The sequence below is a fragment of the Lygodium microphyllum genome, chromosome 13 (assembly GCF_053477565.2).
Source record: "Lygodium microphyllum isolate KBCC chromosome 13, Lygodium_microphyllum_v1.1.10, whole genome shotgun sequence".
NCBI classification, from domain to species: domain Eukaryota; kingdom Viridiplantae; phylum Streptophyta; class Polypodiopsida; order Schizaeales; family Lygodiaceae; genus Lygodium; species Lygodium microphyllum.
In genome coordinates, this window is record NC_141147.1 from 64,280,881 (window position 1) to 64,425,059 (window position 144,179).

Below are 144,179 nucleotides of genomic sequence, written 5' to 3' on the forward strand. Positions count from 1 at the left end.
TTATATTATAGTCAATAAATCCTGGGCAACCTTGTCGCTACCTTAGGTTTCCTTATATTATATTCAATCCTAGATCAATTGCGACTTGGCAAGATCCCAAGGGTTTCGTAAGTTGAGTTGCTTGTTTATCCTTTTTTCTTGGGTTAGGGTTTATACCTTGTTGACCCAAATTGTCACTATCTTAGGTTTCCTTATATTATAGTCAATAAATCTTGGGCCACCTTGTCGCCCTAACTTGGTTGGTCAGTTGCTTTCTTGGCAATTCGTAACTCCCCTAGCTTGGCAAATCAGTCCCAAGGAAGAGTGGTGTGGCAGGATGACTATTCATCCTCTAGAAAATTAGACTTGTAATTAGAACTCATCAAACCTTGGTCTAAGGAGTAGCAATACCAATTTGTGATTTAGACACAAGATTGTGCGACATTGCAGCTCGTAGCACGAGATAGGTATTAGTATCTGACTTGTGGGGTTATATCTTTCTTCGTACGGTCTTTCTTGATCAAGAATACCTTTGATCAAGATACAAGCTTGGGAGTCTTCTTAACCCAATCCAAATCCTAACCCTACTAGGCTGATAAACGTTTTGGCCCTAGGATTCCTAATTTCCTTGCGGAAGTCTAGCATTTGGTCATCTGATCCCTAGGGTGAGAACCCTAGATCATTCTTGCACGGGCGATTTGATAATCCTAACATTTCAAGAATGTGGATAGGACCCTTAAGATTGGAAATATTAAATCGGCATCCTAAGTGCGATACTAGGCAGAATTTTAACATAGCTTAACCCTACCTAGCACATTGAGGTGATCGTCATATGCTAACTAATCGTACCCTTATGACTTTCATGTAGGCTACTCATTTACACGCGAATTACTTAGTTGATCTAACCCACCCACGACTAAAGATGATCTTTCCCTTAGAGATACAAATACTTTTCTTCTAAACTTGCAAATACTTTCCCTAAAAGATGTAAGTAACTACAAGATGAGTGAGATGTATCATTCCATGCAATTTCAAGACTATAGACCTTTTACCTTTATGCAACTATAGGATCTATAGTGATCTTTCCTTTCCTTGCCCTATACTTTAATGATTGACATTCAGAGCTAACTCTTATAAACCCTACGTTGATGCATTGAAATCAAAGCTTTAATATTTTTAATGAAGATGCCATAAATCCATCATTGATTTAATCCTTCCTTTAGCACTTAACCCAACCTAGAATGTAACTACCATCGCATACGAATAGCATAATATTAAAGTTCATAAATCTTTTCCTTTCATTGCAACAATTTAGACATTATTTAATATCTGTCTACCATTACCTTAATCACGAGACACAACCAGGAATTTATTACATAAATATGTTATGTGTTATATGCCCTATCCTTTGCGAGATGCAACAAGGACGCGTTCGCACAAATTCATCTTTTAACTTATGCATCATACGTTCGAAAATGCAGCTACTCATGACCACGGAAGTGCAAGCAAATGCAAGTACTCGACATGCCACTAAACATTGTAAATCGAATGAGTAAATGCATTTAAAGCTTCCCTACGAGAATTAAACATGCTTTATGCATCCTTTCCATGCAAAATATTTCTCGGAACTTGGGCATTCGAAATCAGGGCGTTGTCCATTCTCCTACTTTGGATGGAAGCTCCCGCGTGCGCTCCTCTCAACTTTTTCTTAGGAGCCATTGACGAAAATAGATTTCGACTCATCAAATTCTCCTTGGTTCACTTACGCATTTCGAAGTCACTCTGTCTGAGATCTCCTCTTCCGCATAGGACACAGGCCTTGCAAGACACAGTTTTTTAAAAAATCGGGAGGCACGGGTGAACTATGCCTAGGGAAGCTTCAATAGAAGCTTCCAAGCTTCTGGAAACAGGGGATGATGTGTGATGGAGGAGATGATGAGGATGACGATGGTGAAAATGATGATGATGATGGTGATGATGGCAAAGACGACGAGGCGCAACAGCTTGCAGTGACGGCAGGCAGTCTCCTTCACGCCGACGGTAGCATGATGTCCTTCCCCTCCTCTCCCCTCAAGCTTGGGAGGGGGGGATGTTCTTATAGGCTGAAGGGGGGTAGCCACATAAGTGGCAGGGTGCATGCCTCCTCCCCATGCCCCTCCACCACTCAAGCTCCACACACACTCCCTCTCCCCGCCATGCAACGGCTGAAGGGGAGGGAGTTTAATGTAAAAGAAATTTGCAATTAATTCATTATCTTTTTTGTCCCTTGAAGGGGTGTTCCCGTGTGGCCTACGGTTTTTAGCCGTGGTCTCTTATGCACAACGTGGGCTGGAGTTTATTAGTGCACAAAGAAGGATCACTTAGGCCAAGGTTTTTCTGTTGTTGCGGGAGATTACTTTGAACCGCTTTTGTGCGAGGTCTAGAGTCGTTAATATTTCGTTGTGGAAATATTACACCCACAGACTATCTTGCGGTGGTCTACTAGAGATAGACGTCAACCTGATCGATTTGCACCCTCTATGGATTATGTTATGGTAACAGATGCTGGTGAGCCTCTTACCTATGATGAGGTTATGCGTAAGGGTGATAGTCGGTTTCAGAAGGAGAGGGCCATATAGTTAGAGTATTCCTCATTGCAAAAAAATCATATATAGGATTTGGTTCCTTTGCCTAGTGAAAAACATGCTTTGCCATGCAAGTGGACGTACAAGTTGAAGAGTACCCCTAGAACACAATATTAGTGAGTTTGGGAATCTCCTAATTCCCATTTTTTGAATACTAAAAAGGTGGCACCCCGATAACATCCCCATAAGTTTCTCAAAACCCTATGATGTGACCTATCATTGGAAAGCACTTGAAAAATGGAATCTATTGAGCTATAGAGCACTCGATTTGGAGTTGTAGTGTTCAAGTTATGATAAAATCAAATATTTGACCATGTGCCCCAAACTTATGGAAAATTCCCATATTCCCCAATATGGTGTTCTAGATCCCCCAAGCCAGCTTATGAGGCCAAATTTGTTACTAAGGGTTTTAATTAGAACCATGGTGTTGACTTCAATAAATTCTTCTCTCTTGTTGTCTCAAGATGACAACCCTATGCTTGGTATTGGCTTTGGTTGTGTAGCTAGATCTAGACCTCTATCAAATGGATGTTAAGACAACTTTCTTGTATAGAGAGTTGCATGATGAGATTTATATGCAACAACCTAAGGGCTTTGAGGAAAAAGGCAAGGAACACCTGGTGTGCAAGTTGAGAAAGAGTCCTTATGGCCTTAAGTAGGCACCTATGGAATTGTATCACAAGTTTTATGCTTTAATGCATTCTTAAGGATCTACCCATGGTGATATGGATCTATGTTTATACATGAAGAAGACTCATGATGGTAGCCTTATGATTATGATACTCTATCTTGATGATATGTTGATTGTTGGGAGTGCTCATGATGAGCTAGATGCCTTGAAAAATCATCTTAAGAAGAGCTTCGAGATGAAGGACATGGGTCAAGCCTCACATATTCTATATTGATGATATGTTGATTGCTGGGAGAGCTCATGATGAGTTGGATGCCTTTAAAATTTAGCTTAAGAAGAGGTTCGAGATGAAGGACATGGGACAAGCCTCACTTATTCTTGGGATGCACATCACATGCAATCGCTCTAAGGGTCTCCTTTACATATCACGGAAGAAGTACATCCAGAAGGTTCTTGCATGGTTTCATATGCAGGATATTAAACCTATTGGCTATCCTTTACCTTCTCATTTGAAGGTTAGTCAGCATCTATGGTGGGCAGTTCAATGTATGCCATGTTAGCCACTCATCCTAACATAGCATTTGTAGTGGGAATTGTGGCACAATATATGGCTACGCCTAGCACATAGCATTGGGATGTCGTGAATGGTATCATGAGATGCCTTAAGGGTGCTACTGATATGTGTATATGTTATGGTTGCCACGATACTAGAGTTGTGGGGTATACTGACTTTGATTATGTAGGGCATGCATACAATAGAAAGTCCATCTTGGTTATTGTCTTCAACTTTGCCGAAAGATGCATTGTTTCTTGGATGTCCAAGGTGCAAAAATGCATGGCCCTATGTACTACAAAGGTAGAGTATGTTACAGCCACCACTGAGGCTAGCAAGGAGACTCTCTAGTTAAGCCGCCTAGTCGGAGACCTTGATATTACTAATGTGGTCCCTAAACTGCATTCAAATTCTATGAGTGCCATTTAGTTGGCTAAGAATTTGGTCTTCTGTGCGAAGACAAAGCACATTAAGGTGTGCTATCACTTCATTAGGGAGGCTGTAGAGGATAAATTTGTTGAGCTTGTTAAGATCTCGAGTGACAAGAATCTTGCAGATTTGCTCACTAAAAGTCTCTCAACACTGTGATTTGTCTTCCTTAGGAAGCTAATGGGCATTAGATGAGATGACGTATTTCCTCATCTTGTTGTACTTTGTGTACATTTATAATTTGTTACTTTCTTAATATTCTCTCCTCACCAGGGGAACATTTGCCTTTGAGTGGGAGGTTGCTAGGGGTAAAGGCACTTATGTCTAATTGCATGTGTATTCATTATATTGATAGTACCCGTACACTTGTACATTACAAGTGGTGATTACAAGTGGTGAGTACCCATCATTGTCACTCTATTCTTTATTCTTTTAGTGACATGCCCAAGCTTTCCACAATGGAAGCATATAACATCTGTAACTAAAGAACATGTAGAAGACGACAAGGAATCCAAGTCATCATGAATAGGCCTATCCATAGCATCCACATAGCTCAATGAGTCAAGGGTTGTCCCAACAGAGGGAACCTACTCATAAAGACAATCATCTACAAGTACATCAGTGGTAGAAGCATGCTGCAAAGGCTCATGAAACCTCAACGGATGAGAGGACATTAAGGCATCAACCAAGGATGCAAAAACTCCCACATGAAGAAGAGTCGTAGCCAACTGCATGGCATAACCAACCACAGTACGGTAAAGCATAAGGCATCTGTCACAAGAGCATATGGTATTCAGCCATGAAATCAACTCATAACCATACACATACGCATAGCTCGAAAGTACATCATGCCACCTAGGAACATCTAAGTCAAGTAAAGACTGACAAGTGGCAAAGCATCATGCAAGAGTCAAGCTTTAGGAGAAGCCCAAACACATGTACAACATCAACCATACAAGTGGCTCTATAAGGTATACAATAGTAGACCATGTGCATAGACGTGTAAGCATACATAGCATCTGCTCTCTAACATGGACGGGCAACAAGAGCCCAACTAGCATAGAGGCTAGACAACAAGGGAGCAAGAAAGCCATAACTACAACCCAAACACTGTAAAGTCCACTAATCAACTAGGTATCCCATAATAAATCCAAGTATCAATGAGCAATCATTGCTCAATAATCAACTGCCAAGACAAGGAAGCAACACTGCTCAATGCATGTCTGCATAAACCAAACATATTGGGATCCAATCCATTGAAGTGGCATAATGCCAAGTAGCATCCAAGGTCGTAACGGAAAAAGCCAAATCAATGTCCAACTGCTCTACAAAAGTCCTAAAATGCAAGTCTTGTCAAGCCCAAACATCTGCCATATTGTCGCCTGAACCCAAAAGCATCCACCAAGACATACATCCACATAGGTAGCCTAGGTATAAGCAGTAATAAGTGGAATGCCAGCTGCAAATAAAAAATAATAGTGAACCATATAATTGAGCTCTATTTCTTTCTCAAAAGCATTCTGGGAGCAAAAAGAACCATGTGGCATCATCCATATACATCAGCATATCATCCCGAGCAGTCGGAAGCACCATAGACCATAGATATAACCAAATTGGAGGTAAAATAACTTGTCAACCAAGATAGCATAAATCCCAGCCAACAACGAAGTGTCCGCATCCAAATCAAGGCTCAATAGCTCTCAAATAGCATATCCGGGCATAAACCATGATGACCAAGCATCAATACATCCAACAGGACACTCGAATGTCAACAAAGAGTATTATGCATAAGCCGTTCTTGATAAAACCTTGCTGCACCCAAACAATGTATAGTAGTAAATCCCTGGATACATCAAGCTATGGAAGCTCAAACCAAGTCCCAAAGCATCTCAAAACATTGGGCAAACATTCCCAAAGCATCTGGGCATCAAATATCAAACCTCAGGAGTATCACATTAGCTAAGAGTATGACATTTTCTTGTTGTAAATCAACTCAGATCTGTTGCAAAAAATTCCGTGATCAGAATTTGACAGATCTGACATCGCCATTGTGTTCGAAGCATGCCAAAACCCCAAGTTAGACTCTTACCTTGCCTAAATCGGGTTTCGGATGCCCGAGATATGAGAAAAAATGGGAATTTTGAGCCAGATTTTGAAACAGGCGCAAAAAAAACGTGAGCTGCTATTGTGGGAAGCTTGGAGCTTGGAGCTTCAATGATAGCTATGGCTTCATTGAAACAGGCGGGAGATGAAATCTTACCTTGAGGGGAAGAAGCCATGGCTGGCATTGAAGCTCCAAGCTCTAGGTCTTCAATCCGGGCTGAAGTAATGCTGAGCCAAGCTCCATGATCAAGCTCTAATCCAAAGCTCTAATACCAATTGAAGGGAATGCAATGACAATGGAGAAGAAGAAGATGAAGATGTGAGAGAGAAGAGCACACACAATGTAGGTGTTGTCCAAAAGTGTGTAGACAACCTTGTTGCATTATCATATATATATGAATAAATAATATGGGCGGTCATTGTACATGGGTAGGCTCAAGGGCCTTTTACCCCAACACTTTTGAGTACCGATATTCCCAATTCATGTTGATCATTTTACGATTTGATTTGATTTCTATGCCCAAAATGCAGGTGAGTTGGCAAGGTAAATGCTAAAAGTAAGAGTTTGATTTTTTATTGTGCTTTGATCAAGTGTGGAGCATGCACTTTTCCAAGATATGCTTCAAGGATTTTCTTCCCATTATTAGGTGTGATAAAGACATATTAGATCCATATCATGGCATAAATTTTTCCATGATGCTTAGAACATGCTCAAGCACGTAATGTCTCTTAATGGGTGGGTCAACCTACCAGAGTTGCAAAAGAGTTGTATTGCTGCAGTAAAAGGGGAATGCATTTGTTATACCCTAATGGCCATAAACTATTATTCATGTATAAATATGTAATGGTTAGATTTTGATACCTAGTTGATTTCATGAGTGATCAAAGAGTCCATGTTCTTGAAATGTTGATCCATGTTTTGACATCTCAATATGCAATGATTCACAAGGAGTCCACATCGTACTACCCTCAAGAAAATGCACGTGGAGTGTGCCAAAGAAGTCAACCAAAGTGGTAAATGAGAATCAAACAAGTTGGATGACTATCTCTGCCTTGTGCACCTATTAGAAAATTGTTAAGAATGTTATTGCTAGACGTCTTTAACATTGGACTATGGATTGTAGGTCATCTTTGCAATCCCCACCAATTGGGCAAGTACAAATTTTGGAGGGGCAAATTAATTGCTCTAAAAAACCACGGTATTTATGATGTACTCAACTTCTATTTGCATGGCCTTCTTTGTACTTTACATTTTTAGCCTAGAGCATTTTCTCCCTAGTATAATTTTTATTTTCTCTTTTTTTTAAAAAAAGGCTATTATGGATCTTGAGACATCTCAACTCTGCATGATTCTGGATGAACTTCTTAAAGAATTGACTAATGAGTCTTGGTTCTAGACTTTGGTGGTTTGTAGCCATTTTGCTTCATGGTCTACGTTCACCAAATTTTTTTGCAAATGCAGACCAACTAGTTATGATAGTGGTTAAAGATATTACATGTCTATTGGCTCCATTATTGCATTGTCAACCATAAAGGTAGACCAACTAGGTATGATAGCGATTAAATACATTAGGTGTCTCCTGGCTCCATTACTATACCATCAACCATTCGAATTGAATTACTTTCTAAGAAATTGCATACTAAGCCATTGTAATCACTCATTTTGGTCAATCCATGTGACTTAGTACTATATGCTACCAACAAACTATGTCCAAATCCACATTGGGCCAAAAGTATAAATGCTACATATCATTTGATTCTTATGGTAAATCACAAGGGGAAACATTCCCACATATTAACACCATGACACAATTCATTGAAAGGAAGTATGCATGATTGAACCCTACTTCTCACTTTTTGAGGCATGTTAGTTTCCCAACTTTGATTGAGGGTATATATTCTAGGCTTGTACAATTATCATTTGGTAAGGGTCTTGAGATTAGATAGTCAATACCGTTAAGATGACCTTAAATTACAAGATAAGAAAAATTGCATGCATTAGCTTTCTTAAGATTCCCTAAAACAACAAGTAGTTGTGGTAGTGATGTTTCTTGCTTGATGTTATGGCATTGTTATCAAGAAAAGTGCATGACCAGATGGAAAAATCAGTGGAAAAAAGGAATTGCTTTTCATGAATGTGTAGTGTGTACAATAATGCCATGCACAATATATAGTTGAGAGTTGGCGCCATTCTCTTTGAAATTTAGAAAGACCACATTATATCCTCCTCCATTTACCAAAGTATATGTCATCCTAATACACATGTTCCAAGCCTATGTACTTACTCAAAGAGCTTATTTCATATTGGTGCTTATTTGTCTACAATTGTGCACAAATACTTTCCCCTCTTCTCTTGTTGGAAATCAATGTTCTTATTATGCCAATGTCTCTAAATCAATGGCATTGCTATGGGAAAACATGAACTCTTAGAATAATGAAAAGAAGTGTAGTTTTTACGAGCATTTAGTGCATAAGTTGCATGACATCATAGAACATGTGTGGAGGAAAGTTGGCATAGTTTCTTTTGAAACATATAAAGACAAGGGTTGTCCCCTCCCTCATTTACTAGAGTGCACACCATCCTAATGTACAAGTTTCATTAAATGGATCCAAGGTGACATAGAAATCTTTGAAAATATTTAAGGTTCTAGCACCATTTAAAATTGTATCTCTATCATATTTTGAGTCCTATGATTGTCCCACTTTTCATTTTCACCCTCTAGTTTAGGGTTGAGATGAAGACCTCCATCTCTAAAATCCCCTCAATACCACATGACCTTGTTGCTTGTAAACCAAGCAACTATCATTCTCTTAATTGCATATTAGTCGTTATTTGCATTTCATGATTGAGGGTTAGATAAGGAGGTATTATCTCTCACAATCTTTTTCAAAACCCAATATTCATCTAAATACATGTTAATCCATCTTTGTAGTGTATTATCCATGCACTATGGTTCAATTCTATATATATGTTTCAAGCATGTGTACTTACTCTCAAAGCTAATTTCATACCAATACTTAGTCTGCAATTGTGTAGAAATCCTTCCCCCTCTTCTCTTGTTGGAAATCAACGAGTTCTTGTTATGCCAATGTTGTACTAAAAAGCACATTTGCCAATGTAGTTATTTATTTAGGGTTGATGAAAATTTGCAAATATAGTACTTTGGTAATGGTGCTAAAAAGCACATCAATCTTCAATGAGAGATGTTCTCACCACATAAAATAGCCCCTATTAGTGGTGCTAGAAATCACATCTGTTCAAAGTGAGACTTGTTCTAATCACTTAAGCTAGCTCCTACAAAGGATACAATGGCATGCACCATTGAATTTTGTCCTATTAAGGGAGCTGGAAATATTATTTTTGTCGGTGCTAGTGATAGCACTTTACATGTTCAAATGTACTATATATGCAAGAAGGGATCAAGAAGAACTCACAATCAATTTTTTGCACTTACTAAGTTTGCCTTAATGGTCAAGTTTAAAGATGAAAAATATATTATTCATGTTCTCAATATGAGGGATTTGATTATTGCATCTATTTCATCATGTCATGGTTTGTATAAAATCAATGCATATGATAAAAATACGGATGATGCATCACATTCAATTTTTGGACACACATGCTCTATTTGATATCCTATAATAGAGGCATTGGGCATGATATATTATATTTGCAATTTCATGCATTAACACTTTTCCATAATGTGCTTCAAGGATTTGGTTCCCAAATTTTAGGTGTGATAAAGGCATATTAGATCCATACCATGGCATAACATTTTATATGATGCTTAGAAGATGCTCAAGAATGTAATGTCTCTTAATGGGTGGGTCAACCTACCAGCTGTGGAAAGGAGCATTGCATTAATATAACTTACCAAGGACCTTGTCAAAAGTTGAAATTAGATTTTGTTGGGCCATTCATAATGGTGCAATAAAAGAGGAATGCATTCCTTATATCTTAATGACCATCAACTATTGTATTAGATGCGAGAAGCTAAGGCCTTGTAGAAAAACAATGAAACTTGGCATGAATAAATTTCCATATTTATGAAAATGTAATGGTTAGAACTTGATATCTAGTGGATCTAATTAGTGATCAAGAAGTCCATGTTCTTAAAATGTTGATCCATGTTTTAACACCTCAATATGCAATGATTCACAAGGAATCCACATAATACTACCCTCTCAAGAAAATGGACAAGTGGAGTGTGCCAAAGAAGTCAACCAAGGTAGTAAATGAGAATCAAACAAGTTGGATGAGTATCTCTACCTTGACCTAAGTAGACAACTTTTACTCAACCTTATGGGCCTATCAAAAAACCTTTAAGAATTCTATTGCTAGATGTCTATAACATTGTACTATGGATTGGGGGTCATATTTCCAATGGAGTTTAGAGTGTTGAGCCACACCACCCTGGAGAAATCATGGCCTTATCATATTGAAGGAAACATGATGAGATAAATTCAACTATTGCACAAGTGAAGCTCCAAATCAATTTTTTTGAAGAAGGGTGATTTGTGATGGTGTTTGTGGTGTTAAGTGACATTCAATCAACACCAGTCTTTAGAGGAATCACAAACTTAGTGGCTCAAGCTCATTAGAAGCATATGTGGCTCAAACCCTCATTTCATATTCTCAAGAAGGGTAATTTGCAAGTAATATGGTGCTAATGTGCAATTTATAGTTGCATCCCCACCACTTGGGGAACTACAAATGTTGGAGGGGCAGAGTGATTGTTCAAAAACCATGGTATTTATAATGTACACTCAACTGCTCTTTGGATGGCCTTCCTTGTACTGTACATCTTTACCCTAGAGGCATTTTCCCCGAGGTGTCTTAGTATACCTTTTCTTTCCTCTTTTTAAAAAAAACTATACTAGATCTTGGTATATCTAAGCTCAGCACTATTATCGATGAACTTCTTAAAAAATTGATTAATGAGTCTTGGTTCTAGACTTTTGCAAAGGCAAACCAACTATGTACGATAGCAATTTAAGATATTAGGTGTCTCTTGACTCCATTACTTCATGATCAACCATAAAGACAGAAAAAATACGTATGATAACGATTAAATATATTAGGTGTCTACTGGCTCCATTATTGTACCATCAACCCTTAGACTTGAATTTCTTTCTAATGAAATTGCATACTAAGTAATTGTGGTCACTTATTTTGGTCAATACATTTCATTTAGTACTATATGCTATCAGCAATCAATGTCCAAATCCATATTGGACTAAAAACATGAATGCTACATGTGATTTAATTTATATGACAAGATAGACACTCATGAAGCACAAGGAGCAACATTCCCATAGCTTAACACCATGACACAATTCATTGAAGGGATCTATGCATGATTGAACCCTACTTCTCATTTTTTGAGGCATATTAGTTTCCCAAGTTTGATTGAGGGTACATATGCTAGGCTCATATAATTATCCTTTGGTAAGGTACTTGAGATTAGGTAGTCAATACCATTAAGATGATGGAAAATTAAAAATGAGAAAAATGGCATGCAAGAACTTTGATAAGCTTCCCTAAACCAACAGTAGTTGTGATAGCAATGTTTCTTGCATAATGCTATGGCATCGTTATTAAGAAAAGTGCATGACCATGTGGCAAAATCAATGGAAAAAAGGAATACCTTTTCATGAATGTGTAGTACATACAATAAATCCATACACAATATATAGTTGATGGTTAGCAACATTCTCTTTGAAATTTATAAAGACCACATTATATCCTCCTCCATTTACCAAAGCACGTGTATTCCTAATATATATGTTTCAAGCCTATGCAGTTAGAACACTATATTAGGAAATTTTGAAATTTCCATGCACTTTGGGAACCCCCAATACCTTTATTATTTGATCACATGGTAAAATCTTGTTGTCTTACTTAAAGGTGGAACCTACCCTAAAGGCTACATAAGCTACCTTTCCAAATTCCACTTTCAAATATGGATCAAGATTTAGCCACGTGGTCAAATATTTATCACTTATTTGAAATTGGGACTTGGGAAATTCCCAGATTCTCTTATATAGTGTTTTACTCACAAAGCTAATGTCATATTGATGCTTATTCATCTACAATTGTGCACAAATCCTTCCCCCTCTTCTATTGTTGGAAACTTCTTAATTAATGGCATTGCTGTGGGAAAAGTATGAACTCTTAGAACAATGAAAAAACTCTAGCTTTTATGTGTTTAGTGAATAAAGCCACATGACACCATAGAACATGTGTGGAGGAAAGTTGGCACAATTTTTTTGAAACATGTAAAGAAAGGGTTGTCCCCCCCCCCCCCGCTCCCATTTACTAGAGTGCACACCAATCTTATATACAAGTTTTAAATCTATGGATCCTAATATACCATTTTTTTAAATATACAAAGAAAGGGTTGTCCCCTCCCCTCCCTCATTTACTAGAGTGCACACCATCCTAATATACAAGTTTTAAATCTACAAGTCCAAGGTGACATAACAATCTTTGAAAATATTTAAGGCTCTAACGCCATTTAAATTTGTATCTTTATTCATATTTTTAGTCATATGATTGTTGCAGTTTCATTTTCACCCTCGAATTTAGGGTTGAAATGAAGGCCTTCTCCATCTCTAAAATCCACTCAAAACCAAACGAATTATTGCTCATAAACCAAGCAACAATCCTTCTCTTAATTTCATATCCTTTCCACTTCATGATTGAGGGTTGAGACAAAGATTTGTTCTCTCCCACCATCATTATCAAAACCCAATATTCATTGTTAATCCATCTTCATAGTCCTTATTCACATGCTATGGTTCAGTTCTTCCACTTCTAGCAAATGATCTCTCTCTCTCTCTCTCTCTCTCTCTCTCTCTCTCTCTCTCTCTCTCTCTCTCTCTCTCTCTCTCTCTCTCTCTCTCTCTCTCTCTCTCTCTCTCTCTCTCTCTCTTGAGACATGGCATGTATATGCTACCTTATTCTATAAGGTACATGGCCAACCCCCATTGTCCCAACCACCACTAGACAGAGCAACGTCATTTGCTTTCTTTAGCATAGTCAAGGTTCATGATGCCATCAGTAGACTCCAAAATAGTCGGCGGGCCTAGGACCATGATGAACTAGAAATAGAGCACCTATCACATGCCAGAGATATCCTAGCACCCCTTCTAGCGCAGCTATTCAAGAGTGCCTTGTGTGAGGCTTCCCTACAAGTTGGTCGTCTAATACTATAGTACCAATCATGAAAGCTGGAGACCTCATGGTTCCTACGAACTATAGGACGATAGCCGTGGTTGCCACGTGCTAGCCAAGTTTTATGGATCGATATTGGAGCATCAATTGAGAAAATGGGCGAAGAAGCACCAAGATCGAGCGTGTGGACAGGTAGGGTTTTGGAGGGGCTACTCCACTCTTGATCATATCCTTGTACTCTGAGCCATCATCGAGGACTAGGGCATAGGGGAGGTGGGTATACTACTACTTTGTGGATTTTCATAAGGCCTTTGACATAGTACCATGTGCTAGGCTCATGTAGAAATTATAGGAGCTCAAGGTCCCCATGGAGATGAGATGGGGATAATAGCACTGTACGTGTCTGTTACGGGATGAGTATAAGAACCATGAGGGTTGTTGAAGGAGGTCACTAGCGCCATTAGGGTGAAACAAGGATGTCGACTCTCACCTACTCTATTCAGCCTTTATATTGATGAGATATCAAACTACATTAATGGACTTCGATGGGAGGGAGTTAGCCTGGGGGGGCATTGATACCCATATTGCTCTATGCCAATGGCATTGTCCTCATCTCCAATACATTAGAGGGATTGCAGCACCACCTAGATGCATTACAAGCCTTTTGTTAGGATAGGGATCTCACAATCAACCTTGGGAAAACCAAGGTTATGGCGTTTAAAACACTTCCTCTCACTCGATTCATTGATCACTACCCCATTTCACACATGGAGAGGAGATAGTGGAGGTGGTCTTGAGATATTTTTACTTCGGGATTATATTTTTAGGGCCAAAATTCACATTGAGGAGAGCTATAGAGAATAGATTGACATGAGGCTATGCAATTATGGGGTCGATGGAGAGCGATGCGCATGCATACAATTTCAGGAACCTCGAACGAAGCTCTAGCTCTTCAATGCTTTGGTCACACTAGCACTTCTATATGGGGTCCCTATATGGGGATCAAGCCTCTACCACATGAGAAGAGCAACACAAGATCAGCCACTACCCATAGGAGAGAAGATATATTGAGGGGTAGAAGCAAATGGAGAGACCCCTAGTACTGATGATTTCATAGATGATTTGGAATAAGGCCTTTGTAACGCATGAGATTATCATAGCAGAGATGGCAGCACCACCCATAGGGGCAAAGGCCGCTTTTAGACAGTGACCTTGCATAGGCTCTCAACCTTGCCAAGACAAAGATACTCTTGGCTCGCACTAGAGTCATCTAGAAAACTAGCATTATATGGGAATACTGAGTGTTGGTATGCTCGAAAAAAGGCAGAGCTACAGTCACATGGATTACAGATGGATCACCTCCCACCACTACAATATAACTTGGATTGCCTTTTCTTAGAGCTCAACCGGGAGGAGCTAATCCGCATCACTAGGATGGACATTATTCAAATACACACACCCAAGACATGGGTGACATCTACTAAAGATCTAGGGATGAACATGGCTTTCTAGCATAAGCATCTTCTACACATATCCCCAGATGGCTTTGTTGTTCACTTAAGATACATGGATGCACACCTATCTCATGGTGTCTAATGTACTATTGGACAGCTCCATACATCTTCACACCAGCTCTGAATAGAAACAAGTAGATACGACACTGACTCCCTCCCCCCAAAGGACATGATTTGCTAGATTTGTCAGCTTGAGCCAGAGATAAAGGTGTACTACTTATGCAAATGCCCATTGTACTACAAGATCTGATGGTGCTTCCATTGCTTGTTCAGATAGAGATTTGGGTCACTATTTAGGGTTATTTCTGAGATCAGAGATGTCTCGGCTCTTCTTGCTCTACGTCGCTATAGAAAGCACCTCTTATGTATCGAGCAACAAACATAGAGCCGCACACCAACTTGCACACATGGAGTTGTATAGAGCATTGACTACTCCCTCCATCACAGAGCCCTCGTCGATCCAACCCATAGCCACCATAGGGAACCAACTTAAACATAGCCATGAAGAGATGCAAAGCCTGTCAACCACATCCAATTGGTCCACACCCTTGCAAGAGGCATCATCTACTAATAGAATGGACACTACACTATCACTAGGGGACCCTACCTCACTGCTTCAACCTCTCTATGCTAGATAGACCCATGAGAGATGTCTTGATATGAGTGTTTTCTGAGCAACTCCACATTGTATCTAGCTAGATATTATTTTGTATTCACCAACTATGTGTTGTTCATCAATATTTAATTTCCATTTAGATAGTCATAGCATAAGGTGACAACTATTTCAGGACATCGAACATTCCTTGACTTTTTAGATGTAACATTTTGGTCTCATAGGTTGATTTGGCCTTTTGTAGACATTTGTGTGTGTGTGTGTGTGTGTGTCTCTATGACAGCAATTCCTCATTCTTGCTTGCTTTGCAGCAAAATCTTGAGTCTGAGCTCAAACAAGAAAATTGCAACTATTGAAAAAGAGTGGGGACAAGATCGATCACCAAGGTGTCATGGTGTGGTGAGAAATGTGCACATGGCTTCTTGGATGGAATCAACTTGCCTTATTTGATGAGCAAGACACATATAAGCTTACAACAAACCCATACTAAGCAAATTGCAACCCATCATGGAAAACCATTTGATCTTATCTCTAACATCTCTATCTCCAACTTGTACATGGCAAGCATTTCCGTCATGAGACTTAGTCTAAGAACCTTTGGATGATTAGACTATGAGAATCTTTACATATTATTTTCTAGGAACAACCTTTTCGTAGAGCAAAGAAAAATACTATCAATAGATCACCTTAGGACAATGTACCCGAAGGCATGGTACACAATACAAAATAGGCCACTAAGGGAGTTTGATACCAAAAAATATAAGAGGGAAGTCTATTACAAGGCCTTAATGAATTAACATGTGCCTAGAGTGCCAAATTATGTGGGGCTGACAATGGAAGATATTGCCAACCACCTTAAACGATCCATCTTTCGAGAATATGGCCATTATTCTAGAATGCCACACCTTGAGGCTTCATTCAAAATACCCCAGTAAGTCCTAAAGAATTCAACAATAAGACCATCTTAGTTATGTGTCTTTCTTTTACCAAAGTAGTCCAATGCATCTTCCAACTTGTTCATATAAGAAAAGGATTTTCCAATGCATCTTCCAACTTATTCATATAAGAAATGGATTTTCCTAAACCAATAAATGTAATCTTGAATCATTATCTGCACCCATTGGCCAAAACAAAACCAAGCAATATTCACATCTTCACAAAGCTGCATCAAGTAGTGGAAGTATTTGATGGAATACATCATGCTTCATGTAGCTATTTATCAATCAAAAGGAGGCATCACCAATCCATAGGAGCCTCCTCAACTGGCATACCAAGAAAAGAGCTCGAGCCATAGTGGAGGATAATCAAATCTCATTCAAGAATGATCCATCCACAGTTTGTGAGTACAAATGTACATCGAATAACCATCCATTTGCCCGAGGCATCATCACAACGACTGAAGAGCATGCTGCACTGGCATTGCAACTCCAGAATAGTGATCCGATTCAACATAGACTTGATCACAACGGCAAAAAGTGACCAGACTGGCCAGGTAAAGTTTGTTGATTCTGTTCTTCAAAGGAAACAGTTTGTGGTTGCATGATACGTGTAGTGCCCAAAAAGCCTCCATTTACTTGGATTCCTCTTATATTATAGTTAACACATAATTCAGAAATTAAACATAACACATACACATGACTGGAATCATAAATGATGTGACAAGTTTCAAGTATCTTACATGACACCCATATCAGCATGCAAAGCCACATCGTAGTTCTTCATTGCAACTACTGGATCTTGTGCTCTCCTTCCATGAAAATCCATATGGTATGTGTATTTTTACAATTTCCATCTACAATCTATTAACGATCATAGAAGTGTACAGCAGAAAGGTCTGCCCTACAGCATTGGACTATACAATTTTCAGACTTCAAATTATGCTTACAAGCAGCAATAGGTTATAGGTGCTTGCCAAGCCTCATAAGCAACCTTGTCTTGCCTTTCAATTGCATCTAGAAGTTGCACTAAATTGTGTCTATGACGGTGGCATTTTTGTTTTAGCCTTCTTTCTCTCATATAACAGAAACCCACACGGAACCACACACATGCACCTGTACACATAGCAAATATAGAAATTCCGATAAGAACAAAGACAAAAGATGAGAGGATATGGAGCAAGAGGAGACAAACACTAGCTTTGGGACTACCCAAGAGCTGAGGAGGTTTGGAGAAAAGCTCTTCCATTGTTATGATAGTGACTAGGTGGACGTGGCTTGGGGATATAGAGCAAGAGGAGACAAACACTAGCTTTGGGAGTACCCAAGAGCACATGAGGTTTGGAGAAAAGCTCTTACATTGTTATGATAGTGACTAGGTAGATGTAGATTGGGCCACAATCAGAGATAAGTCAAGGCATCATTCCCATACAAGACTTGACTTGAGCATCGTGCATACAGGAGTTGATTCCTAGCATTATAGTTCCGTACCTTTGGACTGTCAGAGACCGTCATTAAGTGCTTAGATCTTTTTGCAGCACCGACTATTTCAAGCTCTGGACAATAATCCCTGATCCCCCTACTGTGAGATGACAGCAGAGAATACACTGAGACTCAAGTATACATGGCTTTCTTGCTATGCAAATTTTGAAGTATAACCTTCCACTTTGATTCACAAATCATCACACATTGTTGACCATCAGATTGACTTTTTACACAGCCCACCTTGCATGCTCTTGTGAACAGATAGCTCAACAATGTTTTTACATTTACAGCGCTTGTATTTTGCCTCCATATTGACTTAGGTGGTTATCAAAATAATCTCCTTTTGTTTAAGGACAAAGATTAGGTTTGAGTAGACACCCCACTCCATTTTTACAAAGGAGTGCCTCCAAAATAAAGAATTAAAAAATGAAAGCTACTGTATGCATGGTATCTCTACATGCGGAAAATGTCTTAACTTTAGGGCCACAAGCATGAATGATCAGTATCTCTGCTAGAGTGCTTCCTTACCTAAAATCAGATATGATCTTTGTGCTCCAGTAAGAAAGGCTACAGCCAACACACCTCACTGTGACAAATATAAAACAACCGCACACAATCAATGAGGTGATTTGAAACATACTAAACTATTCCAAAATCTACTATTTCACAGGCCAAGGCAGATGAGCCAACCTGCAAATCTATCTCATTTAGAATTAAGTTGTATTTCATTGAATGGTTACTTGCTACTTCACAACGAAACTCAAGCTGATCAAAGTTAAAAATGTCATACAAGCAAAGCATCCTTCACAAGTCCGAGTAATGTTCAAAATTCCTAAGACTACAAGGTGATACAATACAATAGGTCAATCTGATTGCAAAGCAGCTTTATGCAGTACAACCATTCATTACAATTACTAGATAATGTACATCTCTCTTCCAGTCCACTTAGTGGCTTCTACAAAATTACAAAACCAAAGAATTGCAATGCACTGGTAGCATGCTATGGACTGCAACGACTTGGTAGTCCGCCTGTACATTTTGAAGCGGTTCCCACGCCTCAACGAGTGATATCCAGGACTTGTCAAAATTTCTGGCACCACTAAACTCAGATCCACAGTTGCCAACTTTTGTGCATGCCTTTGTACAAATCGCTGAATGACTCCATTTGTACAATCCCTTCACCTCAAGGGACAAAGATTACATGGGACGTCACAAATGAAGGTATCAACATGCATTTCTTTATACAAGGATACCATTCCATGCTTTGACTCATCTCTATACAGCCAGATCAAAATCTTAAGACTGGTTTTCAGAAGTACAAATTTTTACAACTCTTAACAGAATCCTAATTTCCTGTCTTCTCCAGAGAATTCGCTGAGATCTGTTCAAGTCCTGATCCAGTAGCTCCTGTCAGGAGACTTGTGTTACTCGCCTCCATAAATTCTCCGAGTTCTCTAGGTACCCTTTCCCTGTTGTTAGCTGACGTACCAGACTGCTCCTACCAGATAACAAGATATACATTCACATCCTTTAATCACAAGAAAAATAGCGAGAAACCAAAACAATACCGTCTTCCGATTATCATAAAATAGAAAGAGAAATCATTCCAAATACCTGAACACCTGCTTCAGGTCCTTCAGAATGGAAAAGGATAGGCCGACACCGCTTATCCTCATTCATCAAGCTTGAATTTTGAAAATGAGCAACAAGAGCAGCTTTCCCTTGAATGCGTGCATATGCTAAAGAGGCAACCTTCTCACTGTTAAACTTCTCCCACTTCTTTCCATTAAATGCCTGCCAGAAAACACATGTTTGAGAGTTTGATTGTATTGTGTTGAGTAAGACAGCCAGACTTAATGGACTACTTCAGTTACTTAGAGAAACTGAAGCAGTCACCAATGGTCCTTCCCAAGAGAGAAAAACAGATAGAACAGTCCAATTTCAGTTGCATGGACTGCAACCCTACCTTGACCCACACAATTTTTTCTTCTGAGAGCAATATTCTGATTAAATGGTAAATACTCTACAAAGGGTAGTACAACCAGGATGGTGAGAACCAGAAAAATAATACTGAGGAGAACACATATCTACATCACCAGGGGATATGCAATCATATAGCAAATGTTGCAAAGACCTAGTAAGAAGAGAAGAACAAAATGATGATGGCAAAAAAAGTGCCTTGATGGAGAAAGAATAATGGATCCAAGTGCTGGTCAAAAAGTAAAATAAGTATTTCCTAAATAGTGTGCCTGAGACTCGTCATGAAGCCATTAAGTCAAGTCCAATGCTTGCTGCAAACAAGCCCAAAGCTGGCTTATGCCTTCAGCAGGAAACCCCACCAATGCAATTTCTATTGCTGGGAAGGCTCCCAGAACACAGCTCCATATGCTCATGGTTCAACCTACTTTTTACAACTCGTATCTCCAAATGTTAGTACAATACCAATTGGACTCAAAAGTCTTAAACTTTAAACGTCAATGCTACATCTGATTTAAAAAATTATGCACATAATTTAAGGCAAAGTCCTATAGGCTAGACTTAATGTTGAAAGTTGAAGCTTGAGACACATTAAAACAATACACTTTAAGCATTTATAGTCTCTATTAATTGCTTCAAAGACTCAATTTTAGATACCAAAAGAGAGTCCGAATGTATTATAGGAGTCCAAAGTAGGCCATCTCATACAAAAAGTAGTGTGCACAAAGGAGAGAGAAGACTTGAGAGCAAGTGCCAAGGATCTAGATTCTACATGCTCTTCTTACTCCCATAACCACCATTAGAAGAAGCATCAATACTACTAGAGGATGCACACCTCAGTAAAATCACCCACACTCCAGGCATTGCCCTCGTCATCATACTCAAGCTCTCTAACCTCTACTTTAGAGGTAGAGATTGGTGTATCCTGATGGATTGCAGTGAGAGATGTTATGCTAACAAAGGTTCATTACACATTAATCCTTCGTTAGATCATTAAACAGCCCTAAAACTCAAATTCACTCAATGTGTTTCATTGTCACATGAGCAAACTCCCTATTTTTGGTTGGTTCTTCATCTATAAATAGAGTGTGCTACATCACTTGCAAGTTGCATCCCTTGTTTTGCAAGTTATCCTAGTTCATCCCAACCTCCATCCATCAGGTGCCTCATCTAGCTGTTGTCGTGGTGATCCTCAATTGGCGCCCATCAGTCTAGCGACTCATCCAACCAATGTTCCATCCCAAAATGTTGCCACATTCATTTCTAATCTCTACCGTGGCCATCCTCAGTTGTCACCTTCATCATCTTAACTTCTTCACAATGTGTTTTGCCCTAATTGCTCTCATCTCCATTCAGCCTGCTGTCATGCTCATCTCCAGTTATCACCTTTCAGCCTATTGACTCCAACTTGTTGATGTCATAATCATCTGTAGCATGTCGTTTTTGCATTTTCAGCACTTTTCTTCATTGGTATCTGCTTCAATTGGTGGTTCAGTGTACTCCAGATCAATCCCCAATGGACAACACACACCGACATCTCTCTCAACCAACTCCTACAAGAGTCATTGGCACATTTTCATTGATTACGGTACAGAAAGGAAAGGGTACCGCTTGTACCAACCTTTTATGAACAAGATTTTTGTTAGTAGAGATGTGGTATTCGTTGAACATGCTAGTAAGCCCTTCATGGACTGCAAAAATCAGCCCAACTGGGATCTATGGACATGTTTGACAGTTTGTTGCCATTATTTCAACAAAGTGCACCCGATTTTGGTCAATTTTAGCAACCTATTGAGGGTTTACAACAGCAAAATCTGTTGCAAACACATGCTGAACAGCAGTCTGATTTTCAGTCCATTGATCAAGGCATTGCTGATGATGAAGTGACCGATGAGAGGGCTGCTATTTGGGCAGCTAAAATAGTCCCTAGATGGCTATTCGATACATTATGGGACAACAAACAATCCATTCCACTTCCCAATAGAACTAGATGCTCTGGAGCACCGTCAAAAGCTGTTCCCATAAATGCCTATATCCACGAGGGATCCTGAAAAGCCTCCTAGCTGTAGGAAACGATATTAGCACATTGCGACTGGCAAGGGTGGCATCCGCGACTGAAGATAAGCCCAAACGTGCCATCCGGTTGAATTGTGGTCTAAGCTCGTGTTTACCTTCCCATGAATAAACGCGAGACTGCCAGCAACTCCAATTGAAAAGAGTTAGTAGCTAAGCGATCCTCCGCTGGATGCCACTGAGCCTTCTGGAGGACCAGTTTCCAGGAACATACCAAATGAGTAAGCAGCAATGAAGAAGAACTGGAGAACCGCGAATCAACATTAAGAACATGCCACCAAGAACTCCGGATTTGGGTATTGCCATGCAGAAGCCCATGGTCCTCAAGGAAATAACGGGCTATAACGACCCACGGATGATGATCCGAGCACATGGGGCGGAAAAGAGACCAACGGAGTGCCAGCATGTGAGTTTGGGCATCTAAAATAGCTCCTCCACCCATGCGTTTGGGGGTGCACACATCCGACCAAGAAATCCAGGAAATACCTGCATGCAATGAGTCCTTCTTCCATAGCATGAAACGAATAGACTGAGTAAGAGCATTCAGAGTCGTAGTAGTCCAGGGCAGCAATGGCAAGAAATATGTGAGCATTGTCAACATAATTGTCTGGGCTACTTTGAGGTGAACATGGAAGGGCCAGGCCTGAGACTTTCAATACAGAAACTTAGCCACCATTTTCTGAGAAATCCACTCAGAAGCTGCTTTGGGGGAACATCAACACCCAAAGAGTACCCAAGATGCTTGACAATGGAGCCACGAGGAACAACCATACCCTGCCAGTCCAAGGACTGCAAATCCGACTCCGTGTAGCTGAGAATGGCTGATTTGAACGCATTGATGCGAAGGCTGGACGCCTGACCAAAGAGAGCCCAAACATCCAATGCTTTTCGAAGGTTATCCTTGTCCGCACACAAAATCATAAAGCTATCATCAGCCAGGGATTGACTAATGAATTGCTGTCCAGTAGGAAGCGACAATCCGGTGAGTAGAAGCTGCCATATGAGATAACATCGAAAGAACTGGATGCGTCGCAAGGGAAAAGAAGAGAGGGCTCAAAGGGCACCCCTGTTTGACAGAGCGGGCAAGGACAAATGGCTCAGTAACACCTCCGTTCAGCATGACTCGCGAAGACGCCGCAGCACTGATGGTGTAGATTAGACGAGACATCCGAGCACCAAAGCCCATAGCAAACATAAGTTCAGCAACGAAAGACCAGTCCAGATAGTCAAAAGTCTTTTCCAGGTCCAGTTAAATCAGTACGACCTCCTGATTAGAATGCCTTGCATAATCAATTGTCAGTTGTGCATTTAATACATTGTGCAGAATGTTTCGGCCCTTAATGAAACCATACTGGAGACGGTGCACAATGGCAGGGAGATGCTTATGGAGCCGATTCGCCATTACTTTGGAAAAGATTTTGTACATAGAATCCATCAAGAAATTGGGCGCCACTGTTTCAACGTAGACGGCGAAGGAACCTTTGGAAGCAGAAAGTCCTTCTTTCCATGAGGAAGGCATGATCCCCGTTTCCCACACCTGCTGAAACAAAGCCTTCAATGGTTTCGCCAGTTGGGTAGCAAAAGCCTCAAAGAACTCATTGGTGAGACCATCCCAACCCGGACTTTTATCCTTGGGCAAGTGTAACAAAACGTCCATAACCTCTGCCTCACAAATATCTGACTCCATAGTAGCTTGCATGTCCTGCAGAACCTGATTGCGGACCAGGTCATAAAAAATCGAACGGGCTTGAGTAATTTGGGCTAAAGGTGGAGAAGTGGAACCAAGAAGGTCGCGGAAATAATTCCTGCACATATGCACAATAGTCTGCGGATCCAGGATAAGGTGGCCTTCTGCATCCTCGAGTCTGGTCATATTCTCTCGAGCAGGAGAGGCATGGAAAGCTCGAAAGAACTTATGAGTCTGACACGCACTATCTTGCAAAGTCTCCGTCAGATGTTGCAATTTGGCCTGTGATACGATTTCAGCTGAAACTCTTTAATAAGATCAGCCACCCGCATTGCCAGTGCTAGCAGAAATGCATCATCCGGAGTGTCCACCAGCAGAGAACGAACCAAAGCCAACAGGTCCTCTGCTGCTTGTCGACGCCGCCGACAAAGAGAGGCATGATAGATCCCATACTGCCGAGCAACCGCTGCACATTAGAGAGCAATCTTTCAAATGAAGCAGTGCCCTGAGAGGAGAAGTCCAAGAAGAATCTATCAATCAATTGCTGCATATAGCCCTGAAAGATTGCATGCTTCAAGTAAGACGAGTTGAAACGCAAAGGGAGTCTCTCCAGAAATTGCTTGAAAGGTGCAATGGGTTGTGCAAGCAGCTCAAGCTGCAGAGGGAAATGGTCCGACAAGGCATATTGCTACAACACTTTTATTTCGAGCATCTCGGGAAGAAAATCATCATTCTGCATGATGTATATGCGGTCCAACCGCGACCATGTTGTTGCATACTGGGCAGAATGAAAAGTAAACCCTATAGAAGACGGGTGTAGCCACGACCAAAGATCTTGCTTAAGAACAACAAGAGCCAACTCATGCCACATACGACTTTCCGGCGCATCCATTACCGAATGCTCCGATGTGGACTGGGAAGCAACACACATATTGAAATCCCCCATCAAGAAGCCCCGTCTGCCAAGTGACAAGGAGGTCTACAAAGTCTGCCAAAGCTCCCGACGAGATAACGGATCATTCGGAGCATAGAGGCCAAGTAACCATAAGATCTTCCCTTCGAATAAAATTTCAATCACCAGAAAGCGGCCATGTACATCATTTTTAATAAGAACAGGCTGATATTTGTCATGTACAATCATGAGCACACCTGAATAATGCATGGCCTGTGTCCCTGCATAGAACAAACGAAAGCCATGGCAATCCACAACTTTTCCGGCTTCTCCGTGACTCTTGTGCTCAACAGCGCACAGGACATCCCACTGATTCTCATACAATATAGTCCACATGGCATGTTGCTTGTGTCGAGAACAAATTCCTCGCACATTCCACGTGGCTATTTTCATGTGTATTCAAAACAAAATCAGGTAGGAGGCACAGCTTGCCTCGATTTGACTTTTTCTGCGAGAATGTCCAGGACTCCCTCGTCCAAGAAATCCGCCAACACAGCAAAAGAATTCTGAGGATCAGATTTGGAGGTAGACGGCATATCTGCTGACTTGGGAATGGAACGAGGATAACGACGATCCCACGGGGTAATGACGTTGCCTCTAGTATCAAAAGCCAGCTTAGCAAGTGGACCCTTTGGACGATCCGAATACATTTTCCTGGCGGGCTGAGGACGGGGGGCAGAGGAAACCATAGCAGGAGCAGTGCGCTCTGAAAACAACATTTCCTTCCTGCGCATATAGATACGCATGAAATCTTGTGAGGTAGTAGGCACAGTATTCTCCATGCCAGCAACAATCCTGTTGCCTTTTTTTGCATGTACTTCAACCCAATCAGTGGCACGGGAATCCAGACCCGAAACCTATTGTTTACCTTTGTCCAGAACTTTAGACGGGTGGATAGTATCCAACGACGGAGCATCACACACCATATCTTCCATGGGCGGCGCAACATGGCCAACATCTGAAGTGTGTTGCTGCTCCGGGCATTCGGCCATAAAATGCCCCAATTGTCCACAGGAAAAGCAATGTCCTGCAAAATTGCCCCATTTCAAACGAAAGTGTAACAGATGCATGCCAGAGCAATTGAGACGTAACCAAGCAGGCCTTTTCCTTGCAGTGTCCCATAACATACACAACCGGTTGCGATTCACAGCCCTTAGACTTGGAGGGACCAGAACAGTGCCCACAGCGGCCATAGCATCCTTCAACAGTGGCCAATAAACAGCCGGACAATTTTCCACTTCTACCCACACAGGGCATTCACGTTGCAGCAGACGCTGAAAATCTGCCATTGGGCGCCATGGAACAACATGAACCAACCGGCGATCAAAAAACAAAGGCAGTTTAGACAGGAGAGCAGCAGGGTGCGTCTTAGATTTCAACAGGACCTCAAAAAAACCTCGGGCCCCGACAAAAATCTCTTCAACACATTCCCCTTGTAGCAGACTATGCAGCCACTGGCGAATACGGGAAAGCAGTGGGATTCGACCAGTGAAGAATAGTATCACAGCGTGATCATAAAACACCGAAAAGGAGCGTAGGACAGTTTTTGGGTCCACAGTGGCTTCCAAAACATCATTAGGTGCAGAGTCAAGAAAGACTTCCTGATTATGTTGAACATAATCGCCAAGCAGAGTGTTGGCAAATTCCAGCAAATGCTCCCAGTCAACATCCTGAGAGTCCACAGAATCCGAAGCAACCTGAGCATAGGAACGATCCTGATGAACCACTGTCTCTTCCGAAGTATACTTGGTACGTTTATCCGCAGGCTAGATGTCAGGACCAGGGGGCATCTCTTCGGTGCACGGAACCATATCCTCAGGTTCCTCAGTATCAGAATCCGGGCCAAGTGCTGCCACCGTTTGGTCTATGAAATCCAGATCCAGACCAGCCATCTTGTATCATGATTGGATCTCGAAGGAGGACTGACGCGCGGTGGAGAGCGGGAAACGCAACCTTGTCCTCCACAGTCGCGACCTGTCCCAAGAGGGCGCGCGGCAGGGCACAACCCTAACAATGCAGGGGCAGGAGGGTGGAGCACGGGGCGGGCAGTCGATGGCAGAGGGGGACAGTCGGGGGCACAGGGCAGGAGCCAGGCGTCAGCAGAAACCCTAACGCACAGGGCGAAAGGGCGAAGCGCAGGCAAAACGCAAGCGCAGAGCCCACGGGGCTTCAGAGGCAAGCGACAGTGCAGGCGGCGGGGCAGGCGATGGGGCAGGCTCTAGGATAGGCGACGGGGCAGGCGAGGGGTGTCAAGATCAGGCGACAGGGCAGGCGACGGCCAGACAGGCGTCCGAGGTAGCACAGGGCGATGGGACTGCAGACTACAGGGCAGACGAAAGCAGACGGGCGGCTGCAGGCGTGGCAAAGGGAGTGGTCAGGGAAACGGCACAAGGACCACGACGGCGCTGAGGAGCAAGTCGCGTGAGCCGAACGCTAGCGATATAGGCGGGCGATAGCAGGGACTCCAGCCTTCAAGACGAACGATGGGCAGGCGACGGCCTATGGCGTCTGTACGCGGGGGGAACCAGGCCACGGATGGCAATGAGGTGGCAGGTCGCGAGCATGCGCCATCGCTTCTCCCCTTGACTTTCTCTCTCTCTCTCTCTCTCTCTCTCTCTCTCTCTCTCTCTCTGTGGTTGAAGATTCAAAGTGTCAAGACAACCCACAAGCCAATCAGGAGTCCATGCAAAGTTCAAATTTGATGCATTCTCAACTCTTACAAATCACAATCAAATTTCAGCCTATCCTCAATTCCAAGGTAATTATCCATTTATATTGTCTAATTTCAAGGAAAATTGGGATAATTGGGGCAATTGGCAATTTGGAGCTACGGGGATAATCAAGTCAATTTTGGGACATTTGGGACAATTTGGAGCATTGAAGGGTATTGGGGAAATTAGAGGGACATTCTTTGGGGCAATTTGGGTCATGCAGGGCATATTTGGGGGACTTAAGACATGTGCCCTTTCCCCTTGTTCTCATTCCTTGACCTTGGACATTTCCCCCGTTCCAAGGGATCCAGTTCCCCGTTCCAGGTAACTATGGTATATGGTCATATGAGGCCGATTTGCCAAACCAAAACTCCTCACGGATGCCATTATTTAAGGACTTGTTTGGAGAGCGGTTGCAAATGTGAACCACCGTTTTAAGTGCCTCTCCCCAAAATTCATGAGGGAGATTAGCAATGGACAGCATGCACCGCACTCTTTCACATAAAGTCCTATTGTACCTTTCAACCACCCCATTTGAAGAAGGGCTGTAAGAAGCTATAAGCTCCCTCTTGATTCCATGCAAGTCACAAAAAGACTTAAACTCAATAGATGTGACTCACGCCCATTATCAATTCTCAAGCATTTCAACTTTCTACTTGTCTGAGTGGTCACAAATGCATGAAAAGTTTTAAAAACAGCAAACACTTCACTTTTCTTTTTCAACAGATAAACCCAAATCTTCCTGGAACAACCATCAATAAAAGAGACAAAATATGCAATACCACCCGACAATTTCATGGGCATACTACATACATCAGAATGCACTAAGTCCAAGACATTGGACTTACGGGAGACACCACAGTAAAAGGAATTTTTCATTGGCTTTCCAAACTGACAGTCACTATAAAATTCAAGTTTAGAGCCTTTTCCATCAACCCTCTTCAAAGAGGTAAGGCCATCAAGTCCTTTCTGGCTCATATGACCTAATCTCTTGTGCCACAACTCCAAATGACAACCAATTTCAACAACTGCAAGAAACCTGCCACTCAAAGCTTTACAGTGCAAACAATACAAAGTGCCCTTCTTGGTTTCTTTTGCAATCAGCATGGAACCCTTTTTCAATTCCACAAACCACTACCAAATAGTATAGTGTAACCATGCAAGTCGAGCTGACCAACAGATAGTAAACTCTTCTTGATGCCAAGCACATATTTGACATCTTTGAACACAGGCTCTTACCCAGTATCCAAAGACAAGTGTACAGTGCCAATCCCATCAATGTTGCAAGCATGGTTATTTCCAAGATATACTTTTCCATAACTTCCTACATTGAACATAGCGAAACACTTCAAGAAAGGAGTTACATGGAAAGAGACACCAAAGTCTACAATCCAAGTCTGAGTGACACCATCATCAGCTCACAAAAGTGCATCAATCACATCAGCCTTGGTAATCTACATATCCTCCATGTGACATACAAGGGCATCATAATCTACTGCACATAGTACATCAGCCTCTGTATCCGAGTGCTCCTCTATGACTACACTGGAGGCCACATTGGCCTTTTCCTTGCCTTTGGCTGCCTCAAATACATCTGTCTTATCCTCTTTCTTCTTTTTGTCTCTTGCATTCTTCTTTCTCTCTTGTTCCTTCTTGTAGTACTTGCAATCAGGCTTCTTGTGACCCTTCCGACCACACTGATAGCAAGTAGCATCACTCTTTTCCTTTCCTTTGCTCTTGCTTTTGCGTCTTTGTCCAACATTTGCATTTTTCTTTTCAACCCTGCCTCTAACATTGTAAGCTGAGTTGCTACCTTTCTCCACTAGACTTACATCTAGTTTCTTCATTCAAGATTGAACCCCTCACACCATCATATGAGAGATTGGGGTGTTATTACTTAGAGAAACCACCAAGGTCTCCCAGGAATCAAGCAATGTCATGATCAGCAAGATCGCCCTCAACTTATCATCAAAATCCAGATTAGCATCCTTGAGCTGATTTAAAATACCAGTAAATGCACTCAAGTGCTCAGCCGCAAGCTTGGACTCATCCAGTCGTATATTCACCAACTTCCGCATTAAATGCACCTGATAAACAAGTGTGGTGATCTCATAGGTAGTTTTTAACTTCTCCCATATTGCATAACCAGTATCTAAGCCCTTAATGTCTGTCAAAATGCCATCAATGACACCCATCTTTATATAAGACAGCCTTTTTGTTGACTCTGGCCCAGTCTGCATCAGACTTTGTGCAGGTTTATCTTCCTGCAAAGCATCCTCACAATCCTTTAAGAATAGTATGCCCTGCATACAATCTTTCCAAAGGTCAAAACCCTGACCATCAAACCGTTTGATTTCCTTCAAACTCTTAATGTCAAAACTAGAAAAAGTTGCAGCCATTTTTATCACAAACACAAGTGTAAATGCACTGAACTACAAGAGCACAAGCTGAACCAGCAAATACACTAATGTTCTTGCCCAACCAGCAATAAACCTCTGCTGTTTTATATAAACCAGCCCCCACACGGGCAATTACTGCAGAAATTTACCAAAATCTACACAAAATCCCAAATTTTCAGGTCCAACAATGCGTAAATGTCAGCCAACTAACCAAGCTGAGCAAAAATTTCATCAATACATGAAAAGCCCCAATTTTTCTAGGTCCAATGTCAATAAATTTTACTCGGATGAGCAAAATTCCAACAAATTTGGCAAAATCCCCAATTTGACTGAGGTCAACATGCACAATGTATACAATTTCTGACACAAATGTCACTGTGAAGCATAAACATCAGATCTGGGAAAACCCCCAAATTTCCAAGCTCAAATTTGCACAAGTCTGAAAACTGTGCTTCCATGCATGAACCCCCGTCAGAGCAAGAGGATAAGAAAAATTGAAAAGAAATTTCTGATTAAAAGAAAGAGGGAGGGGGGGGGGGGGGGGGGGGGGGGGGCGCCATGGACCTGCCAACCCGTCACATCACCTGCCCACTAGCGTCGCAATTGACCCTACCCCGTCCTGATGCGCCTGTCGCCTGGTCCCCACGTCGACTTGCATGCTGGTTGTCATGACCTGTCCACCCATCCTGCCTGTTGGTTGGAACCTATCGTCTGTTGGTCGTGCGGCTGCCTGCTGGCGCCTATTGACTGACACTTCCAGTCCGTCTCATCCTCCTCGTCACGTGTCAATGGCCTGCTCTACTGCGACTGTAGCCTGCGGCTATTGCCTGCACCTCAACAGCCTGTTTGACCTGTCGATCTCAATGACGACTGCACTGTGTGCAGTGATGACTGCAGGCTTGTACTGTCAGCTCGGATACCAGTTGTTGTGAGTGGTTATTGGGAAGTGTGAAGATCTTCAGCAGCAGAAGAGTGCAAATGAGTGAGAGTGACGAAGAAAGAGCGATATGATTTGGGTGTACCAACAATGTGTTGGTACACAAAGAATAAAATGTATTTAAACTTAGGGCATGTAAGGGTGCATTCACATGTACAATATAATAATACACATGTACAATACACGGAGGTGATAAAGGACCTTTACATCCCAACACCAAACTGCCTCAATTCACCTTTGCTAAAGGAAATGCTCATTATTCTAGTAGATGACCTTCTAAAATCTGATAGACTCTTACATGTATTCAAGTGTGATCTGTGAACCGCTAGCAGTTCTGAGCTTGAGAAAACTTACAATTTTTCTGTCAGTCAGTCATTACATGTCTTGATGATGTATTAATAGACGATGCATCATGATGCTTCAATTTCCACACGCTAAGCAAAGGCATGTGCTTGACATGCCTCGCAAACCATGAACAAAGATCAGGACTTTTGAATAGCCCAAACAATGTCTCTGTCAACTGAATGAAATGGATGCACCTAATTCTTGTGCACGTTTTGGCCCATCCATGAGTGGATCAGCATGCTAATGCTCTTTGGCACATGAGCAAGTCATTAAAATGATTACTTATCAAAAAAACGTTTTACCAGGATTTTGAGACAGCAAACTGGCTTTAAAACAAAAGGTGTTTCTTTGGTGATGTTTGATTTGAGTAATTCTGTGATTTGAGTAATTCTGGTCAGGAAATTTGGTTGAGCATCAAATTGTCTCCACTTCATTACCTGATGTGCTCACAGCCTCCAAAGGTGGTGCTCACCAACTTTGGCATTGCCAAGCTAGTAGAGTTCATTTGGATAGGCTTTCCAAATAGTAAAATGCTAGATTTCCTTCCTGGGATTTGGGAAAAGATCTGTTTGGCAGATCTTCTCCTAGATTATCACAGTACTCAAGTCCTTACTTCAGATAGAGGTGCTCAGAAATACGGATATAAAAAAACATTATTTTGTTGCCTACAGTTTCTTTATATGCTCATTGAAAAAACCACATGTGATAGCAGCTATGCTGGTTATGTCCATATTCCTCACATGGATGTGTTTAAAGCAGTATTTTCTACATGATTTCTATGACTACACCTTTGAGAAATAGTCCCTTCATACATTGCTTAACAAACTAAAGAAGTGGGGGTCCCACCCCCTTTTCTCCTTTTTTCCTTTTTTTTCTGAAAAGTACACAGATCCCACATGTTTGGATTAATGCATATGCACAAGCACGTAGGTACATAGGTATAAATTCAAACAAGGCTGCAGACTTGCATAAACTGTGTTCTCCATTCAACTTTTAGTATTTACATACCTGGTAGAGGGCAATGATGTGGGAAGGAGAGGTCATATTGATGAATGCATAGCCCACATTACATTTGTTCTGGAGTAGAGCACGTAAAGAAAGCACACAAAATCAGACCATTACTACCAATCAAAAAGCTCTTCCTAAAAGTAGTTCTCTGGGTCTTTGTTTCAAGTTTCAACTGTACCAGCTTGAACTTTTTTTATAATGAAGGAAAGTACCTTGAAGTCTATTGGCAAATACAAGAAGTCATATGTTCCGCAATGATTCTCATCAATTGCTGCTAAGAGCATCTTGGAGGTGTACCTGCAAGTGTCATTCCATACACACATGATTTAGACAGCAAAATTGCACGGACTCCTCTGAACTACCTAATGCGATAATATGAGAACACACAGCATGCTTGTGGCCAGAAAGGTGTAAGTATCAATAACACGCTTCAAAACCTTACTTGTTTGGGATGTTCTTGATCATAAGAGTGGTTCTAGTATCTTCGCCACATAAAATGCGATCAATATCAAGTTGGTACTGCTTCTTATTATCTGTTTGAGAGGCATTACTCTCTGTCCTGCGGATTCTGGCACGCTCAGCAAAACCATCAGAAGTGCCTGGCATGCCTGTCTGAAACATATAGCCCCTTCGATAAGGTAACATCATTCCAAAATTTGGTGGACTGCTCTCAAAACCACCATTGCTTCCTAGACTTGCAGAGATTGGAAAAGCACCATTCCTGTCCACTGTTGGAAGTCCATTACCACCAAGCACTCCACTAACAGACCCTAAGGAGCTAGGGCCAAAAAAGGATGCATCAGGTGACTCCATATGATAACTGAGCTGTCTTTCCAAGTTCGAAGGATTCCCTGAAGGGGCAGACCCAACATGATATCTATGGGAAGAAAAACCTGTGCTAACAAAGTGAGCAGAAGATCCAGTATATCTGATTGGTTGAACTGAGCCATGTCTTGTAGAATTAAGATTTTGGCTGATAGGAGGTGTTCCCCATCCATGTGGATTAGTGATTTGGTGATATGAGCTGGAAGTCCCCCACAAGAATTGAGGCCCAGATAAAGATGTGTTTCCACCAGGACCTGAGTTTACATGACCTAGTCCACCGTTTGGAACACCAATAGCTGCATCAACGAACAAGACCAGCATATCATAAGTTGCAATGTATATGACAACCTTTTAAAGAACACTGAAGTGGAAACTCTTGTCAATACCTCCTGGAGCATTTTCAAAGAAGGAAACATCAGTTCCAGCACCACTAGTAGTTCTTGTAAGTCGCAACCCTTCCGTGCCATCAAAATTAGTATGAGATGATAAAGAACCTCTTCTAGAAACAGGTCCACAAGGTTTATAAAAGGGCATCGAGCCATTATGGTGATCAGGTAATGAGTGAGCACGATGAGCAGGTATGACAATGCTAGTAGGCATAGAAGGCGAACTTGCGTCCACTGAACTGGTCTGCCCTAAATAACTCCCTATTGTTCCAACACGGACTGAGACTGGTGGGGGTAATGTCACAGAAAATCCAGGGAAGGGTTTATTTATCCCAGGAACATAACTTCCACTTGAAGGATGCAGGGTCCGAGCAGGGGTATTTTCCACAGGACTACCAAATTGTCCCCACGAAGAAATATGTCCTGAAACAGGCAGGTTGTCAGTAAGCTAAGTTTCAAAAGGTAACTCTGGACATCAGCACTTCTATAGAACAAATTATAGAGCAGATATGCCCGTACAACTCCAACCCAGAGAGGGAAAAAAGGAAAAAAAAAAGCAGAGAAAGAGAGGGAAAAAAGTGTTTTGAGACTCCAAAGCTAACCTGGTGGAGAGCTTGCCACAGGAGAACCTGATTGTTGCCAATATGAACGGTTTTCCTCTTGTTCTATGTCCACACTTAGCTGCTGCATTAAGCTGAATAAAGTTGAAGAAGCAATGCACATGTGAGATATGTCCCAACAGCTTCACTAAACTGAAATAAGTACATTAATGATGGTCTTTCACAACCTTCGTCGAGCACCACCAGGACGACTGGGCTCTAGCTTGATTCGCTTCCCTGCAATATCACTTCTGTTCAATGCTCGCAAAGCTGCTTCAGCTGCTCGAACATCATAGAACTCAATAAACTTATGGTGGCGCTTATGTGGAGTCTCTCTAATCTGCAAAATGCATAGATGCCAATGTAAGTCAAAGTAGATTTAATGTCAATTAGAATACCACTGTAAGTGATCAAAACAAAAATGCTACCTCCTTGACTTCTCCATATTGTCCAAAGATTTGACGAAGGTCATCGTTGGAAACAGATGCATCTAGATTGAAAACAACAAGTGTCCCCTGATTGACATCTTTGTCGGAAGGATTATCCTGTAAAATCATAAGAAACAGGAACAAAAGAAAAGATACTATAACGAATCAAAAAAAATTTCTAACAGCATGAACCTGCTGGCTCTCTTGCCTACCAAAGTCAAAGCACCATTTTGAAATATACATTAAAAAGAAGATCTTCACAAATTTCTAGTCACCACAGACATTGTTCACAATTTCTAGGTAATATATCAAACAAGCATGCATGGGTGCTTGTGAGCATTGCCCTTGTGGGTTTTCTTTTTGACCTGCTGCTCCTCCACCTTAATGCCACTTAGCAAACGAACCTTGTATCATGGTTAGAGAAAAGAAAATGGGCAGTATAGCATGTGAAACTACATCTGAAAATAGTTATATTTACTCTTTCTTTTAGACAAGAGGCTTCATCAGGCATGCACACATGTCAAGTGTTTGAGACTGTTAAGTGGTTAAGGTGTGATATGATTGCTTGTTGTGCAATATTCTATTTTCATGTAGATTTTCGCTATTGAAGGATCTTTATTAAGACTGATCGCAAAATGAGTATATACTAAAAAATTCTAACCAGTACAGACTCAAGATCCATAAATGTCTAGAGGCTGAAGTACATATTGTTGGGTGTAAAGGCCCTTTTCACACTCTCCCGTGTATATATTACTTCACACACGTGAACCCACCCTAAAAGGTGTAAGTGTACCGTACCCTAAGTATAAATATATTCTTTTATTCATTGTGTGTACCACACTGGTACACACCTATCCGACGACTCACTCTCACACTATCATTGTCAAACATTGTTCAACTCTGAGTAATTGAACTCCTTGATTACTGCGCCTGCTCTCAGCTCTCTCTCTATATGCTTCCGCTTCAACTCTACAAATTGGTATCAGAGCCAATGGCTCACGCAAGCAGGCAATCGGTCTATCAGGCCATTGAGGAGTAGACAAGCAGGTATCAGGCGACTGACTGGTCGGGTGACTAGTTGGGTACAGCTAATGTGCCGGGCGTCAATAGTTGGGTGCAGGCATAACAGGCCGGGCGACTAGTCGGGTGCAAGCATAACGGGTGTCAGACGCAAGGACGACTGACGGGACTGGAGGTGTGCAACACGACGGAAGGCTTGCGCATGACGGGGACAGGGTGTCGGGCTGCACAAACGACACACAGCAAGTCAACAACCCATTTTCTTGTTTTTTTACTTCATCTTATTTTTCCTTCTGTACTGGGTGTTCACACATACAAGCACAGAGTACAAATCTATGCAAATCTGTTTCTTAAAATTTAGGGCCTTTCCCAAATTTGGTACCTGACACATATTGCAGTGACCTCTGGACCATAAATTGCAGACATTGAGTACACAGGCGTCAAAAATTTTGGGGATTCTCAAATGCGAGTGAAATTTTTGCTTGGTTGAGCCAATTTCTTGGAAATTGTGCACTCTTGGACCCAAAAATTTGGGGCTTTTGCAGAAATCGTGAAATTTCTGCAACATTACCCGCACTTGATGCTCGGGAAGATGTATTTATGCAATTGGAGCAGATTCTCTGCAGAAATTTTGGGGCTTTTCACATTGGTGATGTTTTTTTTTTTAGTCGTTTCGAGACTAGACAATGAAATTTGCAGCAAATTCACTACTGAGTGGGAGTCTTTAGAGTTTCAAATGCTTCAAATGTTGAAAAGGGCAGCTTCTCTTGGTACATGTATTGCTGAATACTCATTATGCAGTGAAACAATGATGAATACAGCATTTGGGTCATTGCATTTGGGAATTCTGGTGATGTATTACTAAAGTGGGAGTTATCCTTAATGCAAATGTATCAGATTTAATTCATGCATATGCTGTAATCAGTATTTGAGACTGAAATTTGCAGCTAAACACCTGCTTCTTGGACACCTTGGAAGTACAAGAGTGTGTACTTGTTGTTACAATTCAGAAACCTTGCTATTGGCTGAAAGCATTCAGCCCTTTATTGCAGTTGTGTATTGCTGAAGATGGCTAGTAGTGCATCTACATCTAACACAAAGAATCTCTTTGAGATTCGTAAATTTGACGGAAATGGTTTTGATCTTTGGAAAGATCGTATGCAAGGTATACTCTTTCTGAAGGATTGTGATGATGCTTTAGAAGAACATAAGCCTGTTGCTTTTCAAATGAGAATTGGGCTAAAATGAATAAAAAGGCCATTCTAACATTAAAATGGCCCTCACATATGATATCTTGGTTGATATAAAGGGGCTTGATATTGCCTATGTAGTTTGGGAGAAACTCAAGGCTACTTATGAGAATACAACTCTTGTCAATCAAGTACATCTCATACGGAAGTTGGTCGACTTGAACCTTGATGAGTCCAAGCCTACCTCAGAGTATTTGAATGCTTTCACTGGTATTTTGAATCAGTTACAAGATGCAGGTTTGCCAGCTTTTGATTCTAAATTAAAGGCTATCTTCTTGCTCATGAACTTTCCCGATTCATGGGAAGCATTGGTTATGTCATTAAGCAATACCCCCAACTTGACATTTGATGGTGTGCATGGTTCTATTCTAAATGAAGAGATTAGACGCAAGGCAAGTGGGGAAAACAGTGGATCAGCCTACAATGTAAGAGGAAGAACTGAAAAAAGGTATAATGCTGCAAATAAAAACAAAAATCGCAGCAAAAGCAAGGAAAACCAGCAAGATGTAACTTGTTATCAATGTGGTCGCAAAGGGCATAAAAATCCCGATTGCACGTACTTTAAAAAGGAACAAGAAAGTAAGAAGCAGGCTAATGCAAAAGGTAAAAAGAATGACAAGGATGGCAGCTCTACCCCTAAAGAGATAGAAAAAGTAAATGTGGTATCTAGTGTTGTTATTGAGGAAATAGAAGATGATAAATATGCTGATTTGCTGGTTGCATTTTCAGATCCGCTTGCTATGACAGTGGAGGACATGTATATCACTAAAACAGATGTGATAGATGCTTTGTTGTCAGCTCATGATGGTTTGTCACAATCGTGGATTGTTGACAACGGCGCTTCTTTTCATGTAACTCCATCTCTGGAGTGTTTTTCTACTTACACAAAAGGTAAACTTGGAAAAGTCTATCCTGGCAATAATTATGCATGTGATATTGAAGGAATGGGCACCATACACCTGGTGGCTCTAGAAAATGGTCAAAAATTGATTCTTCATAATGTTAGGTATGTTCTTGGCATCAAGAAGAGCTTGCTTTCTATTGGGCAGCTAGACAGCAAAGGTTCCTTCACTACTTTTAGTGGTGATATGTGGAAAATCCAGAAAGGATCTATGCTAGTCACTAGAGGTGGTAAAAAGAGGACTCTGTATTATCCCTACTACAAGGCACTTCCTAGAAAGTTTGTTCCAGTTGCTAAAGTACAGTCACACATGGAGTTATGGCACAAGCGTCTTGAACATATGAGCCAAAAGAATTTGCAGGCACTCTCTTCACTTGGAAGAGTTGATGTGAAAAGCTCAAAGCTTGACTTTTGTGATGAATGTGGTCTTGGTAAACATGTAAAGAGTCCATACTCTCATGGATCCTCTAGGAAGGCATGTATCTTGGATTTAGTCCATTCTGATGTTTGTACCATGTCAATAAAAACTCATAGTGGTTTCCGTTATTTTGTGTCTTTTATTAATGACCATTCTAGGAAGTTATGGATCTACTTCCTTAAGCAGAAAAGTGAGGCATTGGATGCTTTTAAAAGGTTTTATGCATTGGTTAATACTCAAAAAGGCTTAAAGTTAAAATGCATAAGAACAGATAATGGGGGAGAGTATGTATCTAAAGAATTCAATAAGTTTTGTGATGACAATGGGATTAAACGAGAGCTTACAGCTCCTTACAATCCATCATCTAATGGTGTGGCTAAGCGAATGAATCGCACATTATGTGAGAAGATTCGATACATGCTGTCCACCGCTAATCTCTCGCAATTGTTTTGGGAAGAGGCACTTAAAACCGCGGTGCATATTTGCAACCGATCTCCACATCGTGCACTTGAAAGTGGCATCCCTAAAGAGGTTTGGTCTGACAAACCTGCTTCATATGACCACTTAAGAGTCTTTCGCTGCGAATGCTGTGTACATGTACCTGTTGATAGTAGAACCAAACTTAACATGAAATCTCATAGAGGCATCTTCATGGGTTATGGAGATGAAGGTGAAATGGGCTATCGAGTTTAGGTTCCAAGCATAAAAAAGGTGCTACACAGCCAAGATGTGGTATTCAATGAGTCAAAGCTACTAAAAAATGTCACATCTAATGACTCAAACAAAAAGAAAGTTAAATTTCAGCATGTTCAGTTACTTAAGCAACAATCAGCCACACTGAAAATTCAGCTCCTATTGATACTGATTATGACAATCAGTGTATCATTATTGAGCCAGATGAAAATGGATAGCAAGGGGATGCTGAACATCAGCTTGAGCACCAAAATCAGCATGCTGAAAATGAATTACAGTAGCCTGAAATTGCATTACAACAACCTGAACATGCAGTCTGCAACCAAACAATGAGGTCATTGACATTCCCTTGGATGTGGATCCATTACCTAATAACATAGATCATTGGGTAAGAAGGTCTACACGTGTCAAAAGACCTATAGAAAGATTTGATCCTTCTTTGGACTGCATTTTGCTCACAAATGAAGGTGAGCCTCTTACATATAAAGAGGCCTTATCATGTGAGGTAAAGAAAAAGTGGGAGCTACCCATGCAGGAAGAAATGAAGTCATTGTATCAGAATGATAATTGGGATTTGGTTACATTGCCCAAGGATAGAAAAGCCATCCCTAACAAATGGGTCTATAAAATCAAATGTGTGGATGGCAAACCCAAATACAAAGCCAACTTGTGGCTAAGGGCTATACACAAAAGGAGGGCATTGATTTTCAGGAAGTGTTTTCTCCTGTTGTCAAAATGACCACTCTTCGAGTGTTATTTGCCATTGTAGCATCTATGGATCTTGAACTTGATCAAATTGATGTTAGAACTGCATTTTTGCATGGTGATCTGGAAAAAGAGCTGTACATGAAATAACCCTAAGGCTTTGTTATACATGGAAAGGAGCATTTGGTATGTAAGCTTAAGAGAAGTTTGTATGCTTTGAAACAGGCTCCTAGACAATGGTATAAAAAGTTTGATGCCTTCATGCTCTCATATGGTTTTAAAAGGAGTAGTACAGATCACTACTTATATATTAAGAAGGCTGATGATGGAAGCCTTATTATACTTGTGCTTTATGTGGATGATATGCTTATTGCTGGTAAGTATAAAAGCTAGATTAATGCATTGAAAAGGTAGCTGAATTCAGCCTTTCCTATGAAGGATTTGGGTGCAGCTGAACATATTTTGGGCATCCATGTAACACGAGATAGAGAGCAACAACTCTTATTTCTCTCACAAGAAAAGTACATCAGCAAAGTACTTGATCGTTTTTCTATGGCTGATGCTAAGCCTCTTGGTGTACCTTTTCCACCCTATCTTAAGCTTAGCAAAGCAGATTGCCCAAAAGATGATAAGACAGCTAGTACTATGAAGGATGTTCCTTATGCTTCAGCTTGTGGTTCACTCATGTATGCTATGGTTGCCACTAGACCTAACATTGCTTATGCAGTGGGAGTTGTCAGCAAGTTCATGTTAAATCCTAGCAAAGCACATTGGGAAGTAGTGAAATGTATCTTACGGTACCTTAAGGGCACACAAAGAAAATGTATTTGCTATGGCAAGGGTAGGTTGGATCTACAGGGATATTGTGATGTAAACATGGCAGGTGACTTGGATACTCGCAAGTCTACTAGCGGATATATCTTTATCTTGACGGGTGGCGTGGTTTCTTGGTGCTCTAGATTGCAAAAAATAATGGCACTCTCTACCACCTTGGCTTTCTACATTCGCCGATGCAATATAGTCACGCAAATCCTCGAGTTGGTTCGCCTTTCAAGTTCATGATGGGGGATTAGAGAAAGAGCATTGTTTGCTCCTAATCTATTCCCACATGAGGGGACTCCTTCAATAGTGTATCCATGGTCATGATGTGCTTTTTGCGGAGCTATTTCATGACAAGCATCAAAATTCGGCTATTTCTACTCCCTATTTTTAGGGCTTGGTATGATTGACATTCACATCAGTGTCTTTTCAAGGCACCTTGGTGGCAGCTTGATCACCCACTACTTGGGAATCCATGGTTCTCTTTGCTTGTTATTGTTGTATGTACTATGGTGGTACAAGTTTCTAGCATATCATTGTTGTGCTACGGCACATGATGATGATTCCTAGGGGCTTGTTGTTCCCCATCATTGTATATTTCATTGTGTTTGTTACCCATAATCTAAGGAGCACATTAGCATTAGTACATTTCATGGGCCTTATTCGTAGTATTTGAGCATAGGTGTTTCCTCTCCGCTTTCCTCATTCGTTTGCAAATATGCATCCGCTGAAGGGAGGGAGACTAGAAGCACTCCAATGGTCACCATCGCCCATGTGGCTTGTACTCATCTTCTTGTGCTCTGGCACATCAATTCCATGGCATGTTTCTTCATTCACTGAGGTTTTGTGTTCTTGCTTTCTTGTTCATCTCTTTCAGTATTCAGCAATTGTTTCTTTGCTTGCACGTTGTATCTCTTTCTCACAAATCCTCTACTTATGTTCAAATAGACAAGGGCTTCACAGTGTGACTATTGAAATGAGGGTTGGCAATTAGCCATTACGATTCTCGACTCCAAGATCCTCTACTTACGTTCAAGTCTTTGTAGACATAGACTTCTTAGTGTGATTACTCAAATGAGTGGTTCTTGGAGCATTATAAAAAGTCACAAACTTCTATAGAGACAACCTACAAGGCTTCTATGGGGGTGGAACACATTGCCTACGCAATCTCTTTTAGAGATGGTGCTCCTAGCTGCTACTCCTTATTTAGGCCTTTGTCCATATCTAAGATTTGAGGATATGCTAGCAAGATATTTTGCATGGTCATCGTATGTCTCTAAAGCTTGTCAATGAGTTGGTGGAGAATATTAAGAGCTCAATCCACTTCAAGTTTGTGTAACACTTTCCTTGGGCAGCCACACCTTGTTTCTCATGTCATGCACAATGTATGTCTGAATCATAGAAACATGAAACTGCCGGTATGGCCCTCCAGCACAACAAAACGCCATCCCCGGCACGAATCTTCCCCAAACCACATCCCCAAACTGCGAAACGTTCCCAGTTCGAAACAGAACAGGGAACACCACCTGGCATGCCAGTTACCTAGTCACCTCCTACCCTTGCGCCTCCCGCCTACACATTTCGCCCCCACCTGCACGTTTCCTCCGACCTCCAGCTTGCGGCATTCACTTCCTTCTTCTCTAACTTCTCACTTCCTTCTTCTCCAACTTCTCCAAGTTCAGTAGACTTGCACCGTCACCTCCAAGCTCCTCATCTCTCTTCCTTCTTCTCCAACTTCTCACTTCCTTCTTCCTCTACTTCCCTCTTCTCTCTCTTCTCCATTCTTCTCTTCTTCCTTCTCCCTTCTCTCCTTTTCCCTTCTTTCTTCTAAGTTCTCAATTTCTCCCTCACTCGAGTCTTGAGCCTTCTCTCTTCTCTCAAGTCTCTTCGCAATAGCTAGTCCTTTAGGCTTTTTTCAATCATTTTTATTTCAGTTTTCAACCTGAAATGGCTTCATCTTCCTGCCCCGTTTGTCATGCCAATGATCAAGGAAGAAGATCTGATGATTGGTCATGGTGGAAAGAAGTAAATGCTAACTGCCCATTGAGTAGTGGAGAATCTCGACCATGGGCTTGCAAGCTTTGCCCATACAAGCGAACTGGTGGAGCAAACAAGATAGTCCATTGAACCAAGCATTTCTATTTTGAATTTTTATTGATTTTAAATTTTCAAAGTTTCTTAAATATTAGAGTATAGAATACCAATTGCCACTTCTTTCGTCTTATGCATAATTAGGTCCAAGCTCATCTCCTACCAAATTTAGAGATACAATTTTGTTACGTCTAGACCACGACGTGTTGCAGTTAACCCTGCAACTTTTGTGACACCATCCCCATCAGATGTGTCTAGAGCAAGATAAATATCAAAAAGTGCTATTTCCACGCCTACTACAAGCATTGCATTAACCATGGCATCAACAATGCCACATGTTGCATGTAAATAGAGCACACTTGATGCTAGTTGGGATCCCAAGAAGAAGGAAGAGATGGATACCTCAGTGGCACATTTTTCCTATCATGACCACATTCAATTTCGTACAGCCGAATCAGAGTATTTTAAATTGATGTGCAAGAAGATTGGTAAGTATGGCTCTTCATATGTACCTCCATCATCAAAGACCATACGTATCACTTTGCTCGACAAGGAAAAGCGCCTTGTTGAGTAAGCAGCAGTGACTAGAAAGAGCCTATGGACTAAAAATGGAGTTTTGTTGATTGCTGATGGTTGGAGTGATACACACAAGCGATCCATTCATGGCATGGTTGCTTATTCTCATGGAAAAATGTATCTCATATCTTCACATGATGCCTCGGGGACAGGAAAGTCAGTAGATGTACTTGCAACAAAGTGGATTACAAGTATTGAGCTTATTAGCCTAGAGCATATTGTGGGATTTATTGCAGATGGAGAGCCCGCAAATAGGGCAGCATGTGCTATTATCCAGGGATATTATCCGCATATCACAGTTTCATATTGTATGGCTCATTGCTTGAATAACGTACTTAAGGATATTGGTAACCTGTCATGGATTGCACCTATCATAGAGCAAGGAGCTCAACTGGTTAGCTTTGTTTTGAATCACCAGTTTCTTCGCCATCAATTCTCTTTGCTGTCCAAAAAGACACTTTTAAAATACTCTGATACTAGATTTTCCTTTAACTTCTTCATGCTAGATAGATTAAGAGAATGCAATGGTACCGTGAGACAGTTATTTCTTAGTAATGAGTTCACCTCATCAGCATTGACAGATACTCCTACAGGTATCTTATGCTTGGAGAAAGCAAATAACTCCGCTTTTTGGGATGATATAGAGAGGATAGATATTATGGTATCACCTGTTGTGCATTTATTGAGGATTATGGATGCTATGCAACCTTGCATTTGCAAGGTATATGAGGCTATGGATAGGCTGAATGAAAAGCTGCAAGAGTTGTCTACATGTCTTGGTTTGAAGATTTACCATCACAGATGCTTTTGCACATACATATTTTGGCACAAACAGCTATAAATGCTGAAACTTGATTCTGAAATCTAGCTGGAGAGATTGAGCATGAGAGATGAAATTAGGGTTTTGCTTGAGCAGATAGGCTCATTGGAACTCACACAAAACTAGTCCCCCACAACAAAGTCATGCTACTTAAAATGTTTGAATTGCTCTCATGATTAACACAAGCCCACCACAAGGAAGGAGTAAATGACCCAGCCTCAGCATAGGCTGCATGCCATAACGATAAAATCACTCACTCTGGGCTGTCATGAGGACACCATATGCAAACGACCAACAATTTCAACTTCAAGAAGATTTAGGACTCACAACATGGGGATATTATATCAAGTCTTGAGGGATTTATAACTTTGTGTTGTTAGACTTGAGAAAGGAAATGGTCGAGCAATATTATGCAACTGCTTGTGCAGGACATAAGGAACTTCTTGCAACCACTCGAGACTTGGGAGATGTTCTATTAAAGAAAATTTAAAACTTTTGCAAGAGACTACATGATCTGTCCAAAGATCAAGCTTCAGACATAAAGCTGTAAGGTTAACTAAACCTCTCAACACAAAAGGAACCTTGGCAAAAGCATAACCACAGATTTTGCTATGGATATACCAAAGACAAATAAACTTTAAACACCTCGTATAGCAAAAATCGTTCATCCAAAAGGCGAAGACCATTGAAGCAGTTCATTTAGCAAAAATTTCAATGGCATTCTTCTTCAAGCTAGATAGACTTCCAGTCTAAAGTTGGAAACAAAAATCCTAGCCCAGCCAGTTCACTTTTGGAAGTAAAATTTGGAAAGAAACTTGAGTTTCTCATACTCATATCACCCTCAATTTGTTGAAATGAAGAAGGCAGAAATAAATCTGCACATGATCAAGTTTGTACATATGTTGTGCATACTTCTCAAGAAAGAACATTTTGAAGCCCAAATTGCTGCCTAACAAACAACGGTAAGACCTGTCATGCTGATGAATTTGTCAAGTTTGAGACGCAGGCTTTACTGAAGTAATGAATACTGCTTAAAAGCATCAGCTTGAAGAAAAATTTAAGCACAAATTATGTGCAATACAAGAAGGTGATTGAGAGCTACTCAAGTATAAGAATGCTTGAAAAATAGGGCCGAAAGGTAGCAAGTACAAGAGACTATCGAGCAACACTAAGTATATGGTTAGATTTCTTAATGCAGGTTGCAGATATTTGAATATATCATCTGGTAACATAGAATTCTTGTCCTCATATTGGATTGAGCAACCCCTAAGTATGTAGTCAAGTCTCTGCAGCAGAAATTGTGAGATATTCCTCCACTTGGAGACTGAATATTCGTGTTTATTGATAACTTCTAATCCAAGATCCTCCAGACTGTCCAAACTGGCAGTTGTAACTGGACTGACTAGTAGTAAAAAGTATATGCATGCATGTTTGTGTCATGAAACCACGAGACTTTACACATCAAAGGCAGTGACATCTAATTAGTCACAAAATTTAAAAAGGATCAATAAAACATAGAACCCAGGTTCAGGTGCAGCACTTGTCAGCAAAGCACACAATAAATGCAGTATATTGAGCCTCAGTTTTGCATTTTTGCCAAGACCCTACTTCATTATTTCATGCACCTCTTGACATGACCAAAGGCAGAAACATTGGAAAAAGAGAGAGTACTGGTTCTGGTCAATATCTTAGAGTCTATAGCAATCATATAGACCCTGCTGCAAAGATCTCCTGGAAAGAAGTATCAGAAGTAATGTCATCAAAGACCATATGATTACAAGAACTCCAAATGGTAAAGTGACCAAAATCTCATCCAGACAAAAACTGATCTATGATGCCCTTAGAGGAGCCAAAAATGTTTCCCAAAAGGAAACATCATACATGCCCTTAAATAACCCCAAATCCTTTCTATCAGATTATAGGAATTACATTTTTATCAGATTATAGGAATAAGGGTAAAACCTCAAAAAGCACGCACATAAAACCCAGGCACTCACAAAGCATTCACTGTTTGGGTAATTAGTCTCAATATAAAAGAGCTGCAGGGTTATCAATGAAAATTTAACAATGATAATAGCAGAACGGGTATGAATACCAGGATGAGAAGCAACTGTGAATAGATGAGTTGAAATTTCAACACACTTGTGTTCAAGTACTGACAGATTCAAAAAATGAGATTTATTTTCTTGCAATAGAAGGACATTAGAATCACAAACACAATAAGAGAAAAGGCTAACTATGGTGCTGAGATTTAATAACACTGCCATTATCAAGAAATCATTATTCTTGGCTTGGTACCTTTGGGATGGAAAAGTGAATGTCAAGCTTTCTGCGGCGTAGGGGCTTATTTTGCAAAGCACGCATAGCACTCCGAGCTGCCCGGATGTCATAGTATGATATCATGACAAAGCCTCTATGCTTACAGGCAGTGTAAAGTGTGCGAATGGCACCAAAATGCTGTTGTTGTGCCAACACATATAAGAAAAGATAGATAAACGAAATTTTCAAAATAGACATGTACTCCTTCAACGACGAAGTCTACAGTTCAGAAATGGCACCTCAAATAAAGCCCGAAGCTCAGAGTCCTCCACATTGCTATTGATATTTCTAACAAACAGAGTCCTTGAAGGATGTTCTCCAAATGGATGCTCACCAATTACTGAGCCAGGGCCATTCGATGCTCCATGAAATGCACCACCATTACCCGAAAATCCATTCATGCTCCTCGAATTGTTCATATACAATCCAAAACCATCTTGAATATCATTATCCATCTCTAAGCCACCTCCACTGCTAAATAGATCAAAATCTTCACTTTCTTCTGCAGTGTTATTTAAGTTCATGAAGTCAAAACCTTCAGCTATTCCTGCTAAAAGCTCCTCTTCGTCATCAGGTAATAAAAAATCACCAACAGCATTTGGCATCTTATCCTCTTCATGGAGCGAACCAAAACCTACTCCTTTAGTCTCTCTCTCTGAGTGCGCCCCTTGGGCACCCAGAGACTCACCAATATTGGAGGCAAGTTCTACTGCACAATCATTAAAATATTGTCAGCATAAATGGTTGTCACACATATTTGCCTAGTAATTAAAAGGGTACTGTGATGTGCCTCAATCTCACTCACACTTCTCATGTAGAAAAAGGGGCAGGGAACTTGAAAAACCAGTTGCATCATTGACTCTAGGTAGCTCCACTGGCCCAAGATCCTCTGAACTTGCATGCACTTTTACTGCTGCATTTCCAGACAAAGCATCTCTATTCATGAGAGGAGTTTGACTTGACTTGACCCGATCCACAGAAGACAAGCTGGATTTCTTCTCTGATCCAGCAGCACTACTGGTTGGTGAATGAGAGTCCATTGGAGTGCTATCATCCTTGGACATTATGATAGCAAAGTCTAACTTGGCTGCTTTCACCTAGTACTGTGATCACTGCAAGAACAAAACATAGGATGTAGTACTGCTAGATATGCACATAGCTTACCATCAACTGGATGTAAAAACTAAGGCACTCAAGCCATCATCAACAAGGCATAGTTGTGAAACAAGTGTCTTACGTGCTCTTTTTGGTTAGACCATTTGGGAAACATTTACTACAATCACCAGTGGAATGAATGCCCTGACTTTTTCCAATATGGGTTACTTCAATAATGGCATCTTTAATATTCAAACTTCACGATATTCCTATAGGAAATATACTTCTAGAAATTGGTTAAAGTCTACATTCCATTATATCCTGTTTGCAACCTTTACACATCTAAAAAACATATCTAGCTCTATCAACCCTTTCACATCTGACACTCATGGTCATATTTGCTCTCTATCATAACAGCTAGGAATCTAAGGATCCTGTCTAGGGCAAGTGAATGTAATTCCTCGATTGCCACTTAGATGAATAACAGTGTATGATAATTCTTGTTTTTATGTATGTTTGTGAGGCCATAGTTGGCATTACTTGGATGTTAGGTACAGCAAGCCCTCAGCAATTACACAAGAGAACATTTACTGTACAACAAAATAATATACACTAGCTAGCCTCTTCCTGCACTTCTGAATCACAGGTGAATCACTATTGATTGATTTTTACAAGCATGTGTATGTAACAAAAATCTACATGCAAGGAAAGAAACCAAACAGCAAGCAGGACGGCAAACAAGTATACCATGAAATCATCTACAGTTGAATGTAGAACAGCTGAAAAATAAGGGGCTGTGAGTTAGCCTTGTCATTAGATACTAGGAACCACCATGCTTATAAAATCAGGGTATGACTCAGAGCCCAAACCATTTTCTACAGAGCATAGTTGGCATGAAACGAGTTTGTTACCTGCTTTTCTTGTATAAAACATTTGTAAAATTATTTGATCAACAGTTGCATGCCTCTTTTTCAAAACATGGACCAGTTGAATTACAATAGTTCTAATAAGTTTGTATCTATAAGTTTTGGTTTAAAGGGTATACTTTTACTACACCTTGCAACCTTCACTAGCACATTTTTTAACTTTCACAGAATATTTCTACCTGCATGAAAACTTTCATATCCAACACTTGTGAATTATTGATTCTCTCTTTCTAGCAAAACAGCTAGAGATCTGAGGATCCCAGCTAGGGCAAGGTGCAATTTCCCAATCACTACTAGATGGAAAATAACATAGTACTAATTCTTATTTATATGCGTGGTCGTGCTGGCAGATGATATGTGACAATTCCGTCTCATGGGCATTATTAGATGTAAGATATTGTAAACCCCTAGGAACTACAAGAGAACAACAAAATAATATCCATGGGCAGCATGCTGCTCTGATCTCCTCAACTCTCTCGACTATCACCCCCTTCTATGTGGATGCTGTTCAGGTGGTCTTGTCTAGAAGAAATCACCAAGCTGTGACTGACGCCCCCCTTTGTGTAGAGCCAGCTTGTAGTAGTAATGTGTGGAGCCTCTGAAACTCAACTAGGAACTAGTCTAAGTGGCATTGGTATGGGGACTCCATAACTAGTCTGAGCAAGGTATCTCCCCCAAATAGCTTGGGGTTTCTAGCTTGAACTATGCTATACGCTTTGCATCTACAGACATAGTGCTCCTCCCTCTCTACCTCCTCCTGGCATAATCTGCAAATCCGCTCAATTCTACAGATGTGGGCTGCTCCTGGTCTCAATCTCAAGCTAGTGAGAGGATACCCTAAGTTGGCCAATGGCTACCCACATCTCATGTGGTATGTATACATCTAGGTATCTAGGTCTCTCAATGAAGCCATCCGTGCTAGTCTTCATGAAGTGATCTCTATAGTAAGACATCTTTGGGGGCAGGGGTTGCCTGGGTGGTAGCCTTGTATGCTATATGTACAACTGGTAGAGATCTTGTCGCATGACCAAGTTGCTCTCTATGTGGGAGAGGTATATGAAGGGGGAGTTAGGATCATCCTGAAAGAGGGGGAGAAGGTCCATGTCGATCCCATATCCTATAAGCCAATGCTCGACCTGTGCATACTATGAAGTCTCCTATCTTGCCTGAGCTAGGTGCCTAGAGGCCTCGAGGGCCCTCCTGGGTAATCTGTCCTGTTGCATGTCACATACTCTTTATATGAAGCTGATGATCTGAGAAAGAGCCTCCATCATCATGGGGAGTGCAGCGAGCTCAGCTCTAATCGTCTCATTTGGTACTGATGGTTTGCTATGGATCATCTGTGAGAGCATAATGATCTGTGGTCTCTCGATTTGTGTCCGTAGGTATGTAGCCAAGCCAGGGGTCCAAATAGATGCACCTTACATCATGGCTGGTGTGACCATTGTGTCAAATAGCCATCTCCGTGTACGAGGATCTTGGAAATGTACCTAGTGGCACTCTCTCTCCATCATGGCCAATGCTATGTATCCTCATGTGAGTTAGTCTCTGGCTGCTTGTGACATGGTGAATCTCCCAATAGATATAGTGAAAGTGATCCGTAAGTAAATATATGAGTCCACAACCTCCACTTGTCTAGCTCCCAAGGTAAAGATTGATCTCCTCCTTGTTGGGGCTGATGTGTGGAAGATCAAGATCTTGGTTTTTCCAAGATTAACCCTAAATCCACGTTGTGTACAAAAGTCATGAAGGGCATGGAGATGTTGCCATAGACCTTCCTGCAATTCAGAGGCCAGAACAATATCATCAGCATAAAGCATAATGGAGATAAGCATACCTACTATCCCAACCCCATCACTGCCTCCTTGTGTGATATGATCTTCTTTCTCGTCGATGTAGAGACCAAAGACTATGGGGGAGAAAGGACACCCCTACTTCAATCCAATGGTGCTAGAGACCGTGTCTGAAAGTCCTCCTGGGCATCTCACTCAGCCTACCACCCTCTCACACAATGCATAAATGCCCCAAATCATATCTAATGGGACCCCCAATGTCTATAGCCTCTGTAATAGTCTATCTCATGGAACTGTATCAAAGCCTTTCCAGAAATCCACATAGCAAAAGTAAAGCCTCTTCTTTCTCGTTTTCACTTGCTCAATCATACTCCTCAAGGTGAAGATGTGGTTGAGTGTAAAAAACCCCTGTCGGAAACCAACCTATCCTACTACTAGCAATCTTCTTCTCTTTATGTATGCACTAAGTTCTACCTCTAGCACTACTCCATATATCTTTGCCGATGTGTGGCCCACCATGATGGTTTTGTAGTTACCTACATATAGGGGGTCTCTAGACTTGTGGATGGGCACAATGGTATGCATGGTCCACTCCTCTGAGAAGCCCTCTACTAGAGCCCTATCGAACATAAAGGCAAGGAGAGGAGCCAAAATGTCCACTGCATAAATGAAATGCTCACCCTGTATGCCTGTGTGATCCATCAATCGTCCATGTTGTAGATGCTCGATCGCTCTCCTCACCATATAATGTGTGAAAAAGGTGGATGTGGTAGGGTGGGGCTTTGGTGGATGGGGAATCAGTGGCTAGTGTGGTACAACATATAGTCCCTCTGCATAGGAGTGTCATGTCTCTAGGTCACTTATGGATGCAGAGCGACGTGGCCCTCGCAATCTGCGCCATGGTGTGGCTACATCTTTGCTCATGAATAAATGGTACAGATCCCAATATCGTGTCTCCTCATATGCTCATCATTTACGACAGGTCAAGCTCTTCATTTACCTACAAGCTTCTCTCTCTATAAAGGTCTCTAATCCTTTTTGAATCCGGAGATGCCAATACAACTCTTGGCACTCATCATCGTACCATCTACTTTGAGGCAATGGTGCCTAATCAAGTGGATCTGCTAGTGTGTGTGGAGTGCAGAACGCTTTAGATAGCAGCCGAGTGAAGGCACAAATGGAACCACCAACTGGGCAAATGCTGCACCAATTTACAATGAATGGGCTAACATCTGAATTCCTTCACAATTACACAAATTTCGGGTGTTGCATTCAATGTACGATGCCTTCACCAATTGGCACGAGTCCCAAGTTGGCTGTCAAACCCTAATTTCTGTAAAAATTTAGGATTCACATCATAGATCTCTCTATTGTCTACCAAATTTGACTGAAATCTGATCCAAAAGGCTGAGAAATGCCGAGAATGACTAAGCACAAGCTGGAGAAGGTGAGAGAATGCCAAAAGAGAGAAAATCAGGAATTCTTCAGGAAGAAACCTTTCAGATTGGCTACAGCCTGTCAAAAACTGCCCACAAGTTGTTACCTACTGAAGAGATCCCAAAAATTGCTATCACCAACCATCAGCTATATTGTCACCAATCTTGTAGACCCCACAATTGCCATCGTCTTCCACTGCCTTGGTGACACACAATCGTCCATGCATCATCAAAAATCCATCTCTTAGCACAAAGTGCTCATGCCTCTAGCCATTGCAAAGCGGATCATAAACATTAGCAAAGTCTGAATTAGCAACATATTGCTCTTTCATGGCATCCAACTCAATGTGATAAACCATGCTGATGGCTAAAATTTGTGGCTTACATGACAGTGCATCAGCCAAAACTTTCTTTTTACCATCATTATGTACAATTTGAAAATTAAACATAGAAAGAAAATTTACCCATCTCGTATGCTTCTCTAACAACTTTGTCTGCATCAAAAAGTACCTCAAAGTCTGATGGTCTATCTGCATAAGATCAGCCCCCAATAAATAGTGTTTCCACGTAGACAGTGCATGAATTACAGCCAAGAGCTCTTTCTCATAGACCTGCGAATTCTTTTCTGCACCGTGGAAAATTTGGCTCTCATAAGCCACAACTTGGTCATCCTACATAAGAACAGCCCCAATGTTGTTACCACATGCATCACACTGAACTACAAATGACTTCCTTAGATCAGGCAACACAAGCACAGGATTTGAAGTCATCTTCCTTCAACTTTTCAAGCCTTGAAATTTCCACTATTGTCCATCTAAATGGCACGTCCTTCTTCTGCAACGCATGCAATGGAGATGCAATTTCAGCAAACCCGTATACATACTTCCCATAGTAAGAGCATAAACCCGAGAAGTTACGGATCTCATGTATATTTCTCAAAGGTGGCCATGATTGTATTGCCTCAACCTTTGTTGGGCCTATGCGAATGCCATCAGTTGATACAATATGACCCAAAAAGTGGTTTTCATGCAAAAAGAATTCGATTTTCTTGTCACTAATAACCAGCCTATGCTCACGTAGTTCGCTAAACACGATGTCCAAGAGTCTTCTATGTTCTGCCTCATTCTTTGAATGGACAATGATGTCATCAAAGAAAGTGTCCACAAATCCTCTATGTGGCCTAAAAATGCGATCCACCATTCAATTGAAAGTGACAAGAGCATTCATAAGCCCAAAAGACATAACAAGAAACTCATATAACCCAAAAGATGTCCTAAAAGTTATCTTAGGCACATCCTCAAGTCTAATGCATATCTAATGGTACCCAACTTTCAAATCTATACGACTAAATATAAATGTCCCTTGCAATCTATCCATAATATGAAGGCTTGGCGGTGGTATCGTATTTCTTATGGCTGGTGGCACATGGAGGGTATCGTATTTCTTATGGCTCGTGTCACATGGAGGCTTGGCAGTGGAAAGTTGGCTAGGCCAGATGCAGAAGGAGGGAGGTTGTAAGCGCTACACACAACAGCCTGAGGAAACCCCAAAGCACTGCCTTTGGTCGTGTGAGGCAACGCAGATCATGTGGAGAGGAGCATGCCGTATTGTTCGCCGTATACCACCTAGCCTTGGATGTATCTCATGGGAAGCTTTCTGCTAACAGGCAATCAGCCAAGGCCCTCACCTTTTGTATGAGGCCGTGATGCGAAACACGATATTCATTATTGAGGCAGGGTCATGCACAGTGGTCGATTGGAGGCTCTACCCATCCGCTAGGTATTGGAGCCCACAGCAAACCGCTCTGAGGTATGGGAGATCATAGGGAATCTTCCTAGATGGCATATGGAAGGCACGATGTCAAGAGGCTTTTGGCGAAGAGAGACTTTCAGTACAGGCGACCTTAGCAAAGATTTGGATCTCCATCATCCACTCCCTCCGCGGCTGATGATGGGACCAGGTGCAGGGTGAGTCCAAGGCTCATCAGGAGCTCTGTTGTCATTTCATGCGCGCTTGGGGCAAGGCAGCCAAGACCTATTTTTTGTGATGCAGGCAGGCAGCCCCAGATGGCAATACACCCCCCCTCCATGGCTTCTTGCCCCCATCCCCCCTAGACCGCCCTGAGAGGCTTGTACATCTGATATATCTGTGACTCTGCATCAACTTTAGCTAGTCTGTTGAGCGTGAGCACTTCTTTGTATTCATGTTTTTTCTAAAGTAATATAATTAGCCACAATTTATTTGCAAAAAAAATTAGATATGCTACTTCCAAGAATAAGATCTATGCCATGATCTTTAGGCCTTTTAGCCGGTAGCTGCCCTAGAAGTGACTAAGAGAAGTAATCAGCATACATTCTCAAAAATGACATGTGATCCTTCTCTAACTTACACATATTCCCAACATTCTCACTATCATCTTTATCCTCAATAAAACCGAGTATGCTGAGAGATGATCTTTCATTACTTTAGAAATAGCAATTGCTAATACAACAGGGATAGATTATGCTTTTAACTTTACATCAAGTGTGACTGTCTTTCCCGTATGCTAAATAGTAATCTCTTTTGCACGAGAATTAATCGTTGCATGCATACAATGACACCATGGCATACTAAGCAATACATCACAACCTCAAATAGAGCAATGAAGAACTCTTCGATGTCTACATGTCCCTATATATACAACCAAAGCATTCTGATTAGCGGTGTGACAGGCTCTGCATAGCCTTTTCATGCCATTCCAACTTCCCCCATGGGTCTCACCTTATCTTCTTTGATGCCTAGACGGGTTGCTATGTCAACAAAGATGAAGTTGGCTCGTACACCATTATCAAAGAAAATCAATGCATTCTAATCCCTAATTTTGCCTCAAGCTCTACACGACTCGATAGCATCATCATTGGGCTGATCACTAGCAACATCTGGTACTAATCCCACTGATGTTTTGGGCTGTTGAGAAACCCTTCAACCGTACTTTTGCGTTTTGCATTTAGGGTTTCACAGTGGACAGCCCCAAAAAGAGGCTAGGCGCCCATAGTGGGGCACCACCCTACACAACTAACGCCCTCCCTCCAAGCGCCACCCTAGATAGTCTCTTGCCTATTTATAAGCTGCCTCTGTCACTCATTAGACACAACTAATTCATTCACTCCGTCACCTCTCCTCTCCAGCCTCTCCACTACCCTCACACCCCTTTAGGAGAACATTGCAATTCGTGGCTGTCTTCATCATCTTCCTTGTGCTACGGCACCCTTGTTTCCTTGTATCACATTCACTTCATGATTCAAATCATCATTCCATTCATCAAAGTTTATTTTCTCTTCTCTTCTCTTCTCATTGTTAACCAAGTTCACTCTATGTTCCTCACTGCAAACCCTATTGTCTCATTGGTACGTCGTCTTTTGACATGGTATCAGGGCTGGATTTGCTTAAACAGTGGCAAAGATCCTCCACTCCAGTGAAGGCAAAGACCGGTGGTGGGTTCGGCATCCACTTATCTTCTTCTTCCGCTGCATCAACACCCTAATTGGTGACTGCTCCCTCCTGCATTTGCTGTTTTCAGCCTGCATTGAGGGTTGTTGCTGCCACCTCCACCTACCCTTTGTTGCATTTACTGCTAGCAGCTCTTCTACTGCACCTCGTGGTATTCCAAGTTCCAACACCTACTCCCTATTGTTAGCGGCTCAGCCACTTGTAGTGACAGAGCACATGAAGATCGAGGCAATCAATGTTTGTTACTCGCAGCGAGACAGAGAGTGAGAGAGAGAATAGTAGAGAGTATGCACAATTAGTGCGTACAATGACGAGTGTACCACTTTAGGTTTTTAGATAGATATATATATAAAAGTACAAGTACTAAGGGTGTTGTGAAGGAAATTGCTAGGGTTTGCACTAAGGACACACAGAGTGTACGACCATGACAGAAACACAAAGAGATAGACACAGACATAGAGGGCAAAACTCAAATCCTAAACGAAAAACTCAAAAACTCAAACCCTAAACGCAAAACTCAAACACAAACAGAAGAAGGGAGAGAGAGAACACAACTCTGAAGGGAATGAATGCTGTAAATGAATGTAAGAGTGTACAGTGTGCTCAAGGGCAGAGCAATGTCGGAGTGTGATATCCACCGAAGACGGATCCCAAGTCTGTGACCACCAGTCGGAGTGTAGGAGTGCTGAATAGTGAATGGCAGCAGGCTGGTCACCAAAACGCAGCAGTTTGGAGGCTGGAAACTAGTAAACGCAGCAATGTACCACCGATCGGAGGCTGGAAACTATGCACAGTCTGCGGTAAACAGCAGGCTGAAACGGTGTCTGAGAGTGTCAAGGCCTGCAATGCTGAAAACGCAGGCTGGCTGACCCTGGAAATGATGGACAGCATGTTGAACAGCAGTCTAGGACAGTCTAGAGCAGTTGCCAACAGTTGAGAGCCATCACCTACAACAATGAACAGGCTGAAGATAATGTGGCTCCAGTCGATGATGGCTGGACAGCACATGGAGGCGGGCTGCAGGCTGGAAACTGGGCGTCAACAGCAGCAGAGGGTGTGTGGGCTGGTGTAACCTGCAAACAAGGATAATGGCTGAATCAGGGCAGCCTGTCTATTTATAGATGTGGAAGGACGCCCCAAAAATTAGGGTTTCCACTAAACTCTCTCAAACCGCTCCCCGTTTTAGGATTTTCACTGAGCTCTCTTGAACTACTCCTCATTTTAGGGTTTTACTCTAAAAGAGCATTTTTAGTGTGTTTTGGGGCTGTTTAAGAGGCTAATCAGCAAGTAATGCATATTTTAGCTCAACACCCCCTCTCAGGCCCAAAACTGAGCTAAAAGGTTAGACCAACCACTGTGATGTTGATGTACCCCAAGGCATCCCATCCCAAAGCAGCCAAGGCATCAAACAAAGGGTGCACGTCGATTGCCCAATGGCCTACCAAGACTACAAAGGCGATGGTTATCTTACCAAAGGAATCCAAGTAGTCACCCCAAAGAGGACAAGGCATCGGACAAAGGATGCACATCGGCTGCCCAATGGCCTACCAAGCCCTACGAAGGCGGATGAAACTACATGGTTTTTTTTTTTGTTTTTTTTTTTAATAAGTGAAGTAAATTTAACGAGATGCGGTCGATTGAGTAAAAGTGACCCTGAAGACGGGAGTAGAGAAGGTACACCCAACACATCACAAAACAGTACAAGCTAACCCATCCACTCATGATGTCGATGACGAGGAAAAATAGTGGATGAGGTATCCATGTGATGAAGAAGGATGGTGGTGTGGTAACAACAGCCACCGGTGGAAACAGCTTAGGATCCACACAAGTGGTGCTCTGCACAATGAGATGCAAAGTATGCTACATGCTGAAGAATGCTCATGCAACAAGTGCCACTTGGACAGTGTCCCTCATGGGGAAATTGTTCACTTGCCTAAGCGTCCTAGTACAAGGATGATATAATCATGCAATGCAAAGGGTAAGGTACAACAAGGGGAAGAAGCCGATGTCGAAGACAAAGTACTGAAGCCTGTAAAATACCAAGAAGGGTAGAAACCCCCTCTCAACCTGGATGGAGATGCCGAAGAAGAAAGAGAAGCCTGATGTCGGTCTTCATATGGTGCCGAGAACCATAAGGAACGAAAGAAGATGAAGTGGATGAAGCATCTCGCTAGAAGAGCAAGGTAGAAGTCACCGCCATGATAGCATCGAGAGAGATACTGCACGATCCGCCTCGGGAGGGGAAACCGCAATGCTGGAAGAATAGCAAGCACTCCTAAGATGATGAAACCATGAAAGGAACGGTACGCATCCCCACGTCTCTAGCCCAGGTAGGACCAAAGCAATCTGCAAGTTAGCCCTACACTGAAAGACAAAACCCTGCAAAAGAGATGAGAATCTGCAAACACAAAGGTTAGTGGTAAGATGCTCCAAAGCAAAACAGAATAGAAAGAAAATCTAGCTCAAAATAAATGCAATGAATGTGTATGTGTGTGAGTAAATGCAGCTGAAGACAAAAAATGAAAAAACTAAGGATAATAAATCCTATGGGCCCGACTCTAAGAGTGCGAAAAAGTGTAGTGTGGGTAGGATAGGGGAGTGGAGTACACTTGGGAATGAACCCCAAAGTGCCCACCAAGCATGCGTATAGTGTGCAAGGTGGATCCGTAGGTAGGGATGGGTTGACTAGGCATGGGCATAGTAGCCACATGAGAAACCCAAAGAGGTGGGATAGGAACACGGTGAGCAGCAGATGGGAATCCCTGCATAGGTGTAACCCAAGGAGAGTGAAGACGCACCATAAGCTGAGGATAGAAACCCCTGCGTATGAGTGGTCATGGGAGATGTGAAGCTGGGGATAGTGAGGAGGATACCCATCACAGTCATCCCAGGAGTTATGGGTGTGCTCATTTGCTAAAAGGTGAGAGGCACTTTGTTAGAGGGTGGCATTCCCCCTAACGAAGTACCATGGTGCAAAGAGGTAGAGAATGGGGTGGAGAAGGAAAAGGTAATAGGAGCGGAGATGGAAGATCCAACCCCTAGGGTGTGTGATGCAGATGTGGAGTGTAATCCAAGGTTTTGGAAAGATGATGAGAGGTGTGATATAGAAGAGGGTGGGATGGGAGGGAAGTGAGAAGTGTGTGTGATATGCTCAAATGAAACAGAAGCTGTAGATGTACCTGAATTTTGTATGCTTCGTGAGCCCCCTCTATTAAAGTTCACATACACAAAGCCATTTGGATCCTCTTCCTCAAAAGAAGAAACAGGTGAGGGTTTTGATTCATGCAACACAAAAGAATTGTACAAACCTGACATTGAACCTAGCTGAGATGATGAAGATGGATCGCCAAACGTTCCGAATGCCGTATGTCCTTCATGATCGAAGAGGTGACCAGCCTCACCAACTGGCCCAGATGTGGTAGTAAAACTGGTAGGAGGGGTATAAACATCACCATACTTATTGCGATAGTACTCCTCAAAGTCCTCCTCTGTCATGTTAGTAAAATCTGGTGAAGGTGGAGTGTCATCCTCCTCACCGAGTCCATAATGCCTTCTCAGGGCCTCCAATGATGGGGAAGCCTGATAAGACATCATAGGAACTGGAGAAGAAGGTGTTTGGGACATTGTGATTCGGTTACGAGTCGTATTGTGTGCCTCGCACAAAGACTAGCTCTCCACAATATCCGCAGGATACTCTTTACAAGAGCAACGGCTCTGATACCAGGTGAAGGAAATTGCTAGGTTTTGCACTAAGAACACACAAAGTGTATGACCACGACAGAAACACAAAGAGACAGACACAGACACAGTCATTTTTCCTTATTTACTTTACCACCAAAAGCATCCTCTATCTCTTTAAAATGAATGTTGTACTCTCTATCCCTTGCTCAAGTCCAATGCCATGTAAATTTTACATAGTATCTAAGCCTAGGGGCTCTAAGGATTGAAGATACAAGTGCAGGGGCTCAAACATATGAAAAGAGAAATATCGGCATTGGAAAGACTTAGTTTTGGTGCATAAGGAAGTGATTTTGGAGCATTATATAGTAGTATTATTGTGTTGACAATTCAAGCAATAAGGATTCATCCACCAACCTTTAGTGAACGTAAGTTACATGCTACAAAGTACATTCTATGAAAGTTTAAAATTATAACTATCCTTCATTGTTATAAGATCCTAGAGATGATGCTAGGAGCTGACCTAGAACCATAACCTATCCCCAATCCATTAACTTTGAGTGTAATGAGTTCTCTAAATCCTAATCTTCTATATGTTGGGAAAGAAAGGAACATAAACACATTGTGTGCCTTAGTTACAAGCACATTTGAAATCATTTCGACCTTCATTAAACATATAACCAAGTCATTAGAGGCTTGGAACATACTCAGAGTTAGTACAAAATTTGAAACCAAATAAGGTCTAGAATCTAGAGAGTCAACTAGTAGTAGAGAAGAGCTGAAGAAGAGACAACTAAAGCATTCATCACGCCAAAGTTTGATGAAATGGTGACGCATCTAAACACTGATACGAGATCTCAAGCTTTGATATTTGAGGAATTTCATGCATTACTGATAGAGGAGGAGTTGTGGTTTAAAGGACATGCTACAACTTCCTCAATACAAAAGACAAAGGTGGTTTCAAAAGTCATGGTGATAAAAGGAATAAGTGTGTAACGAAAAAGTCTCAAGGAGAGTGCTTCTATTATAAGAGGAAAGGACATGTGATTGCATCTTTTTGTGTTGAAGAGAATGAAGATGAAAAGAATGGTATCCTAAGAAGGGAATAAAAGGATAGACAATACAAAGCTGAAGCATTGCTAGATCTATTCATGGTAACATTAAGGAAGTGTCTTTCTTAGCACATCTACCACCGACTCATGGTTGGATAGTATTGTCTCCCACCACATAACCAACAAGAAATATTTATATAGTTTAATGAAACCTCTACAAGAGCTCATCATTGTGACACTTGAAAATAATGTAAAATACCCCATTGAGGGCAGAGATACGATTTCCTTTGTTGCTACAAGTGGAAGTCAAAAAGGCTTTCAAATGTGTTTTATGTTCCAAACATTAAGAGAAACATATTATCAATTTCTTCCATAACTAATCTTGGCCATGAAAGTTCTTCCATAACTAATCTTGGCAAGATAAAGGACTATCATGCAAAAAATGATTATCTATATTACCAATATCGACTTTGTGCTCCAAAAGGATATCAAATAAAGGCTAAAATATTATGGAGGATGCATGATAGTCAATTTTCCAAACATCCAGTATATGCCAAAACTCTCAATGCAATTCACAAAAGCTATCATTGGCTAGGATTAAAAAGAGATGTGTTAAGATATATCATCCAATGCTAGACTTTTCAAAGGGTCAAGGCAAATAGAATTAAAATAATTTGAAAATTAGAACCCTTAGATATTCCATAAGTATGGACTTTATCATTGTATTACCTACTACTATTGATGGGCATGATTCCATTGTGATAGTGGTGGAAACATTGGCAAAGGTCACATATTTGATTCCAGTCAGGAAAACTTATAACACTACAAGATATAGGCCATATACCAACGTCTAAAGCAACGAAAATATTCATTAAAAAATTTGCCCCCGAAAATTCTACCAAATAAAAGAAATATCATTATCTCATAGCTAAGATCATCGATATATACATCTCTACAAATTGTCACTATTTGCATCACTATCTGCATCATTATGTAGATACCAATATTTTTTTATACATTTAATGATGCAAATAGCAACACATGCAGGATTATTTGTGACACTAATAGCTATGGTTGTTTGCAGAGAAAAAAAAACATATACATTGTGAGATGTTGAAAAGAAAAATTCGTTGATGCAATATTTGAATAAGTACAATATGGATGATAATATCTCATAAAAATACATGGAATGATAGGGAGGAGAGTCCAAAACAAATGGTAAATATATCCATAAATATCCTAAAATGCGAGTCCATACAAAGGGTGAGAAATATATCCAAGGACAGCTACATAGAAAGAGACTGCAAAGACTATAGGACCAAAAAGGGAAAGGATGTGTACTCCACAAATCCAAGCAATTGCTACATCTCCTTACTATTTAAGAGCTCATCATCCTGACACAATGGAGGGTCGAACGAACTCTGCAATATAAATAACTCATCTCAAAATATCTAATAATTGAAAACAAGAAAGAGACATAACTTATTGCTCTTATTGGAACCCCTCGCACATATAATCTATCGATGAGTGCAATGAGACCATGTCTCTTTCCATATCGTCCTAAATCCATAGAGTCACAATTTGTGATCGAGTGATGAAAGGAAAACAAAGTAGCATTGTCAGAAATAAGGTTATTAGTATAAGCACTATACCAATTAAGAAACTAAACACGACCAAAAGAAAACTTACAAAATCCGCCAAATAAGTTCTATGTCCGCCACTCCCCAAATGATGCATGACCCCTGTCTCTATTCATGCCCTCATTGCCTCTCGCTATTACCACCATCCTCTTGGAGAGTCTGTAGCCTCCTCCCTGAGTCACTCTCAATCCTCTGTGTCCAATCACTCAGGCTTTGAAGCACCACTCTTGATTACCTTACGTGCATCTAGTTGTCTATGTGACATGTATGCATGCATACAATCTATCATCCATCTTCATGAAAACCATTCCACCACTATAGATACTATGAACTCCTGATGCAAGGATGCTACCACATAGTCCTTGCTCCCCCAAGTATATTTTTCAAGTGGTTTAGAATGTTGTGCTTAAATACTTATTGGCACAACTCTCTTATGCCTGCTATCACCCTCCTTCCCTCATCATTCATGAGAATGGCACCAGTTTTCTTATCCATTAGGTATATGTACCCTAGTGAGGTACGTCTAACGTACACCCTCTCCCACCTACAGCTGCACTTCTAGGCATAACCAGGAGACCCCTGTCCATCCAGCATGCTTGTAAGGATGGTATCTCTCGGAGCAACGCCCATAGAAGTGCCACTTGGGGATAGCTCAACAAAACCTAGAGTCAAGGGAGTAGACATCTCTACAAGTGTGGCAAATCTTGTAGGTAATAAGTGTCCACCCGATCGACAAGATGGAGACACTATATCAATGTCTCCACAACACCCACCTAAGACACCCTCTCTAGAACTGGTACAGAAGCAAGGACTAGCAAATGATTGTGGGGTCACAACATCTGTATCTTTGCAACACCTCTCAAAACCACCCCTAAAATGATGGGGAAAAGAAGTGTGCAGATCTCCAAGGATTCGCCACAACCACCCTCTCTGTCAATCAAGCAAGGCACCCTTAAGCCTCCCTCCACATCGAATCTAGAGCATCAACTCTGCCTACTAAAGATCGATGTGTCAGAGTATACTCAGGTAGAATGCACAGAATGCCCAAACCACAACCGAGATAACTCCTAGTTTGCCATATCTCTAAAGCATGCCATCTCATCTGGAGACATACGCACGAAGATCTCTTATAGCTCCTCATCTGTCATCCCTCGGCTCATCTTTCTCTCTACATCATCAATAGTAACATGCATAGCTAGAGAACGATATTAGCGTAATCAATATAATGGTGAAGGTAAAGTACGATAATATAACTTTGCAAAAAAGAATGCTAGTTAAAAATCATATACTAAAGTACCAATAAAAGAAAATTATCAACGAATTTGACAAGCATATGTAAATACAACCAGTCCTATGGCTCCATCTCAAGCTCTTGTGTAATGTCCTCGCCCATTGAATTAAGTACCTCCCCTCTCTCTTCTACATAAAATAATCGAATGTTTTTTAAATCCCCTCCCCTTATCATTGTTGATAGGTGCCGGGGGGAGGGGGAGGGGGGGGGAGGGAAGGACGGGAGGTTGACAACGATGCCGAGGCGTGTGATTGCATGGGCGAATTTTAGCCAATGCCAAGAATTTTTTAAACTTGTCAAGCACTTCATCCTTGCTACGAATAGAATAAACACATACCTTTCATGTAGCATCATCGACAAAGGTGACAAAATACTTCTTTCCCCCTAAGATAATCTTGGCATCTGACATACATCTGAATGTACTAACTCTAGAGGAGAAGATTTCAGTGAAAGAGACTTTTTATGAGACGTCTATGCATGTTTACCATAAATACAATGATTACAATGCTCAAAATCAACATAACGAAGACAAGGCAAGTAGCCTAAACGAGAAAGCACTTTCATTTCTGTTTGACTCATGTGTCCCAACTAGTCATGCCACAAAGAAACACTTGGCTGCTCAGTCATGGCAACAATATGATCACTCACTAGATACATGGAGAGGGTACAAAGTATCACTTTTACAACCTCCGGCAATCATTCTAGATCCCTTACATATTTTCATTTTCCATCACCAAAGGTGGTATGAAATCCATCATCATCTAGCTGCCCTATGCTAATCAAGCTCTTCTTGAGCTAAGGTACATGCCGTACATGCTAAGGTGTGAAGATAGAATCATGCTGAAACTGCAACTGTACACTACCAATACCTGCAATGTCACATGCATAGTTGTCCCCAAGATGGACAACACCATGTCAACCCCCTGTATAGGCAGAGAACCACTCACAATGAGGGGTGACATGAAAGGAAGCACCTGAATCGAGAATCCAGGTATGCATGTTATCATCTGTATCTGCAAGTAAAGCATGTGCACCAAAGTGTGAAGAGACCAAAAGTACGTCATTCCCACTATCACTGTCAAAAGTGACTACATTCACATCTTCAATTTTGACACTGCTCTTCTTAGGTTGACCTCTTTTTTCTCTTCCTTGCTATCATCTATCTTCTTTCCCTTTCCTTTCTCTTTCTTCCATTTGTAGCACTCACGTTTAAAGTGGTCCTTCTTACCACAATGGTGGCATTCAACATCTTTGCCACGTGATTTACTACGTCCCTTACTATCAGATTTGCCTTTCTGCTGTGATTTGTCCCGAGTATGCAAAGCACTAGAAGACTTATTGGATGCGTTGTTCTACTAATTCATTTCTTCCATAAGTAGAGCACTATCTACATCAGCATACAAAAGAATCGCATTGGAATTGCTCATAGCAGTCCTGAATGTATCCCAACTCTCTGGAAGAGTGCAAAGCAAGAACATAGCTTTAAATTCTTCATCAATCAAGAACTTCAAGGCAACCAGCTGGCTGAAAATGGAGTTAAACTCACTCAAGTGAGTAGACATTGCTGTACCTCTTTCATACGCAAATCCATAAGCTTCTTCAGCCAATACACTTTGCTTGCAATACTCTTCTATACATACAGTTCTTCCAGTCAAGTCCAAATAGCATATGCAGAATCCAAACCTTCAATGTTAAACAGCAAGGCATCACAAAATCGATAGCTTGATGGTTGAGCGTACAAGCTCATTTAACTCATCCCAATCGTCCTGTTCCATGTCTGCGGGCTTTGCCCCTTTGGTTTTGATCGGCTTTGCCTGCTTCTTTTGCAACAAGATATTGTAGCACTATTTTTGCCAAACTGCAAAGTTATGTGCTCCTTCAAGCTTCTTTATGTGCATGAGATTACTACTGTCACTGCTGCCAACCAAGATTTTCAGCCCAAATGTGACCAAAAAATTAGGTGAAATGCAGCCCTGAATTGTCACACAAGTGACCAAGGTACAAGCAAGTACCAACCAGCAATAAATGACCACGTAGAAGCAAAGATTTCTGATCTGTAATTAAATTTTCAGAAGCACCAAACCATGTGCTACAGCATTCCACAACTGATTACAGCTATTCCAAGAGCATATACATCACATTACATGAGAAATCCCAAATTTTAGCTGCAATTTCTGTTATACATGTACCCACGGGCATAAAATTTGACATGTACGGTCAAAAGCCCCAAAATTTTTGTGCTCAAAGCATTAACCACACATCTGCATTTTCTTTGTCATGCATAGAACAGGCCAATTTTGCCAAAATAGAACAATTTCAGCAAAACCCCGAAATTTTTCCAAGTGTCAAATGTCCAAATTGCATGGAATTACACCCGCATATACATATAATGACCAAATGGCGCACAAATTTTGCCCAAACTACAAAAGCCCAAATTGCACGAGATCCAATGTGCATCAATGTCGAGAAATTGGGTAAATTTCAACCCAATTTTTGCATGTACATGAAAAGCCCCAAATGTCGGAGGCAAGATGTCACAAAATTCCTGCAATTTCTGAGACAAATTGTCTTGTCCTGCATCACAATCCCCAAATCCGGGAAAAGCGCCAAATTTTCCGGCCAAGATTGCACAAATTTCAGTGAAATTGACTCATCCAAGAAAAAATCTCGCTTGCATTTGAGAATCCCCAAAAAAATTATGATGCCTGCGCATTCAATGTCTGCAATTTTTGGTCCAGAGAACACTGTAATGTGTGTCAGGTACCAAATTTGGGAAAACCCCCAAATTTCAAGACACAGATTTGCACTCTGTGCTTGTAGGTGTGAACACCCAATAACGGGAAGGGGGGCAAAAGGAGTTTCAAGAAAAAATTGATTTTAAAAGAAAATTGTGACGAGGTCCGTTGACTAGCTCGACCATGCCGCCATGCGTTCGTCGTCAGTGCCATGCAACTTGCCTCCAATCCCACCAATGTCCATGAAGCCTGATGTCCATTACGCCTAATGTCCCATCGGGTAGTCGCCCGTCAGCGTAGCCTACTCACCCGCTAGTCGTTCATCAGCTAGTCTCGTTACGCCTGCTGCTGCCCATCGCGCTTCTGCCCCAGTCAACTGCTGCTGCCCATCACGCTTCCGCACTAGTCGACTGTCTCCTCTGCTCACGAGCCTTCCTGCAACTCCCTTCCACCTGTCAACTGTCGATTGCTACTCATCGAGTCCACCTAGGACTCCTGCAACACCTGAGCTGTCTCTTGCCCGCTCTATTACCAGTTTGTAGTGACGAAGCGCACGAAGATCGAGACAATCATTATTCATTACTCGTAGCAAGACAGAGTGAGAGAGAGAAGAGTAGAGTGTGCACGATTAGTGGGTACAATGACGAGTGTACCACTTTAGGTTTTTTGATAGATATATATATATATATATATATATATATATATATATATGAAAGTACAAGTGCTAAGGGTTTGTTCATACCCGAGCACATTAAAAAGCACGAGGGCCTTTATTCCCAACACCAGTCTGCTAGCAATTGTTCTCTGCTCAACCAGTTTGCTAGCAGCTCCTCCCTACTACCTAGCGGCTCAGGCAGACTGCTGACGGTCGTTCCCCGCTGCTGGCGGCTCAGCCAGACTGCTAGCGGTTGTTCTCTGTTGTTGGCGGCTCAGCCAGACTGCTGGCAGCTCCTCCCTGCTGCTGGCAGTTGTTCTCTACTACGTGCGGCTCAGCCAGACTGCTAGCAGCTCCTCCCTGTTGTTGGCGACTGTTCTCTCAAACCTGGCTGACCTCTTCCACCTCTTCCTTCTTCAGCAAGGCATACCGGTACCCATGGTTTCTTCCCCAACAGATGTCCAGTCTATTGGGAGTTCCTACTGTGGAAAGAATGGTCATTCCCACGATGCTTGCCGACTTCGCCCTTTGCTCCCCACCCCCCCGAAGTATATGCGTCTCCCACTTGGCACTTCCTATGCCACCTCTCCTTTCTAGGCCATAGAGATCGTTCTGCATCGACTATCAAAGTATTATGCTCAAGGCAATAAGTCGCAACCGACGCGCACTAAGTCCTTTTAATCACATGGAGGCTCTAAGACCTTACGAGGCGATAAGCCCTCCTGGAGACCACCCCACTGCGCGGAGATTTTCCCCATCCACTTTCGGGTACAATGGCTTCCACAGCCCACATCTCCTCCACAGTCCACTCTCTTGAGAGCCCACGACTGTTCCTCACCCTTGGCTCATCCTGAGCCTCCTTCTTCCCCACCCTCTTCCACTCAGGTTCGAGAGGCCACTTCTGGATGCTTTCCAACTTCTTCTTCCAAGCCCCAAATAATTTCTTCGGCATGACCGACAGCACTTCCTTCATTATCTGATGCTTCGCAATCTGTGAGCCATGAGTGGTTGGATTCCCTTTCTCTCTCAGACTGGGGTTCAAAGGGGGATTTTCTTACTTCGCCCTCAAAGAGGGGCTTCCAGTTCTTCTTCGCTTCACAGGGGACTCCTACTTCTACTCCTTCTGATTCAGAGAAGGACCCTATGTGCCATGAAGTTCTTCACACACCACCACCTTTTACGTTCACAGAGGGGCTCTCCTTTGAGCAGTCATTTCCTCTACTCATACCCAGGATCTAGAGGATCTACCTACCCTTGGGTCTTCAGCAGCGACTTGGTGGCTAGGCCTTTGTATTCCTTCCAGCATGGCGTCACGGAGCTAGTGGCTTCTCTCCGACGTTGAGTTTCAGGTTCTACAGCTCGTCCAGTCTCCTGACTAACTTTAAAGATCTCCTTTCAAGTGGTATTCTCAGATTATAGGGTGGATCTTCTTCATCACTTGGTCAGCATGGAGTCAACTCCCAAGATGGAGTATGGGCATATCCTTATGGTTCTCAACACCACACAAAGTCCAACATTCCTCCTATGAATTGCATGTTTTCATCATCTTTGTACTAGGACGCTTGGGCAAGTAAACAATTTTCCCACGAGGGACACTGTCCAAGTGGCACCTACTGCGTGAGCATTCTTCAACATCTAGCATTCCATCTCCACCTCAGTCTTCTCTTGTTTCTCTTTTTGGGCCTGAGCAAGGGTGTTAAGAAACCCTTCACTCGTAGTTTTGCATTTAGGGTTTCGCGTTTTACATTTAGGATCCCCCTAATGGATAGCCCCAAAAAGGGACTAGGCACCCATAGTGGGGCACCATCCTAGACAGCTGACGCCCTCTCTCCGAGTGCCGCCCTAAACAGTCTCTTGCCTATTTATAGGCTGTCTCTGTCAATCATTATAGGCACAGTTGATTCATTCAGTCCGTCACCTCTTCTCTCCAGCCTCTCCACTACCCTCACATCCCTTCAGGAGAACATCGCAGTTCCTGGTTCATGGCTGTCTTCGTCATCTTCCTTGTGCTACGGCTATGAGATGGGAGGATCGAGGTACAGCTGGGATTCAGTAGACAATGTGAGAGTAAGAGACAGAGTTGAAGCACAACACCCAAAAGAATCAACTGAATAAGTGTAACCAGAAAGTACAAAGTACAACCCTTAAACCTTAGGGTTGTAGGGGGTGTTCACACCTGACACACACTAAGTGCCCAAATGTGTATAACATAAGCACATAAGTACATACGACAATAAGACCATAAGTCTGGGGAAAAAAACCTCTCCTACTGAGAGTAAAAAGTGCCCCAGTGTCCTACTGATCACCGACACTCCCATATGAGCGTAGGCGTAAGTGAGGCGTGAGTCAAATACCCAACAAACCCCCCTGGAGTGAAGAGTGATCAAGAGTACAAGGATCATCCGCCACCAAAGGATATCAAATTTAAAGCATCGCGAAATGCTTCAAATTTGTCACGAGGAAGAGCTTTGGTGAAGATGTCTGCCACATTACTAATGGTAGGACAATAGACAAGGCTGATATCACCTGCATGTAGCCTCTCTCTGACAAAGTAATAGTGAATCTCAATGTGTTTCGTGCAAGCATGAAACACTGGGTTCCGTGCCACTGCAATGGCACTCTGATTGTCAGTGAACAAAGGAGTAGGCTCAGTAACAGATACATCCAAATCAGCTAGCGAGCGTCTAAGCCATACGCATTCAACTGTGGTAGTGAAAGCTCCCTTGTATTTAGCTTCACATGACGATGTGGCAACAGTGGATTGTTTCTTGCTAAGCCAAGAAATGCAAGAAGAGCCAAGAAAGAAACAATTGCCACTAGTGGAGTGACGTGTATCATAATCACCAGCCCAATCAGAATCACTGTAAGCATGTAACTGCAGTGGTCCCCCCTTGGCATAAAGCAACCCAAGAGAACGAGTACCCTGCAAGTAGCGAAAAACACGCTTGACAGCTTGCCAATGTGACATACATGGCTGATGCATATACCTGCTCAAAGCTGAAACTGCAAACTGTATGTCCGGCCTAGTATTGCATAAATAGATAAGACATCCAACTGCAGGAGCATATGTATGTATATCAAACAAATCACTGTCATCATGTAATGACAGTTTCAGTCCAGGTTCCATGGGAGTACAAACTGGCTTGCAATCCTATAAGCCAAACTTCTCAAGAAGCTGCCCAATATACCTTGACTGTGATAGCCCAATACCTCGAGCATTATGTATGAACTGGATGCCCAAGTAGTAATGCAAAACTCCCAAGTCAGACATGTCAAAAGTTTGCTGCAAATTTTGTTTGAATGCTGAAATCTGATCAGCATGTGTTCCAGTGAGCAAAAGGTCATCAACATAAAGACATAAAATCAGCATAGATCCCCCTTCTTTACATACGTAAAGGGTAGACTCAGATGAGCTGTTTAGAAACCCCTGACCAAGCAAGAAAGCATCTATTTTTTCATACCAAGCTCTAGGAGCTTGTTTCAAACCATATAGTGCCTTTTTGAGCTTGCATACCAAATGTTCTGAGCCTTCAACTGCAAAACCAATGGGCTGCTGTACACAAACTTCCTCCTGAAGTTCCCCATGTAAAAATGCAGTCTTGATATCTAGCTGATGTACTGTCCAACCATAATGTGCAGCCAAAGCAATCATAGACCTGATGGTCGTCATACAAGAAGTAGGAGCAAATATCTCCTCATAATCAATGCCCTTTTTCTGTGCGTAGCCTTTAGCTACCAGCCGTGCCTTGTATTTATCAATGGATCCATCTGCTTTTCTTTTAAATTTGTAGACCCATTTCGTTCCAATGGCTTTCTTCCCAAATGGCAAGGACACCAAATCCCAAGTTTGATTCTTAGTAATAGAATCTAATTCAGCTTGCATAGCTGCCATCCAATGCACACTGTGTTGTGCATCCTCATAACATTTAGGCTCGTCATTATCAAAAGTACTTGCTGCCATAATAAACTCCATGGTATGTGTGCTGAATCATGCAAACGAGTTTGCCTTCTAGTACGACCAGCCATGGGTGCATCCAAAGGACTATCTTGCATAGTCTGCAAATACCATCTAGGTAACTGTCTAGCATCTTGACTGTGTGCAAGCTCTTGCTGAATTTCAGTTTCAGCATGATGCTGAATATTCCGATCAGCCAATGGCTGAATTTCTGCACTTTCCATAGGAGCAGCTGGCTGAACATTAGGTTCATTTTCTGAACCTCTAGCTAAATCACCAAAAGTAATGGGCAGCAGCCCTTCAAAAACATCATGGGCAGCCTGATATGTGTCCAAACTAGCCAAGGATAATTCTGATTTTTCATCAAAAACAACATCCCTGCTGACAAAAACCTTCTTTGTAACAGGATCATAGAGTCTGTAGCCTTTGCTCTCATTGCTATATCCCATAAAAATGCACTTAACAGCCTTGTTGTCCAATTTTTTTCTAAGTACCTGTGGAATTTGGGCATAGGCAAGACACCTAAAGGTACGAAAGTGACCAACAGAAGGTTTACGACTGTTCCAAGCCTCAAAAGGTGTGATGGTCTTCAAGGCTTTGGTAGGGCATCTGTTCAAAATATGGCAAGCACACATGACTGCTTCCATCCAAAAACTATGAGGCAAGCTCTTTGCCTTCAGCATACATCTGGCCATCTCCATGAGTGACCGATTCTTCCTCTCTGCTACCCCATTCTACTGTGGAGTATAAGCTGTAGTATACTGATGGAGTATGCCCTTCTGCTGCAAAAAAGAATTCAGCATAGAGGACATGTATTCCCCCCCTCGGTCCGAACGGAAAGTCTTAATCTTGCATCCAGATTGGTTTTCAACAAGTGCACTGAAAGCCAAAAATGCATCATACACTTCGGACTTCTTTTCAAACAGTAGACCCAGCAAAAACGTGTAAAGTCGTCAATGAATATCACAAAATAATAACCGCCGCCCAATGACATGGTTTGCATAGGCCCACAAACATCCGAATGCACCAACAGCAATCTGGTTGTTGCTCTGAAAGCAACATCACGAGGAAATGAGAACCGATGCATTTTCCCCAAAATGCATCCCTCGTATAAGTGCTCAGGAGGTCTCTCCAAGGGAGATAAGCCATCCAGCATCTAAGTACGCTGCAAAAGCATCAAGCTGCCAAAGTTTACATGCCCCAAACGAGCATGCCATAACTCCGCCTGTATCATAGCAGGAGTAAGAGTGGATGTCAAGTATGCTGACTGATCTACTGAAAGAGCATCCAACTCATATAAACCATGACACAAAGATCCTGTCAAGACCAAAGTCATGCATTCTTTTTCTCTAACCATGCAACGGTCATCATCAAAGATGACCTGCATACCACAACGTGCCAAAGAAGAAATAGAAAGCAAATTTTTCTTGATTCCAAGCACAAACAAAGCATCCTGCAGGCGGAGAATAGAGCCATCAATGGCTGTGAGCTGAATCTCTCCAATACCACGAACAGGGTATGATGCATTATTGGCACACTGTACCGATTTCCCAACGCGAGGTACACTAACTGAAGCAAACAAATCTCTGTGAGATGTAATATGTCTAGAAGCACCACTGTCAAAGAACCAAGTGCCAACATCCTCTGTAGAGCTAAGTGCTCTATCGGCCCAAGAGATGTCATAACTGCAAGTGTAAAAACAATAGTCCATGTCCACAACAAAGGACACGGACTCACTAGCAGTAGAAGGAGTAGTAGAAACAGACATTCCTGATTCCTTCTTCTTCTCTTTGGCAATGCGCTTCCTGCACTAAGTGATATAGTGGCCGGGCTTCTTACAATAATGACATTTTCCTTTTTTTGCTTGTGTCCCCCCTTATGTCTGATTCTGCGATGTGCCCGAAGTGCCAGAACTCTGTGGAGCATTTTTCACCTTGCTGTTTTTGCCTTTCTGTCTTGCCACAAAAGCCTGCTCAGAGACTATAGCATCCACACCACTATTTTTCCGTGTTTGCTCCTCCTCTAGAAGCAAACTAACCAGCTGAATAAAAGTAAGTGGGTGCTCAGCAATCCTCATGGTGAGTTCAATGCAGTATGAAAAGACAAGTAAGAAGGAGGTAAGGAATTCAAGGTGGTGGATATCAACTGTGCGTCCGAAAAATACTCATCTACATTCATGAGCTGCTCCCTCAAGTCCTGAATCTTATTTAAGTGATCCTGCATAGAATCACCTTCATGCATCTTCAGAGTTTCCAACTCTTTCTTCAAGAAAGAGATCCGAGTCTCATTCTTTCCTGCAAACATATGCTCCAAAGTCAGCCATGCATCTCGTGAAGAAGATGCCGAACGGATATGAGGTATGATGGACCGCTGAACTGCCAGAGCAATCAGCGACAAGGCCTGTGCATCACGTGTATCCCAAGCTTTTTGAGCTGCAATTCTTGGAGGAAGTGGCTGAGGTGGAGCGGGCTGAGGTCCCCGTTGTCCACGTGCGCCATGGGGAGGAGGAGTAACGGGAGCTACAACTCCCGGTCGAGTTTCCTCTCCACTGACATAATCCCATAAATTCTTGGCCACTAATACATTCTTCATCATGAATGACCAAAGGGAATAGTTGTTTCCGTCCAGTCTGTCTTCCTTGGATACATACGTAAAGACATCACCTCCCTGATTTGCCATGATGACAATTTTCCAAAGACAAAATGAGCAATGTCAAAGCAGTATGAACTGGAAACCTGCAAATTTCCAGAAATTGCAGCAAACACGTTTCTGCAATTAATGTGCAAGGGCGTACTCTGTCTGAAAACTGTCTTTTAATGCACGCTTCCCAAGGTGCAAACAGTGCATTGCAACACTGTTATCTCAAAATCCCCAAAATTTTTGTCAAAATTTCTGTCAAAACAGTCTTTCTGTGACTGTACCAACAGTTCAAATGCAACTGTCCACAAAATACACAAAAGCCCCAAAATTTCTAATGATCCAGTCCAGAAATTTGCATGAAATTTATCCCCCACCTGTTCTGTGCTTGCCGCGTATGAACCTCCTCTTCCAGAGCTGTGTTTTGGGCTGAAATTTAAAAAAAAAATTGTTTAAAAATGTACCTGATGTGGAGCAGGCCACGAACAGAGTGGTGGGTGCTGGTCAGACAGGCGGGCGGATAGTCGCGTGCTGCAGGCGTGACTCGTCGGACTGTCGCGAGCTGACATGGAGGTGTCTGACGGCGGGCAAGACAATCACGTGGCAGGTCGTCTAGCGGGCGGACTGGTTGACGTGGAGCAGGCCAACGTCTAACGGATAGGAAGACGAGGGCAGCGCTGACGAACAGCGCACTGGTGGAGCTGCGCTGGCGGGCTGTAACGCGGCTGCTGACTGACGACGAGACTGACGTTGCGGACTGACGCTGGTGGGGCTGGAGCTGGCGTCACCCTTCAGACTAGTGGCGACTGGCGTGCGTGCTGGAGGCACACTTGCTGGAGGCACACGTGCTGGAGCGCCCAGGCAAGCTGGCGACTGCCCAGTCAGTTTAGGGAGAACCTGACGGGAACTGGCGAGCAGTGTCAGGCGGTGCTGGAGCAGAACTGGCGTGGACTGCAGACTGCACACTGCAGGCAGAAGCTGAGTTCAGAACTGTGCTCTGATACCAAATGTGAGATGGGAGGATCGAGGTACAGCTGGGATTCAGTAGACAGTGTGAGAGTGAGAGACAGAGTTGAAGCACGAAACCCAAAAGAATCAACTGAATAAGTGTAACCAGAAAGTACAAAGTACAACCCTTAAACCATAGGGTTGTAGGAGATGTTCACACCCGACATACACTAAGTGCCCAAATGTGTGTAACATAAGCACATAAGTACATACGGCAATAAGACCATAAGTCTGGGGGAAAAAACCTCTCCTACCGAGAGTAAAAAGTGCCCCAGTGTCCTACTGATCACCGACACTCCCATATGAGCGTAGGCGTAAGTGAGGCGTGAGTCAAATACCCAACAACGGCACTCTTGTTCCCTTGTATCACATTCACTCCATGATTCAGATCTTCATCATTCCATTCATTAGAGTTTTTTCTCTCTTCTCTTCTCTTCTCAGTGTTTACCAAGCTCACTCTGTGTTCCTCTCCGCAAACCCTACTATCTTGCTGGTACGTCATCTTTTGACAGGGCTTCTTTCCTTTAGAATCTCCCTAATTTTCTGATTTTCCAACTTACTGCCTATTGAAATAGTCCCTTGCAACGTGGCCCTTCTATTCACAAATAAAACATTTATTTGCACCATCAATTCCCTACGTTGTACCAATGTTTTTAAGCCTTTTCTTTGTTGTTTTCGTCTCTTTTCAGGCTGATTTTCAAATCTACCCCTTTTCTCAGTCTTAAACAACATTTTATTCGGCTTTTCCCCACTCTCTAGAAAGCTTGAATCCTTCCCATGCAGCAAAGCATCAGCTGTAGCAACAATTTCTATGAGCGGAGACATGCTAGACACAGTGGATTTAATGCAAAAATCCATGATTCCTGTAGACAACCCATAAACATATTTTTTCACTTGCTCATGAAGGGATATGGGGTGATAAGAAGTAATAGGCAGCAATGCATCCCAAAACTTATTATTATATTGCTCCAAATTCTTATATTTCTTAGCGTCCAACTTATTCCAAGCTATTATGATGTCCATCTCAAAGGTACTTGTCAACCAATTTGATGCAAACATTTGCTTGAATTATACCCACGTTGATGGTGCTCTGCCTTGCATCAGGAGAGTGAACCACCATTGCAATACATTCCCTTTCAAGAAAGTGGCTACCTTTCGAATCTTCGAGGACTTGATGAAGTTTCCCCATGAAGAGGCTACATCAAACTGCTAAATGAAAATCAAAACTTTCATCCTATCTTCTCCACTATTGAAGAACTCGAATTGCACTACTCTTCCACCCCCATCATAGTCTTTTGCTACCCCTTTGGCTATCAAGTTGTCATACGCTGGGTGCTGCAAAAAGGGTGCATTTGCTGAATTTACATCATAACCAACACCAAATGGAGCATTTGCAAGACCAACACTCAATTCTTGAGCCCCATAACCATTTGGGGCATAGTGCGGGGAGTTTCAGAAACAGGGAAAACGGAAACGAGAAAAACTGACGTTTCAGAGTTTCGATCAAATTTTCAAAACGGGAAAACAGGTTTCAGATTGTACACTAAAATAAATACGGTATTACTTGGATATGTATATATATCAATGCCTACAACAACATGTACCCAAATTTCATACAAGACTTTGAGTCTTCATGTCATAGATTGAAATCATGATTCATTACACGTGTCACAACTCAAGAGTGAAGATTCTAGACTCAATGGTTAAAATTTAAGACAGCTTAACACAATTAAGACTCTATTTTCAAAACTTAAGACAAGAAAATGATTTATAATTTATGACTCCTGAATCATCTATGATCTAAAGAGCAGTGAAGCCTGACATCAGGACAGTGGAATAAGATGCATAATAAGTAAAATCAAGATACAATGATATATAAAACTATGTCATGCTTCATCTCAAATGGTATGTTATTTTCAGCATTTATTGGCTGTTGTAAGCCATTTTCAGCGTGCTGTTCATGATTTACAGCACCTTCATTTTCATTTCTAGCACCTACATTTTCATAACCAGCAAGTCTATCTTGCTGTCCATGACCTCCTTGTGCTTCTATTTGCTGTCCATCATCATCTGGCTCAAAAATAACCGGCTGATTATCAATTTCAGCCTGTGGTACAGCATCATGAGGCTCATCATTTGAAGTAATAGGTGGCTGCAAATTCTGAAATTTGACCTTTTTCATGTCTTCATCAAAGGCTAAAGTACTTTTCAGCAACTTTGCCTCATTAAACACAACATTACGGCTGCGAGCAATTTTCTTGGACTGTGGTAACCACACTCTATAGCCAAATTCACCCTCATCACCATAGCCCATGAAAATGCCTTTGGTGGATTTTGGGTCAAGTTTGCTCCTCAGCTCATCTCTAACATCACAAAAGCATCACAGTCGAATATCCGTAAATGGTTATATAAGGCTGATTTGCCAGACCAAACCTCCTCAGGGATGCCATTACTTAAGGACCTGTTTGGAGAGTGGTTGCAAATGTGATCCGCGATTTTAAGTGCCTCTTCCCAAAATTCATGAGGGAGATTAGTAATGGGCAGTATACACCGCACTCTTTCACATAAAGTCCTATTGTATCTTTCAGCCACCCCATTTGAAGAAGGATTGTAAGGAGCTGTAAGCTCCCTCTAGATTCCATGCAAGTCACAAAAAGACTTAAACTCAGTAGATGTGAACTCACCCCCATTATCAGTTCTCAAGCATTTCAACTTTCTACCTGTCTGAGTGGTCACAAATGCATGAAAAGTTTTAAAAACAACAAACACTTTACTTTTCTTTTTCAACAGATAAACCCAAATCTTCCTGGAACAATCATCAATAAAAGAGAAAAAATATGTAGCACCACCCAACAATCTCACGGCATACTACATACATGAGAATGCACTAAGTCCAAGACATTGGACTTACGGGAGACACCACAGTAAAAGGAATTTTTCATTTGCTTTTCAAACTGACAGTCATTACAAAATTCAAGTTTAGAGCTTGTTCCATCAACCCTTTTCAAAGAGGTAAGGACATCAAGTCCTTTCTGGCTCATATGGCCTAATCTCTTGTGCCACAACTCCAAATGACAGCCAATTTCAGCAATTGCAAGAAATATGCCACTCAAAACTTTACAGTGCAGACAATACAAAGTGCCCTTCTTGGTCCACAAACCACCACCAAACAATGTAGTGTAACAGATAGTAAACTCTTCTTGATGCCAGGCACAAATCTAACATCTTTCAACACAAGCTCTTGCCCATTATCCAAAGACAAGTGTACAGTGCCAATCCCATCAATGCTGCAAGCATGGTTATTTCCAAGATATACTTTTTCATAACTGTCTGCATTGAACACAGCGAAATACTCCAAGCAAGGAGTCACATGGAAAGAGGCACCAGAGTCTACAATCCAAGTCTGAGTGACACCATCATCAACTCACAAAAGTGCATCAATCACATCAGCCTTGGTAATCTGCATATCTTGCATGTGACATACAGGGGCATCATAATCTATTGCACATAGTACATCAGCCTTTGCATCCAAGAGCTTTTCTATGACTACACTAGAGACCACATTGGCCTTTTACTTTCCTTTGATTGCCTCAAAATACATCTGTCCTATCCTCTTTCTTCTTTTTGTCTCATGCATTTTTCTTTCTCTCTTATTCCTTCTTGTACTACTTGCAATCAAGCTTCTTGTGGCCCTTCCAACCACACTGATAGCAAGTAATATCACTCTTTTACTTTCCTTTGCTCTTACTTTTGCTTCTCTGTTCAGCATTTGCATTTTTCTTTTTAGCCCTGCCTCTAACATTGTAAGCTAAGTTGCTGCTTTCTCCACTAGACTTACATCTAATTTCTTCATTCAAGATTGAACCCCTCATACCATCATATGAGAGATTGGGGTTATTACTGAGAGAAACCACCAAGGTCTCTCAAGAATCAGGTAGTATCATGATCAGAACAATCGCCCTCAACTTGTCGTCAAAATCCAAATTAGCAACCTTGAGCTGATTTAAAATACCAGTAAATGCACTCAAGTGCTCAGCTACAAGCTTGGACTCATCCAGTCACATATTCACCAACTTGCGCATTAAATGCACCTAATTAACAAGTGTGGTGATCTCATAGGTAGTTTTCAACTTCTCCCATATTGCATAACCAGTATCTAAGCCCTTAATGTCTGTCAAAATGTCATCAGTGACACCCATCTTTATATAAACCACAGTCTTTTTTGTGACTCTAGCCCAATCTGCATTAGACATTTGTGCAAGTTTATCTTCCTACAAAGCATCCTCACAATCCTTTAAGAACAGTATGCCTTGCATATGGTCTTTTCAAATGTCAAAGCCTTGTCCATCAAACTCTTAATGTCAAAACTGGAAGAAGTTGCAACCATTTTTATCACAAACACAAGTGTAAATGCACTGAATTGCAAGAGCACAAGCGAAACCAATAAATACAGTATTGTTCTTGCCCAACCAGAAATAAACCTCTGCTATTTTTACATAAACCAGCCACCACACGAGCAAATACTGCAGAAATTTACCAAAATCTGCACAAAATCCCAAATTTCTAGGTCCAACAGTGCGTAAATGTCAGTCAATCTGACCCAACTGAGCAAAATTTCATCAATACATGAAAAGCCCCAATTTTTTGGAGTCCAATGTCAGAAAATTTTACTCGGATAAGCAAAATTTCAACGAAGCACCTGGCCTCATCCCACGAGGATCCACCTGTAGGTTTCTAATACATAGCTAGAGTCAATAACAATAGTCTAACATGAAACTCAAGATGAGCACATTTTGTGAATCACCCAAGTTCGAGGTAAGCAAGCACTGCACTTGGTTCAATGAGAGTGAGAAATGAGAGGGAGCTAAGTATTAACGCCTTTGCCCATAAGGCATAATCTCACATCGGTCCCTAAAAAGGTGCTTATTGGATTTAGGACTAACTCATAGGGAGGTCTCGATTTAATGGTCCTTATTCTGAGTTTGGGGAAAGCCACTCAGCTAATTGGGTCCACGCAATGAGACAATGATTCGTAGATAAGCAGGTTCTACTATCTCCTCATTCGTATCCTCAATTTCTCTGATGGTGGCTACTCTCAAGTTAACAAGCATCTGCAACATAGGCGGCTCATGCAATGGTGGATGGGTTGGGGGGTAGTACTTCTTGAGGCAACTATCGTTAAGGAAGCCTATGCCCTCTCCCTCTAAGGTTTCAAGCTCCACATTTCCTATTTGACTAATATTTCCCTAATCCTCTAAATTTCATTTTCTACTTATGGCTTTCACTGAGTATAGCAATACTAGGTTTCCTTGCTCGACATGCTTGTCAAACCAATATTTGGCAAAATCCCCAATTTAATTGAGGTCAACACACATAATGTCTGCAATTTCTGACACATATATTACTGTCAAGCATAAACAAGCAAATCTAGGAAAAACCCCAAATTTCCAGGCTCAAATTTGCACAAGTCTGAGAGCTGTGCTTCCACGTGCAAACCCCTGTCAGAGCAAGGGGATAATTGTGATTAAAAGGATTTCTTTTTTTTTTTAAATGACAGATTGGGCGGGGAGGGAAGATCCGTTGACTCGTCACGTCGCTTGCCCGTTGGCGTCGTCCCGCTAGACTCCGTCCCGCTGGTCGCCGCAACTCCATCCCGCACACAGTTCCTGCCGCCTAGTTCTCATTGCCTAGTAATTGCCTACACGCTGCCGCCTAGTCCCCGTCAACTGCTGGACCTCTATCGTGTGTGCCTACTGGCACGTGCTCAGCTACCTGCCACTCGTCTCCTGTCGCCCGCTTGATCTGCCACCGCTGGTCATCAGCTAGTCACAACTTTCACCTGGGCCTACTGGCTTGACGTTAGCCCTATCGCCTGTCAGTCAGCTCGGCTACATCTTGCTCTCGGGAAGAGTGCAGAACCTTAGCTTTAATACTAGTTATTGTTGGGAGTGGCTATCAAGAAGCGTAAAGATCTTCAACAACAGAAGAGTGCAAGTAAGTAAGAGTAACAGAGAGAGAGAGAGAGTACGATATGACTGAGTGTACCAACAATGTGTTGGTACACAAAGAGTAAAATGTATTTATACTTAGGGCACGTAAGGGTGCATTCACATGTACAACTAAATAATACACGTGTACAATATACGGAGGTAAATAAAAAGGACCTTTATCCCAAAAATAGATAGCTGTGCCATGGCTAGCTTGATAATGCAAGGTGCCCTCTTACAGTTAGATGCCTCTGGTGGCCTCGGTCGGCCAGCTCCGTCCCTAACCCCCTAGCCCCTTTTTGATTCCCCACTTCACGCTTAGGACACATCAAGGGCAGGACATACCTGGGGAGGTCACACTCACCTATGGTTAGACCTGTCTCCCTAAGCTTCACCCATCGCACCTCCCTTATGCCCGAACTAGATCCTCAAGTGTGGGACAACACACAGGCTTGCATGTGGTTCGACCCAACTCACCTATGGTTAGACCTGTCTCCCTAAGCTTAGGACACATCAAGGGCAGGACATACCTGGGGAGGTCACACTCACCTATGGTTAGACCTGTCTCCCTAAGCTTCACCCATCGCACCTCCCTTATGCCCGAACTAGATCCTCAAGTGTGGGACAACACACAGCTTGCATGTGGTTTGACCCAACTCCCAGTTCCACGAGCACGAGCACATTACACCGCACAGTAAGGTAAACACACCCCCTAGGCAACGCACTCCACTCGACATACCCTCGACCTTCACCACCTCAATCATTCGACAAGCTTCTCTTCCATGACCAATCCCCACAAGGCCCCATCATCGACCCACACAACCACCCTTCAACTCACTGAGCCCTCATCAACAAAGACCCGCAAGTGCCATGGGACTGATACTCGACTAGGAGGGGGAAAATGTTAACCCCAGTGCAAGACAAGGAAAAAGAAAAGCAAAAATAAATCCAAGAAAATTCCAAAATGCAAACCCAATGAAGTCAACAAGAAGGAGAAAAGGCAAAGGCACAAAAGCAACCTCAGAAAAATGCAAAAGACAAAAGGCACATTTTTAATGAAAGACGCCCCTAAAATTTCATAAAAGAGTACTAGGCTCCCTCCTGTGCAAATTGTAAAATCTAGACGGGTATAGATTAAGGGATAAGGTAAATAGAAGAGAATAGGAAAAGAAAACCTTGGCAAGACGCCCGATCATGTAAAAAAGGGGATGGGTGCCCAAAGGATTTAGGGCTTGTATATAAACTCAAAAAGTGAATGAGAAGCTCATTCTTGGTGTGTGGCAAAAGTAGCTCTCTTCTTCTTTTCTTCTGGTCCTCTTGCTTGTGCTTGTGCTTGAGAGAGGGAGTGTGAGAGTGTGAAGGAGTAAGTGTGTGAGGGTGAGGGACCATGGTGGAGAAGCTCTCCATCTTCTTCTCTCTTCTTCTCTTCTCTTCTCCTCTTGTCTCGCGCGCAGCTATGGTGGATGGAGCTTGAAGGTAGAGGGTTAAGCTTGATTGAGCTTGCATCACGGATCGTGGAGCTACCAGAGTGCTTGAGGGAGGAAGCTACTCATTCGTGCATCAAGGTAAGCTCGCTGCACTCGTAGGATCTGAAACGCATCGGCTAGGTGAGAGATAGCCATTAGAGCTCGCTTGAAACAATAAGCGGTCTGTGGGTCTTGGCTGTCGAGCGTGAGCTCCCACTTCAGTATGCACAGCCTGATCATAGATGCTGGACACGAAGAGCAAAGAGAGAGAGAAACAGATAGAAGAACACTAACAGTGCTGAACACTGAAAGCTGAATAAATAGGGCAAAAAGAACAAAAAGTGCTGTGCACTTATGACCGCCGAAAAACCTCACAATCTGTATACAAAACTGAATGAATGATAGTGATCAATGCAGGACCTACAATAAGCAAGAGTGGGGGGCTGGAAGAGGTGCTGTCGGCCAGCACCAGGCTGGTCCAACGGGCAGCCCTGCTCGGCCCTGCCACACACGGCAGGCAGGCCAACTGGTCTGCCCCCTACTGCCCATAAGCCTGCCCTGCCCGACATCCTGGCTGCCAGCAAACATGCCGCCCTGCCAGGCCTGCCCACAATGGTATCCACCCTGCCATGCTGCCCACCTAGCCTGCCCGCCCGTCCAAGAGGTGTCACGTGCTACCAACAGAAGGGCTGATTTTCTCTCAATCTTACTTTCAAATTTATAAAGAAATTAGTTGTCTCATTCCATAGTAAGCATATTCATGTGATGCATGAGTGCATATACATCTTTCACATGATCTTGTGAGAGTGAGAACTACTAGTCCTCACTCTCAGGTTGATTGTAACTGTGCTCACGGCATCTACACAATTTTAGTGTGTACAGAAAGTTTTAATACAGGCCACCCATTATAATTTCAGTGTGTACAGAAAGTGAGAACTACTACATTGCTCAGGGCATTTACACTATTTTAGTGTGTACAGAAAGTTTTAAAATGGACCACCACTCCAAATTTTAGTGAATGTTCACAAGTGAGGCCAAAAAAGTGTTGCTGGCCATTAATTACAGAAAACTTTCTAGGAAAAAATATGACACTCTAGAATGTTCCACCTATTATCATGTGCTTGTCTAGTGTTCCATCATGTTCCAACATTTTGGTCAACTAAATCTCTCATTCCAAGCTTTAGGGAACAGTATTCCTATGACTACGAGCAGAGCACAGGGGTCAATGGCATTCAAAAAGGCAGTCTGAGCTTTGTAGGAGCTGAACACAATATTTAGACACTGCAAAGGATGTGAGCAAGCAGCTAGCACTCAATAACGGACAGGTCACAGCATCGGATGTCAATATGCACGCTAGAGTCTAGACAGTAACATAATAGTAGGAAGCTGAAAATGAAACAGTCTAGGGACCATGACTAATGACATGGCAGGCTGAAAACCCATGTTTCCAGCAGTAGACAGCAGTATGCACCTCCTGGACAGTAGGCATCATATCTGGAGCAGACGTGGAGGCAGCACTGGCTGTGTTTGCAGCTGGAAAGGTTCTGAAATATAGGACAGCAACATAACAGCAGCAGGGATGGAACTGGGCACAAGAGCAAGCTGAAAGCTGATGGACTAGCAATGGAAGGCTGATGTTGGATGGGAATGATGATGCTGAGGCTGATGATAGCTGCATGAGGGATGAAAATGGCTTTGCCCCTTAACCCTTTTATCCAGTCTGTTTTAACACTTGTCTTACCAAACTCTTTATAACACAAAATAAGTTCACTTTTCTCTTTTGGAGCTGAACAAGAGACAAATGAAGTGGCCAATATTGAGGATTTACTTTTTTCTTAGTTTTCGTAAGTGCTTAACAAGGTTTTACCACTAAACATTAGTGCGATAACATAGAATGGTATCACTCCGAAAAAAAAGTGTATATAATTGTTGGCCATGGGTTACACTAAGAAAGTGTATGTTGGCCATACTAGTATATAACAACAGAGCAGTCTCGTTGAGAAACCAACATTAAACCCATTATTTGTTTGCAAATGGATTCACTTTCCCTCATGAAACACTTTGTGTTTACCAGAATTAAATCAATGTTAATGCGTTTTCACTATGATGCCAACAAGTGGTGGATAAGCCTTTAAATATCATGCCTTCGTTTTAAGGCATTCTCCTTGCTATCACTAGAGGTTCTCATAAAACCCCAAAGAGCACATAAAGCACTCACTTTGCAAGCTTGTCTGGTAAAACTCTAAACATTCCACCCAAAAGTACATGAAATCAAATAAAATATAGTGGGTTGACGGCTGAAGCACATTATGCCAATGCAGATCAGTGCAATCATTGATCCTGAGATGCTGAGAGGTCAAGCTTGTGCCAAGTTCCAATTCAATTTGTAAAAGTTGGTAATCTAGTATACCCATCTTCTACTGTGTGGTAAAAATCGGCTAGCATTCACATTCTTGCTTGATGTCACATCCATGTTGGATGTCAGGGGCAAAGATGAGATTCTCAGCTTAATTATTCCGCAATTCATAAAGGTGATGGTTTTGGCTTATACCCAATTTTTGTTCACACACACACCTATGACAAGGTGAGCTCCACATTCTTGTAGACAAGAGAACAAAATTTTTTAATCATAGAACAGTGAATGGACCTTAAACTGTATTAACACAGGAGACTCAACCACATGTGCCCATTAGTGATTCACATAGGTATCTATGAACTGTAATGTTAATACATGGCATATTAATAGATAATGGTGTTTACAAGTTATTGTGACAGTAGTGGTCCTTTCACAGTATCTACAGTTCCGCACATTTATTGGGGAATCCCCAAAACTCAATGCTAAATGTGTGTGTGAATCACAGTCGGGTACACCTCTCGTCATAAAGGGAAAAAGAAAGAAACACATATCGAGAATACAAATCCAGAAAAGAAATAAGAGATCGTCTACATACCTAAGCTGATAGTAACCAATATCAGAGAACAGACAAGAAGATCTTCCAATTAACCAGCTCTTAGGCCTTCGGCCACTTAGCATTATCTGCCTCCATGTAGATGCCGGTCTGACAGCTTTCAACACCATTCGAGCAGACTCAAGGATGCGCCATAACTTTTCCAATGTGCCAGCCACACGAAGCCGAATTTCCCCTAGACCGAAGCCTTGGACCTGCTGAGAATAAGACTGGTGAAGAGCCTCAATTTCCGTCTTTTAGCCTGAATGCGCGTCTGTTTGATTTCTCTGCAACCCTAGATTCTGTGTGCCGCTGGCCAGGTGAGGCAAAGGGAGCTTCTCTGTGCACGGGCGAATGAAGCGATGGAGGAGACGCTTCAAGTCGAGAGGAGCAGAGAGGATATGATGATGATTTGTGATCATATGGTTGCAACAGGCAATAGTCAGACAGAAAGACAAAAGGAAAGAGAGAGAGAGAGAGAGAGAGAGAGAGAGAGAGGAGGGGAGGGGAAAGTGACGAAGAATAGGAATTTGGGATGGAGATTATATCTTGACAAATTAGATGAGGTCAACGGCTTTTCTCTTCGGTGTGGTAAAGAAAAGTCGTCACTGGCGAAACGACCCATCAACGAACTATAAAAATCAGTGTCATTTTTGTCGCCCATGTTTTTGGGATTCCAGTGGGGAGGGAGAGACGACGGAGAAGAGAGAGAGAGCAGCGGAAGTTAGAAAAGAGAGACAGAGACAGAGATACAGAGCTTCCATTGGAACTCCAGTCAGAACAGGGGAATGTGAGACGCACCCGAGAAGAGAGAACAGGAGAAGTGGGAACTTGGGAATCGGGCCTTGCGAGAGGAGGGCCGCGAGGGAGAGAATCTAGAGAGCTGATTGGAAAATTGGAGGTCTGGTCTACACGTGACTTTACCAAGGTAATAAATAGAGACGGTAAGGTGTACCTTTTTTTCCTCCGCCAATCCAAGATTTATAGACTTATTATTATTTTCACTTCTCGCAAAATGCGTCCTTTTGGTGTCTAAGGTTGGTTACACTTGTCCTTTTGGTGTCTAAGGTCACATAACACACTTGATGGCATACACTCACTTTATAAGTGTTAACCAATCAAAGTATTTATTTAGGGATTGCGTATCTCGAAATTTTTCTACACCAAGGCCAGGTCATGCCTAGGTCATTCAGGCTCTCTAAGTTCATGCAGTCAAGTTTATGAGAGTGTAACTTGGGTGCTTCACTTGTGGTCCTAAAGTTATGGGAATCTAGTAAGTGGAACAAGTATCACAAAAAATGACGATATACTAGGAAAACTCCTACAAGTACGCATACATGGCAACATCTCTCTCTCTCTCTCTCTCTCTCTCTCTCTCTCTCTCTCTCTCTCTCTCTCTCTCTCTCTCTCTCTAAAATGTTTTTTTTTAGTATCAACTCCTTCCTTTGGCCATCACCTCTACTGTCATCTTTTCATGTGTTGCACTGTAGCATCCACACAAGTCAAGACTTGTGTGTGGTCGCACTGCTTTGATAGCAAAGCCCCTCTATGCTAAGCAAAAGAACTTGAGTGTGGCATGGCTCTTGCTTGCTAAACATGTGAACTCCCTACCTAGACTTGCATGGAGAGTCTCCCCTGCCCAATTTGTAAAGTGACAAAAAATGGTGCACTTTTTGTCAATTAAAAAATGAGAAATATTATTTCTTGCAAAATGTATACTTTGGTGTGTAAAGGCTTCAAGCCCATATGTGCACCCATTTTCAAAAAGCATACACCCACAGACTAGGTAGGGGTTGGGCATCCAATCACTCAATGTGTAATTGGCCTAAGAGAAAACATGCAAATATTATGCTAGTCTCTAGGCTTAGTAGTATTTTCTAACCCCTCTCTAAGGCACCTTTATGTGGCACCGATGGTTTGAAAGGGTCTATAAGAGGAGATATGCTCATTGTTGGATAGGTGACAAGAGGCTTAAGTGTTACGTTATATGTAAATCTAAGCACCAAGTTAGCCAACAATAGGGTGGTCAACAACAAGGTGGGATGACATGTCGTTCACATGGTATGATCTTTTTACATTTGAAGGAGCGAGGTATCAATATTAGATGATGGTATGGATGGTTCATATCATCCATGGAATGCAATGATGACCACTTCTATCAAAATATGCATGCTTGTATGAGAAGGGAAACATCTTTTGTCAAAACATTGTCAACATCCTCTTCTATTGTATGTGCCTCTTGTCATAGACATGGCCACGTGGCTTTATAGCACCCCTGTCAATAGCTAGGGGAAGGAGAAATTTGAAGCAACCAACCATGTAAAGCTACAAGAGAGAGGAGAACAATTGAGACAACACCTAAGGGCAAAGTTTACACAACCCACATGTGGTTCCCCTCCCCTTTTTTAAGCTTGGACCTAGATTTACTAAAAATTGTGCTTGAGAAGCATAGGGGTGGTAACAATGGAGTTAGGGAAGATTACAACCCATGTGTTTGAAAAATGCAAGGCACAGGTGGTGTAAACACAACAAGCAAGTGCACTTGCATTTGGACTCTGTTCTTAATGGATATCTTGCTTGCATAAGGAAAGTGCGAGGTGCCAATAGTGGAGGCAAGGAAGGTTGAAGCACAAAGGTTAGAAAACACAAGGCTAAGGTAGTGCAACCAAAGCAAAGCTTGAGCAAGAAGCCTAAGGTATGCATGATTACATATTTTCAAGGTTTAGGGTGTTCATTTAAAGACTTGGTTTACTTGTTCTTGTGCCAAGGGGGACTAACATTGGAGGTGTGGACGGTTGCAATGCAAACGTAAAAAAATCACAAGGCTGAAACGTTGAAGCATGTGAGGGGCTCCTATTCATCGCCAATGAAGGTGGGGACCAAGGACTCGAAGGTAAGGACCAATGGAGTGAGAGAAAGGCAAGAGAAGAAGAATTGGCCTTCATTTTAGAGAAGGTGGTGAATGAAGCCATTAGTGACCATTGAAGGGAGCCTCCCTACCATTGCAAAAGAAGCCCAAACGCTAGGTAAGCATGCATTATTAACTCTATGTATTTGGGCCTATAGTTCTATCTGCATCCACTACTTTTTCTTGGTTAGCGTAGGTTTATGTAGGTCTTGGAGCTACAATAGTAAGTGACTCGAGGAAAAGAGACATGTGACAAGCCCATGGATGGAGAGCAAAGCTTACTAGTGCAAAAAAAAGATGAGGCATTAGGTAACCATGCTAATAGATTTGTGGTTGATGGGCCAAGGCCCTCTATTTGTGCTTGGGTTTGTAATTCTTGGACCCAACATAATACCATGAATGAGGGGGGTAATAAGATGGTGGAGGGAGCCATGACACGAAGGTAGAAGAAGTTGATGCTCAAGCAAGCATGCATTATTGACTTTGTGCATTAAGGTTTAGGGCTTCCTCTCCATGCTCATGGTTACTATGTTGGTTTGAGTTTATGCAAGTCCTAGAGCCAACATCACATGTTGTCTTGGCAAAAGAAGCAAGCAAGGATTAAAAACATTAGGTCCTAAAAAAAAACTAAACCACATGTTGTCTTGGCAAACGAAGCAAGCAAGCAAGGATTAAAAACGTTAGGTCCTAAAAAAAACTAAATCACAAGTGGCTTAGTAAAGGAGGTGGGTGATGCACCCCCCATAGAAGCATGTAAGCAAGATCTCCAAAGCCAAGAATTATGATGAGTATGTTCCATGCCTAAAGGCAACAACGGTTATTTATTTTAAAAATTCCATATATATTGGCAACAATTATGAGAATATACTATAGCAATGGCAAGCTAATGTGGTTTTTTTTTTCATGCATGTGCATGTGTGCGTATGTGTGTGCGCACACATGTGCATGAATGTGTGTGTGTGTGTGTGTGTGTGTGTGTGTGTGCGCTACAATATCTACTACCTCTTTTTATAGAAATAATCAATTTTTATTTGGATTAGCTTTATTTATTGAATAATATGCACTTTGTCTTTGACTCTTGATAAGGTAGCTTTGTAATTTTTATCTTACTTTGGAGAATCTCAAGGGAATTGATTTTAGCCTCAACATCTGTGTTGATTACTATTATGTGTGCATAATATATATTGTAACAAGTGTGCAAGTACTTCTAAAACTATGTCTAATATAACTTCTTTCCTTCTATGAGGATTTATTGTATTAATGGTCTTCCAGTTTCAACTCCAACTTTTGCTCTGATATCTCATTGCCAAACATAAAATTTAATCTTAGAGCCAACTAGGCTACTTCTACATAGCTTGGGTCATGTTTGTACATGTTTCAAAGTTGAAATGCAATCTAACATTTTCTTTAGCTAATTTTCTTTACCTTATCTTCCAAGTAATGCAAATTTAGCAATGCCTTAGAAAGATGATCTAGATTCAAGATCCCCATTTATGCCATCTTCCTCAAGTATCATTGTACTAGCATTCCATGTGCGCTTCAGTTCACACACACAGAACACTAGGCCGCGAAGCAACTTATAATTCTCTCTCTTCTTCTCCTCTCTCTCTCTCTCTCTCTCTCTCTCTCTCCCCTTTCTCTCTCTCTTTCTCTCTCTCTCTCTCTCCGCCCCCTTTTCTTCTCCTCCCCTTTCTCCTAATTTTATTTTTTTAATTATCTCCCTCTCTCTCTTTTAAATTTTATCTTTTATCTCTCTCTCTCTCTCTTCCCCCCTCTCTCCTTCTCTCTCCCTTCCTCTCTCTCTCTCAAAAAAAATATTTAAATTTAAAAAAGACATTTCTCATTTCTTTTTTTTCCCATCTCTCTTCTTCTTCTTCTCTCTCTCTCTCTCTCCTCTCTCCTCTATTTTTCTTCTTTTTTATTCTTCTCTCTTTAATTTTTTAATTTTCTCTTTCTTTTAAATTTTATCTTTCCTTTCTCTATAAATTTCTCACTGTGTTCAAGTTCTCTCTCTCTCTTCTTCTTTTCTCTCTCCTTTTCTTCTCTCTGTCTCTCTCCCCCTTTTCTTCTTTCCCCTCTCTCATCTCTTTTCCTTTTTCTCTCTCTCTCTCTCTCTCTCTCTCTCTCTCTCTCTCTCTCTCTCTCTCTCTCTTAAATTTTATCTTTCCTCTCTTTATAATTCTCTTTCTCTGTGTTCCCCCCTTTCTCCATCTTTCTCTCTTTCTTCTTTTTCTTTTTTTATCCTTATCCTTCTCTTTCTTCTTCTTCTATCTCCCTCTCAAAGTGTGTGAAAAACTGTCCAAAAAACTTTAAATTAAAAAATAAAATATTTAATTAAAAATTAAATTAAAATTTTTAATCTAAGAGAGAGAGTGTGTGTGTGTGTCTGTGTGTGTGTGAAAAAGCCTAGGCCCTACACATGAGAGAGAGGGGGGAGGGGGAGAAGAAAAATGTTTAATTAAAAAAAGACTATTCTCTTTCCGCTTTCCCCCCCGTCTCTCCATCTTCTTCTTTTTGTCCTTCTTCTTCTTCTCTCTCTCTTTTCTTTTATCTCTCTCTCAAAGTGTGTGAAAAATTATGTTCGAAAAACTTTAAATTCAAAAAAAAATAAAAATATTTAATGAAAAAAGTTTAAATTAAAATTTTTAATGAGAGAGAGAGAGAGAGAGAGAGAGAGAAGGGGGGGAGGGGGAGCTTTAATGAAAAAAGGGAGGGGGGAGAGAAAAGAAGAGATTACATGTGAGAAAGAGGGGAAGGGAAGGGGCTTTGATTGAAAAAGGGAGGTTTGGAAAAGGGGGTAGGTTTAGGGCTTTTTGAACCTACAGTGAAAATAATATAGTAGTAAGATTCACTTTCATCTTTATGATTCTTTCTTGAAAAATGATTGAAAACTTTATGGGGACACATTCTCTCTACATACCAATGTGAGCATCTCATAGTAAAAGAGACATCACCTTACACTATGGCCAAATGATTTCTTACTAAAGTAATCAAAATTGTTTCTATCCCTGTCAACATTAAATTTTCTATTTGTACCTGATTATGACTTCTAACTTCTCAATATCCCTTATATTGCTTAAATTTTCTATTTGTACCTGATTATGACTTCTAACTTCTCAATATCCCTTATATTGCTTAAAGGAGATTAAAGTGAGGCTATCATGAGCATTGCTACTTGGCTTCCACGTTATAGGCTCATAAGTATTGCTAGCTCTCTCAATGTAAAACTAGTGAATCTAGAATTTTATTACCATCTTGCATATTTGTTTATCCATTCTCTTACCCTTTTTATCATGGTGGAGGAACATTGGTTAAAATAAAAAAGGTTGAGAAACATACTTGTTTAGCATTACAATATGTTATCACACTTCTCTATGATGCCATTTATGTGTAAAATTTCATACATTGCTCTCTTCATTTTGGAGAGTTGTGGAAGAGGGCGTGAACCTAGGGGATATGTTCAATAATTTTAACTATTAATATCATTAATCAAGGTAGGTGCCACGTGTCTAATTTCCAGCATGCAACCTACTGGACCATGGAAGTGGGATGGTGAGGTAGGCACCTTGAATTTTGGCCATGATGGAAGCAATGGAAGAGATCACCAAAAGAGTTTGGTGGAGAGGTTGATTTTGTAAGGGTTGTGCAATTGAGACCAGATCAACACATAAGAGGTGGAGAGGTTTGGGAGAATTTTCATACTCACAATGAGTGATGTTGGGAGCCTTTGTGATTTGACAAGCATGTTCTTAAAGTGCAAGTATCCTTCTCTCTCATGCAACCTAAGCAAAGGTATGCTTACTACTTAGTTTTAGAGGTTTATGTCTATTTCATGGGGAAAGTTTTTGGTAAGGAGGAGTTTGCTTGACAATTTGCAATGATTTTCTAGACTAGAGCAATGCTTCTTATTTATTTTGCTTGGTTATGCAATAAAGAAGGAATGTGTCTTGCATCATGGGATATAAAGGTGATCTAATATATACTTTATTCCTTGGTCAACTAATTTCTCTCTTAATGACATTCTACTATTTGAATGTCCTATCTGGATAATTTTCCCCATCTCTTTTGAATTAACTTGAAGGGAAGTTGCACCATAAGTAGAGCTTGTAGGATGATTTCTATATGTGCCTATTAGTGGATTAGGTGCTATGTGTTTTCAAATGTGTGTATGAACTTTTGGTATTCCTCAACACATGCTATTGAGGTGAGGTTTTAGAGTTGTTCAATGCTTATGGATTGGATATCATTATTGCAGTGAGGTTTTCAATCTTCCTCAACACATGCTACATTTGTAAAACCTCTGGTCACTTTGCCATAGTGTGCCCATTCTATAGGACTAAATGTGTGCTCAAAAGTGTGCATGCATTTTGTGGGATAGGAGGAAGGAGCCCCCAAAAGTCATGTAACTATTTGATGGTAATGAATTGGAGATTGTTACTAAAGTCAAGTTTTTTAATATCCCTTTTGTATGCTACATTTATAAATCCTTTGGTCACATTTTTCAAAGCTTACCTTGAAAATGTTGATGAGGAAAATAAAGAGGAAAAGTGTGAAGCAAAGAGTATGGTACTTCACAAGATTCAAGGGTGCCTAGTTGGGGTCAATGATAAGAATGAGGCTAAGAAACTAAACAAGACAACTTGTATACATAAGGTAGGCATGGAACCAAACTTAGTATTGGGAAGGGGGAGATTAATTTAGCAAATAGAATCGGTGAAGGCAATGCGAATAAGGGAAAAGAGAGTGCTAAGCTTGGCAAATAAATTTGGGATGGGTGTCAACCTAGTGGGAGAAACAAGTCTTCTTTCAAGAAGTTTATGAGGAAACCTTTGCTAGAGAATAACATCTTTTTTATTCTAGATCATGATGTTGATGATGATGTCAACTTTTACAATATATATGCCCAATACGGTGACTAGTAAGTGAACTATGGTGCCTTCAAACATCAAAGGAATGTGCAATGATAAGAGGAGATGTATTTGTTATGGGCCTTTGAGAAGTTGCAAACATGATTTTAGAAATCAAATCAACCCATTAAAGAGCTTGGGTTTCTCTTTTTCATGCTATTTTTTGGAGATGAGACATAGGGAAAGGATAATACCATGATCTTGGTCCCATCAAAGTTTTAATGTTTCACCACTTGGAGTCATAGTGATAGTTTGCAAGCAGCAGGGACATATTTGGCTGCAGTGCCATAAAATGCACCCGAATAAGTGAGATACAGGCAAGGAAAAAGTGCATGATAATTTTAAGACTTCAAATGATTGTAGCATCACAAAGTCTATTGTCAGGATCAAGGAGATAAATGCATTGGAGTATAGTTTTGATGAGTATATTTTGGTTGTTTTTTCACCTAATGTCCAATTTATTGATACTTAATCTTCTTTCTCCTAATGTTGGTTGCTTGATTTGGGGGACTTCCTTTCATGTAACCTCATATCATGCTTGGTTCTATACCTATCATCCTATGGCACGTCTTGTGGGACTGGGAGATGATATGTTTATGATATTGTTGGCGTTAATAATGTGCATTTGCAATTTACTACTAATACTTATTTTGTTCTCCATGATGTATGTCATGTATCTTTGACCAAAAGCTGTATCCCGACAAGATAGTTGGAATGATGTTGGATATCATGTCTCGTTTTGTGATTCTACATGGCAAGTCACATATGGTAACCTCATTTTTGGCTAGAGGTGCCAAGAATGGTAGTTTTTATCCTTTACTTGTATTTGGCACTATTGATCATGTTTTGGCTATGACTGACCTTCCACACGTGCCTCTTTGGCATCATCGTATTGGGCATATGTCCCTCAAAGGTACAAAAACCTTGACTCATTTGTATTATCTACCACACATGGACTTTTCATGTTTTAATTCATGTGATCATTGTTTATATGGTAGGCAGACTTGTAACATGCATAAAAAGTCTAGCCCTATGCACATAGGTGAGCCTTTGGCTCTTGTTCATTTGGATGTTTGTGGTCTCATGCCCTATTAGTTCCTAGGTGGTGCTAAGTACTTCGTTAGATTCATTGATGGTTATTTACATAAAATTATGGCCTATCCCATAAAGCAAAAGTTAGAAGTTTTACCTACTTTATAACATTTTCTTGCTATGGTTGAGAACTAGTTTGGGCATAAGTTGAAATGCTTAGGATCTAACAATGGGGATGAATATGTCTCACATGATTTTGAGCAATTTTGTGATGAGATGGTATTAATAATCACTTAATTGCCCCTTACATCCTGCCCCAAAATGGTATTGCAAAGCGCATGAATAGAACTATTCAAGAAAGAGTTTGTTGTATGCTTAGTCAAGCAAGCTTACACATGCATTTTGGGTTGTAATTACTGCTATTATTCACTCGATAAACAGATATCCATGCATTGATATTGGTGGTAGAGTTGTAGAAGAGATATAGTCTAGAAAGCCTCCCTCATATGCTCATTTGAGAGTCTTTGGATGTGAGGCATTTTGCCATATTCTCAAGGACAAATGCAACAAGTTGTATTCAAAGTCTATCAAGTAAGTCTTCCTTAGATATGGTGATGTAGGTGATATGGGCTATTTCCATTGGGATTCACAAGCTCGGAAGGTTATCCATAGCCATGATGTTATCTTTAATGAGGGGAAGATTCATAAGCTACTAGCACCGGTGATTGAGATGCACATGGTGATCTTTGAGAAGGAGCCTATTGTTAATATACAGCTAGCCCGATTTAGAAAACCTATAGCTACTAATGATGTAGTGAACGAGGATTTACCTATTGTGCAGGATCATGATGCTGGATAGAGAGAACATGATGTATAGGCCCCTTGGCTAGTCTTGAGATGCTCCACTTGAGCCTTTTGTTCTCCTAATAATTATGAGCCCTCTATGCATTATGTCATGGTGACAGATTCTGTTGAGCCCCTTAATTATGATGAGGCTATAGGTTATATGATTATTTTCTTCAATGATATCCTTGCTTTTTGTAAGTCAAAAGAGGAACATAAGAAGCATCTTAATATTGTATTGCTAGATTTGTCATAATAATTCTCTCTAATGGTTTTAATTGATGCTAGCAACTCAATCATAGGTGCAATATTAATGCAAATTGATCATCCTATTACCTATGCAAGCAAAAAAACTCAAACCTTAAGAACAAAGTTATAGTACCTAGGACAAAGAACTATTGGTTGTAGTGCATGCATTATACATCTGGAAACATTATCTTATGGGATGTGAACTTCTTATCAAGACAAACCACAAAGTCATCAAACAATTACTGAACTAACCACCTATCTTTGATTGTCATATCAAATGGGTATCCTTCATTCAAAAATTTCGTCCAACGATTCTGAACTTCTTATCAAGACAAACCACAAAGTCATCAAACAATTACTGAACTAACAACCTATCTTTGATTGTCATATCAAAATGGGTATCCTTCATTCAAAATTTTCATCCAATGATTCATATATCAACCTAGACATGATAAGGTGGTTGCAAATGCATTGAGTCGTAGATTTAGTGAAAATGTTGCATCACATCATCTCTTTGGTTTTGATATAGTAAAAAATGTATGCTTGAATTATATTTCTACTATTGAAATTCAAACCTTTGATGCTATGATTCCTACATATGCTCCATACTCTGTTTTTTCTATTGTTTGGCAAAGATTCTAGAGCACTACCACCATAGTTTTTTATCATTATGCATATATCAATGGATTTGTGTATTATCAAAGGAAGCTATGTGCTACTAGACCTTTTTCAAATATTGCAATGAATAAAATCCACACACCACCTTACATAGCAAATAGAGAAATTCAGTCCTCTATAGTTGCATGTAAATAATATTCTTATTAGTATGTAATAAACCATGATATTGCAAAATTTGTCTGAATACATTACATGTTAGTGTATTAAATGTCACCATGGTAAATCTTATGGATCAGTTATGCCTTTACTTGTACCAAATGGACCATGGAATTAGACTCTAAAAGTTCATGTATTTTAATATGAAAGACACAATATCTAAATATATTGTATGGAAATGGCTTGGTGACCCATATGAAAAAGAAAGTGCAACCTCACATGTTTATTGGTTGAAAAGACTCATAGATCTCCGCATGGAGAAGGGAGCTTTGATGTCTAATCACCTTAGTGAGTTCAACACATTTTCAACCAATTGACATCTTAGAAGATTGTCTTTCATGATTTAGTAAAGAGCCATGTTCTTAGTAGTTATCTTGTTTGAGAGTTGGGATACTTTCAAGACTGCCATTGTAACTCTACACTTGCAAGTGGACTTATGAGTGATAATGTGGAGAGTTGTTTTCTCAGGAGATTAACGAATGTGGTAGTGATGATGGTGATGTCTTGTTTATATCATTTTTTAAGAATGCATTCTCTGTTTCCATAGATAATAGCATGCCTCAAAATTGGCTTATGGATTTAGGAGCATCATTTCATGGTGGTTTTCTACTTATGATGTTGGAAAAAGATGATGTTACCATTTGGGATATGCACTTGTCATTTGCCAAATGGTTCTACTTTCATCTTGCATAATGTACGATATATTCATTTAATTAGTATAAGTTAGTTTGATGATTGTGGTTTTAGAGTGACCTTTGGTAAACATGTGTGGAGGATTTGCAAAGGATCTCTTGTTGTGGCCAAAGGACTGAATATGGTACTTTGTATCCTTTGCATGTTTTTGTATTAAAGACCATGTTGTAGTTGTCATTGAACTAGCCGTATGTCTCTTTATAGCATCACCATTTGGGGTATATGCTAGTTATTGGAACGAAAGCTTTGTGCCATTTGGACTATCTTACCTAATTTAAAAAAAAATTAGGTTTTGTGAGCATTGTCTCTTTGAAAAGTAAACTAAACTATTGCATGAGAGGTAGTGGAAGTAGAAAATGAGAATGTCTTAATTTGGTTAATAGTGATTTATGTGGGCCATCAACCATTGTTTCATTGGGCAAAGCTTTGTAATTTGTCACCTTTATTGATGATGCCACAAGGAAGGTTTGGGCTTATTCTCTTTGTAAGAAGAGTGACACATTGGATGCATTTTAAAAGTTCTTAATATTTGTAGAGAATTGGTCATGTAAGTAGCATGAGTGCCTGAGGAGTGATAATGATGGAGAGTAAACCTCACATACCTTCACAAACTTTTATGCAAGGAAAGGGTTTGTAGTATGCTCTCTAATGTTAGTGCTCATTCGGGGAAAGATGGACTCAAAAAGGGCCCTTTAGCTTAAGAGTTAATGACTCTCCTAATGATAGAAGATTTGATATGGACCAGTGGGAGAAGGGGTGGTGTGCACATTTTATCCACTCTCTTTTTCCCCTTATCCCTACCACTTATTATAGGCTTGTCTCCCTATGTCCCCTTTTACACCCCCTTGCCCCCTCTAACCACCTTATGTCAGGTGGGTTCCACCGGGCATCCAAAAAGTGACCCAAATTTTGAAAATTTCTCCCTCCTCCAAAAATGGATTTCCCCACCCCTTCCAAAATCTATGCATTTTTTGGTGTCTTTATGCAAGGCATGCTTTCAATTTGATCATTCTCGTACTTCCATTCCACAAATCTTCTCAACTTTCTTTACTCTCAACCATAGCCATACACTTCCAACTTCTCTTAGCCATAGCTACATGGCACTTAGCTTCTGTTCTTCTTCCATGGTCATTCTCTTATTTCCATTCCACAAATCTTCTCATCTTTCTATTCTTATATAGCCATAGCCACATAGCCCCAGCTTCTCTTAGCCATAGCCACATAGCACCCAGTCTCTCTCTTTTTTCTAAGCATAGCCATAGCCACAAAGCTACCATATTCTCCCAACCATAGCCCCCTAGCACCCAACTTCTTCTCTTTTTTCCACGGTAATTTTATTTCTTCCATTCCACAAAATTTCTCATCTTTTTGTGCTCACATAGCCATAGCCACACAACCCTCTTTACTTTCATTACCATTCTAATGGCATCTACATGTCAATAAAGGCAACCCCATGATTCGATATATACATAATACAAAGGATGAAAATACTGTCGCCATATTCTCCCAACCATAGCCACCCAACACCCAACTACTTCTCTTTCTTCCATGGTAATTTTATTTCTTCCATTCCACAAAATTTCTTATCTTTTTGTGCTCACATAGCCATAGCCACATAGCCCTCCTTACTTTCATTACCATTCCAATGGCATCTACATGTTAGCTAAGGCAACCCCATGATTCCATATCTATTGTCTATGTACATAATACAAAGGATGAACATGGCAAATGGGAAGGAGAACTGTTCAAAAATAATTTGTGGATCTACATGCAACCTTTAGCAATAGGGCCTCATCAAGTTCGTCATCGTGGTGTACTATAAAATCATTGAAAGTGCAGAGTGCTTGTATTTTGGGAGGCTTGAGATGGTGGTCTTGTTGCATCAGTTCAACATGTGTATGGTATGCTACCTCTCCTGGAACTACTCGAAAAATTTTCCCCTCGAATTGTAAGTCATTGCTTTTATATTCTTAGTTTCTCATATGTTTTTTAGGTTTTTGCTGCTTCTCTCCTGTCAAACATTTTCCCTTCGAAGACTAGTCTTTGGAAAGCTTGTTTGGGACATACAAAGCTCTGAATGTGGATGTGGGTGAGACAATGATGATTGAAAAGTCATCACAGTATCTTTTACATTGCAAGATTTTTTCTATAAGTTCATGTATATAGTGCCTACATTAGTTGAAACATATGGTTCTCTTGAATTACTTCCTTGTCCACCTCTCAATTCTCTGGAATGGCCCATTCTAGATGAGTGGATGCTTTAGACATTAAAAATGAACATCATACATGACATTCATAGCTCAGTGAGATTTGAGAAGGCTTCAAGATTGGTGGGTCTTTCATAGTTTGTACCAATTCATGTTTTTATATATATTTTCAAAAGTCGCTTCAATGTTCCTCCATGTTCATTTGTAAGAACATAATAGAGGACTTTGTTAAATCCAATTTTGAAGAAGGATGGAATGAGGTGGATAGGGTGCACAAAGTTGACATCTTTTTGTGTAGAGTGGTGGTCTCTAGTGTTACATTTCGTTACTTGATTGCACATTCATCATTGTACATGCGCTTCTATTATTGACATTATTGGATGAAGAAAGTAGGCTAATAGATCACTTTGGAGTCAACTAAAGACATGGGACAAGAATTTGATATTTAAATTCTCATGCTAGGTGGAATGATTGAGTCAATCACAGTGAGTGATTGTTGGAGTCTCCTAAATCTATGGGAGCATCTAGTCTTGATGGAAAGCGTTCATATGGAGAGCTTCAAGCTCTATATTGGTGGTGGAAAGGTGAGCTTGTTTAATATTGGATTTTTAAAAATTTTGGTTGGGACATAGTAGTTCAAATCTTGTTTTTTTTTTTTCTTTTAGATGGCCAAAAGAATGGAGAATAATTATATGTTATCGAGTGCTTTGCAATAAGTCAAAATTTATGTACAAAATGATGTATTAAAAATTAACGATGAATAGATCATGGGATTTTATTTTTTAATGCTTTATACATATTTTAGATTCTCTTTATTTTCTATATTTTGGATTGTTTTGTGATTTTTTTAAACTTTCCAAAACTGTATTAATAGAATTTAATGGATTTCTAAAAATTAAAACTCTAAGTCTATGGCATATAAAAACCATTCACTTGGTCTCATTTTCATTTCCAACTCTCCAATCACTTTTCCTCTCCTAAGCACCCTTGCACTTTCCTCCTTCACCCCTTCTTCCATGATGGATCACATTCTTAATATAAGCTTCATGTAAATCTTTTAGGGCATGGAATTTGTTAGGAGATTAGATCTTTACAAGATATTTTGTCCCAATATCAAGCACTATAATACGGTATTGTGGCATGATCCAGGCTTGTAATACCCTATCGAGTACATGAACTCATACTTGCGAGAATATACCATCGGGTTCTAGGATTCCGATGAGAAATGAATGCCATGTGATCTCTTGAAGTACATCAATGGCACGAAGGCATTTTGAAAACGGCTAGGTCATTTTTGTGCAAATCTCACCTTCCCCCCCCCCGCCCAGCCCCTTCAAGCACCTCAGTCCTTGGCAAGCTATGGAATACAGCTTTGATCAACATGGCATTGACTACATCTCATGGAATGCCACTTTCGTTTTGTTACTCAATGAAGGTGAGAGGACCCACCTGTAGTTATAGTGGATATTGAAGAGCATGTGGGAGGCCTACTAAAGGACATTTTTGATCTAAAGCCTTCACAAATGGACAATGCTAGAGAGAAAGTAGAGGCTGCAGAAGAGGCAAAAGCTCTAGACTTGTATGGTTGGTAGAGCTGTAATTGTTGTGGATAACACCTTAGGAGGTGGTTCAGGTGAGCAGGAGGATGCACCCTCTATTGTCAATGTAGACTACCACATAGATAGCATGAGTGAAGTCTTCATCGATGACAAATAATTTGTGTTTCTCCATTATGTGGGTATATTTTTTGGAGTGAGGGAGGATGAGGTGTTGTCAATGCTGGCAATCGTCGATGACTTTCCAATTATGTCAAATCATCTGCCTACGAAGTATAGCAACCCAAGGCTAGAAGACATAGATGGCACACTTATAGCTCTTAGATATGCCATGGACTTGGCAGAGCATGCCATGGTTGGCATCCATGAATTTGAGGTAGTGCAGGCTAGTTTGGTGGTAGGACAAGTGCCATTAGAAGAGTAGTAAGCCCCCCCAATCGATGAGTGCAAGTCAACTATGGACTTGACCAAACCCTTGAAGGTTGCCATTGATGTTGAGTAGGAAGTAAGTGTATCAATGGTCCATCTAGGGACTTTATTTTACTATGTATACTACTTTCAACTATGGACTTGATCAAACCCTCGAAGGTTGTCGCCGCTAATGTTGACCACCAAGAAGTAAGTGTATCAATAGTCTGTCTAGACACTTTATTTTACTATGTATGCTACTTTGAGCTAACTTCATGTTAATGTAGGTTGTGCTCAACATTGATGATTTTGCAAGTCTCCAAAGTGATTGGGAGCACTCGAGAAGGATGGCTCCATGGGGAACTACATTGATAGGATCTCCATTGCGGGCATAGCCATTGTCCATGCTAGCTTAGATGGATGGGCTCAGCTCTCTATCTTGAAGGCCTTGTCAAAAGTGTTATGTGCATCCACCATCACCTCGAATTCGCAAAAGATCATTCTTGTTAAAAAGGAGTTGGTGAAGTACATGTTTAATACACACCCACACAGAAGGATAATGTAGATCATGGTGATTGGCAAAGCCATAGGAGCCAGCCAAGCCGCCATGCAAAAGAGCATCAAGATAGGGTTGTTGCCAAAGGCCAAGAAGACGGAAGCAAGTCCATGAGAAAATCAAGCACTTGAAGATGGCCTAAAATTTGTATTAAGCTCTAGGATTCTAAGCATAGTCTTGTAAAGGAAAAGCCTTTTGTACTTTGCACTGTAATACAAATTATTTTTCTTGAAATCTATCTCTTGAGCATATTGTCTATTTTTTAGCATTCAACTATGATAAGATTGAAGGATTTATGAATCGGCATTATGTGATAATGGTGTGCATATTTTCAAAGTACGATAGATGTGCAAAATACAATTAAAAATTTATTAATAAAAAATGTGTGGTTCCACATGCCAATCTGGCTCAAAATGCCCAAATATGCCATGAGAAAGGTGATCTAGGTAGTCCACAAAGCCTTGGATGGTACAACGTGTGAATGAGCAAGACAACATTGGAAGCCTTGAACACTACAATATTTACACATTATATCATCTAGGGCTTTCTGGACTGCCTATCACCTTTTTGATGGCATTTTTGACTTTGTGTTGTCCTACCCATTCGCGCGTCGTACCATCTAGGTGTTCCTAGATTTTCCAAATCACCTTTTTGATGGCATTTTCGAGCATTTTGAGCCAAACCTAAGATGATTGGCCTATAAAACCTCAAATTTTTGACCAATTTTTTATATATACAAATTTCCATGTACTTCGTTGCTTGTATGATGCATGCTAACTTATCATTTGACAAAGTAAAAAGGATAACTAGACCATTGGCTCAATAATCAATTTCTCGTTCTACTTAAGTGTTGAGTTTTCAATTGATGTTGCAAATTTAATTATTATATCTCATGTAGAAATAAAATATGAGATATTCAAGGCATAATAAAAAGCAAAGGTTTTTCATTACATGTTGAAGTTTACAAAGTACATTGCATTGTAGTGTGCTACAAAATTTGTAGGCCCTTGTTGGTAACTCTAATCTCTCTCCCCTCTTATTCATCTAACTAATTGCATGTCTCTTTGTATGATAGTCACTTGCTTGGCATGAATCATGCAGAGATATGCATCCTCAAAAAGGGCGACAATGTACGCTTTTGCAGCTTCATGGATAGCCTTCAATGCGATCTCTTACATGGGAAATTGATATCCGTAAGAGTGAAGGATTTCCTTCACTAAGCATGCAAGGGGCACTTTCTTGGTCAATAGGTCCATGCTCTTTTGGTACTTGGGGATCTCCCTAAGAGCCACCAAGTGATAGTTCTTTCTCCTCTTTAGCCTTTGCCCTAGGACTCATCTCGTTGGACCTCACCATGGTTGTCATCCTTGTGCTTGTTGGGCTTGCGGTTAACGCTCGGGTGGGAGTTTCTTGGTAGGGGTTGGTTCTGAAGCGGGGAGGAGAGGTATCGGAGGAGAAGGAGGTGGCTATCTGGCTCACTTTATTTTTAGTTTGGGTCATCGCATAGGACCCTTACCACTTGTTGAGTGCCCCTCAGTTACATCTCTACTCGCCTTCAACCATTCTATCTTGTCTATGGGCTTGTTGATATTGTTGTCAATGTTGGCCTCTTCATCATTGTTTCCACCTTCCTCATTTGTAGAGGCATCGCCCTCATTGTTCTCCAGCTCATTGTTGTCAGCTTCCACATCCTTGCTTGCTTCTTCCTCTTTAAAAGAATCTTCTTGCTTGCGAGCTCTTTTCAAAGTACCAAGGTCAATTGAGGGAGGGTCTTTAAGCCTTTGGATGGATGGGGGGGGGGGGGGGCATGGAGACAACCAGGTTGTCTTGCTATTGGAGTCATCCCATTGGGTGAAAGTAGGGATCTCTTTGCCTTGCCACAGTGGAAAAGTGAAAACTTGTTCTTAGCCTTGGCTTGGTAGTGGATGCCATTGCACAATTTGCTTGGTATGGGCATGAGGTGGATTAGAAGAGAAGATAAAAATAGAAGTATGAAATGGTAAATGAACTAAAAGAGCTCTATTTATACGAAATTAAGTATTAGGGTTTAAGGGGGATTCACATGTGGTTTTACATTCATGCCCATTTTGTCCCTTCCATTCGCCTTCTCACGGGCCATGCTGCATGTGTATTTATTGCATATGAGTTTCGCCACTTTTCCTTATTACGCACATGGATTTATTGCTTGAGAGATTTATTCAATGTGATAGCCTTAGCATTTTCCAATGTGATGGAGAGATTGAAGATGCATTTATAAAACCAATCGAACATACATCTCCATGACAAGTGTTCTTGAAATATACACCATGAGCCCAATAATGAGACTTTTCCATACCTTGGGTGCTCCATATTTCCAAAGACCCATATTTCTCTAAAAAATATAATCCATGAGCATATAATATGTGCTGCAAAGGTATGGAGCATCGACATTAGATTTGGAGCATCAAGTATCCAAATATTAAAAAACATGCAAGTAGTAGAGTTGAAGGTGTACCATGTAGTGGGTGATGTTGGTTTCTACCTATACATTGAGAACTAGCTTTGTAAAATCATTGACTATTGTATGAAATTCAACTTGAGTGGAACAATGTGTTGATGGTTTTAGTATTATACGCACTAGCTTACCAAAAAATTTCAAAACTTTTGCCTAGGCATTCTTAAGACTAGGATCTCTTTCCAAATATGTACTGCATTTGTATAAATCTTTCCACAACTTCCACTTTAATGGCTTGCAAATCATATTGCTTGGGTATCACTTTGCCTTCATTCCACTCATTGATATTTTCTGTGCTACGTCATAAGTTAAGCTTGATGTTTTCTGGTCCTTTCTAATATTTACCTTGCCTCTATGTACATCTAATGAATTTAAGAACTCCTCCACTTTCTCAATAACTGCTTCACATGAGGCTTCATTTGCATACATAATTGATATCTAACTTCAATAACTTATCAAATATGCACATGAGACAATGCAAAGTGCAAAAATAAACATTCTCAGTGTTGATTGGAAATACGACTTTCCAATTCTCATCAAGACATGACCTATTTAGTGATGTCTTAATGTCACAACTAAGCATACATTAGAGTCTTGAGATTGCTGCCCAAGTTCCAATTAATGTTGAATTCTCTGACTCCTTTGACGTAGAGGTTCTCCCCACTTGCTTGCTTGGAAATTATATTTGGATATGGAGTAAATTAGAAGATCCAAGAGAGAACATTATGGGTCTCCTTGGGCACTTTGGCCGCTACTAGTCACCAAATTTCATTTTTTGACTACACAATAAACTATTGGACAATCATGCCATCCTTTGCATAGACCATGGCATAATTCACCAATGTAAGGCCCACCCTCTCCAACTTGCATCCCTTTATGATTTGGCATTCGTTAAGCTTGATAACAAACTCCAAGGTTGAAACAAAACTTGGCAATCATAGTTAGTATACAAACTTAGGAGAGACAAGTGTACTATATTGAATCCATAGTGTTAGATTAGGATAAGCCAATACTTTTTGAGCATTGCACCCTGTAGAAACAAGCCATTGCACATTGCGACTTAGCTAGGTCAACAAAAATATTGTTAAAGTTATCATAGTATTATAAGAAATCTTTCTAGCTTTAGTTCCCTCCACTTCCATTTTATTGGTGATAAAAAGGTACTTTCCTATTGAATCGGAAATGGATATATTTTGTACTCATCTCACAACTCTCAATTGAAATGGACAAGGCAAAATCATGTGCTTTATTTTGCTATGAGCCAATGTAGTTGCTATTATACCATATATGGCCATATAGCCTTGTCGAGTAACCCTAGCTATATCACATACTATTTGAACTTCTTCTACGAATAAACTATTAAGAACATCTATAAGAACCTCATTCAAAGTAGTAAGTCAGAGGGCTCGATGTTGAGGGTCTCTCAAAATTTCAATCAAATGCTTACATTTTAAGAATACCCTTAGAAGCTTCATTTGTTGACCCTCACCTTGGCCTCCAACATCATCGAAAAAGTTCCTAATAAAAAATAGACATATTTAGGAAATAAAGTAGATTTAGATTGTCCTTTAATATAAAATGACAAACCTTAATGCTTGCACTGTTGGGGGTAAAGGCGCCTCCACCTAGCAGCCTGTGTATTACTACACTGACAGTCACCGCCACTGCACACTGCAAGTGGCGGGCGCTCGTTACCGTCACTTTATTCTTTATTCTTTTAGTGATAGTTTGAATAAAGAAAGGCCTGGTCACACATTGTGACCGTTGGAGTTCCCATTTCTTGTCTCTCTCTTTCTTGCTCTTGCTCTCCCGCCATAGCTCTAGTGTGCAAGCTTCGATCCTTCTCACCTTTCAACTGGTATCAGAGCTCAGCTTCCCAAGTCTTGAGCTTGGTTCGTGGCATTCTCAGCTTCCCATCGACTCCCCACTCGCATTGGGTCTCCTTCTCGACAGCCATATCCGACTCCTTCAAGCTCCCGTCACTCCTCGACTTCCCGAGCACCTTCCCGGCCCCTTTGGGCACCCTGAAGGCATTCACATAGAGGTATTGCTTCACTCTTTATAGGGTTTACCTCAGTTTTCAGCCCTCTTGAAACATGATAGCCATTACACTCCCAGCTCTCATTTCATATGTGGGTTGCTCTCCTGTTGGAGCTTGTTTGAGGCCTTCCTTGGCTTTAACCAGACCCCTCCAAAGCTTGGCCACCATTTTTTGCAGCCCCAGGACTAGCATTTATAGTTGGTGCAATCACGCAACCCTCCCATATATGTCTTCAGCATTGACAATCACAACAACATCTCTCCCCCTCCATTGGCACTTGGAAAGGCTCCATTTCGAGCATATGAACATGCTTTGATGCTTGGTTTTGATGGTTGATGTATTGGCATAGCATTTGGACTGATTTAATACTATTTTGGGATTGTCATAACAGTCCATAGGCAGTTTATGAGAGTGTTACACTGACATTTGATGCTACAACTTGTTTGACATTGTCATTTGATGCCCGGTTGGTTCTGTTTGATGCCCAGATCTTGGGGGAATGTATGTCTATTGTTTGGCAACCATTTGGAGCTGATTTTGGTGCTAAAATTCTCAGTTTTGAACAATAAATCACTGCTGTACACAGTTGGGCTGAAGTCATTTTACTCATGTATGCTTATGCTTATGCTTTTCGGGCTATGTTTCGGGCATATATGGTGATGTATTGACACTTGGGGCTCGACATAGAGCTTGATTTTGATTCGGGATCGTTGGTTGAGCTTGAGCTCGCTTTGCAAAGCATTTGGATGCTCCATCTTGGATGTACTTATGGGATGTATGTTGCTTATGTCTGATCGGTCTTGACATGCTTAGCCTATGCCATTACTACATGCTAGTTACATTGTTTGAAGCCTGTTGCTACTAGAGCTCGGACTTGGCTTGACCTTGGATTCCCAGATCTTACTTGAGCTATTTATTGGCTTGCCAGAGTTGTATCTTGGGATGTACTTGATGTCTTACATGCTTATGGATGCTACATACGGATGCTCTACCGCCTACATGTCCGGGATGTACCATTGATGCTTGATCTTGGACACTTGTCACTGGTGCTTGTACATGCTTTGTTCGAGCTTTGTTGCTTGATATTTACAGCTTTTGTGCTAGTGGGAGCGTCTTTGGATGCTTGACAGCCATTGAGCATGCGGTCTATGCTCTTTGAGCTTTTGAGACTATTTGGGATCTTTTACCCTTGATGCATGGTTCATATGTCTTGGTTCCTCTGATGCTTATGAGCTAACTCTTTGCTTTGGATCCCTCTCTTTGTGAGCTGGCACCTACTTATGTCAAGTCTTGGTAGTGGCAGGAACACTTTGCCTCGTTGATTGGGGGGTGTGCCTACTCATCTCACTGGCAGATGCTTGTATGACATGTTTGGGTGTTGGATTCATGCTTATCGACTATCATATGACTATGTTATGCCCGCATGATGCTGGCTTTGGTCTTGGCAGTATCTGATTGACCTGGGATTCGATTTTGGCACTGTTAGCTCTCATTTACTAAAATCTGTAATTTATTATAGCAAGCATATATGTATGGACTGACATGGATTTTTCATGCTAAAATAATTTGAAATGATGTAGTTTCACTAGTACTTGGTGGGCAATAGATTTGGTTACACTTTTCTCGCAATTTTCTCTTGATTTTGGTAATTTTTGGGTCATTTTCTGCAGCAAACAACAAGTATTTTTGAACTTCTATAGTCTTCCAGCCTACATTATGGCGAGTTCGTCCACTGAACATGCTATTTTCAACATCACTAAGCTTGATGGTACGAATTACTCTTATTAGAAGAGCCAGATTTGGCAGGTGTTGGTGCAAAAATCACAGATCAAACCTTTGAGGTTGAGCGGGCATCTGCGTGCAACTATGCCAGATGAGGAATGGCTTGAGCTTGATGAGTTATGCAAGTTCACTATTGTATTATCTCTCACAGAACAGGTTCATTACAATGTCTTTGAGGAAGAACAGAATGCATGGCAGTTGTGGGATAAAATCAAGAATCTCTATGACAAGAAAAGTCTAGCGAGTTAGATGTATTGGCTGAAGCAGCTTATGGATCTACGCATGAAGGAGAATGTGACTATGTCTGCTCACTTAAGCCAGTTTCATGCTATACTTAAGAACTTGACTTTGTAGGACATCACTTTTGCAGAGGATGTCACTCCTCTTTTCTTGCTTGGTACTCTTAATGAGTCATGGGATGTATTCTGCACTACATTAAGTGCCTCTACTGCTACCTTGAAATTATCTGATGTTGAGAGTGCTCTTCTGCAAGAAGAGGTTAACCGGAAGAATTTGGATGCCTCTCATGTGTCGCATGCTATGATAGTTAGAGGTAGGAAGGATGGATATGGAAATCATAGCAGTGGCAGTGGCAGTGGTCGTGGATGGGATTCTCAGAAATCTTGGTCCAAGTCTTGTGGGAAGTCACGTAGCAAATCCCGTGGTAGGAATGCAGATGTTACTTGTCACCATTGTGGGAAAAAGGGCCATATTAGGCCACAATGCCATGAACTACGCAATGAAAGGCGCAAAGATAAGGGGAAAGACAAAGTGTAGGATAAGTCTTTTGATCGTAGCATAGTGCCTGCAAAGTCCAGTGTTAAAATTAAAGAGATCAATGTTATGTAGCCTGAGGATGTTGATGATGATGATTATATCCTTGCAGCTTCTTCTAGTGCTTCGCAGATGACAGAGATACACTCTATGTATGCATAGTGTTGGCTCTTGGACTCAGGTGCGTTCTTTCATGTGACACCTTGCTGAGGGTGGTTTCATTCATACCATATTGTTTCGGGTTCTATGTGCTTGGGTGATGACAGCTCTCTTGATATTGTGGGCATTGGTGATGTTAGGCTGCAGTTTCCTTTTTGCAGCAGTTTTGTTATGCAGGATGTACGTCATGTACCTGCTTTGACATGCAGTCTCATGTCAGCTGGACAACTTGATGACGCAGGATATCATGTATGTTTTGGAGACTCTGCATGGAAGATCACTCGTGGGCAGACTTGTGATTGCGAGAGGTGCCAAGGCTAGTAGTCTCTATCCCTTGATTGTATCAGCTTCTTCCCTTGATCATGTTTTGTCTGTGGGTTCTATCCCACATGTATCTCTTTGGTATGCCCATTTGGGCCATATATCTTTGAAGGGAATGAAAATTCTTTCTGGTTTGCAGTACTTACCGCCCCTTGATTATGCATGTTCTGATTCATGTGAGCATTGTCTTTATGGCAGGCAGACTAGGTCTACGCATAAAAAGTCTGGTAGGCCACGCATGAGTGAGCCCTTGGCATTGGTACATTCGGATGTCTGTGGGCTCATGCCTTGTCAGTCTATGGGTGGTGCCAAGTATTTTATTACTTTCATAGATGATTTTTCATGGAAAGTTTGGGCTTATCCCATTAAGTTGAAATCCGATGTCTTGGCTGTGTTTCAGAGATGGATTACATTGGTTGAGAAGTAGTCTGGGTATAGGCTAAAATGCCTAAAGACAGATAATGGGGGTGAGTATGTCTCACGTGCTTTTGAGCAGTTATGTGATGAGAGGGGTATTAAGCATCAATTGACCGCCCCCTACACCCTTCCAAGAATGGTTTGGCTGAGAGGATGAATAGAACCATCCAGGAGCGTGTACATAGTATGCTTAGCCACGCAGGCCTACCACAGAGCTTTTGGGCTGAGGCAGTTAGTACAGCTGTGCATATCATATACAGATCACCTTCTAGTGGTTTGGATTTCCAAGTTGTTGAGGAGGTATGGACTGTAAAACCTCCCTCTTATGCGCATCTCCGTGTCTTTGGATGTGAGGCATTTTGCCATGTGCCCAGGAACAAGAGAAGTAAGCTGGATCCTAAGAGTGTCAAATGCATTTTTCTTGGTTATGGGGATGCAGGCGAGATGGGTTACCGTCTCTGGGATCCGTAGGCGTGGAAAGTCATCCGTAGTCATGATGTAGTTTTCCATGAAGACAATATGCATAGGTAGCATGAGAGAGTTGTTAAGATCTGCAGGTGCTCATGGTCAGGGTGTTGGACAGGCAGTTGAGCAAGCAACAGAGCCTGCAGTGAGACGGTCTACTAGAGACAGTCATCCACCTGATAGTTTTCAGCCCTCGATGCATTATGTCTTGGTCACAGATGCAAGAGAGCCTTTCACTTATGATGAGGCTATGCGCAGGGGTGACAGTCACTCCTGGGAGAGGGCTATGCAGTTTGAGATAGACTCCTTGCATAAGAATGAGACTTGGGATTTGGTTTCGTTGCCTAAGGGCAAAAAGGCTTTGCCATGCAAGTGGGTTTACAAGTTGAAAAGTACCCCTGGACACCCCAAGCTGGCATACAAGGCTAGATTGGTAGTAAAGGGTTTTAAGTAGGAGCATGGTGTGGACTTTGATGAGGTCTTTTCTCCTATGGTTAAGATGACCACCCTACGCTTAGTCTTGGCTTTGGTTGCTCAGCTTGACTTGGATTTATACGAGATGGATGTCAAGATGACTTTCTTACATGGGGACTTGCATGATGAGATTTATATGGAGCAGCCTAAGAGCTTTGCACAACCTGGTAGGGAGCACCTAGTGTGCAAATTGAAGAAAAGTCTTTATGGCTTGAAATAGGCACCTAGGGAGTGGTATCATAAGTTTGATGCCTTTATGCAGTCATAGGGCTATAACAGGAGTGCTATGGATCCGTGTCTTTATACGAAGAAAGCTTGTGATGGTTCTTTATTGATTTTGGTACTCTATGTGGATGATATGCCAATAGAAGGGAAAGCTCATGATGATCTAGACACTCTTAAGGCTCAGCTCAAGAAGAGCTTTGAGATGAAAGATTTGGGACAGTCCGCTCACATACTTGGTATGCGCATTAGATGCGACACGCATCAGGGACTCCTCTACTTGTCACAGAGGGAGTACATTCATAAAGTCCGAGAGCGCTTCCGCATGTAGGACGTAAAGCCTATTGGCTATCCATTGCCTTCTTACGTGAAAGTATCACAAGCTGATTGTCTACAGACAGATGAGTAGAGGGCCGAGATGGCCAAGATTCCCTATGCATCCGCAGTGGGCAGTCTTATGTATGCCATGATAGCCACTCGTCTAGATATTGTCTTTGCAGTTGGTGTTGTGGCACGCTATATGGCTACACCTGGCAAGAAGCATTGGGATTCCATGAAGGGTATCTTTGAAGGGCAATGCAGATATGTGCATATGCTATGGCTGCCAGGATACAGGAGTCATGGGGTACATCGACTCTGGTTATGCAGGACATGCAGATAGTAGGAAGTCCACTTCCAGCTATGTATTCACATGTGCTGGAGGTGCTGTTTCTTGGATGTCCAGGGTACAGAAATGCACGGCCCTTTCTACTACAAAGGCCGAGTATGTTGCAGCCACTGAGGCTTGCAAGGAGGCCATTTGGTTGGGTTGTTTGGTTGCTAACCTTGGTATTGATGCTATCCCTACATTGCATTCGGATTCTATGAGTGGTATTCAGTTAGCCAAGAATCTAGTCTTCCATGCGAAGACGAAATACATTGAGGTGAGGTATCACTTCATACGTGGGGTCGTTGAGGAGAATTTTGTTGATCTTGTCAAGATCTCGACTGACCAGAATCCTGTAGATCTGCTCAAGAAAAGCCTCTCTATAGAGTGCTTTGCCTTTCTCAGGAGGTTGATGGGCATGGGATGAGATGACGTCTTTCCTCATCCTGTTGTACAAGTGTACATGTTGTACTGTCTTTTTTCTTTTTCTTTTCACTCCTCACTAGGGCAGATTTGCCTTTAAGTGGGAGGTTGTTGGGGGTAAAGGTGCCTCCGTCTAGCCATGTGTGTATTACTGCACACTGCAGGTAGCAGGCGCCCATCACCGTCACTTTATTCTTTATTCTTTTAGTGACAATTTGAATAAAGGAAGGCCCGGTCACACATTGTGACCGTTGGAGTTCCCATTTCTTGTCTCTCTCTTTCTTACTCTTGCTCTCTTGCCATAGCTCTAGCGTGCAAGCTTCAATCCTTCTCACCTTTCATGCACATGTATTTTTTGTGCTTCACCATTCAAGGATAGTGATAGCATAAGAAGTAATCGACATTTTTTTAAACTTATAACCATGAGATTTGCTTGCACCTTTGCAGCTTTGCTTTTGCAATGTTCTTATACTTTTACATTTGCTCCAAAAGTGATTTTAATGAAGTATTCTCCTCCTCCAAGATTGAATTTCTTTGCGTGTCCATTCCATGTCTTGTCTATTGTCTTTATATTGCTTCAATTTTTCTTCAAGCTTTTGTAGTTTGATTTGTTGATCTTGTAGGGATTTTTACAAAACATTTAAAGAACCTTGGGATTGTAACAAAGATTGATGAGTGTTATATAATATTGATCGATAATATTGACACATATGAATATTTCTATCTAAGCGTTTGTGTTGGGGGTAAAGGTGCCTCCGCCTAGCTGCCCATGTATTACTACACTGATAGTACCCGCCACTGCACATTGCAGGTGGCGGGCTTCTTTATTCTTTTAGTGACAGTTTGAATAAAGGAAGGCTCAGCCACACATTGTGGTTGTCGGAGTTCCCACTTTTGAGTCTCTCTCTCTCTCTCTCTCTCTCTCTCTCTCTCTCTCTCTCTCTCTCTCTCTCTCTCTCTCTCTCTCTCGGCTCTTGCTCTCCATCCGCCATAGCTCTCATTGCCAAGCTTCTTCCTCCTGGGTTCCACTTCCCTTTCAACTGGTATCAAAAGCAAAGGCATTGGAGCTTGCTCAGCATTCTCTTCAGCCCGGATCTGAAGAGCTTCAACCCAAGCTTCAATGGGAGTCACGGCACCTTCATTTGTAGGTATGTTTTGATCTCCCGCCTCCTCCCCGAGCTTTCAGACCTTCATCAGCTTCTTCGCGGGCTGCATTGGAGTCCCCTCGACATTGCCAAGTGTCCTCGAGGGCTGTTGAAGATCCCCCAGCCCCCAGGAACAACCATTGTAATTTTTAGAGCATTTTTAGGGGGCTGGGCTGACTTGCTCCCGGCATTTCCCTACTCTTCATCTGCTTCCGGCACTCTTAGCAACCTTCTCCACCATTGATTGACTCTCTACCATTAGTGCTTGGCTCTCGGGTGATCGATTTGAGTGCTTCCCCCTTCAGCCCTTTGTTGTATACACAGTCCCAGGACTGTTAAAACATGGCGGTACTTGACATTTACTGTTTGATGCTTCTTGGCATTGCCCGTTTGATGCCTATTGATGCCCAGATGTTATGGGATGCTATGTCTATGGTTTGGGATTGATTTGGAGTAGATTTGAGCACCATTTGAGCTTCATTTAATAGTAAATTGCTTGATATAATACAGTGGGCTGAAGCTCATTTACTTGGTGTATGCATTGGTTCATGGATACGGGGTGCTTACTAGAGGTTTGAATGATCATACTGATGTATTTGGAGGTTATCAAACGCTTCTTCTTGGATCGGGAATGCTTTTGAGCTTGTATTAGTCTCTGACTTGGTCATCCTTCACTAGCATTTGGCTTCAGTTGGCATGCTTTGGACCGGTCTATGCCTATTGTCACTGCTTGACATTTAGGCCTCTTGCATTTATGCTTTGGTTAGATATGGATGCCACTTGGATTGCCCATGCTCGACAATTACTTGGAGCTTCATCTTCATATATATTTGAGCATTTTGGATCTACTGGGGCATTACATTTGGTTGTCAGTTATATGCTCTTTGAATGCTTTCAAGCTTATGCTTTACGGGTCTGAGATAGCTTGGGACTTATGCTCTGGATGAACCCTGCTGGGATTTTGGCATGTCTGATGTTATGTATTTGATGTATTAGAGCATTGCTTGCTCTCTTTTCATCTAACTTCACTTTCAGTGGGAGCCTCTTGGTATCTTCGGATGTACACAGAGTCTTATTTATAGATGGGCTTGAGCTTATGGGACAGTTACATGCATTTGCTCTCTTGAGAGCTTTATGTTTGGAGTTTGTCTGTAGTGGGCTGATTTGATATGCCTATTGGGGCAAGCACCTATCTCTGTGATCACAGGTGATTGGTTTGATAGTTCTTGGTACCTTCTTGCCCCTGGACACTCACTGTTGGATGTATCTTGGTACCTGGCAGTTGTAGTGACATATGTATCAGTGATTGCTTCATTTTGGGATAGTTTTACATACTGCTGTCATTTATTACATTAGTTAAAATTTGCAGATTTTGAGCACTTCTATGAGGGTAATGCTTACTATTTGATGTTATCTTGGTCATATTTGGTGGACATGTGCTTCTCTTGGTGAAATCCACTCTTTCAGCTAGTTTTAGCAGTGGTTTTAGTGCATTTTTTGCTAATTACAGCAACCTGCAATTTTGCTTATTTGCTTTGATTTGGGATAGTATGACTGGTCATCTGAAAGATATAGCTCTCTTTAACATTGCCAAGTTGGATGGTACCAACTATGGGTATTGGAAGTCCCAAATATGGTAGGTTTTGGTGCAGAAGTTGCAGATTAAACCCTTGCGTTTCAATGGTGTTAAACCTGAGGATATGGATGATGATTTTTGGATGGAAGTTGATGAGCTATGCAAGTCTACCATTATTTTGTCACTCTTAGAAGAGGTCCATCATAATGTTGTTGAAGATGAGAATCAGAGTGCATGGGATTTATGGGAGAAGATTCAGGAGCTCTATGTGCAACAGAGTCCTGCGTCATAGATGTATTGGCTGAAGCAGTTAATGGACCTTCACATGAAGGAGGGGACCTCCCTTTCATCTCATTTCAATTAGTTTCATGCTATCATGAAAAGTCTATTGTCACAGGGTATTGAGTTCAAAGACAACTTGTACCCATTGTTTCTGCTTGGCACCTTGCCTGAATCATGGGATGTCTTCCATACTGCCATATGCATGAATAAGCTTGATGGGCTGAAAATCAAAGATGTTGAGAGTGCTTTATTGACTAAGGAAATCAATAGGAGAAACAATGATGCTTCCCGCTCTTCATATGCATTGACCGTTAGAGGTGGCAGACATGATAATGATCATAAGGGCAGGGACTCTCAGAAGTCCAGGTCCAAGTCACGTGGTCGCAATAAGTCCCGTGGATAGAAGTCTGATCTTACCTATCATTATTGTGGGAAAGCACAACATACTAGGCCGTAGTGCCATAAAATGTGGATGATAAGCACAAGGAAAAGGGAAAAGAAAAAGTGCAGGAAAAGTCTTCTAAGCACAATATTGTACCTGCAAAGTCTAGTGTGAAGATAGAATAGATTAATGTCATGCAGGCCACTGATTCAGATGATAATTACATGCTTGCAGCTTCTTCATGCGATGCCTTACAGGTTTCTGAGATACATTCTATGTATGCGCAGTGCTAGCTCTTGGATTTGGGTGCGTCCTTTCATGTGACACCTTGTAGAGATTGGTTTCATATCTATCGTACTATGTTTAGTTCTGTGCGTCTTGGTGATGACAAGTCTCTTGACATTGTGGGCATTGGAGATGTTAGGCTACATTTTCCTTCTAGTAGTTCTTTTGTTTTGCATGATGTACGCCATGTACCTGCGTTGACTCGCAACCTTATGTTAGCTGGTTAGCTTGATGATGCAGGGTATTTTGTGTCCTTTGGAGACTCTGCATGGAAGATTACTCGTGGTAGGCTTGTACTTGCAAGAGGTGCCAAGTCTGGCAACCTCCATCCCTTACTTGTATCTGGAGCTACATTGGATCATCTTTTGTCTGTGGGTTCTATTCCCCATGTATCCCTTTGGCATGCTCGTTTGGGGCATATGTCTCTTAAAGGAATGAAAATGCTCAGTTCTTTGAGGTATCTTGTGCCTTTTGACTCTTCGCATTTTGATTCTTGTGATCATTGTTTGTATGGCAGGTAGACTAGAAATATGCATAAAAAGTTTGGTAAGAAACACATAGGTGAACCCTTGGCTCTTGTGCACTCAGATGTATGTGGGCCCATGCCCTGTTAGTCACTTGGTGGGGCAAAGTACTTTGTTACTTTCATAGATGATTACTCACGTAAGGTTTGGGCTTATCCCATAAAGAGAAAATCTGATGTCTTAGAGATATTTCAGTGTTGGCTTGCATTGGTAGAGAACCAGTCTGGAAAAAGGCTCAAATGCCTAAGGTTAGATAATGGGGGTGAGTATGTATCACGTGCTTTTGAGGAGTTTTGTGATGAGCGGGGTATTAAGCGTCAGTTGACCGCCCTTACACCCCACCCTAGAATGGTATGGTTGAACGCATGAATATGATCATTCAGGAAAGGTTCTGTAGCATGCTTAGCTAGGTTGGCTTACCACTGCACTTTTGGGTTGAGGTAGTTACTAATGTAGTGTATCTCATTAACAGGTCGCCTAGTAATGGCATCGACTTTCAAGTTGCAGAGGAGGGATGGGTAGGCAAGCCCCCCTCTTATGATCATTTGCGTGTCTTTGGATGTGAGGCATTCTACCATGTGTCTAGGGACAAATGTGATAAGCTGGATCCTAAAAGTGTCAAATGCATTTTCATTGGCTATGGAGATGCAAGAGAGATGGGTTACTGTATATGGAATCCGCAAGCATGGAAAGTGATCCGCAGCCATGATGTCATCTTTCATGAGGACAAAATGCATATGCAACCCGAGAATGTGGTTGAGGTACGCAGAGTTATCTTTCAGGAGGAGCCACCTGCTCCCGTTCAGCCCACTCCACGGGCAGCTAGACAGTGTGCAGCATCACCTGATGCTCATGGCCGAGATGTTAGACATGTTGATGTTAGACAGGATGTTGGTAAGGCAGCAGAGCTTGGATTGAGGTGTTCTACTAGAGATAGACACTGTTTTGTGCCCTTTCTGGATTATGTACTGGCTATAGATGCAGGAGAGCCTATCACTTATGATGAGGCTATGCACATGGGTGATTGCCAGTCTTGGGAGAGGGCTATGCAGTCTGAGCTTGACTCATTGCATAAGAATCACACTTGGGATTTGGTTTCCTTGCCTCAGGGTAAGAAGGCTTTGCCATGCAAGTAGGTGTACAAGCTGAAAAGTACCCCTGGACACCCCAAGATGGCATACAAGGCTCGATTGATTGCTAAGGGTTTTAAGCAGGAGCATGGCGTTGACTTTGATGAAGTCTTTTCTCATGTGGTCAAGATGACCACCCTACGCTTAGTCTTGGCCTTAGTTGCATAACTTGACCTGGTCTTGTACCAGATGGATGTCAAGATAGCTTTTTTACATGGGGACTTGCATGATGAGATTTACATGGAGTAGCTTAAGGGTTTTGATAAGTTTGATGCATTTATTCAGTCACACATGGCTACAACCGCAGTGCTATGGATCCATGCTTGTACACAAAGAAAGCCCATGATGGTTCTTTATTGATTTTGGTACTCTATGTGGATGACATGCTTTTAGTAGGGACAGCTCATGAGGAGCTAGATGCTCTTAAGGCTAAGCTCAAGAAGAGCTTTGAGATGAAAGATCTGGGACATGCCTCTCATATACTTGGTATGCGGATTACACATGATAGATCTTAGGGACTACTCTATTTGGTACAGAGGGAGTACAATTATAAAGTCCTTGAGCACTTTCGCATGTAGGATGTTAAGCATATTGGCTATCCATTACCTTCTCATGTGAAGGTTTCACAGGTAATTGTCTGCAGACAGATGAGCACAGGACCGAGATGGCCAAGATTTCCTATGCATCAGCCGTGGGTAGTCTTATATATGCCATGATAGCCAGTCATCCAGATATAGCTTTTATAGTTGGGGTTGTGGCACATTATATGGCTACACCTAGCAAGAAACATTGGGATGCTGTGAAGGGTATCATGAGGTATGTGAAGGGCACAACAGATATGTGTCTTTGTTATGGCTGTTAGGATACAGGAGTCGTGGGGTACACTGACTCTGATTATGGAGGACATGCAGATAGTAGGAAGTCCACTTCTGGCTATGTGTTCACGTATGCCGGAGAGGCTATCTCTTGGATATCCAGGGCGGAGAAGTGTATGGCCCTTTCTACTATAGAGGCTGAGTATATTTCAGCCCCATAGAGGCTTGCAAGGAGGCTATCTGGTTAGGCTGTTTGATTATTGACCTTGGTATGATAGATGCTATGTCACACTGTATTCAGATTCTATGACTGCCATTCATTTGGCTAAGAATTTGGTCTTCCATGTGAAGACAAAACATATTGAGGTGAGGGATCACTTCATTCGCGAGGTCATTGAGGACAGGTCTGTTGACCTTGTCAAGATTCTGACTGAGCAGAATCCTGTAGACTTGCTCACGAAGAGCCTCACTATCGAGTGCTTTGCCTTCCTCAGGAGATTGATGAGATGACATCTTTTGCCTCATCCTGTTGTACATGTGTACATGTTGTATTGTCTTTTCTTTTTTCTCTCTCATTGGGGTAGATTCGCCTTTAAGTGGGAGGTTGTTGGGGGTAAAGGCGCCTCTACTTGTCACAGTCACTTATTCTTTATTCTTTTAGTGACATTTTAAATAAAGGAAGGCCCGGCCACACATTGTGGTTGTCGGAGTTCCCACTTTTGAGTCTCTCTCTCTCTTGGCTCTTGCTCTTCATCCACCATAGATCTCACCACCAAGCTTCTTCCTCATGGGTGGTTCCACTTCCCTTTCAGTTTGTAATAACCTAGTAGACCATTTTCACCATCCCCAACAAATATAAACAATGAAGAAGTGGAATTGAAAAGTGGATTTAGCCTAGTGCTAGGATCATTAGAATACAAGGAACCATCTATCCAAAGATCAATATTTTTCTTTTCCTCTAAACAATGTTGGGAAGTAGTTGTTGCATGTAGCCCATGCCTGCTACAAGGGGACTTTGCAATAGCATACTCTTCATCTACAAGAATATGCAAATCCACATTTCTCTTATGATTGCTTATGTCCCTAAGTGGTTCCATTAGAGCAAGAGAGGAAATGGAGTAGATTAAGTTTTCATGGGATAATATTGATTTGAAAGGACTAGAAGGCAAAATAGAGTACAGTTAGGCATCACTAGAGATGGAAAAGGCCATATTTTGAGAAGGGAGAAAAAAAATTCACTTTTTGGGGTCAAAATTACTCTTCCCTATTGACGTGGCAATTTGGAGGAGTAGTGGAGCATAAAGTAGGTATATAACTACCTCTGCAAGGTCCCAGTTATCACATGTATGGGGAGGGTGCATTTGTATCGATTGTAGTCCAATGGTTTTGATCTTTTTGAACTCCACATAGGGAGTATTCAAACATATAGGTGGCTAGCACATTGATTTACACACATAAAAGAGCTCTCCGTAACATAATGTTGTGCTTCTTACGTGTCTCCTATACCTAAAAGATTGGCCCCAAGATGCAATGTCTTACACATAGAACATGAACATAACAAAGTTCTCTCATAATATAAATGTAATGATCCAGAAAATTGTATATATTCCTCACTTAATCAGTTTTTCCAAAGATATTACACTATCCTATAGAAAAGAGAAATCTTACAATCTCAAGGTTGGTCGCCACCTAAACATGCAATTGCAATGTATCTAGGAATTTATCTTTTGACACCATATTTATATTACATATGGGGAGTGTATGGCACCTTGTGCTCAAACAACTTAACTAAAAACTAGCCAACATGAAGTGCACAACCAATCTTTTTATTATTTTTTTCTACTAGCGTTGTGCAGCATTGCTAAGGAACAACACTGGAGTAACCCGTGCTACTAAACCCTTTAAAAGTTATATTAACCACATCCTATATGCTAAGATATGCAAATAAGTCAACAAATTCATCAAATATATTTCTATTTCAGTCCCACACCCTCATTTCACGATAATTTTTCATAGAAATGAGCCCTAAATCATGCACTTGAATATATAAAGCAAACCCTCATGCTTCACCTTCATTATATATTCAAAAATATTCTCCTATTTTTTTAATTTTCTACATACAAAAACTATTTTTTCTTTATTTGACTACTTTCCATGAAATTTTTTATCTATTTCAACATAAATTATTGATTTTTTTGAGTTTTTTGATTTGTATGACTTATGTGAAGTGTGATTCATCAACGTATTTAATTTCTTGTCATATGAACATCATTTGAGCCCCAAAATCCAAGAATAACCCCCATTTTTTCATTAAATCTTGTGTTTCAAGTTTTACGGTTTTATTGTTGTCAATAAACAAAGAGAAAACTGAATGAATTTTTGGAATTGTAAACATCACCAAAAATGTTTCAATTAGTTGCAACCATTTTCCCATCATATGCATTAATGATTGATAAAAACTAAATAAAGATTGCTTACTCAAAAATTCATATACGTACGTCTTGTATTTTGAGAAAATGGAGTTGCGGATGCAATTTTCCAGCCCGTTGACAATTCCAAATTACCCAATCTACTTTCCATTACGCTTTCAAACCATCATCCGTGACCAATTCTTCAAATCATATTGCTTTCTCTCTCTCTCTCTCTCTCTCTCTCTCTCTCTCTCTCTCTCTCTCGCTCATAAATAGCCATATGCACAAGGAACAAGGATGAGAGAGAAACATGAGAGAGAAAGACTGATTTTTGATCCTGTTGAATACTGTATCATTCCTTGTAAGGATCGGAGAGTTGAAGAGTAAAAAAATGATAGATTTGACGCCCAAGAATAGGAGGAAGATGATGATCGACAAGAAAAATCATTTTTTTAAGGGGGAGAAGGGGGTGTCGAAAAAAATGCCCTCCCCCCCATGTTGTTTGAATTCTCATATTTATTGGCTCTTAAGCCATGATTAATCACTAACCTATAGCTTATCTAGTTCCATTTTGGGCTTTTCACACTTGCGCATAAGTGGTTGAGGGGACAAACAGTCTCAGAATCTCGATTTGATTGGACGATCAACTTTCTGGTATCAAAATATATCACCTTGGACTTTGTCATATGCTTTCTAGCTTTCGAATCTAGTAGTAGTTGCTTCATAATGCTAAACCTTACGGCCATTAAATGGGGGGTCAAATAGACTCCGATTGACGAAAGGACACTTGCGTTAGATTCTCAGCGTTGAAATGCATCTAGGGAAACTCTAGCTCCTTGATCTATAACTGTTTCATTTTGTATCAAAAACATATCTTTTACGAGTCTTGGCTTCTTTTGTACTTGAAGTTCTAGCTTTAAAATTAGCTCTCATTGGTGACCATGGGATAGGGTGACTCAGGTTGTCGAATGCATGGACTAATTTGCACAAACATAAACTATAAAAAGCATCAAGCTACTACACATAAAACACACAATGTAGCACAAACACATCTCTCACCCTACCCTTGACAAAATCAAAGCATGAATATCTAAAAAGGATAGGCCAAGCTTAATCTGATAGAGATACAAAGATAGTTGCTAATAAACTGCTCCAACATAGACTAGCCAAAAAGAACTATCAAAGGATTCATCCTAAGTAGTGGTCAAACCTACCTGCCTGACCTAGGACAATGGGACCATGAACTCCTACTAGATGAGGACTCTTATAGCTTAGCCTATATATTGTTCTTATAGCTTAGCCTATATATTGTTCCATTTGACCATGTTGTATCGTTAGTATCTTATACTTGAGTGTATAAAAAGGAGGGAGTTGAGCATATTGTGACCCATGGAGAATAGGGCATCGGCCTTAGGTCCTGTCTCTCAGTACCCAATAATCTACCAAGGCAACACGAAATCCTATTCTTCTAGAGCTTGCTTTTATTTTATCTCCAACCATTCTTACTTATTTTTTCTTTCTAGCTAAATGTCACCTCCAAGAAGACAAGGGATCGGTCCAGGGTTAGACTCGTTCCCTAGAACCTACTAGGCCTTCGCAAGGCAATGAACATCTGTTCTTGGGATTTTTCTTTCTTTATTTTCTTATTTCAAGGGTTAGAATCCCTTTTTACACACCTTCGTATTTTATATATATATTTAGATATATTAATTATTTATTCTCTTTCTTTTATTAGACATGCTTCTCTATGTGCCTCACAACTAGTAGGGATTCCTAAAAACAACTGCCTACTAGGTTAGCATGACAGGGTCACTAGGACTACTCTCAAAATAGATCTTAGAGTGCTTGACAATGTCTTTACATGAGGCGGACTTGGACTAACATCAAGAGGCAATCATAAAAACCCCTCAGGACCACAATTAAGAAAGACTTGTTCAAAAAAGGCATAATTAGCTAGAGAATCTACAAAGCGATTCCATTGTCGGGGAATAAGCTGGCACGCCATTGCCTCAAAGATCTCAAGGGTGTCCAAGGTTGCACGATGGTACATCCTTAAAATGGGATTTCTCGTACACTGCCAAGGTTGCATGATGGTACATAAGGAGAAATATGGACTCTCTTTTTTGCCTCTTAAGGAGTGAATAAAGAAATATAGGCCTAACCAATGAGAGAGTTGGGATTCCAGATTCATGTAACATGAATCTTCTACCCATATCTTGGCCCAAATCTTCCCTCAGTAATAAAATATGGGGAATACAATGCTGACACTTCTTGGAAGTTTGTGAATTGAATTTTTATTTTTTTATTTTTTAATGTTTGACTTTTCATTTCTCCCCTTTTTAGTTTCCCCCTCTTTCTTAGGCGGATCTCAAATTTGTCATATCTCTTTCCCCGTTTCTTCTTTCCCTACGAAATCTCACAGCCTCATTGTTGCTTGCCCTATCTGTAACCCCATGAAATTTCATTTCCTCTACACAAACGTAGAGTGAGTTTCACACGTTTTATGAGAGCAGAGCTTCTTCTACCAAAGCCCTAAGATTTTCTTCACAAAACTTTATAGGTATATTGTTCTCTTCCATGGATGTTCTATGGTAAAGTTTTATCTTGTTTGGACAAAACCTGTGCAAGTTATGTGCATTCTCTGACATGCAATTTCTTTTGTTTTGGTACTCTAGGAGTCTCTTACAGTCAAGAACAATGATCTTTTGGAACACTCAACTTCTTCAATATCTTACAGTTTCTTTGTAAACAAAGTTACAGGTATGTTGTCTTGGTTTTTTGCTGCTCCATGGTTAAATTTTATCTTGTTTAGACAAAATGTATGCAAGATATATGCATACTAAGTTTTCCTTTGTTTTTTTACTCCCAGAGTCTTTGAGGGTGGAGAACAATGATTTTTTAAAACTCAACTTCATCAACATCTTTGGGCTTCATTGCAAAGAGAGACACATGTATATTGCCACTTTTTTCTGTTGCTCCATGGTTAAGTTTTAACTCATTTGGACAAAGTCTATGTAGGTTATATGTATGCTTTGACTCGATTTTTTTTTTTTTTTTTTTGGTACTCTTGGAATTTGTCAGTGAAGGAACAATGGTCTTGTTATAAGTCAACTTCTTGTTCAATATCTATGGGCTTCTTTGTGAAAAGAATTGCAGGTACAATGTTTTTTAAAAATTGCTCCATTTAAATTTCATTTCATTTGGAGAGAACATTTGTAAATTATACACATGCTGATAGGTAACTTTTCTATTTGGTTATCATAGATGTCTTCACGGAGGAAAAACATTAGTAACATACTTGCAGTGGAGGTCTTCAATAGGAAAGATATTGACGGTAATTGGATTTGTGATAAGTACTATAAGTTGGATTGGATTTTGATGCACCCAATTACTCGAGGGAGTTTCAAAGGTCAGGCATAAGGATGTTGCAAATCCTAGCAAACATTGGAAAGGTAGAATTTTAGAGTTCAGAAAAGTGTTCAATGGAATAAGTACAGTAACAAAAGTGTTGATCCAACATGTTTATACGCACAAACAAATCTCTGTACACGACAAGAATTACATTGTAAATTATAAGCAAAATAATAAATTTTTAAATTTTATCATTATTTATTCTTTTGCATCAGAGTTGTTTTTAAAAATCTTTGTAGTGTTCTAATTTAATCTTGTTTTACTGATAGCTCTATATCCATCAACTTTGCATGAATGGCAGAATGTGGAATGTTTGAGCGGCAAGATACATGTTTGGCATGAAGACATAGATTCTTTGATATATGATAATAACTATGCAAGTCAACTTGCAACTCAAAATATCTTTTTTTATAATTCATTGTATGTAGTAGAAAGCCAGAGATTGCAGCATGTCCCATTGCTGCCACTATCTAGTGGTGAATGGTTGATTGATAGCTTGGAGTTGTCAGGAGCATGTAAGTCCAAGATAAAATCTGACATCAATAGTGCTATGAAACCTACCACAGGCTCCAAAGATGTGCATCTTAATTGGTTTATTCCATTCTCATTGTTTGCACATTTGTTTGGTTCATGTGATGTTCTGAAGAAAACAAAGATTACTTATCAATGCAAGTGTCCATCCGAGGAATGGATGAGTCAACTATTGGGTGAGTCTTGGTAAGTTAAAAGAACACATTTTGATGAGACGATTGAATGCAGGGTCAACCAATTTGATCTCACATTTAGATAAATCTTTTTTACTATTTCGAATGTCTTGATTTAATCGATATAGGTCTTGCTTAGATGAATTGTTATATTATTTGCATTTACTTACCATTATTTTTGTTTTTATTACATGTATTTCATCGCTAGACATCTGTGCACTCGCTTTTGATATAGAAGATGACGACTTTTGTGAGGGGAGTGGATCAACTTGGATCAAGATACCCAATATGAGACACATACAGCTCTCATAGATGTGGTTGTCTTGTGGAATGGTCATAATCCTTTTGTGATTAGCATAGAGAGCCATTAGCCCATTTATTTTCTGAGACAAGAAATCCAATTAATGTCCAATGAGCCCCTCTGCAACTTCTATTTCAAGTTAAATAATAGAAAAGTCGGGATTCGTAGTGAGCAATCCATGACATGTAAACAATGTGCTTCTCCACATATCCTTGAGATAGTGGAATCCTTGTAATTTTTTTAAATAAAGAACGAATATAAACTTTTTAAAAATTTCTTAGTACTTTCAATTTAGATAATTTTAGTTTACTACGATCCAAACATACGATAATACATATTGTAATTAGTCAATCGTGCTGGTTAAAATCATAATTAAATTGTAGGCTAGAGTTCTATAATCTATTCAATATTGTCTTTGCATAATGATATATTATAGCTCATCTCTTCTACTTATTTCTTAAAATTAAATATTAAATTGGATCCAAGGGATTTTGAAGGTCTTTTAGATTTCTTTTCTTAAAAATTGTCTATATTTTATGTAGTTGGACTTGAATATACTCAACAATCCAAGTATATTCGAGGATATAATAATGTAGAATGAAGCATTTGTTTGTATGAGTAATTTTAATGGTTACTTTAAAGCATTGAAATAAAGAAACTAAGGTAAGAGGTTTAATTTGAAACTTTATGTTTAAAAAAGAACCTTTATTTAAAACCCTAGATATATAAAAGCTATAACTCCAAACTCATTTTCACTTTCATTCTCTACTTCCCTACACTTGTGCTCTCCTCCCTTCTCTCTTTGTGTGCCATGGCTACCACTCTCGCCTTTGCCACATGGATTAGCTCCACACGCTATGCACACATAGGAGACCAGATATACCCTAGATTTTTAGCGACCTTGAGTCTAGAGAGCTCGCTTTCCGCCGTAGACCCTATAAGCTTTAGTATATTGGTATCTTTTTGTGATGTGGCAAACCCTCTCACCTGCTCTCTTCTGGACTCTGCTCTCTCAGATGGGTCCCCATAGATTTCCTATATAGTTTACGTGCTGGATGAAGCCATGCAAAGGTAATAAATTGAGCCCTCATGCATGTGGGTCCCTATTGAGATTACTAAGGCAGGAGGGATTATACATGTCTTACACACTCTCTCTCGATTAGATTTTGATTATCATAAGCACGAGTAGATTAATTTCCATGGCAAGTTACATCAATGAAGCCTTGGTTTATATATTATATTTTGACAAAGCTCCTTGAGGACGTGGTAAGCATGCAAGTGTTGGAATTGTCATTAAATATCCCATTGTTGAGTGATTCCAAAAATGGGAGTGTATTTAGGTACCTCTTTTACGAATAATATGGTGAAATACAAGACCTTGCTTATGGGGTTAAATCTAACCAGACATGGTGGTATTCACCAATCATTAGTGAAAGGTGACTCGCAATTAATGATCAACCAATTGAATGGCACTTATAGTGTGAGGGATCCCATTCTAAGGATGCATTGGGAGATATATGGACTCTCTTTTTTACCCCTTAAGGGGTTTCTCTCACCTCTCTCTCTTTGAAAAGAGATTCCAAAATAATATTAGAATAAGAGATCTTCTACAATCAAGCAAATCTCGTATTTGTATTTTCAATAGATTTCACCTATTATTTTATTCTCAAACTGTAGGATAATGTCACTTTTTCTCAAAATCCTCATAACTAAAAAAATACAATTCTATTTTTTGTAAAAACGAAGCCAATCATTAATATATGACTCTTTAATTCCCTCATGACTTTTCAACATGAAAATATATTAGAACAATTCTCATTCTTGCTTCTTGAAAGGGTGGAAGTTAAAAAACGATATAAAATGACGTACACATCATATTTTAATATTATTTTTTACCTAGAGACATCTTTTTGACTTGAGAGTTTCCTTGTAAATTTTTATTATTTTTGGATAAGTATATGCCTATTTCTGGGCATTTCTTCCTTCCCTCTCAAAGCTCTAGTTTTGTCTGAAATTTTGTGTACTCTTCTCCTTCCCTCCAGAATATGGTTTCTTGTATACAAATTCTTCTGAAGAAATAATAATATCTACAACACTCTCTACCCTACTATAAGCAATCTCAGTAGTGGTTTTGATTGCATTTGCTGAAATCAAATAATCTCTATCTACAACACTCTCTACCCTGCTACAAGCAATCCCCCTCTTTAGTGCTGTGCTATAAGATATCTTCCTCTTCAACACTCTATACTACAAGCAATCAAGTGATAATGGAGGTATCTTTATTTTTTTAATCTTTGTGATGTTATTATTCTTCATAGTTGTTGTTTAATCTTTAAGTGTCAATTCATAAAGAGAGAGAGAGAGAGAGAGAGAGAGAGAGAGAGAGAGAGAGAGAGAGAGAGAGAGAGAGAGAGAGAGAGAGAGAGAGAGAGAGAGGAGGGGAGAAGAGAGAGGACTGTGTGAGATGAACAAAGAAAATAAGTGATAGAGTGACAGAGAGTAAATTAGGGTAGAAGATAAGACGATGTTATTGTTCTCCACTAGCCAAGCTGTATAAATGTGTTTAAATATCTTTGATCAATTCTTCTTGAGGGGGAGAGAGAGAGAGAGAGAGAGAGAGAGAGATAATATTTTGGATAGAACAAAAGATAAGATTGGATGCTGATTAGAGATAGATTACAAGTAGATTAGGGGTTGATTAGGGTCTATCATGACTGAAATCAAGAGAAAGAGACAATATGCGATTGGGTAAAAAAGAACACAGATATAGTGAATCAAAGGGGTGTAATTGTGTGATTTGAGCCAATCCAGAATTAGCTGCATGCTGCTGGATTGATGCTAACCTGCTACTCCGAGATATTTAGACGTTCTTGCTATTGATAAAAAAATTGGCATTGACTCCTTAGCTTATTATTAATCAAAGGGGTGTAATTGTATAATGTTAAAATTGACATAAATTTTTCTTTACAGGATGTAGGTGCAGGACGTATCAAGAGAAAGAGAGATATTCACTTTCAATTGGAGGATGAATATGCACCAATGTTCAAAAGAACTGTATAAAGGGATGATGTAATAAGATACAGGATGCAAGAAGAAAGAAATGTAGGAAAAAAAAATGTGGACCTTTGGGTTGACGGGTATATTTATCCACCCAATCCAGTCACTCAAAGGCCACCACAATTTGAAGTGCTTACATCATTTTTAAAGTTCGTTTATGAAGGCAATGAAGGATTGTATGGATACACATGCAGGCTTGTCACACAAGGATTAGTAGGGGTTCATCAAGTCTTGACAAATATGCAGACAAGATTGCAAGGGAATATGCAGTCTTTGATGGAAAAGGATAGATTATTGGCTGAGAAGGATAAGAAGAACCAGAGCCTACAACAATTGAAGATGTTATGCAGACTACACATGTGTAAAATATGGAGTTACAGTCTAAAGTTATGGATTTGGAGAAGGAGAATTGAAACATAAAGAGGAAGCTCACAAAAACTTTGGAGATTGGGCCTACTTTAAAAACCAAAGAAGCATGTCGGTGCATCCGATTAGTTAAACCAATTCACCAATTAACCAAAGGAAGTGGACAATATCATAGACGGATATATGCTCAATCTCCTACAATGAGAAATATGTTTCCTCATGCAGAGAATGATACTATTGTCAAAGTCCTAAGCAAGAATATGGTAAAAAATGCATTGAAAAATCGTAAATTCAAGGACATTGTAGATGGTGTCGCAAGTGAACATCTTAGGATGTGAGAAACTTGTTTATTGCTACATATGCTCATGGATTATGTGACAAGGTGGGAATGAGTTATAAGTCATATATTATGCTCTATCAACAATTGGATACAGGATTTAATTAAGTCTTCAAAACTAAGTAAGTAATGCCTCTCTCAAAACCATTTTATGTGAAGAAGGCTCAAAAACAACTAAATGAGAAAGGTTTAGAACTAATTGGTGAGCTAAGGCATCTAGAAAATACACACATATTGAAGTATGGGTCCAAAGAAGTTGCATTTGTATTGAATGCATCCAACAACTTTATATTGGATATATGTAGGGTTTATATTACTATGGTCAAGTTCTATAATATGTATATGCAAAAAGGTAGAGGCAAGCTTGAGTTTGTCCTCAAACTTGATGAGAGTGAGATTTTTAAGGGACATAAACTTGAACTTGTGAATATAACACTTATGAATCGAGTATTGGATCCCAACATTGATGAAAACCATCCTTTATACTTCAGTGTACAGTCAAAGAATGAAATATGGTGGCTTGCAGCATTTGACGTACCAAAGGAGGACCATGGAGTACTTAAAGTTTTTTTAAACCTCACTAATATACCTAGTGTTATTCAACAGTAAAATAATGGAGAAATTTTACACATCGAGGGATTTGGGGACTATCAAGTTGAATGGCATCTTGTAGGTGATTTAAAAACATTGAAGTGTATGTTTGGATTATCAAATGCAATGAATGCAAAATTTATGTGCATATACTACATGAAAACTAGGAAGAAAGGAAAATATGGAAAGAAAGAATGGCTTGCCAAGGCAAGACAACAAGGTGCTCCAACACATGATCAAAAAGTCGTGAGAAATGGAATGCTAGTTCCAATGGATCCAAACGGGCACCTTATTCTGGAAATACCACTAACAAGGGTTCACTTTTGCACATTGCATTGTTTGGTTAGAATAATTGAGAAGCTAGTATATGAATATATATGCTTTGCATACAAGATGTAGCCTGTGTTAGAAGATGATACTACATGTAAGAAGGCAGAATGAGTCCCCTCTGAAGTTGGATTGCACAGGGGCCAAGTAGAAATAAAAAAGGATGAGAAAAAATTGGGAAAGAGTGGAAATATCCTTTGTAAACCATGTTTTGGTGGACCCAAGGCTAGGAAGTTTATATCTCCACCTCGAGATGAGGAAGGCAATATACTTGTAAAACAACCAGAGAAGTATGAAGCATGGAAAAAGTTGCACCTTGTTGTTCCGGATTGGAGCAATGGGGGACGAACGAGGATTGCAAAGGCAAAAGTGTGGATACACCTAGATAGATTACCAACTCTCTTACAAAAGTTGAGGTTTAGGGATGGTGATGCCAATACATTTAAAGAGACAGTTGCTAAATTTCATAAGTCCATGGTGGAGGCATGGACTACAAATAGTATAACACACTACATGGTCAGTATTGTCACCATTACAAAATAATATCATCATTTCGAATTATTTTGTGTTTCTAATCTCTCTTCTTGTGCAGCATATACTTGAAGTACATGGTCCATACTTTGTAGATCAAGGAAGTTTGATAGTATGGTCAACTCAAGGCATGGAATGATCTCATTGGCAAGCTCGTTGTGCTTTTCAAAAGGCAATTGATCATGGAGGTGGCATCAATGATTCCAATTCTATGAGGCAATTATTACAATGGTGGTGTAGGAGATTAGAGATATGGTACGAGGAAAAAGAAAATAAGTCCAAAATCTCTCGAGCAGAATTTATAAATAGGGCAATATATGAAGTGAGAAAAGCAAGATATGAAAACAACACAGCTAGACAACGCCATGCAGAATGGTTGACAACCCAAGAGAGAGATGGCAAGAAATGGAGACATGGATAAAGATAATACTTTTGATGCATTTAGAGTCCATGAGAGAGCATAGGTACCCACGATATGACACATCAATATTCTTATCTTTATCATAAGATGTCTTGCAAATTTTGTTTAAAATTTTGAAGGTTTGTCATTATGTTTTTCAAAGTCTATTTCGAACTATGTTTTTTAATTTTAAAATTCATTTACACCACAGTAAGTTTAAAAGTTTCGTACTAAGTCAAGTCTCTCCTTTCATTTTTTCCCATTACTCTTGACTCTACCCTCCACCTTTCTATCCTTCATTATCACAACCATGGCATGTTCCAAGCTTCCTATCAAGAAGGCGCCTACAAGAGCAAGAGCTCAACACTCTTCCAAATCTAGTGAGCATACTATGAGTGACAAAGGTCCCTTGGTAGCCGACAACGATGGCCCTACAGCAGCTAATAATGGTGGTGCTACTGTGTCCAACAATGGTGGCCCTAGTGTGGTCAATAATAACGATTTGCCATTGTCCAAAAATGGTAGTCCACGTGCTCTAGTTGCTCCACCTCCCACTACTGCTCCAGCTAGTAATACACGTCCTCCAATACATAAGAAGAGAAGATGGAGACCAAGCACAACTGTGCTACGTGAGATAAGGAAATTCCAGAAGAGTGCCAACTTGATTAGATTATTTCTAAGCCACCATTCTCTAGGTTGGTGTGAGAAATACTGCAAGATCTACAATTAGGGCATCATCACAAGTTCTTTTCAAGGAAGCAGGCAAGGAATGTGGGGCGATGGTCAAGCCAAGACTTACTTGCTCTCCAAGAATCAGTTGAAAGTTACTTGATTGATCTAATGGGTGATTCTCAAGTTTTAGCCATTCATGCCCGATGTATCACTATTAAGCCCATAGATATTGTTCTTATTCGTAGGATTTGCAACAACAAGGATGCATTTAATCTTAATGTCAACAATATGCTTTGAGAAGCTACCTTGTAATTGAATTTATGTTTTTAGCTCAGGTTTGGTTGTAGATTGTAAGGAGCTTAGTTTTGGTTTATCTTTCCAGTAGACCTTCAAGTATTTGATAGCAGTGGTTTACAAAATGGAGCTAAATTTTGCCTAGCTCTAGTTGTACTTTGTGCAATGCACTATCTACCGTGTATTTCATGGTTTCATAATGCCAAATCTGATATTTGATATTCTATTTTGCCATGGTTTGCATTGTGCATATTTCCAAGTTTCTAATTTTGAAAAAAGTTTTGCTAAGGATAAATTCAATGCGCAATCAAGCACACATCAATGATCAGTTGTACATGGGCCGATGTACTATATCTTTACTGTATTTAGTGATTTGGCAACACTATATCCGATATGCGATATTCCATTTGGCCCATGACTTATTTTTTGTGAATTTTTAAGTTTCTAATATTTCCTATAGTTTGGTTGACAACACATTTAATATGCAGTTGCGTACACTCGGTGCAATGGTGAGTTTTTCTGTTATCAATGAAGTATAATCCAGTTAATGCATTTTTTTAAAAATTGAACCATCAATTTTATAAATCAAAATCTGGTGAAACTTCACCCACATGTCGGGCATCATAAAAACTCATGGATATTAAAATTTTGGCCCCATCAGAAGTCTCTGGGACAACTATCCAGAGGCTCGCGTCTGGGATGGAGAATTCAAGGCCCTAGACGCGAGCCTTCGGACAGGTGTCCCAGAGACTTCTTATGAGGCCAAAAAAAAATTGGTAGTTGATGTACCCTAAAGGAGTCCACATGTAAAATTTCACATAAATTGGATCACTGGTCATATTTTTCCAAAGGCTGGATACATTAATTCAAGTTTAAGGGTTTTTGAAAGTTTTGCTATAAGTTTAAAGTTTCACCTCATTTTACACATTTCACTTTTGAGTTTTGGGTTTTCTCTCCTAGAAGACATGGCACGTACCAAGCAAGCGGCCCGGAGACACCCCCCTAGAAATCCTATGCAAAGGCCACCTCCCCCAACTCCACCACCACGTCAACATCTCAAGCATCGATGGAAGCCAAGCACAGTGGCTTTTTATGAGATCCACCATTACTAGAAGACCACACACCTCCTGATACCAAAGGCTCCATTCCAGAAGCTAGTGCGTGAGATTATGGATGGCATACTCATTAAGAACAAGAGGAGGCACTTTCCAGATGGAACACGCTTGCAACAACCTGATCGCTAGACTGCCCAAGCTCTCCTTGCACTATAGGAAGCTGCCGAAGCTTACGTCATCGACTTGTTCGGAGACTTGGTCTATGCAACAGTATAGGCAAGGAGAGTCACTGCACCGATAGGCATTTGCGAATAGTGATGTTCTTCCGGCGATGGAAGGATAGTCCTCACGAAGATCAACAATGATAGGAGTGTACTACCAAAACATATACAAAATGTAGCTTCCAAAGAAATTTTATAAAACCCTGGTTGTAATGGATCCATGTAAAATGTTATGGATATGAATACAAATTTTTTGGTGTGTCTTATTTTTGTTTATTCACTTGTTATTTGTTTTATTTATCTATTTGAGTTATCATTACATGCGTTCGAACGAATACATATTGCACATGAACTCGATAAAGCACCACGTAATAAAATTAGGGTACGAATCGTGTTGCGTATAAGTTTGATAAATAAATGTAATATTCAAGTAAAAAACAATAATAAATGATGCATATGACAAAACACATTGCATGTAAATCCAACAAATATCGGCTTTCATTACTTCAAGAGAAGATTACAAATTACATTACATTGGTGATGAGATATCATTTGGCACTAAGTACATCTACTCTTTCCTAGGCTTCTTTGTGCTATACTCCCCATGGTCAGAGCTATTCTTGATCATAGGCAACAACACATTTTGCCCTAGTAGTTTCTGTCTAATGACATTGGGGTCTTCAACACTAGCAACCATGCCATGGGCCACCATGAAAAAAATGGCCCAAACCTAGTACTAGAGAATAAGTAGAGGAGCTTCAAACATCGAAGCAACACTACTTTCTTCAAGCTAGAGTTCGTTGGGATGGTCTTGAAGGGTGCCTTCGTTAGTGCCCTCAACTTCAAGAAGTTCTCAGAAAAAGCCAGAGAGCATGTCTTATGGAATACAAAAATATCGCTCACAAGATGGCTTATATACTCCTTCAATGTCGAGCCATGCACCCTTCCTTGGCTATCGGCCACCTTATCTAGATGAAAATTCATCTATATAGACAATGTTCTGCATCACACAAGTTCATTGTCCTACTCATTGTGTCAAACTCACTATACATGGAGTGTGGTAAAGATATATACATCAAATTTGTGTCAAAATTTACCAGTAGGGCCTCAAGGGCATCGGTAGTGTGCACATCAAATTTTGTCGGGATCGGACCCCCAAAGCTGCCCTCGCCGGAGGCTCACATTTGGGGGCCTGAATCTGCACCTAGGGAGTAATGCACCAAGTTTGACGTCAATCCCTATACATAATATGGCTTCAATTTCTTGAAATTTACTTTAATTTTAAACTCTATCACTTGCAAATCCACTAAAAGGGCTATAGAGCCAATCTTTCCTATATACGAATAATTTTATAAGGACCATCCCATTTGGGTTCCAACTTGCCTGGAAATAGCTCATGAGACAAGCATCATAATATAGGACCAATTGACCCTTAGTAAATTTATACTTCTTGGCCCAAAGGTCATGAAGTATTTTCATCTGCTTCTTTCCCACTTCTTGATGTACCAAGACTTGTAATCGAATCTCATTAAGATGTGCAAGAGAAATGAACCTTTCTTACAATGCTTCCTCTTCACCCAAAGAATGGTTTAGAGCAAACCTTATTGTAGGCAGCTTAATCTCCAAAGGTAAAACACACTCTTTTCCATATACTAATTTAAAAGGGGTGTGGCCTATAGCTCTTTTGAATGTTGTATCATAAGCCCAAACAACCACATATAACGTCTTGTCCCAAAACTTCGGATACAATCTTGGGTAAGATCCCCACAAGCTGTTTATTGGTACTCTCTACTTATCCATTAGTATGGGGGTTATGAGGCATGGTCTTATTATGTTTAGTCTTCAACGCTTCCATCAAAGCCTCAATCACTTTATTCAAAAAGTGTGTTCCATGATCAGACACAAGCTCCTTATGTGGACCAAAATGACAAAAAATTTGTTCCAAAATAAAACTCATAGTTTCCTTAGTATTATCCTTCATTGTAGTGTGGGTTTCAGATCACTTTGTGGAATAGTATGTTGCCATAATAATATAACACTTCTGCGTAGTTGACGAAGGATGTATAGGTCTAACAAAATTGATGCCCCACTTCTCAAATGGTAGCATACCCATAATAAGAGTCAGTGGGTGCTTCCTATTCTCCCTATTATCATGTCTTTGTATCACATCTCTTACCATATGCAAATGCATATTGAAAAATGGACAGCCACCAATATCTCGCTCTCAAAGCTTTCTAGGTAGTCAACTATTCAACAAATTACTCTCTACAAGTGGAGTCATAACACTCTTCTAAGATAAAGGGGACCTCATCAGGCATAACACATCGATGATAAACATCATTGACCCCTTGGCAATATAGTGTTCTTGCAATTAAAGCAAATTTCAAGGCTTGCTGCCTATTTTTTCTCTTTTTGGCCTTTGACAAAGTGACTCTAGTCTCTCCAGTGGTGGATAGATAGTGCATTATAGCAACATACTAAGATGGAATGAAGGCCGTATCAATATTGAATAGATCCTGGAGGTCACTACCTTTAGCCAAGACTTCCTTCGGCTCCTCGAAATCCATAAGACATTCAATGGTGCCTTGCAACTTCAATGGTTTACTTCTTATTTCATAATAAAACTCCTGCAAAGTGATTAGCCACTTCACTAGGTGGTCAAGTGGCTGTAACCTTTTCAACAACAGCCTCAGCCTCTTTGCTTATGTATAAAATGCTACCTTTTCATACATAATGTAGTGCTTGAATTTCTTTGTTGCAAAAGACCATCCCAAGGCATAGTTTCTCTATGTAGGTATAATTACTCTCACATACCCCCAATTTGTGTGACTAGCAAATGTAATTGGATGGTACCACTTTGTCCCAAATTTGGGCTAAATAGCAGTTGATACTATGCATCATAGCTATTGAAAATATATAAAGTATCTCACCCTTTCTAGGTGCTTTTAGGACTAGTGCTTTTTGCCAAGTTATACTTCACATCCTCAAAGGATACTTAACACATATCACTCCAAACAAACAAACAATTAAAGGACAATAGATTTGCCAATATAAATGTCCTCTAAGTCAATGCATTAATAAATCGTAGATAATATCCGACTGATGTTAGAAAGCTATATACTTCTTTAGGAGTACATGGTGGACTCATAGTGATGATCGCCTTTATCTTTTTAGGATTGGTCGCAATACCATCGAGCTAACCACATGACTCAATAGTAATCCATAGGACACTCCAAAGATGCATTTCCTTGGATTAAGAGTAATCTAGATGACCGGTCAGGCCAAAGACTGAGCCACTTTTAATTGAGTTGCCAAGCCAACTCCTAAGAGTTGTTGCACTAGATAGGTGATATTTGTCACTAATTTCAATAACTTTGTTTAGCCTTCCAGATATTTATGACATTGTTTTGCCGTATGAGTCCAACGTATATCACTCAATGCTTAAGAACTAAGCAAATCTACTTAGTTCTTTTATTTCCCTTTTCAATAATCATGCATGGGTAGGTCTTTAGATCAGGCACTAGAATGCTAAGCCTAGGATAGCTATGGTTTCCCCCCATCTTTTAGGGGACAACTCCTCATAATTTTCTCCTAATATACTTGCGATGGTTTATCCAAGAAATTTGTTTAACTTTAAGAAGATTGGTTTCAGAATATAGGTCCAATGGATCTATTATTACATCTCTGTTTAAGTTCCTTTTAATTGTTTTCTTCTCCACATTTTATACAATTAATTCTTTTTATTTATTTAATCAACAAACATTCAAAGAAAATCAACTAACGTTCCACAAACCATAAACTTTAATTTCCCTTTTTAAAGTGCAAACCCTCTCCGTATTATGTAATTCGTCATTGCTCTTTAATGTTTAAATAATTACTTCATTCTCATTTTCTATTAAATCATTTTCTTCTCTCTTTAAACTAAACATCAATCGTGATAAAAACAAACTCTTTCCACTGGCTTACGCATCCCCATACAGAATTCATTTTAAACCCAATGTCTCCCCTTAATTAATAAATTACTCTAGCGGCCCTCCACTCTTTACTTTCTCGGATCACTTAAGAAATGCTTATATGAATAACAAATAAAATTCTAGCATAGATGTTGAGGCTTTCTCTAATGCCATGGATTTAACCAACTGTGAATTTCAGTGTTGTTTAAGAATTTTTATACTTCATCTTTTGATAGTAATTATTTCTTATTAATTATTTTTGATAAATCATATAAAATTTACCAATAGTAATGTTGATCAAGAGTACCTATACACTTTCCTTGTCTCCATGTGACACAAATCAATGTAGTGCATATATTCTTGTTTTGTATAAATACATAAACACAATATTTCATGTGAGTATTTCCTTGGAAAATATCATTAAATTTATTTTTCTTTCTCTAAATTTTAGAAAATTTACTAAAGATAAAAAAATAGTATTTTTAAAATCTCCATGAAATATCACGATTTACTGATGTGGAAACATAATTTTCTATTGATAAAAACTCTTATTTTTACTAAAAAATAATCACTTATTAAATTTTTAAACATACTAAACCATCTCTAAAAATTCTAAAAAACATTCAACAAATTTTCCATGGTACAAAATCCATTGAAAAATATTTAAATTAATAAAAGTTGACTCACAAGGTTTATAGAAATTTTCATGTGTAGTTTTAGAGTAAATTTTAAGTATTTTTTATTGTTTTAAATTAAATCAAACATAAAAAATAGCAACCATTTAAAGTGGGAAAATAGGCTTTGAGGCATTGTATAAAATTTAAATTGAGAAAATTTTTACGTTACACCATTTATTTTTGTTAAACGAAATGAGACACTTACTTGATAATATGTGGGTCATAATCATGTCTTGGAAGCACATGTCCGGTATTCTTGTCAGGAAATTCAGTCTACCTGACCATCTCGAATAGCAAGTTCTCCACTTTCCTCATCCTTCAGACCCTCCATTTTTCAATTGACTTATTGCGATATAAATGCTTCTTATGACTTTAAAGATTAAGCTTTAATTAAAAGCTTAATTGCAATAATCATGGCTTCTTTGGTGACGATGAATGAAGGGAGAGGAGACTAATTGGAGATCTTGGCCATCTGTGCACCAAACTATGTGTGAAGCTAGGCGATTGGAAGCTAGAAAATTTCTCTATTAGGCTACAACTTCAGTTTGCCCAAGTATATTGAAGCTCCATATTGATGACCATCTCCTCTGCAAGAAGGCGCCCCCTAAAATCACTCGCCCTCTCCCTTCCCCATGGCATACAATGACCTTTCATTATTTTTAATCTTTTTTTTTAAATATTTCCTTTTTATTCTAGTCACTTAGCTTATCACTATAAGGTTTTGTCATTTCAAATGAATCATTCTTTTAAGGAAAGGATAGGAGTCCCACCTCATCTATTGATGAGTCATTTTTGTCACTTTCTCAATCACTATTTAGATTATTACTATCCACATTATTTAGAGATTGGGAATGAACGACTTCCATATGGTCATGTTTGAAGAAGGGATTTAGACATAGTTGAACATTTTAGATAATGCAATGGAACAGAAATTGGATAGGAAGAAGGTAACCATTAACACTTTCCATTGTTTGGTCAGGTTAGTTAATAAAGATATAAAAATGCTATAGTCTTAGATTCTACAAGAAATTTATTGCTTGTTGTTATCAGGTTTGGACACTACTACCATAACATAGATGGACATTGACATATTACTCTGCAGTCAACATCCGGTGTGTAGAGCTTGATATAATATTATAAAAACTAAATAAAGATTGCTTACTTGAAAATTGGCATATATATGTTTTGTATCTTGAGGAAATGGAGCTGGTGATGCAAAATTTCAGCCTATCGACACTTCCAAATTACATGAACTACTTCCCATTGCACTTCCAAACCATCATCCATCACACTGATTTGTCAAATTAGCTCTCTCTCTCTCTCTCTCTCTCTCTCTCTCTCTCTCTCTCTCTCTCTCTCTCTCTCTCTCTCTCTCTCTCTCTCTCTCTCTCTCTCTCTCTCTCTCTCTCATAAGTAGTCATATGAATAAGAAACAAGGAGAAGAGAGAAACATGAAAGAGAAAGACTGATTTTTGATCTTGTTGAATACTACACTATTCCTTGTGAGGATCGGAGAATTAGAGAGCGAAAAAATGATAGATCAAATGCTCAAGAGTAGAAGGAAGATGATGATCGATAAGAAAACTCATTTTTTTAGGGGGGAGAAGGGGGCATTGAAAAAAATGTGTCCTCCTCTCCCCCCTCCCCCAAAGTTTTTTGAATTCTCATGTTTGTTGGCTCTTAAGCCATGATTAATCACTAACCTATAACTTACCTAGTTCCATTTTGGGCCTTTCACATGTGCACAGAAGTGGTTCTAGCTTGGTTGAGGGGAAAAACAATATTGGAATCTTGATCTGACTAGACAAGAAACTTTCTAGCATCGAAATCTATCACCTTGGCCACTGTCACATGCTTTTTGGCTTTCAAATCTAGTAGAGTTGCTTCATAATGCTAAACCTTACAGTCATTAAATGGGGGGTCAAAATGGATTGCGATTGAAGAATGGACACTTGTGTTAGATTCTTGACATTGAAATGCATCTAGAAAAACTCCAGCTCCTTGACCCGTAAACTATTTCATTTTGCAACAACAAAAACACATCTTTTACTAGTCTCGGGTTTCTTTTGCACTAGAAGTTTCAACTTTAAAATTTGCTCTCATTGGCGACCACGGGATACGGTGACTTAGCCTATCGAACCCATGGAACGATCTACACAAATAGAAACCATAAAGAGTATCAAGCTACTACAAATAAAATACACAACACATCACAAACACAATTCTCGCTCTACCCCTTAACAAAATCAAAGCATGAAGGTACATGAAGGATAGGCTAAGCATAATCTAACAGAGATTTGGAGGTAGTCACTAACCAACTGCTCCAACAATAGACTTGCAAAAAAGAACTATCAAAGGAGTCATCCTAAGTAGTGGTTGGACTTACCTACCTGACCTAGGACAATGGGATCAGGAACTTCTACTAGATGAGAACTCTTATAGCCTAGTTAATATATTGTTCCATTTGACCACATTGTGTCGTTAGTATTTTATACACAGGCATCTAAAAAGGAGAGAGCTAAGCGTATTATGACCCAAGGAGAATAGGGCATTGGCCTTAGGTTGTTCTGTCTCGATATCCAAGAACATACCAAGCTCTTGGAAGGTGATACAAAATTCTTTTCTTTTGACACTCCCTTTTATTTTCACTCCAACAATCCTTATTTATTTTTTCTTTTTGGCTACATGTCACCCCCAGGAAGATAAGGCAGACTCATCCTTAAGAACTTACCAAGCCTTCGCAAGGTAATGAACATTTGCTCTTGGGATTTTTCTTTCTTTATTTTCTTATTTCAAGGGTTGGAACCCCTTTTTACACACCTTCATATTTTATATAATTTTTAAGATATATTCATTATTTTTTCTCTTTCTTTTATTGGACAGGCTTCTCTATTTGCCTTACAACTAGTAGGATTCCTAGAAACAATTGCCTAGTAGGCTAGCAGAACATGGTCAGTAGGACTCTTCTCAAAATAGTTCTTAGAGTGCTTGACAATGTCTTTACATAAGGTGAACAATTGCTCAAACCTCCCTAAACACACCTACCCTAACCCAAGGACTTCATGTCTTAAATTTTGGTCCTCAACAAAAGGAAATTACATATACATACATATATAGCATAAAGGGGAAAGAACTCGTAAAGGAAGAAAATCACCTAGACTTGACCAGAAGAAGCTTTTGGCAACAAGAGGCTCTCTCTAGGTGCTGTATTGAATCTATTTAGTATAGCACTAAAACAAAAAACCATTAACCACACCCACACTAAACAAACAAATGGCCCTCTTGGCCTAATGAGATAAACCATTTTATTGCAAAATAATTAGCCCTATTGGCCTAGTGAAATCAACCCATAAAGCATGCCATTTGATACCTTATTGCTTAAAAAAAATTGTTAACAGTTTATTGGCATCACCCTCTTGGGCGAGAAAAATTTGTTAGCAATTTGCTAAGTGAGCCATCTATGATTTGCATATATGAATGTGATAGGCAAGTGGACAAGTACAGACTACAGTGAATGTCATTGATGTAAGTGAGATTATACAAGAACACATTGTTTTATGGTAAAGAAGACTATGTGTCCATATGTAAAAGATGCGAGATCTAGAGCACACCATAAACATGGTAAAACACGAGAGGCTGTTGTAGAAAAGGCTAAGTGTGGGTACCACAAACATGATGGACATCTAGAGGCTGTAACATGGGCCTTACAAAGTGTATAGAGGCTGTAGTACGAGGCTACATGAGGAGTTTACAAGCTTATGTCAGAAGCATTAGGGCTAGGCATTACAAGGCTAAAAAAGTCTAGTAAAAAATTGGGTCAAGGATCGGTAGGCCCTTGCAGTTTTTAGCATTTCTTTTGGCATAGATTTTCAATTTATTGTAGGTCTTCTTGTCGATGTAGTCCAACTTGCTTTTTTTGATATTGTACTTGTTTTTCACTTTGCTTTTCAGCTTTAGCGTCTTCATGGTTGATCTTCTTCTTCTTCTTCTTCTTTTCCTCTGCTTTGCTCTTTTGGTCCTTTCCTTTATGGTCCTCCTAGTCTACTTCTTTACTGACTCTGCTTGCATTTGTCTTCACGTTCATGTCCCCCTCAAGCAAAGGTATCATCTTTGAGGTAGTAAAAATGTCTTCAAAATCTTGCACTTTCTCCAAGGTAGCAAGCAATTCTACAAATGGAGATATTGATGGCATTTGGATATAGGCAGCTCCATGTCTTCTTGCAAGTAGAATAAGCACAATTCTATGTGGTATAAGTATGTAGAAATGATTGCACTACTATTTATGAATGGCATCTTCATGAAAGTCTTCATGTTTGTCATTCTCATTACTGAGAATCAACCTCAAATATTAGATTTTGTAGCAGAAGAGTTGAAAGAATTTGCATCAAGAAACACAAGTGCAAGGTAGTGTGAAGACACACTTTGTAGTATTAAGAGATACCATGTTTGGACTTGAGCTTGATGATGATTCTTGATGCTTGTCTTGTCCTTCAACTTGAGTCCCTTCCTTGCTGGTAAATCACTTGAATGCTCGCTGAAATGAGATTGTGTTTGCTAAAGATTGAGCAATTCTTAGTAGCAGAGACTTGAGTCCACCAAGATTGGGCCATGGGAAATGAAGCTTGAATGTTAATGGCTATGGTGTTGATGTTGTTGCTTGAGCATTCAAATTTGACAAAAAACTTCAAAGGATCTCCAAGAACTTTCCCTCCATGATGTGTGGATTTGCTAGAAACTTCAATGCTAGGGTGGTTATGCTTTGTCTTGGTTGGCAGGAGAGAGAAACTAAAGGAAAGATGAAGCTTTGATATTGTGGCTATGGAGTTCTACAACTAGGGTTTTGACTCGGCTAATAAACCAGCTGTGGGAGCTTTCACTCAACCGCCAAGACCCTCGGACCGCTTATTGTTTCAAGCGTTCCAAGTCGAGCACTAATGGCTACCTCTCACATAGCCGACGCGCCATCCATATCTACCGGTGTAGTGAGCTTACCTCCGTGCCGGTTGAGTTACCTCCTCTCCCGCACACTCCGGTAGCTCCACGATCCAAGTGCAAGCTTCAAGCAAGCTCCATCCTCAAGCTCCATGCTCCAAGCTCCATTTCCGTGAGCAAGAGAAGAGAAGAGAAGAGAAGAGAAGAAGAGAGGAGAAGATGGAGAGCTTCTCCTCCTCAGTCCCTCACCCTCACACACTCACTCCCTCACACTCTCACACTCCCTCTCTCAAGCACAAGCTCAAGCAAGCAAGAAGAAGAAGAAGAAGAAGAAGAGGAGAGCCACTTTTGGCCACACACAAGAATGAGCTTCTCATTCACTTTTCAACTTTATATACAAAACCCTAAATCCCTTTTGGGCGGTCATCCCCTTTTTCCCATTTTTACATGGCCGGCCATAGCCTAGGCCCTTTTTCCCATTGTCCTTCTATCTTCCTAGCTTCCTTTCCACCCCCTGTCTACATTTACAAATTGCACGGGTGAGAACCCGGCGCTCTTTTACAAGATTTCAGGGTGCGCCTTTTTATTTTAAAATGTGCCTTTTCCCTTTTGCCTTTGCCTTGGACTTTTAAGGTTGCCCTTGTGCTTTTGGCCTTTTCTCCTTTTCTTTCTTCAGTAGGGCTACCTTTTTTCCGCCTTTGCCCTGCGTCTTTTTCACTTCTTTTTGCTTTCTTCGTGTTGGGGTTATCATTACCCCCCTCCTAGACGAGTGCCAGTCCCATGGCACTCACCGTCGTAGGTAGCAGGCTGTAGCATGCACCGAAGACGTGGGTGACAAGGACGCCTATGGTTTCTGTGGAGGAGTGTTGGTGGTGGTGTGGCAGAAGGTCCTGGGGGCTTGTTGGTGGCCAAGGTGGCTGGTGGAACGTTGTTGGAGTTGGTGGTAGGGCCATGTTGTGTTGGGGATTGCATTGATGGCCAGCACATGTGTTTGTTTGTTGGGGATTCTGCTCATGACGATTCTTTGCGGGCTTGTCAGATGGTAAGGGACAAGCATTCAGAGTTGAGTGTTGAGGAAGAGCGAACAACACCTTATACCTGCAGTTGGAAAACCTCGCATGTGGTCTCTCCTTAAGGGGTAGTGCTAGTCTTCCTATCGTGCACAAGACATATTTTGAGTAGTTTGGGAGACAGGTCGAACTCTAAGCAAGCTGAGAGTATTGTCCTGCACTTGAGGACCCAAACTGTGTATATACTTTGGTGCAGATATTATGTGAGTGCTCGTGCATACTTAGATATTACTTAGTTAGAAGACTGTCAGCCTGGTTTCTTGTATAGCAATGGGTCGGTGAAGCAAGGGGCTAAGTGGATGGAAAATTTTGTCAATGAAGACGGGGAGTACACTTGAAGATTGCTTGAGGCATCATTATGGTCTTGTCAAGGCAATGTAGCATAATTATGCTTCTTGATGTCTTAACTGTTGGTAGCTAGTGGCTACTTGTAGTGCTTGGAACGTATGGTGTACTTTTCCATTGTCTTTCAAGCCTTGCTTACCACTTTTGATTGTAATGGCATTGATTTGGAGTGTAAAAGAATTGTGCAAGTGGTTCAGGGTGACAGGTTTAACCATAGGCGAGGCGAGCTCCCAAGGTATGTCCTGCCCTTGATGTGCCCTGAACAATTGTGGGGGATGTACAAAGGGCTAGGGGATTAGGGACAGAGCCAGCCGACCAAGGTCACTCGACGTACCTAATTTGAGAACCCCTAGGTACGGTGATGTGATTGTGTGTGTGTGTTTTTTTTCTCTCTCTCTCTCTTTTTTTTTCTTTCTTTCTTTCTTTTTCTTTTCTCTTTTTCTTTGTTTTTTTCTTTATTTTTTTATTTTTTTATTTTTTTTTTTGTGGTGGAAAAAATGAATACAATCAATGCCATACTTTGAGACTGTTAGCCTTTCATTTGGATTTGAGAAATGTTGGGATCCAAAGGCTATGAAGAATGGGTATTACGAAGATGATTGTGTTACCAGCCTTGATGCTAGAGGAACTGTTGTTGAGATGAAGAGATACACTTGAGATTTTGCAAACCTCTTTGGAACATGTGAGACATCGAACAATTGAGGTAGCACTTGGAGTGAGCTGTGCATGAACAAGGGCAGAGCATCTTGCGAATTAAATCTTGGATGATGAAGAGACGTTCGCCCTTGTTGAGAGTGTGGCTCCTGCTCGAACATAGAGTTGGCCAAGAAGGAGGAGGTAATCAATGATTATGCCTTGGCCATGCTCAATTGCAATATGTGCTTTTTCTACAAAGGTGTCCTTGGGTTCCCATCCATTGGCGTTTCCGTCATGACTTTTGTTTTTTGGTATCCTGTGACTTCCTCCATAATGGTTCTTTGTGGGGTTGGTGGTCTTGTGGTGACTTGGATATTAAACACTTCTAGCCCTTGACCTGTGTCATTTTGCATCCACTTGTCACTTTGTGAGAGTATATACTCGCTCGCGTTAAGTACATCGGACCAATGCAATCATGTTAAGACATAATTTTTCAGAATGCTATGATGCCTATCCCATTACTTGTTAAGGTCGCATACATTAACGGTAGGTGAAGGAAGTGTGTACAAGTGGGGATCTTGCCCCTTTACTCATCAAAAACAAAAAGTTCTGGCATGATGACTTGCCAAGCTACTTGTACATCATAGGGGCTTAGTCGATAGGTACTAGGCGGGGTGAGTCCGGTTGGCTAGGCGACCGGGGCGGTGCTAGTGCGGGGCTCCTGTGAGGCTGGGCAGGGAACATGTCGGCTGGGACATAAATGGTGTAGTCCCGGGCCGCTACCGTTTCTAGAATGTCTTTAAACAATTCATTAAATTCTGCCCTATCTCTGGCCGCCTTGTCACTTCGTGAGCACATGGTACCCCCTGAGCGTCCGCTCCCCTGGCCTGCAGATTCTTCGGCCTTCGTCCGAGGCGGTGTCGCTTGGGGCCGCGTTTCTTGGCATACCTTTTAAGAGTGGGCACATAGTGCACTAGCGGAGGGGCGTGTGCTGCATGTTCCCGTCGACTGGTGCAGAGAGCGTCCTTGCAAGCTAGCTGCCCTTGGTTCTCCATGCTTTCCTCGCAAGGGGACCTGTAACATGCGAATCAAGGATTAGGATTTGTTACATGATAAGACCATTCATATGTAAGGGATTATAGAGCGGGTTATCAAGCGCATAGGACGAGGAGGGGAGGGGTAGGGCATGCAATGCTTGTTGCAGGGGGGTGGCCCCCGTGATGTATATTTAGGCAGGGCTCCTCCTCGGAAGGATAGACCGGAAAGGGAAGAAGGTGTATAGAAAGGGACTATACCCTGTCTACACCATCAGAGTTGTTGGTCAAGGCTTCCTATGGCGGTAATGTGGGGTGCATGCCCTTCACTTGGAGGTGGAGATGGTCACACAACTTTTTAAAGCGTGATGAGAGGGGGACCTGAGGAGCTTAGCCTGTCAAACCCAACTCTTCTCCCTGCGCTTGACTATCATTGCTTGTGTGTGTTGATAGTATCTATACAAGGTAACACAAAAATCATTGTTTATATATACATCTATACACATACGAATCCATGTCACCTCACGAGGA

General features: G+C 40.7%; 1 protein-coding gene and 2 pseudogenes across 1 annotated transcript; all 3 read right to left on the minus strand.

Moving 5' to 3' along the window:
* Positions 1–18,846: 18,846 nt before the first annotated feature.
* Positions 18,847–84,622, minus strand: LOC148026707 (protein MEI2-like 2). The gene is made up of 13 exons (XM_087691194.1): positions 83,777–84,622; positions 46,788–47,094; positions 46,222–46,691; positions 45,962–46,120; positions 34,371–34,487; positions 34,131–34,282; positions 33,946–34,037; positions 33,344–33,766; positions 32,575–33,253; positions 32,345–32,429; positions 32,133–32,201; positions 19,658–19,837; positions 18,847–19,541 (listed from the first exon to the last, which is right to left on the minus strand). The coding sequence occupies exons 2-13, from the start codon at positions 47,044–47,046 to the stop codon at positions 19,389–19,391; spliced, it is 2,838 nt and encodes a 945-aa protein (XP_087547320.1). The 5' UTR covers positions 47,047–47,094; positions 83,777–84,622; the 3' UTR covers positions 18,847–19,388.
* Positions 48,620–50,036, minus strand: LOC148026708 (uncharacterized; annotated as a pseudogene).
* LOC148026709 (uncharacterized) lies at positions 50,220–50,891 on the minus strand (annotated as a pseudogene).
* Positions 84,623–144,179: the final 59,557 nt, after the last annotated feature.

Bases quoted from the DNA above. Each gene is read 5' to 3' on its own strand.
- LOC148026707 (XM_087691194.1), bottom strand. From the start codon at position 47,046: ATGTCCAAGGATGATAGCACTCCAATGGACTCTCATTCACCAACCAGT. The intron at 46,121-46,221 runs GTGCCATTTCTG...GCACAACAACAG, and splicing joins AGCTTCGGGCTTTATTTGAG to CATTTTGGTGCCATTCGCAC. The intron at 34,038-34,130 runs GTTGTGAAAGAC...AACTTTATTCAG, and splicing joins CCTGGTGGTGCTCGACGAAG to CTTAATGCAGCAGCTAAGTG.